At 35.9% G+C, this 113,676-nt stretch overlaps 3 protein-coding genes, 1 long non-coding RNA gene and 1 pseudogene across 13 annotated transcripts; 3 read left to right on the top strand and 2 right to left on the bottom strand.

The window, feature by feature from the left end:
• The first annotated feature begins 39,887 nt into the window (after window positions 1-39,887).
• On the top strand, window positions 39,888-43,490 carry LOC116125750. Of its 5 annotated transcripts, none has more exons than XR_004127383.1 (4): window positions 39,888-40,375; window positions 41,742-42,025; window positions 42,103-42,486; window positions 43,404-43,490. It is a non-coding gene; the product is annotated as an uncharacterized LOC116125750 (long non-coding RNA). The 5 variants fall into 5 exon arrangements; XR_004127384.1 differs by having other exon boundaries at window positions 41,742-41,882; window positions 41,972-42,025; window positions 42,103-43,485; XR_004127385.1 differs by having other exon boundaries at window positions 39,888-40,332; window positions 42,103-43,485.
• Window positions 43,491-44,740: 1,250 nt separating this feature from the next.
• LOC116125781 lies at window positions 44,741-78,886 on the top strand. Of its 5 annotated transcripts, XM_031411498.1 has the most exons (27): window positions 44,741-45,024; window positions 46,589-46,669; window positions 48,857-48,994; window positions 50,580-50,690; window positions 50,780-50,830; window positions 50,950-51,050; window positions 51,576-51,669; window positions 52,692-52,823; window positions 52,916-53,176; window positions 53,285-53,363; window positions 53,695-53,786; window positions 53,907-53,990; window positions 54,406-54,480; window positions 54,641-54,688; window positions 54,919-54,986; window positions 55,271-55,366; window positions 55,711-55,863; window positions 56,559-60,040; window positions 60,168-60,247; window positions 60,435-60,515; window positions 70,135-70,206; window positions 70,287-70,392; window positions 70,517-70,571; window positions 76,116-76,244; window positions 76,348-76,465; window positions 78,054-78,133; window positions 78,321-78,886. In XM_031411498.1, exons 1-27 carry the CDS (start codon window positions 44,860-44,862, stop codon window positions 78,706-78,708), a joined length of 6,420 nt encoding a protein of 2,139 aa, XP_031267358.1. In that variant the 5' UTR covers window positions 44,741-44,859; the 3' UTR covers window positions 78,709-78,886. The 5 variants fall into 5 exon arrangements, 4 of the variants coding, with proteins under 4 accessions (XP_031267358.1, XP_031267357.1, XP_031267356.1 ...); XM_031411497.1 differs by lacking the exon at window positions 54,919-54,986 and having other exon boundaries at window positions 55,634-55,863; window positions 60,171-60,247; XM_031411496.1 differs by lacking the exon at window positions 54,919-54,986 and having other exon boundaries at window positions 55,634-55,863.
• A 1,298-nt stretch (window positions 78,887-80,184) lies between these two features.
• On the top strand, window positions 80,185-82,909 carry LOC116125775 (tubulin-folding cofactor A-like). 2 transcript variants are annotated; one of them, XM_031411491.1, is made up of 3 exons: window positions 80,185-80,242; window positions 80,350-80,448; window positions 82,375-82,909. In XM_031411491.1, the coding sequence occupies exon 3, from the start codon at window positions 82,382-82,384 to the stop codon at window positions 82,679-82,681; it is 300 nt and encodes a 99-aa protein (XP_031267351.1). In that variant the 5' UTR covers window positions 80,185-80,242; window positions 80,350-80,448; window positions 82,375-82,381; the 3' UTR covers window positions 82,682-82,909. The 2 variants fall into 2 exon arrangements, with proteins under 2 accessions (XP_031267351.1, XP_031267349.1); XM_031411489.1 differs by having other exon boundaries at window positions 80,186-80,242; window positions 80,345-80,448; window positions 82,375-82,908.
• Window positions 82,910-89,197: 6,288 nt separating this feature from the next.
• Window positions 89,198-93,591, bottom strand: LOC116125773. The gene is made up of 3 exons (XM_031411487.1): window positions 93,337-93,591; window positions 90,505-91,171; window positions 89,198-90,024 (listed from the first exon to the last, which is right to left on the bottom strand). The coding sequence occupies exons 2-3, from the start codon at window positions 91,110-91,112 to the stop codon at window positions 89,343-89,345; spliced, it is 1,290 nt and encodes a 429-aa protein (XP_031267347.1). The 5' UTR covers window positions 91,113-91,171; window positions 93,337-93,591; the 3' UTR covers window positions 89,198-89,342.
• A 3,654-nt stretch (window positions 93,592-97,245) lies between these two features.
• Window positions 97,246-101,340, bottom strand: LOC116125803 (annotated as a pseudogene).
• Between the last annotated feature and the right edge of the window lie 12,336 nt (window positions 101,341-113,676).

Below are 113,676 nucleotides of genomic sequence, written 5' to 3'. Positions count from 1 at the left end.
CAGAATTGCGCACAACCGGCTAGATCTAGTTGATCGGGTACCAATCTGGCATTTTTCGACCATAGAACAATGTATTTAGCAGGAAACAACCAATTCTACTGCCAGAATTGGCGCCAACAATGGTTGCTTGCTGGCAAGCGTTATGGCTGGGTTGTGGGGGTATTTTTGTTAATTATAAGCTTTTATTGTGAAAGGTAATGTTAAATGTTTTGAGTGGTAGAATAAGATTAGATTTGAATTGAATAATAATATAAACAAACATGTTTTTCATTTTAAGATAGGATATAAAATATAATACAGTTTGAAAAATTAAACAAATAGGGGGTGAAATCTTTTAAAACTCCAGCGTGGTTACAAAAACCAAAATTACATTATAGTCCAATACTCCTTTTTATTAATTTCAATCTCTTTAAATTTAAAGAATTACTTTTAGACCCCTTCAACTTTACTTTTCTCATTTACCTCATTCTATAATAGACTACATTCATGAAATTACAACATTTTAAACTATTTACTTTCCGTTATAATTTTATTTTATATTCTTTTACTACATGTGTTGTTAGAGTGTAGAACAATGAATAAAGAGAAATAAAATTGAAATTATAAAGAAAAATTAATTTCGCGAACTAGTCATACTTCAAAGAGCAATAGACTGTATTGTAGAAAATATCAATGTTCTAAAACCTGACTTGGGCTGCCACCGGCCAAGGCGCCAGGTCCCGTGTTGACCAATCCAATCGATAAACCGGTGGCCTGCCTGTGATCAAAAAGTTTAAAATCTTGCAAAAATACCCCTAAAAAAATCAGTCCGTAGAGGTTTGAAATCTTGCAAACACACTCCTATGACAGTTTAGGTTTTGATTTTTCTTGCCACATTCCGACTGATTTTGACAGCCAAATCCCATTCAACACCACCATCTAAACCACGGCCTCCACTCTTAAAAAACCCTTTAACCCAAACACTTGGTAATCTTCGTGCGTACGTGCCCGTGACTTGTGTATTAGGTTGATTTTTTGGCCAAATTTCGGCATCCAAAATTCAATCCAACACCACCCCTTGAACCACAAGCCTCAATGAGTCTACTCTACAAACCCCTCTAACTCGACACTTGATAGCCCTCATTGTTTAATGGTCAATTAAGGATTTTGTGAATAGTTGAAAATAGTAAATCAACGGAAAGGCATCAGTCACCAATTCGACTGGCGTCCAGTTTCCAAAATATTGGAAATATTGATATTGGTTGTTTTCTTCAAAATCTGTCAATTTAGTTGATAGTTGATCTCCCCTTTAAGAGAAGGGTGGTTACGTGCCCAGTAACTAATCTAGTAAAGAGGGGAAGGTCTTCTACTTTTGCCTATTTTGAATAGAATAAAAAAAAAAATCAATTAAGGAATTAGGGATTGCTTAGAGGGAATCACAGCCTTGTAAGTTGTAACAACGTTACTTGTAATTGGTATTAATTGACAACTTTATTATTCCAAAAATACTTGTATTTATAACAATTCATCATTGAGGACAAAAATATAAAAATAAAATAATAGCTTGAGATAAATTATCCCTATCCATCTCTATTCAAAGGATAATTATTAGTGAGGTAACATTCCTTCCCCCTAAAAAAACCCTTGTCCTCATTCTCAAGGTTATCCATTTTCATTAAGCAGCATTTCGATGATCGGTAACACAATCTTTTATTCAGTTAAAGCTTAATCCTCTTTCCCTATTTTCTTTCAATCTCAGATTTAATTTTTTTGTGTGGGTAAGAGACTAAAGTTCATAAAAAACGTGTATTCATCACGATAAAGATATCTTGAATTTGCTGCAACATTGCCTCGTGATTAGCCCTTAAGAGCCAACCTCTACCTCCAAACATTCTACTCTTTGGCTTGATATAGGGTGAGCACAGGTCGCGAGTTGAATCGGAATGGGGGCTAGAACGGAATCGGAACCTACCCGAAACCGACACTGTGTGGGTAGGTTCCGTTCCAATTTTTTGAAATCGCTACTATGCGTTCCGGTTCCAATTCTTGCAGTGGAGGAACCGGAACCGAAACCTGTAAAAAGAGTACCCTGTTTGGAAACTATAGGGGGTACCTGGTTTGGAACTTGTTGGAACCTGTTTTGGAACCTAGTTGGAACCTGTTTTGGAATCTGTTTAGAACCTATTTTGGAACCTGGACTATAATGAAATATTTGTGAAATGTAAATAATGGGGGAGTTTCTATTATTTTACATATAAAAAAATTTAAAATAGAAAAGTTAAATTTTAGAATAACCTAATTAAAATATACGAATACAATTATACTTATTACATATAAATTACACCATATTAAAAGCTTTAATATATTATAATAATATATTAAAGTTTTGATTAATAAGTGAATAAGTGGAATTATATCCAATTAAAAGGTTTTACATTTTTAATGTTATTAAAAGAATTATTTTGATAAAATAGTATATTTGATTGAGTAATAATTATGTTAGTTATTACTTCAATTATCAAGTTCTAAGTATATCTATAATAAATTAGTAATTAATAATTATATATGATAAATTGATAAATATTAATATTTAATTACTAGTTAATATCATACTTAATCATAATATAACATTACATATAATTAATGATTACTTAATTAATTATAATTTTATAACATTACTTAATTATTATTATAATAATTATAGCATTACATTAATTGATTACTACTTAATTAATTGACTTATAAGTTTAACATAATAAATAGTTAATTAATTGAGTTATAATTAGAAATAATTAATAGCATTACATTAATATTATAGTATATTACTTAGTCAATATAACATTTTATTATAAACATTAGTACAAACTTAATTAAATGATTAAAAATTTAATTAATTATAATATTACATTAAAAGTTTTAGTTATAATTACTTAATAGTATTCACTATATACATTATAGTATGATATATAATTAATTATAACATTACATAATTAAATAATTAATTAATGGATTATGTCATATATTATAAATATTAGAATTACTAATTTACTATATAAACATTAGCATAAACTAATTAAATGATAGAAATTTAATTAATTATAACATTATCTTATAAACATTAATTAAGTATACATATAGTAAATAATTACTCAATTAAATATAATATTATATCATTCTATTATGATCACTTACTTAATTATAGCATTACATAGTTAAATAATTACATAATTAGTTATGAATTATAACATTATATTATAAACATTATTAATTTACTATATTATACATTACTTAATTAAACGATTAAAAATTTAATTATTATAATATTACCTTATATTTATATATGATTACTTAATCAATTATAACTTCTATTATAAACATAGATATTAATTAAGATTGAAATTTAATTTATAATATTAAATTATGTTAATTATAGTACGATTACTTAATATTCATAACATACATTATACTATTATAGTATGATCATATAATTAATATAACATACATAATTAAATGATTATTATTGATTATGAGTTATGATATTATGTTTTAAGCATTAGTAATTACTAATTTACTACTAACATTAGCATAATACTTAATTAAATGATAAGAAATAATTAATATAACATACCTTAAAACATTTCATTATAAACTTAATTAAGCATCATTATAGTTAAATAATACCAATATAAATTATAATTATTATATTACATTATATATTATGATCACTTACTAATTATAGCATTACATAGTTAAATAATACATAATTTACATAATTAGTTATGAATTTATAACATTACATATAAACATAGTAATTTACTTATTATTACATTACTAATTAAACGATTAAAATTTAATTAATTATAACATTACCTTATATTTTATAATATGATACTTATCAATATAACATTCTATTATAAACATTAGTATATTAATTAAATGATTTGAAATTTAATTAATTATAATATTAAATTATAGATTTATAGTACGATTACTTAATTCATTATAACCTTACATTATACTATTATAGTATGATCATATAATTAATATAACATTACTAATTAAATGATTATTAATTGATTATGAGTTATGATATATGTTTTAAATATTAGTAATTACTAATTATACATAAACATTAGCACAAACTTAATTAAATGATAAGAAATTTAATTAATTATAACATTACCTTATAAACATTTCATTATAAACATTAATTAAGCATACATTATAGTTAAAAATTACTCAATTAACTTATAATATTATTTTATAACATTATATTATGAGAATATGCTACATTTACACCACACTACTTAATTATAGCATTACATAGTTAAATGATTATTAATTTCTAATTAGTTATGAATTTATAACATTACATTGTAAACATTAGTAATTTACTATATTATACATTACTAATTAAACGATAAAATTTAATTAATTATAACATTACCTTATATATTATAATAGATTACTTAACAATTATAACATTCCATTATAAACATTAGTATATAATTAAATGATTTGAAATTATAAATTTAATATTAAATTAGATTTATAGTATGATTACTTAATTCATTATAACATTACATTATACTATTATAGTATGATCATATAATAATAACATTATATAATTAAATGATTACTAATTGATTATGAGTTATGATATTATTTTAAATATTAGTAATTAGTAATTTGCTACAAAACATTAGCACATACTTAATTAAATGATAAGAAATTAATTAATTATAACATTACCTTACAAACATTTCATTATAAACATTAATTAAGCATACATAATTTTAAATAATACTCAAAAATTATATATTATTTATATATTATATTACGATCACTTACTTAATTATAGCATTACATGTTAAATGATGACATAATTACTTAATTAGTTATGAATTTATACAACATTATAAACATTAGTAATTTACTATATTATTACATTACTTAATAAACGATTAAAATTAATTTATATAACATTACCTTATATATTTATAATATGATTACTTAATCAATTATAACATTCCATTAAACATTAGTATAATTAAATGATTTGAATTAATTAATTATAATATTAAATTATAGATTTATAATTGATTACTTAATTCATATAACATTACATTACATATAATTAATATAACATTACATAATTAAATGATTATTTAATTGATTATGACATTATATTATAAAATTAGTAATACTATTTATACAATACTAATCAAATGATTATAATTTTATCATATAATATATATTATAAATTTATGGTAGATTATTTAATTATTATAGCATTCTATTATAAATAATAACAACACTTAATTAAATGATTACTAATTTAATTAATTATAATATACATTATAATTAAATAGTAATTACTTAATTAATTATAACATTACAATTTACATTGTAGTATAACACTAATTAATTATAATATTACAATTTACATTGTAGTATGATCACTTATTTAAATAACATTACTAGTTTCTAATATAATTTACTAAATATATTTGTGTATATATAAATACCCAATTGACCAATTATAACATTAATTAATAAATTTATAACATGAATAATATTAACTTATCAAATGACCCTGACAATGTTAGAAATTAGTATAAAGAATGGGTATCTTTGTAATTTTACATTTACAAACAAAGCAAAATGCCCAATTCGATTAGGGTATCTCAAATTTACAAATTCTCTCTTCTCCATTCTCTTGGCCTCTGCGACTCGCCGTCTTCTTTCTTGTTTGTCTACTTTTCTGGTTCTTCTCCATCTCTCTGCCGTCTTCTTTCTTGTGTTTTCTACTTTCTGGAACTTCAAGATTGATTCTTGCGGGCATATTACTTAGAAATGAGGTGCGTATCTGCGTGATATGAAACTAAACACAATGCTATGTATGAATTATGATTGATTGCTATGTATGATTGATTTTATTACTTAGATTGAAGGTGCATGTCTGCTGCAATTTACGGTAGTTGCAAGCTGCTGTTGCAAATTGCAGCAAAGCAGCAGTTGATTTGCAGCAGCAGCAGTTGCAAATTGTAGCAGTTCCAAAATTGGGTGAGAGTTGCATTTATAATAACATTAGTAGAGTAGTTGAGTTACCGGGTCTTCATTTTGAAGAAGAGGGAGAGATGGCAAGTGAGTGGCTGAAGGTGAGAGTGGTTATTCACGCCTATAGTCTATAGAATTGCAAGTCTCTGTCGTTTAAAATACCTTACAGTATGTGCTAATTTTTGTTTAATAATCTCAATACTTAACTAAATGGTTTTAAACTTTTATAACTCCTTATTGATGGTGCTTTCTTTTTCTCATGCTTAATTTTATTAATATTTTTATACAGACAAGTCAATTTCTAGGTGCGTTGGACTTATTTTAAGCATGTACAAACATAGATGTTCCTTAAATTTGTCTTGTGTTTGGAAAAGGGAAATCCCTTATAGAAAACAAGGGTGTATTATTTACAATATAGTTTGATACAATTTGTTGTTTCTTAAATTTATTTTAAGTTATTAGTAAATAAATTTATTTAATGTTTTTACTTTTTGAAGCTACTAATTGACTTTCTTGTGTTTATTTTGTAGAAATGATTGGACTTCAATCACTTGACGAAGGAACATCCATGCCTAATTTGGAGCATTAGACATGGGTCATGTACTCATGTTATGCTTTTTGGGTTGTTTTGTAGTTTTATAATTGTAGTAATTGAAATTAGTGGGAGAATAAAAAAACTTGGTGATAGTTTCTAACTTTCTATATTGTTGTTTGTTTAAATGATTTTGGTGAAGTTATTTTATGTGAATTGTGATGAATAATTGTTTGTGTTTTGGTTTTGATTGACGAATTGTATGTGAATTGTGATGAATTGATTGAATTCAAGTGTTGCTTAGAGATTACAAGTTATGAGTTACATTAGACACAAATGAATGAATAATCAAAGTTTGTTAGGGGTGTATTTGTAAACTTATAAGGTGTTTTTGTTATTTTTTAAACTAATAGGGGGGTAATTGATTTTTTATAGGGTACCTCGGAAAGGAACCGGAACCTGCATTTTACGTTCTGGTTCCTTGAATTGAAGAACCTACACTGCACTGTGCGGTTCCGGTTCTGGTTCCGGTTCTCCCAGAAAATACAAGGTACCCGGAACCGCTCACCCCTAGCTTGACATGTATGGCTCTAATACCAATTTATTACGTGCCGAATTAATTGATCTAGTAATCCGTTGATTTAATAGAGTAGGGGAAAGTTTTCTACTTTTGCCTATTTTGATCTAGTAATCCGTAGATTTAATGGAGGAGTGAAAAGTTTTCTACTTTTGCCTATTTTGAATGGAATAAAAAACAACTTAATTAACAAATTAGGATTGACACTACCAGAAAAACCCTATTTCTTGACAGAATGAGTTGATAAATTTTCTTGACCGTTCTAAAAAATTGTCAAAAATTGTAATTTTTGACTGACAGTTTATGAACTGCCAAGAATTTGAAATAATCATTGACCGTTTTATATGATTCTTGACAGTTATTAACTATCAAAGAATTGGTTAAAAATAAATTTTGTGAATTTTGTTCTTGACTGTTGTAGTCTCAATCCTTGATAGATTTTAACTGTCAAGGATTAAGTATATAAAAAACAAAACAAAAAATTTGCCTAAAACTTTTCCCACCCATTTTTTGCCGCCCATTTTTCATTAATTTTTCCCACAATTTTTCCCCTAAAATTTATGCTTACCCGCTATTTCACTCATTTGTGCAAACCCTCATAGTCGACTTCCTTCCAGCACTAGAAAAAAAGTTCTTGTTTCTACTACTATTGTTCAATAGACGATGACTCGCTCATTGACTCTCTGGTGCTTACTTCGTGCCTATTCCAATAAAGATTGTTAACTTCGTTGAGTTCTTTGCGAGGCGTATCCTGAACACCCAAATGTAAGGGTGTTTAGAAAAATGTAGAAACTGAACCGAATTGGTTTTCTGTTTATTTGAAAAACCGATTCAATTTTGGTCCACAAAAATACAAAAAACAAATTTATGATTTTATTAAAAAAAAAAAGTAAACAATTTTTCCTTAAAATTGAATAAGTAAACAAATTAAAAAGTCCCTAAATCCTTACAATTAAAGAAAAACAAAACCCCAAACGGGTAAATAAAAAAAAGAGTAAACAATTTTGCCTGGGAATTGTTTGAATCCTTAAGGGGGCGTTTGAATCATATAATGTTTTTTTTTTTTATCTTAGTAATAAGATTACCGGAAAGAAAGATTACATTGTAGATTACCGGGTTTAAATTATTATTGTACTTGGTTCAATTGGGATGTATTAATAATTAATGTGTTTGGTTGATAGTAATAACATATGTCCTGAAATACCTTTTTACTAGAATGCCCTTGAGATGATTACTTGTATTACTAATTAATCTGTTTGGTTGGCTGTAAGAGCAGATGTCTTGATTACATCTTACTGAATGTCCTTTAGATGATTACTAGATATAAATAATTAAAGGTTTGTTTGTTTTATTATTTCAAATCCTATTCCCTATCCTATTCCCAAAATACTTGTTTGTTAATTATTTGGGAAACACTATTCATTTTTTAATTACTTTTAGACCCCTTAAGTTTATTAACTTAATTAAACACCAAAAAAAAAAAAAAAAAGTACCCATAGTAGCCAGATTCTGGTAACCACCGTCAGTGGTGGTCAGAATCTGTCACAACGGCTTAAAAACAACCGAAAATGGCCGTTTATTCACCGATCTGGCCTTTTCGGCCAACCGACAGCCAGATCTGGCCGTAGATCTGGATCTGGTCGGAAAATGCCAAATTGACACACCATCGGCCAGATTCGACCAGTCTGAATCGTAATGGCAGATTTCAACTAGATTCCGGTGGTGGTGGCCGGAATCTGGCACTGTCGTGGGTGTGGGTGTTTTGGTCATAATATGCAAATATGTAAGGATAATATGGGCACAATAATATTTCGTGGCATTTATGAAAATATTGATAATAAGTAGGGCAATTTTGTTTGAAAAATTAAAAAATCGAGGACAAATCTGTCTTCTTGCGTAAATTGGGTGTTTTGTAATTATTAACAAAGCCAAGGATATGTTCGTCCACATTGTCCACTGTTTTGGGGTAAAATTAGACAGAAATTTGGATTACCGAAGTAATATTTTAATACCACCCTCCCCACAGGTAATATTATTTCCAGTGATTTATCCCAATTTGGTACTGTATGACATTTTTTTTTCTGAAAATGTTTTTTTTTTTACAAAACACGGTTATCTACCAAATTTAAAATATATTACCGCCGTTATATAATATCAAACCGATCCAAACGGCCCCAAAAAATAAAAAGAGTAAACCCAATTATACATAATTCCCAAACAATTTTTACCCTAAGACAGAAAACACTCTCCACTTCTCCATGGGGCAGTTTATTAAAACAACCTCTCAAGTTTAAATTTAATTAAAAGGCTATCAAGTTTTAACTAAATAGCCATATTTTTTATTAAGGGTAATTAAACTTGATTAGTGCTTAATTAGGATTAAAGAAGTACTATGTAATCTTTTAAAAATTATACTATATTCCAAAAACCTGAAATTCTTCCAAACAAACCCAAACACCTTCTTCTTCCTCCCGCCATTAACGCATCTCCACCTTGGTTGCTGTTTCTTCTTAGCCTTGTCTACATCTTCTTCTTCCTCATTCCTCTATATTTTCTTGTTCCTCCGCCATTAAGACTTTCTTCTTCCTCCACCACTAACATCTTCTCCGCCAAAGATCCCCCTCCTCCTCCTGACATTTCGTGTAAGTATGTGTATCTCTTCTTTACATTTTATATTTAGATTTACAAAGATTTAATAATGGATAGCATTTGGGTTATGATTTTGATTTAGTTGTTTAGGTTGTTGGGTTGTGTTTGACGTAATGCAAGTTGAAAGGAGTGAAATTTGTTGAAAATTTGTTCTGGGTATGATGGATTGATTGTAGGTGGAGATGACTGAAAATGTGTTCTGGGTATGATGGATCGCTTAAGCGATCTGGTGTATCGCTTAAGCGATCTTATAGGTCTAGTAATGCAGCAAATAGATCGCTTAAGCGTTCAGGTATGTGGCATAAGATCGCTTAAGCGATTATGATTATTTATACTTGATCAAGTTATCGCTTAAGCGATCTAATATAAATAACCATGATCGCTTAAGCGATACAGCAGACCATATAAGCGACTGTGCAGATTCTTTTTAAAATATTTGAACCCTTAGTACATCATTTAAGAATTTTTTTTTTCTTTCATTTCATTTAGTTGGCTATTATTACACATGGGACAAGTTGTTTTGGGTGTTGAATATTTTGGTGAGTGGGTGGAGGAAGAAAGTAGCTGGAAGTGGATTGGGAAGAGCAAAGAAGTTATACCAATTGTGTGAGCACGACAGAAGTTAGTTGTGATGAGGTGATGATGAAATAATTAGAGAGGTAATTTGAGTTGCTCGCGTAGTGATATAGTTGTGGAAGTATGTTTTAAGAGAGTCCTGAACATGTATAGTACTGCTACTATTTAACGTCGGACGAAAATTGAAAGTTATATAGATTGTGTGGCGATAATGGTTCAAGACCGATTTTAAGGGTTTCTTTGTAGAAAAAACGTGGAAGTGTGGTCAAAAGGAAGGGGTAAAGAGGAAGTAGGCGGAAGATTTGGGTTTGTTTTAATTGAACTACGAGGCCATTGATGGTTATTGAAAAATCAAGAGTAGACGGGAAGTGGGTGGTGAGGAGGGACCTGTAGAAGAGGTTGGTGATGGGGGCGATCAGAATGAAAAGGTTGAGGAGAGGACCCTATACATGTTCCACAGATGGTAGAGATTCTTTAAATAAAGATGATGCAGAAGGCGTAGATTGTGGGAGGAAGAGAACACTATGGTCGTTTATGCAGGTTAGAGGGGCAAACTAGGTAGTCGTGAATCAACTCATGTTTACGGATGGATCGTGAGTTGCGCATAGGTATTTATTTGACAACAAAGAGGAAGTGTGGTGAGGAAGTAAAACTTGTTGGTGAGAGAGGTAATTTTGAGTTCATCACTAAAAAGCAAAATTCATTGGCTGTGACGGTTTGATTCTTGATCAAAAGTGCTAGTGCGGGTTATTGTGAAGGTTGGCGGAAGTCGGAAAAATTTATTCTTAACATATACCGTGAGCACACATGTGGTTGGGGACCATTTCATTGTGAGCATCGACAGCGTCTGCTGGATGTATTGGACCATGTCAAAGTAAGTTTGTTGAAGGGAAAAAGTGCCATCTCTTAAAGACCATTAGAGACTGTGCGCATAGAGTTGGATGTGCGTTAGTTACTGGAAATGCTGGAAAGGGAGACAACATGCACAAGATTTTGTGGGGGCATACTGGAGCCGGGTCGCAGTTATTAGAGCGTACCGTTATATGCTTGAGTTGACAAACCAAGGTAGCAAGACGGCTTTGAAAGGAGACAGGAAGTATGAGTTTAGAATATTTTTGTGCTTATGGGTCTGCTATAAGGGGTTTTGTATAAACATGAGAACGGTTGTTGGGTGAGGTTGCTTGCTGATGAAAAGTCATAGAGGCAGTGTTGGTGGCCATGCAAGGACAGCGAGGAATCACACATAGCGGTCTGCATGGTGTTGGTGGTTTTGACTCTGAGAATGCATTGGGTTGTGGACTGGGCTTTTTTGAAAATTACGAGTCGGACAGACAAGTATTGCAGAAGATACGATAGGCACAACTCTAAAAAAGAAGGGGAATTGCATCTATGACTGCAAGCACATCAAAGATTCTATATGGCGGCACCTGGTGAGAACATAAAACAACAGTGTAGTGGGCTGGCCTCCTTTAGACCTACTAACATGGCAGCAAAAAGCTTATTGGGTGGATGAGTGCGGGAGCACTTCCAGCAAAATCCAACTAAAGGATAATAGAGTTGCTAAGTTCTTGAGCAGAGGTTGGTTTGCGAGCGATGGAGTAGTAGAAGAGCTAATTTCCCTTGGAAGAAGTTTGATGTATGAACACGAAATAGCGGACGAGCCGAACTTCGAAGGCTCTTTTAATAGAAAGAGGAGTTTCCAAAGTTGCACTTTTGATGAAATCAGAGGAAATTGTCACGGTGGGGTCCATGGAGGTCGTTACGGAGTACAGATAATTATTTTATAACACCATGTAATCAGCCGAGAAAAATATAGGCGAAAATATGGAACTATCAATGCAGGTTTGCTATCTCTGATGCTCAAGAGGTATTGTGCCGTGGCTATGGTCCGGATGCCCTAGTTAACCTTGTTAGTAAAACTTGCAGCTGTAAAGTGCTTGACATTCAACGTTTACCTTGTCCTCATGCACTAGCAGCACTGAAGCACCAACGGAAGCCGGATTTTGGTTCAAGAATTTACATGGAACTTTGCTCCCCTCTCTATATGGCAGATCACTACATGCTAGCTTATTCAGAAACAATATATCCAGTGCCTCTAGAAGAGCAGTGGGTAGTGCCGCCAGAGTTGGCTGACATTATCATCCATCCGCCATTCAAGAAGATAGTAAAGGGGAGAAAAAGAGTTAAACGTATTCCATCAGCCTCTAAGGTTCCCCAGAAGATGAATAAGTGATCAATTTGCAAGCAACCTAGCCACAAGAGAAGCAGTTGCCAAAAGTAATCACATGCAGATCCAGAAAATTAGGTTCGAAGAAGGATGAAATTCAGGGAGCTGCGAAGGGCAATCGTTGATGAGTTATTGTTTTCAATTATTGATGTTATAAATTTTATTGTTACCTTTAATAAATCATTCTTTATATTTCTTATTACATGGCCTAAATATTTGTTGTTGATTTTAGTTTGGAATTAGGTTGCCAAATTGAGGAGAAAGTATGGAATTAATACGTGTTGGTAAATTTAGTTTGTCAAAATTTAGGAGAAAAGCTGGAAAAGTATATATTGCTCATGATCGCTTAAACGACTAACTATATCGCTTAAGCGACAAAGGGTTTTTCAAACAGGATCGCTTAAGCGATATCATGGATCGCTTAAGCGATCCACGATCGCTTAAGCGACTAAGACAAAAAGACAAAAATCGCTTAAGCCATATCTCGGATCGTTTAAGCGATCATGCACTTGGGCAGATTTGTTTCTGCCAATCACATGATCGCTTAAGCGATCCACGATTGCTTAATCAACCAGGTGAAAAAGAAAAGAATCGCGTAAGCGATATCTATGATTCCGGCCAACTTCCCCCACCTACCCAACTTCTCCCACCTACCCAACTTCCCAGATTCTGGCCACCACCGTCGGAATCCTACCGGGAAAGGGCGTTACGACCATGGAGGTCGGATCGGGCTGGTAGGGCGTCGATATGGCCTTTTTCGGCTAGATCGACCATGGATGTGGCCGGAAAAGGCCAGATCACAGCCAGATCTGGCCGTCGACGGACGAAAAAGTCGACAAATATGTGGCCATCGTTTTCGATCAACGATGCCCAATATTTGGCCGTCATTGACCGTCAACATCGGCCATTTCTTTGAAAGTTGATGACGGCCAGATGTGGCCTTTTCTGGAAAATGTCACATCTGTGAATTACCGGCCATTTTCGATCATTTGTAGCCGTCGGTGGTGCCGGAATCTGGGAAGTTGGGTGTGTGGGGGTGTTTTTGTTACTTTTTAAACTTTTTCAGGCGGTATTAATGAAATTAATTCAGTTAATGGGTCTAAAATTTATTAAAAAAATACTAATATTTCCTAAATAATTAAACAAATAAATATTTTGGGATTAGTATTTTTAATATTTATTGGAATATTCAACCAAACGCACCCTTTATGTTCTGAACAAAGAAGAATCGTAAACATTCTACACCTTATATGTTTCATACTGACCTAAAAGAACTATATGTTTAATATAAATATAATAACGGTCATAGTCCACTGAACGAATCATTAACCATATATGTTTAGCATAACATTAATGGCTAAACCGATGCTCTGAAATACAATAAATAATATCTGAATACATAGGAACACTTAAGCGATCCTCTGTATTTACACAGTCGGTTAAAGATCCGTCTATATCGCTTAAGCGATTCTTTGCTTTTTCTCTTGGCCGCTTATGTATCGCTTAAGCGATTCTTCCTAAACGAGTCTCTGTCGCTTAAGCGATTTAGGATCGCTTAAGCGATCTTTGTCAAGGCAGAATGAACATCTGCCCAGATGGGTAATCACTTAACTTGAGAGCAAAACGAGCTCAATCTGAGCTAAACAAACTCAATCTGAGCTAAACAAACTCAATCTAAGATCATATCGAACTCAATTTGAGCAAAACGAGCTCAACTTTTGAGCAAAACGAGCTCAATTTGAGCTAAACGAACTTAATCTGAGATCATAACGAACTCAATTTCAGCAAATCGAGCTCAACTTGAGAGCAAAACGAGCTCAATATGAGCAAAATGAGCTCAACTTGAGAGCAAAACGAGCTAATCTGAGCAAAACGAGCTCAATCTGAGCTAAACAAACTCAATTTGAGCAAAACGAGCTCAGTCTGAGCTAAACGAGCTCGTCATTTGGGAAACATTTGTACATCACTCATTTCCCTCCCAAATCCGAAAAGAATTTGTATGAATCTAATTCATCACAAATCAAAATATAAGAGACATCAATGTAATCGAAACACAAAATAAAAAATAGGCTGGGATGTGGCAAATATCGAAATATATGGACAAGCTAACCATTAGCCCCAACTGTGGTGAATCAAATAATCACACCAGTACATCACACATTGTAGTGATAGACAAAATGAAACAAAACGCTAAAAAACCATTATCCAACTTGAGTGAAGCAAATGATCACACCATGCATACTAAATTCAAACTGCTAATGAGATATCTTATATGGACAAAAAATAATATCTCCCAAATGTCAGATTCAATTCTTTACAATGATTTTGCAGGCACAAGGCTTTTGGCTACCACAAGAAGAGCCACAACACAAGAATTTCCTATACACTGCCAAAGAGTTTAATGTCACTAACACCTTTGCACAATCCCTTTATTGCAGATGCCTCCTCCTGCCAACCAACCTTTGAGAGGTTTGAGAAGTTTTTGAATTTTGTTTGCCAGCAACCTCTCTGAGATCATTGTTTTGTACCATGCCTTCCCAACAGCCTTTATTGCAGATGCCTCCTCTGCTCTTGCCAACCAACCTTTGAGCCGGTTTCCTCTCGTTGTTTGCTAGGAACCTGCAGACACGTCAACTTTTGTAAATAAAAAAAAAAAACACGTAAAAAAGTTACAGAGTGGGTAGGTGAGAAGTTCACTCAGTTCGTGTCTTCGGTAAAGCTCCATATAGCATGACACCTGTAGCATCAGCACCATAACCCAAGTATCAACATCAATATCACATAAAGTACAAAATTCAAAGTCCAACTTTCATACCTTTTATTGGGTTTGCTAACGAAAACGGATCCATATGCCATGGAAGCAGTCGACAGCCCAGCCCTCCCGATAGTCTCTCATTTTTTCGTCATTCAACCCATCCATCGGGGTGTTGGTCATGTCGAACTCAATAAACTTCAGGGCAATGCCCCACATTCAGCACACAATAGGAAGAAGACATTAGCATCAGAATAAACTTATAGAACAACTGTATTATGTAAGTTAGTTTATACAAAAGTTACCTTGACATCAATTATTGGCCAGTAGAGCGCTTAATTGGCCACTTTCCGGTTAGTACTTGATACCCAAGTGCCCAAAATCCGCTGTCACGCAACACGCACGGGAACACGCCTGGACAGTGGCTCCAACTCGACCTCCAATGCTTGTCTCGATAAATAGTAGGGGTTACAGTCAAGGATCTTCAACAACCCCTTCTCTAGATGCGCAACGATGCTATCAGTACATCGTTTGACGAGGATGATGTAGTACACTTTTTTAACAAAGGTCCAACCATGGCCAAATTGGGCCGATCCCCCAGTATATACTGCATAATTCTGTCATCAAAATGAAAATCATCAGGGATGCAGTCCAACTGTACTGGGGTCAATCTTTTTCGCTTCGGTCCTTTGTTGCACCACTAGCACGACATTTTAATTAAAGTGCGATATGTAAATAAGCGTTTGACCAAACGCCGCATGGTGATGACACAGTCAGGTAAAGGTGGAAAAGTAACCTGCCCGACCCGACCCGCAGCGGGTTACATGCTTTGGCGGCCGGTCCTAACCCGCCGCTAACACAAGTAGGCCGGGTTAGGCCGCCTTTTGGAGAAAATGACTGGCCCAGCCCGGCCCGCCAACCCTAACCCACCGGGTTAGGTGCGGTTCGGGCGGTTAGCCCGATTTTCTTATTTGTTTTGTTTTTTTTTTTTGTTTTTTAATTAACTTTTCAAATAAATAATTATAAATATAATTGTTTTTAGTTCTTTTCAAATATCAATAATTCAATTCAATTCAATTTTGATTTTTTTGTTAACATTTCAAATTAATTCAATTTAATACAATAAAATTGTATATAAGAAAAATTAGACTTATTCATTTATCAAAAATAAAATAAGAAATTACAATAATTATTGCCTCGTTAAAAACCTTACCAAGAAAACCCAATGGGAGAAAAACTTGGTAAAGAAAAAAGAGTGCAATGATTGACAATTAATTTACAAATTACATTTTACAAAACAACTAATTTGGGGTGGTTCACTAGGACCTCCCTCATCTGTATCATCTATATTACAAAATTGAAATGATTCTACTAAAGTATTGTGCGATAACCTCGTACTTGACTTGATGGCGCGATCGTTCCCAATCTCGAAGACATGTGAGGACTTCAATCATTTTTGGAGCAAGTTTAGTCCTCCTTTCATTTAAAATCCTTCCACTTGCACTAAATGTTTGTTCGGATGAGACGGTTGAGACATGAACAGCGAATACATCCAAGGCAAGTCTTGATAAAACCGGAAAAATACATTTTCTGGCTCTCCAATACTCTAAGATATCAAAGTGACCTGTGAAAACATTTCAGGGGTTGCCAAATATTGTTGAAGTTCATTACTCTCGGACTCCATGGAGGACAGTATATTAGTTGTTGTTGTTGTTGTTGTGGTGGTGCTTCTGAGAGGAGGTTGTGCTTCGGATTCGGGTCCTCTTCGGCTATTCAGTGCATTCAAAGAGTATAAGTCTTATTTGTTGTTCTTCTGCTACAGCTTCTCTGGATATTTCGCCTCTTGCGAATGCGGGTTCCATACCTGTTTTCATATTGGAAATATACTTCGAAAAGACTATTTTTTACCTCTCCTATTTGATTGACATATGATTTGGTTTGTAAATTTTCACTTAATGGTCAAAACCATTTTCTAAACGTGCTAATTTAATTCTAGGATCAAATATAGCACCTAAACAATAAAGAAAAGGAATGGGTTCCCATATTTCAAAAAAAAATTTCCATACCTTTATTGGTGCATGTAAAATTTCATTGTCTTGTTTTTTGTAAATAACTCGGAAATTTTATAATTATATGTATTACCAATGGACTAGTAGGATATACACACCAGAAAGTTGTAAAGTGGATTGGTAAAACATTTGAGAAAAGAATGAAATACTTAGCTATCTTCCAATCATTTTCTACCAAATATGAGGACCTTTCTATTTGCTACAAAATACTAATTATATTAGCATAAGGTAACATGAATCAAGCATTAAATAAGTACTATCCCATCTAACAGGCATATCTAATGCAAAGTTCTAGGAGACATATTTGATTTATACAGCTTCTTGAAATTCAGCATTTCTTTTATTACACCAGTATCCAAGCTAAATTCCCTATTCTATCAATATTTTGTTTAATTGTTTTCATACCACTTTTCTCAATTAAATTAATAACATGACATGCACCAACGTTGGTGAAAAAACTTCAAATTGTTATATAAAGGATAATTATTTTGAAAAAATCTATAGCTTTATATTAGAACTTGATTATCTAAAGTTAAACTTATCACTTTATCAATAATATCATAATCTCTAAAACTTCAACATTATATTATAGATTTCAAACCACTATGATCCACATCTATTAATCTAAATCCTAATAAGATTTATTAATTTAAATTCATTATCAAAATAATGGACTAGTCACACAAATATAATCTTGTTTAGCTCACCACTCCAAATCGGCAGTTAGAGCCACACTAATATGACAAGTATGAAATTTATTTTTTCATTCTACTTTCATTTTTTAAACAATTTTATAAATCATTTCTAGTTGCAGTTTTAGAATAACTTTTAAATCATGGAAAAAATGAATTTTGAATAAATCTTTCAAAATATTATCTTTTGCCATAGTAATAGGTTGATCAGATGCGCAATATATAATAGCTAACTGTTCCTATATACATCAGAATTAAACGCCAAGTAGTACCCATATTAGTTTATTTGAGTTTGATTGCTTTCTCTATTTCCATGTTGATTAATATGTTATTAGCATGCCTTTTTAAGTACTAGTACCATTACCTGAATCAGCTTTATAAACGTTTGCACAATATTGCATCTTGCTTTCTTGACTTGAACGCCATTTTATGTCTCGTAAAACTTGTCGAAATGCACCGAAACGTCTGATGTGTTGTCTTCGCTTTCAACGGCAGTTGATGATCCCGCCTCAGCTTGAGTGAAGTTGGACGAGGACGATGATTACGAGGACGACTTCTAGAACCACCGGGAGCTGTTGAATCGACGGCATATTTTGAGGTGTATCGGTTTCTGAGACTGGATTGGGACAGCGGACTATTTGAATCTCCTGCATTCTAGTAAAATTAGCGGGACTAGGACTAGATAATAGTTTTCTTCATCATTGAAATTGATGAGAGAGAAATATCTATCCATTGTAGACTTGTAGTTGAAAAAAAAATGTGTAGAAGAATAAAATTAAAGAAAGAGAATTGGAATATGGAAATTGGAAATTTGGAATTTGGAAAATTGGAAATATGAATTCAAAATTGCAAAAACTAATAAAATTAAAATAAGAGCAAATTGATAACAAAAGATTAAGAGAAAATATAATTGAGAGAATAAAGATTAGAGAATATGAAGAATGAGAGAATTTGAGGTTGAGAAAAATATGAGAGTTTAGGGCCAAGTTATAGAAAAAAAGGGGAAATAAAATTGACGAAAAAGACCTCTCCAATGGCTATATTTCAAGGGTAAAAAGGTAATTTAAAAAAAAATTTACATTTTTTTTAATTTATTTTTGGCCAACCCGCAAAGCCAACCTGCATGCAACCCGCCGGGTTGGCGATCCTCCTGCAGAGAGGACAAAATAGCAACCCGCGGGCCGTCGGGTGGCCATTTTGCAACCCGGCCCGCCCGGGGGTTGCTGGCGGGTTGGGCTCAACCCGGCCCGCCTTAACCCTCTTCATTACGGGCCGGGTTGGGGTTGACCCACCTAACCCGGCCCATTTTTTCCACCTCTACAGTCAGGATACAACAGATCACCATCAGTAGTCTGTCGTAGCCTCATCAGTGCCAATATCTCATCGATGTGCTGTATCAAATAAAAACAACAAGATAAGTATGGAAAACATAGGCAAAAATAAGGAAAATTAAGCGAAAATAACTCACCGAGTCCTCAAGCCACGTGCCCATTGTCAACAACTTCCTAAACCATTCCCGGGGATAATCCCCTGTCTTACACTTTATATGACCATTACTTCTTGATCCATTGTAATAGGCATATAACAATTTTTTCTTTTCCTTTATTGGCCTACACAAATCGACATTTGAGTCCAATTTCCCTTGCCCACTTCCTCCCCCTTCCTCCATTTTTACATCCCCGCTTCCTTCACCTCCCACCTCGCCCTTCTCCATTATCATCGCCCCACTTCCTCCGCCAACCTCCTCAACCTCCTCCATTTCTGGTTCTTCCTCCATTTGTTTCTTAATTTTCTTCTTCTTTACCTGTGTCACTACCATGTAAGGTGATTTCACAAACTTGCTCTTTTGGCTCTCTCTTTTCAAGCCAGTTTGCACTTCAACCGCCTTTAATTCTCTACCAACTTCCTCCTCACTATACCAACTTTCTCTCCTAGCTTATCCACTTTCTCTTCCACCCTTTTCATGCACTCTTCCATCTTGTCAAACCTTGCATAAACGACTGTTGTAAAACTCTCAAACAGGCCATTTATGAGGTTAACAACCTCATTCTCCTGACGCCGATGTCTCGGCAAAGCGGTACTTGTTGTACCGGTTTGCTGAGGCATACAAACCTCTTCCTCTCTCTTCTCCTCCTTATCCTCGGGCCTCCCACCCATTGGAGCTTCATAATCCTCCTCGGCATCAAGGACGTTGTCAAGCAATGGCCCTACAACAGCCATCACATGCGTGACCCCTTTTAGGTCCTGCATCAGGCGATCTATCTGTTCATCCCTTCCATCATCCATTGCTTTGAAAGATGTGACATAGTCCTCTTCCGCTTCATCCCCAGTAGCGGTGAGAAAGGGACGGACGACTCCCTGCAATAAGAAAAAAAATCAATCAAATTGAAGCAAAATAAAAAAGCAATTGCATATTCAAAAGCTTAATCCTTTAATCTTACCCCAGCCGCTTGAATCTCAATCTCTATTTGGTCGTAATCCGAATGGTTATACTTCCGGACATGCCACCGCAACATCCTAGGAAATTGCTGTTGCACATCCAAACTGTTGCTTCTCCCCCTGGCCTTAGCAAAGACAGGGATGGCCTTGTACATCCAAGCCTGCATTGTAAAAAAACAGTCCATATCATAATTCAAACACATATATTATAAAAAATATAATAAAAAGCTATTAATATTTACCTGCATGGCCCATGGGAAGCCAAACAAATTATACGTGCTTGGTTTAGCCTTCCCGCCCCATTCGGCATGCTTTAACACCATGTCTGCTTTTTTCAGGCTCTTGATGGTTCGCTCAAATGATATCTGTCCTGTCCCCATGGATAAGAATTAAAGAACTCCAAGTCGCTTGCAAACAACAACCAATCTTTCTCAACAGCTTTTGTTGAGTCACCAGCCAATAAGATAGAATGTAAAAACAATAGCAAACACACTTTTATCTTCTCTCCATCATTAAACCGAACTGTTTCTAGCCTCTCCTCTAAAACGTGTCCTGTAATAGACTTTGTCCCCTGCAAAACCTTATTACGAAACCTTATGGCTCCCGGACTCGTCCTTATTGCGTCTGCCTCCGCCTTATTTGGCACTTCCCCACATCCTAAGCTCGTCACCAAGGCATACTCCATCATCCCAAACCGTAGTGGCTTTCCGTCCACCATGAACCACATTTCATTTTTTCTGTTGCATTTTACTGAGTGCATCAACATGTAATGCACTCCCTGCCCCCAAAATGCCTTTTCCAATTTGTTCCCATTCTTAAAAACTGACCGAAACAAGTGCCACGCCTCATTCCAGCTAAAATGACCCTTATTCTGTCAAAAACATCCCAACTCGACCTCACCGTCACCCTTGCAGGGAAGTAGGGTACCTTCTTACTTATAAGCTCCAACTCGTAGTCTCTACAGTTTACGGTCCGCACAATCTGCACAATCCATATAAATAAAATGTCAGCAACAAAAATAAACCAAAACAACTAATAAACAAAATATCACCAACAAAAAATTACCACTGTAGTCGCTTAAGCGATTTCAGATCACTTAAGAGATCTTACTCTGCCTTGTGCGAAATCGTTTAAGTGACCAAGAGTAAACTGAGAATCTCTTAAGCGATACAAAAGATCGCTTATTATATGTGATTCTGCCTCGACAAGATCGCTTAAGCGATTCGACCAAGAGTAAACACTCATGATCACTTAAGCGATCATGAGTGCGATCATGAGTATAACAGATTAATTACTTAAGCGGTACAAATGATCGCTTAAGCGACAAAAAAAGCAGTATTCCCAAACAACGTACCCTTTCTTCGTCGGCCTCCTCGTCGTCGTCTGAATCCTCGGACGACTCTCTTGGCCTGAATTCTCGCCAAAATCCTCCTCCTGGCCTGAATTCTCGCCTGACTCCTCGTATTCAAAACCATTTGCCATTTTTTCCCTCTGTTCTTGTGCCGCCAGCTTCTCTTCCACGTGTGTACCACCTTCACTAATCTGATGATCCACCGGAGCAGCCATTGAACTGCTTACGCCACCAGAATCTAAGATTCGAAGTGGCGTTGGGTTTTCCTCCTTATTGTGAGTCTCAGGCATGGTTTTGGATTGAATTTGGTGTCAAAGTTTGCAGTTTTGATCGGAAATATGGGCTGTATCGTCGGAAATCATACAGATTCTGTTTAGGGTTAAGGAAATCGATTTTAGGGTTCAACAAATCAATCGGAAATCGCGACTATATCGCCATAAATCGCGACTGTATTCGGTTTAGGCTTCAAGAAATTGATTTAGGGGGCAAATTTGCATATGTTCGATCGGAAAAAATCACGTCTCCCTTTGGTTCAAGATATCGCTTTTTGCCCTAATGAATTTCGATTAAGCGAGGTGAATAGTGGAGCTTGTTTTGAGAAATTTCAAATTTTAAAAACTTTCATTATTTTCGATTTGGCCCATATATGTTTTAATATTTTTATTTTAACCTATTTTACGTATTTAATTAATTCTAACTATGTCACGTCATCTTCTCTAAATAATAAAAAAAAAAAAATGAAAAACAGAAAAACAGTTTTAAGGCCATTTTCTTAAATCGAAACTTGGGATTGCCGGGCAGCTAAATTTTCTCCTTCTCCACTCTGTTCGCATCTTCTTCTTTATTGTTTCCCTGAAATATGTTCTTCTCCAGTTGTCCTTGTCAGTTTGACTATCGTCCGTCGAACCTCATATATTCTAAATCTTTTCACAGCCGGCTTCTACTCCAAACGCTCTTACAATAGCCGATAGCCACTCTTTGTCAGTCCTCTGTAAAAGGTATTTCAGTCTTCTTCAATTTGTTTCTACCCATTTGTTTCTTTAATTTGTTTGTGGATGTGTGATTCTCGGCTGCTTAATAGAATGCTATCATTTGATTTGCGTTCATGGCATCTCACAATCTCAACAAGCAACTCAAAGAACAGTACGCACCCTGTCTCTCGCAATTAATTCTCCAATTCTTTCACCATTACATCTAAATTTTTCTTCTTTTATTCTCTTCTCTTCAGATTCGTCAGCAATTTGACTGGATCTTCTTTTACCAAAATCTTTGTGCTTCTAGCAATTATACGGGGCAGTTTACTCAAAGGACATCTCAAGTTTGCATTTAATTAAAAGACTATCAAGTTTTAAAGTTTTAACTAAATAGCCATATTATTGATTAAGGGTAATTAGTGTTAATTAGGATTAATGAAGTATTATGTAATCTTTTCAAAATTATACTATATTCCCACAAACCCGAAATTGTTGCAAACAAACCCAAACACCTTCTTCTTCCTCCCGCCATTAACGCATCTCTACCTCTACATCTTCTTCTCTTCTTCTTAGCTTCGTCTACATCTTCTTCTTCCTCTGCATCTTTTTCTTCTTCCTCATTCCTCTACATCTTCTTCTTTTTCCTCATTCCTCTATATCTTCTTGTTCCTCCACTATTAACACTTTATTCTTCCTCCACCATTAACATCTTCTCTGCCAAAGATCCCCCTTCTCCTCCTCCTGACATTTCCTCTAAGTATGTGTATGTCCTTTTTACATTTTATATTTAGATTTACAAGGATTTAATAATGGATGGGGTTTGGGTTATGATTTTGATTTAGTTGTTTAGGTTGTTGGGTTATGTTTGATGTACTGCAAGTTGAAAGGAGTGAAATTTGTTGGAAATTTGTTGAAAATTTGTTCTGGGTATGATGGAATCGATTATAGGTGGAGATGACTGAAAATGTGTTCTGGGTATGATGGATCGCTTAAGCGATCTGGTAGGTCTGGTAATGCAGCAGATAGATCGCTTAAGCGATCTGGTAAAAGTCTGGTGTAAAGGAGCAGATCACTTAAGCGATCAGTAAATGGCATAAGATTGCTTAAGCGATCATGGTTATTTATATTGGATCGCTTAAGCGATCCAGTATAAATAACCATGATCGCTTAAGCGATACAGCAGACCATATAAGCACTGTGCAGATTCTTTTTAAAATATTTGAACCTTTAGTACAGCATTTAAGAATTTTTTTTCTTGCATTATAGGTAGTTGGCTATTATTACACATGGGAAAGTTTTTTTGGGTGTTGAATATTTTGGTGAGTGGGTGGAGGAAGCACGTAGCTGGCAGTGGATTGGGAAGAGCAAAGAAGCTATACCAATTGCTGTGAGCACAGAGGTTAGTTTTGATGAGTTAATTGATGAAATAATTAGAAGAGATAATTTGAGTTGCTCACGTAGTGATATAGTTGTGAAACATCTTTTAAGCTGAGTTCCTGAAAATTATAAGGTACCTCCTGTTATATTAAAGTCGGATGAAAGTGTGAAGTTATATATGATTGATGTGGCCGATAATGGTTCGAGGCCGATTTTAATGGTTTCTCTTGTAGAAAAACCGTTGGAAGTTGGTTCAAAGGAAGGGGATAACGAGGAAGTAGGCGGAGATTTGCCTGGTTTTAATTTGAAATATGAGGCCAATGATTTGTTAGTTGAAAAATCCAGAGTAGACGGTCAATTGGGTGGTGAGGAGGACACTGTAGAAGAGGTTGGTGATGGAGGGCAGAATGAAAATGTTGAGGAGGAGGACCCCGTAGATGTTCCCACAGATGTAGAGATTCCTTTAAATACAGATTATGCAGAAGGCGTAGATTGTGAGGAAGAGAACACCATGGTCGTTTATGCAGGTTCAGAGAGGGCAATTGGAGGTATTAGTGAATTAGCTCATGTTTTTACGGATGGATCGGAGTTGCACATAGGGTATTATTTGACAACAAAGAGGAAGTGGTGAGGAAGCTAAAACTTGTTGCCGTGAGAGGTAATTTTGAGTTTATCACCAAAAAGTCAAATTCATTGGCTGTGACGGTTGCATGCTATGACCGAAAGTGCAAGTGACGAATTTATTGTAGAAGGTTGGCGGAGTCGGAAAAATTTATGCTTAGCACATATACCCGTGAGCACACTTGTGGTTTGGGACATATTTCAGGTGAGCATCGACAAGCGTCCACTGATGTTATTGGACAATTTGTCAAAAGTCGGTTCGTTGAAGGGAAAGGTCCATCTCCTAAAGACATTTAGAGACTTGTGCACATAGAGTTGGGATGTGCTGTTAGTTACTGGAAATGCTGGAAAGGGAGACAGCATGCACAAGATTTTGTTAGGGGCACACCGAAGTACGAGTACGCAGTATTAGAAACGTACCGTTATATGCTTGAGTTGACAAACCAAGGTAGCAAGACGGCTTTGAAGTGGGACAGGAATATGATGTTTAAATATTTTTTTGTTGCTTACGGTTCTGCTATAAGGGGTTTTGTAAACATGAGAAAGGTGTTGGCTGTTAATGGTTGCTTTCTAACGGGAAAGTATGGAGGTACATTGTTGGTGGCCACTGCACAGGACAGCGAGAATCACACATATCCTGTTGCATGGTGTGTGGTTGACTCTGAGAATGACGAGTCGTGGACTTGGTTTTTTCAGCAGTTACGTACGATAGTGCCTGACAGTGACGAGTTGTGCATAATATCCGATAGGCACAACTCTATAAAGAAGGGGATTGCCACTATTTACCGTCAAGCACATCACGGATTCTGTATGAGGCACCTTGGTGAGAACATAAAACAAAAGTTTAAGTGTGCTGGCCTCCTTCAGACATACTACATGGCAGCAAAAGCTTATCGGGTTGATGAGTTCGAGGAGCACTTCCAGCAAATCCGAATCAAGGATGTTAGAGTTGCTAAGTATCTTGAGCATGATGTTGGTTTCGAGAGATGGAGTAGAGCTTACTTTCCTGGAAGAAGGTTTGATGTCATGACCACGAACATAGCTGAGTCCATAAATTCGAAGTTGTTAATAGAAAGAGAGTTTCCAATAGTTGCACTTTTTGATGCAATCCAAAGGACACTGTCGTGGTGGTTCCATGAGCGTCGTACGGTGTCAGATAATTTTACTACAACCCTTGTTCCGTCAGCTGAAAAATTATTGCGAGAATGTATGGAACTATCAAATGCACTGTTTGCCTATCCTCTTAATGCTCAAGAGTTCACTATGAGCGGCTATGGTCCGGATGCTCTAGTTAACCTTGTTAGAAAAACTTGCAGCTGTAAAGTGTTTGACATTCAACGTTTACCTTGTCCTCATGCACTAGCAGCACTGAAACACTAACGGAAGCCAGATTTTGGTTCAAGAATTTACATGGCACTTTGCTCCCCTCTCTATATGACAGATCACTACATGCTAGCTTATTCAGAAACGATATATCTGGTGCCTCCAGAAGAGAAGTGGGTAGTGCTGCTAGAGGTGGCTAACATTATCATCCACCCGCCATTCAAGAAGACAGCAAAGGGGAGAAAAAGAGTTAAGCGTATTCCATCAGCCTTTGAGGTTCCGCGGAAGATGAATAATTGCTCAATTTGCAAGCAACCTAGCCATAAGAGACGCAGTTGCCAAAAGCAATCACATGCACATCCAGAAAATTAGGTTTGAAGAAGGATGAAATTCAGGGAGTTGCCAAGGCCAACTGTTGATGAGTTATTGTTTTCAATTATTGATGTTATAAATTTTATATTTTTTGTTACATGACCTAAATATTTGTTGTTGATTTTAGTTTAGAATTACGTTGTCAAATTGAGGATAAAGTATGGAATTAATACGTGTTGGTAATTTTAGTTTGTCAAAATTCAGGAGAAAACATGAAAAGTATATATCGCCAATGATCGCTTAAGCAACTAAGTATATCGCTTAAGCGACCAAGGGTTTTTCAAATAGGATCGCTTAAGCGATATTACGGATCGCTTAAGCGATTGTCCACCTGGGAAGATGATTCTGCCCACGTGTACAATCGCTTAATCGACCAAGACAAAAACACAAGAATTGCTTTAGCGATATCTAGGATCGCTTAAGCGATCGTGTAACTGGGCAGATGATTCTGCCCAGGGGCACGATCACCCAAGCGATCCATGTTCATCTGCCCAGGGGCACGATCACCCAAGCGATCCACGTTCGCTTAATCGACCAAGAAAAAAAGACAAGAATCGCTTAAGCGATATCTCGGATCGCTTAAGCGATCGTGCACCTAGAAAGATTTGATTCTGCCCAGGTGCGCGATCGCTTAAGCGATTTACGATCGTCTAATCGACGAAGACAAAAAGAGAAGAATCGCTTAAGCGATTCTTCTAGGATCGCTTAAGCGATCATGCACCTAGGCAGATTTGATTCTGCCAATCACATGATTGCTTAAGCGATCCACAATCGCTTAATCGACCAATTGAAAAAGTAAAGAATCGCTTAAGCGGCATCTATGATCGCTTAAGCGACCCTGTGTAAACGAAGTGCCTTTTATTACGATCACTTAATCGAACAACGAAAGATTTGAAAATTTGACAAATACACCCCCACCTACCCAACTTCCCAGATCCTGGCCACCACCGTCGGAAACCTACTGGGAAAGGGCGTTACGATGCATTGCGGTCGGATCAGGCTGATAGGGCGTTGATATGGCCTTTTCCCGCCACATCGACCACGGATGTGGCTGGAAAAGGCCAGATCACGGCCATATCTGGCCGTCGACAGACGAGAAATGCAACATCTGGCCGTCTGCGATGGCCAAAGATATGGCCGTCGTTTTCGATCAACGATGCCCAATATTTGGCCGTCGTTGACCGTCAACGTCAGCCATTTCATTTGAAAGTCGATGACGGCCCGATGTGGCCTTTTCCGGCCAGATCCATAGTGGATCTGGCCAGAAAATGTCACATCTGTGAATTACCGGCTATTTTTGGTTGTTTGTACCCGTCGGTGGTGCCAGAATCTGGGAAGTTTGGTGGGTGGGGGTGTTTTTGTTACTTTTGAAACTTTTTCAGGCGGTATTAACGAAATTAATTCAGTTAATGGGTCTAAAATTTATTAAAAAAATACTTATATTTGCTAAATAATTAAACAAAGAAATATTATGGGAATAGGATTTATAATATTTATAGGAAAGATTCAACCAAACGCACCCTTTATGTCTGAACAAAGACGAATCATAAACCTATATGTTTAGCATAGAAGTATACATTCTACACTTTATGTTTCATATTGACGTAAAGAACTTTAGTTAATTAAAATATAATAACGGTCATAGTCAACAAGACGAATCGTAAACCCTATATGTTTAGCATAGACGTATACATCTACACTTTATATTTTCATATTGACGTAAAAGAACGTTATGTTAATATAAATATAATAACGGTCTAGTCACACAAAGACGAATCGTAAACCCTATATGTTTAGCATAGGTATACATCTACACTTTATATGTTTCTATTGAAATAAAGAATTATATGATTTAATATAAACCCTATATGTTTAGCATAGTGTATACATTACAATTATATGTTTCATACTGACGTAAAAGAATTATATGTTTAATATAATATAATAACGGTCATAGTCACAAAGACGAATCGTAAACCCTATATGTTTAGCATAGACGTATACATTCTACACTTTATATGTTTCATACTGACGTAAAGAACTTATGTTTAATATAAATATATAAGGTCATAGTCCACAAAGCGAATCGTAAACCCTATATGTTTAGCATAGATGTATACATTCTACACTTTTATGTTTCATAATGACGTAAAAGAACTATGTTTAATATAAATATAATAACGGTCATAGTCTACAAAGACGAATCGTAAACCCTATATGTTTAGCATAGGTTTAATCGTTAAGCCATCTACTTGTATCGCTTAAGCGATTTCGTAAACACTCTGATCGCTTAAGCGATCTAAATCGCTTAGCGATCGTGGCCAAGGCAGAATGAATGGGCCAGATCTATGATCGCTTAAGCGATCTCATGTACACTTAAGCGATTCATTGCTTTTACTCCGCTCGCTAAGCGATCGGTAATCGCTTAAGGATCTAGCTCGCAGCAGATGCCTAGATCGAAATTGCTAAGCCATCCACTTGTATCGCTTAAGGATTTTCGTTAAAACACTCTTGATCGCTTAAGCGATCTAAAATCGCTTAAACGATTGTGGCTAAGGCAGAAGAATGAATTGGCCAAGACCTATGATCGCTAAGCGATCTCATGTACACTTAAGCGATTCATGTTTTTACTCCTTGTCGGTTAAGCTATCCATTTGTATCGTTATGCAATTTCCGTATAACATCTTGATCACTTAAGTGATCTTAAATCGCTAGGCGATCTTGGCGGCAGAATGCATCTGCCAGATCTCTGATCGGTAAGCGATCTATGTATCGCTTAAGCGATGCTTCCTAAACGAGTCTGTCGCTGCAAGATTTGGATCGCTTAAGCGCTCTGGCCAAGCCAGAATGTATGCCCGATCTATGATCGGTAAGCGATCTTATGTATCGCTTAAGCGATGCTTCCTAAACGAGTCTCTGCGCTTAAGTGATATAGGATCGCTAAGCGATCTTTATCAAGGCAGGATGAACATCTGCCCAGATGAGTAATCACTTAAGCGATCTGACGTATCGCTTAAGCGATGCTTCAATCGGTCTGTGTCGCTTAAGCGATTTTAGATCGCGTTAAGCGAGCTTCCTAATCAGTCTGTACTGTGTCGTTAAGCGATTTTAGATCGCTTAAGCAATCATATCTGGAAAAGTCTTAGTCATTTGGGAAACATTGTACATCAATCATTTCCCTCGCAAATCCGAAAAGAATTTGTATCAATCAATTCATCAAAATCAAAATATAGGAGACATCAATGTAATCGAAACAGAAAATAAAAAATTGGCATGGGATGCGACAAATATCGAAATATATTGACAAGCTAATCATTATCCCCACTTGGTGAATCAAATAATACACCAGTATATCACACCGGTAGTGATACACAAAATGAACAAAACGCTAAAAAACCATTATCTGGCTTGGGTGAAGCAAATGATACACCAACATAGTAAATTCAACCTACAATGGATATCTTATATGGACAAAAAAAATATCTCCCAAATGTCAGATCCAATTCTTTACAAAATTTCCTATACACTGCCAGCAACCTCTCTGAGATCATTGTTTGTACCATGCCTTCCTAGCAGCCTTTATTGCAGATGCCTCCTCTCCTCTTGCCAACCAGCCTTTGTTTGAGAAGTTTCCTCTCATTGTTTGCCAGGAACCTGTAGACACGTCAACTTTTTAAATAAAAAAAAAACACGTAAATAAGTTACAGTGTGTGTAGGTGAGAAGTTCAGCATAAATCGTGTCTTTCGGTAAAGCTCCATATAGCATGACACTTGCCGAGTCAGCACACAAACCAAGTATGAACATCGACATCACATAAACAACAAAATTCAAGTCCAACTTTCATACCTTTATTGGGTTCTGCTCACTGAAATGGATCCATCTGCATATGGAAGCAGTTGACAGCCCAACCTCTTGACAGTGTCTCATTGTTTCGTCATTCAACCATCCAGTGGGTGGTGGTCATGTCGAACTCAATAAATTCAGGGCATATACCCCATACACACTACAATAAGAAGAGACATTAGCATTAGAATAAACTTATAGAACAATTGTATTATATAAGTTAGTTTATCAGAAGTTACCTTGACTCATTTATTGGGCGGTGGTAGAGTGCTTAATTGACCACTTTCTGATTAGTACTTCATCACCCAAGTGCCCAAAACATCCCGCTGTCACGCAATAGCGCGGAACAACCTGGACAGTGGCTTCAACTCCACACAACTGCTTGTCTCGACAAATAGTGGGGTTGCAGTCAAGGATCTTTAGCAACCTCCTCTAGATGCGCAACGACTGCTATCCAGTGCATCTCTTTGACGAGGATGATGCAGTACACTCTTTTAACAAAGGCCCAATATGGCCATATTTGGGCTGATCCCCCCGTATATACTGCATAATTCTGTCATCAAAATGAAAATCATCAGGGATGCAATGCATCTGTACTGGGCCCAATCTTTTTCGCTTCGTCCTTTTACTACAGCACTAGCAACGACTTTTTAAGTAAAGTGCGATATCCGAAACAAGCCTTTGGCCAAATGCCACATCAGTGATGGCACAGTCGAGATACAACAGATCACCATCAGTAGTCTGTCGTTGCTATCAGTGCCAATATCTCATCGTGTGCTGCATCAATAAAAACAACAAGATAAGTATGGAAAACATAGGCAAAAATAAGGAAAATTAAGCTAAAATAAATCATCGAGTCCTCAAGCCACGTGCCCATCGTCAACAACTTCCTAAACCATCCCGGGGATAATCCCTGTCTTACACTTTATATAACCATTACTTCTTGATCCATTGTAATAGGCATGAAAGTTTTTTCTTTTCCTCTATTGGCCTATACAAATCGACATTTGACTGCAATTCCTTGCCCACTTCCTCGTCCTCATTTTTACATCCCGCTTCTTTCGCCTCCCACCTCGCCCTCTTCCATTATCCACCGCTCCACTTCCTCCACCAACCTCCTATTTTGGTTCTTGCTCCATTGTTTCTTAATTTTCTTTTTTTTCCCCGTGTCACTACCATGCAGGCGATTTCACAAACTTGCTCTTCGGCTCTCTCCTTTCAAGCCAGTCTGCACTTCAACTGCCTTTAATTCTCCACAACTTCCTCTCCATTGTACCAACTTTCTCTCCCAGCTTATACACTTTCTCCTCCACCCTTTTCATGCACTCTTCCATCTTGTCAAACCTTGCATAAACGGCTATTGTAAAACTCTCAAACCTTGCATCAACTGCAGTTGTAAAACTCTCAAACAAGCCGTTTATGAGGTCAACAACCTCATTCTCTCAACGCCAATGTCTCGGTAAAGCGGTATTGTTGTATCGGTTTGCTGAGGCAGACGAACCTCTTCCTCCCTCTTCTCCTCCTTCTCCTCCTCCTCTGACCTCCGATCGATTGGAGCTTCATCCTCCTCGGCATCAACCACGTTATGAAGTAGTGGCCCTGCAACTGCCATCACATGCGTGACCCCTTCTAGGTCCCACATCGGGCGGTCTATCCCTTCATTGCTTGCATCCTCTGGTGCGTTGAAAGATTTGACATAGTCCTCTTCCGCTTCAGCCCCTGTAGCGGTGAGAAAAGGACGGACGAGTCCCTGCAATAAGAAACAAAATCAATCAGATTGAAGCAAAATTTTAAAGCAACTGCATATGCAAAAGCTCAGTCCTTTAATCTTACCCCATTTGCTTGAATCCCAACGTCTATTTGCTCGTAATTCGAATGGGTGTACCTCTGGACATACCACCGCAACATCCTAGGAAATTGTTGTTGCACATCCAAATTGTTGCTCCCCCTCCCCCCCCCCCCCCCCCCCCCCCCCCCCCCCCCCCCCCCCTTTAGCGAAGACAGGGATGGCCTCATACATCCAAGCCTACATTGGGAAAAAACAAAAATAGTCCATATCATAATTCAAACACATATGTTACAAAAAATATAATAAAAAGCTATTAATATTTATCTGCATTGCCCATAGGAAGCCAAACAAATTGTACGTGCTTGGTTTATCCTTCCCATCCCATTGGGACTGCTTTAACGCCATGTCTAGTTTTGTCAGGCTGCTGATGGTTCGCTCATATGATTTCAGTCCCCATGTTAAGAATTAAAGAACTTTAAGTTGCTTGCAAACAACAACCAATCTTTGTCAACAGCTTTTGTTGAGTCACCAGCCAATAAGATCGAATGTAAAAACAAAACCAAGCACACTTTTATCTTCTCTTTATCAGTATATTCAACTGTTTCTAGAATTTTCTCTAAACCCTGTGCTGTAATAGACTTAGCCCTCTGCAAAACTTTATTATGAAACTGTATGGCTCCTCGACTATTCTTTACTGCCTCTTCCTTCTTTTCTGGCACTTCCCCACATCGTAAGCCTGTCACGAGGGCATATTCCATCATGCCAAAACGTAGTGGCTTTCCGCCTACCACAAACCACATTTTTTTTTTTTGCATCTTACTGAGTGCAGCAACATGTAATGCACTCCCTGCCCCCAAAATGCCTTTTTCCAATGATTTCCGAGTCCTAAAAACTGACTGAAACAAGTTTGACTGAAATCTCTATTACCATTCCTAATTCCATCTAAAATGTCCTGTATTCTGTCAAAAACTTCCCAACTGGACCTGACCGTCACCCTTGCAGGGAAGTAGGGCACCTTATCGCTTATAAGGTCCAACTTGTAGTCTATGATGTTTATGGCCCGCACAATCTGCACAATCGATATAAACAAAATGTCAGCAACAAAAATAAACCTAAACAACTAATAAACAAGATATCAGCAACAAAAAATTACGACTGTGGTCGGTTAAGCGATGTCAGATCGGTTAAGAGATTTTGACTCTGCCTCATGCAAGATCGCTTAAGCGATTTTATATCTATGATTCTGACTCGAAATGATCGCTTAAGCGACCAAGAGTCAACTTAATCAATCGCTTAAGCGATATAAAGGATCGCTTAGCTGCTTTTAGATATGGGCAGATGGAGTAAAAGAGGTTAATCGCTTAAGTGATACAAATGATCGCTTAAGCGATAGTTAAGAACGTACCCTTTCTTCTGCGGCCTGCTCGTTCTTGCCGGCCTCCTCCTCGTCGCCTGAATCCTTGGAAGACTCCTCCTGCCCTGAATTCTCGTCAGAATCCTCCTCTTGGCCTGAATGATTGCCCGACTCCTCGTCTTCAAAACTGTTTGACGATTCTTCCCTCTGTTCTTGTGTCGCCGACGTCTCCTCTCCCTGTCGACCACGTTCACTGATCGGATGATCCACCGAAGCAGCCATTGAACTACTTGCGCCACCGAAATCTAGGATTCGAAGTGGCGTTGGGTTGTCCTCGTCATTGTGAGTGTCAGCCATGGTTTTGGACTGAATGTGGTGTGAAAATTTGTAGTTTGGAAATATGGGCTGTATCGCCGAAAATCGTGCAGATTCCATTTACGGTTCAAGAAATCGATTTTAGGGTTCAAGAAATCGATAGAAAATCATTACTTATCACCGGAAATCGCGACTATATTCCGTTTAGGGTTTAAGAAATTGAGTTTACGATTGAATATGATGTGGAAATTTGCGGGGGTGGATCGAAAATCGCCTGTCTCCCTTTGGTTCAAGAAATCGATTTTTGCCCTAATGAATTTCGATTAAGTGAGGTGAACAGTTAGTGGGGCTTGTTTTGAGAAATTTCTAATTTAAAAAAAAAAAATTTGTCTATTCGACCGAAATATGTTTTAATCCTTTCATTTTACGTGTTTAGTTAGTTTCACAGATCACGGCCATCTCTTCCAAGGAAGAATAAAATCTGCCCCAATAGATGATCGCTTAAGCGATCCTCTGGTATCGCTTAAACGATTCCTTGCTTTTACTCTTGCTTGCTTAAGCGATTTAGGATCTCTTAAGCAATCTCTTCCGAGGCAGAATAAAATCTGTCCAGATCTATGATCTCTTAAGCGATTCCTCGCTTTGACTCTTGGTCGCTTAAGCGATTTAGGATCTCTTAAGCAGAATAAAATATGCCCAGATCTATGATCGCTAAAGCGATCCTCTTGTATCTCTTAAGCGATTTCTCGCTTTTACTTTTGGTCGCTTAAGCGATTTATGATCGCTTAAGCGATCTCTTCCAAGACAGAATAAAATATGTACAGATCTATGATCGCCTAAGTAATCCTCTTGTATCGCTTAAGCAATTCCTCGCTTTTACTCTTGGTCGCTTAAATGATTTATGATCGCTTAAGCGATCTCATCCTAGGTAGTACAAAATCTGCCTAGATCTATGATAGCTTAAGAGATCCTCTTGTATCGCTTAAGCGATTCCTTTCTTTTACTGTTGGTCGCTTAAGCGATTTGGGATCTCTTACGAGGCAAAATAAAATCTGCCCAGATCTATGATCGCTTAAGCGATCCTCTATTATTACTTAAGCGATTCGTCGCTTTTACTCTTGGTCGCTTAAGCGATTGTAGATCGCTTAAGCAATCATTTGAGAAAAAAATCTTGGTCACTTAAGAGATATCTGTGGTCGCTCATATATCGCTTAAGCGATCATGAAAAAAAAGAAGAATCCTACATTTCTCCTGTATTACGTAATAATCTGTCATTTATTTTCCTCCCAAATACGAAAAGAATAAGCAGTAAAATGAAGTCATTTATATCAATCTAATCCATCACAGATCAAAATATAAGAGACATCAATGTAATTGAAAGTTTATACTTAAAATCATTCATAATAGTGCCAAAAATGAATAAATCCTAAGCCACTTTGACAAGTTTTGGAATTCGGTATAATCACTGTTTGAGATCATTCTTTGGTACCATGCCTTGCCAGCAGCCTTGATTGCAAATGCCGCCACAATGAGAAGTTTTGGAATTTGGTATAATCACTGTCTGAGATCATTCTTTGGTACCATGCCTTGCCAGCAGCCTTGATTGTAGATGCCGTCACTTTGAGAAGTTTTTAAATTTGGTATAATCACTGTCTGAGATCATTTTTTGGTACCATGGCTTGCCAACAGCCTTGATTGCAGATGCCTCCTCCTAGCCACCAGCCTTGATTGCAGATGCCTTGCTGGCAGCCTACTCTGACAGCCCAAGCCAGTTTGAGGAGTTCCCTCTCATTGTTTGCCAGCAACCTGCAAAATTATCCGGCACACCTGCAACCACGTCAGCTTTTCTAAATAAAACACGAAAAAACAAAAAGTTTTTCAGGGCCAATTTGTTAAATGGAAAGTTGGGATGTCCGGGAGTAAAATTTTCTCTCTTCACGAACCCAAGTTATGGAGTGCAAAATTGAAAAGTTCAATGAGTTCGTCTATTTCGGTAAAGCTGTGTATAAGCATGACACCTGCAGCATCAGCACCACAACGCAAGTGTTAACATCAACATCACATAAACTACAAAATTAAGAGTACAAGTTCCAAACCTTTTCATTGGGTTGTGGTCACTCAAAACAGATCCATTTCCCCATGGAAGCACTCAATAGCCCAGCGCTCCCGAAAGATGCTCATTGTTTTGTCATTCAATCCGTCCATCGGGCTGTTGGTCATGTTGAACTGAATAAATTTCAGGGCATATGCCCCACAATTAGCACTGCAATAGGAAGATGATATTAGCATTAGAATCAGCTTATAGAACATTCTATTATGTAAGTTAGTTTTATAGAAAATTTACCTTGACTCATTTGTTGGGAGGGAACGCGCTTGAGTGGCCACTTTCCAGTCAATGCTTCATCACCAAGGTGCTCAAACATCCCGCTCTCGCTTAACAGCTGCAGGAACAACACGGACAGTGCCTCCAACTGCTTGTCTCGACAAATTGTTGGGTTGCAGTCAAGGATCTTCAGCAACCTCTCCTCTAAGAGTGCGACAACTGCTATCCAGTGCATTTCCTTGACCAAGATGATGCAGTAGATACTTTTAACCTTTGTCCAAATGTGGCCATATTTGGGCCTGTCCCCCATTACATACTGCATCATCCTGTCATCAAACTTAAAATCATTAAGGACGCAGTCCAAGTCTTCTGTGCCTGATCGTTTTCTCTTGGCTCCTTTTGCTATAGATGTACCAATGGCCTTTTTTCAATAAATTGCAATATGTCGATACCAGTGTTTGGCCAAAGGCCACATCGGTGATGGCACAATCGGGATACAGTAGATCACCATTGCTGGTTTGTCACAGCCTCATCAGTGCCAATACCTCATCGATGTGCTGCATCAAATAAAAACAACATGATAAGTATACAATACCTCATGGAAAATATAAGCAAAAATAAGGAAAATTAAGCGAAAATAACTCCCGAGAGCGTTGAAGACAGCTGCCCATTGTCAAAATCTTTTCAAACCAATCCCGAGAATAATCCCCGGTCTTACACTTTACAAGGGCATCACTTCCGGATTCATTGTAATAGGCATAGAAAGGTTTTTCTTTTCCTCCTCTATTGGCCTATACAAATCGACAGTGGACTCATTTTTGCTTGCCTGCTTCCTCCCCCTTCCTCCATTTGTACATCCCGCTTTCTTCGCCTCCCCTAACCTCCTCCATTATAACTACCCCACTTCCTCCAGAAACCTCTTTAACCCCCTCAATTTTGGTTCTTCCTCAATTTGTTTCTTTGTTTCTCTTAATTCCACGTGTTAGTACGGTGTAAGGCGATTTCACACAAACCTGTCTTTGGCTCTCTCTTTTCAGCTCAGGTTGCACTTTAACCGCCTTTAATACTTCACCAACTTCCTCCTGCACCCTACCAACTTCCTCTCGCACCCTAAAACTTTCTTTGCCACCTTATCCACTTTCTCCACCCTTTTCAACTGCTCTTACATCTATCAAACAAACTCTTTATGAGGTCAACCAACTACTCTCCCGACCGATGCCTCGGCAAAGCGATACTTGTTGTACTAGTTTGTGAGGCATACGAACCTTTTCCTCCCTCCCCTCTCCTCCCTCCCACCGATTGCGCCTTCATCTCCTTGGCGTCAACCGCATTCTTAAGCAGTGGCCCTACAACTGCCCTCACATGTGTGACCCCTTATAGGTCCCGGTCAGGCGGTCTATCTTTCATCCCTTTGATCCTCCAGTGCTCGGAAAGATGTGACATAGTGCTGTTGCGCTTCACCCAGTAGCGGTGAGGAAGGGACGGATAACACCCTGCAATAAGAAACAAAATCAATCAGATTTAATCGACATTTTAAAGCAAGTGCATGTTCAAGCTTAATCCTTTAATCTTACCCGAGCTGATTGAATTTCAATCTTATTTGCTCATAATCTGAATGGGTACACTTCTGGTCGTGCAACAGCAACATCTAGGAAATGTCTGTTGCACAACCGAAAGCCCTAATCCTCCCCTGCTTTAGCCAGGACAGGGATGGCCTCAAACATCCAAGCCTACATTGTAAAAAAACAATCCATATCATAATTCAAAAACATATTAAAAAAATATAACAAAAGCTTATAATATTACCTGCATGCCCATGGGAAGCCAAACAAATTGTACGTCGCGGTCTTTTCTTCTCGACCCATTGGGAGTGCTTTAACGCAAGGTCTTTGCTTGCAGGGACTCCATGGTTCGCTTAAATGATACCGTCCCCAGGATAAGCATTAAAGAAATTCAAGTTGCTTACAAACTTCACCCAATCAATATCATGGCTTTTGTTGGGTCACTAGCCATTAGGACGAATATAAGAACAATACCAAGCACAGTTGAACGTCTCTAAATCGTCAAACTCACCATCTTTTAACCTGTCCTCTAATTCCTATGCCTTAATGACTTGTTCCCGCTAAAACTTTTTAGCCAACCTTTTGGCTCCCGTACTGTCCGTTATTCTTTTTTTCTCTCAACTCACATGGCAATTCCCCACATCTTAAGCCAGTCACCAACGCAATCCATCCTCCCGAAAGTATTGGCTTTCCATCCACCATGAACCACATTTCGTGCTTTTTGTTGCTTTTATTGAGTGCAGCAACATATAATGCACTCCGACCCTCTGAATGTCTTTTCCATTTTGTGTCCATATCCCAAAAATGACTGAAAAAAGTCTCTTTGAATCTCCTTCACCATTCCTCACTGTCCCTAAAATCCCGTTATTCTCGTTAAAACATCCAACTTGACCTCACTGTCACCTCACAGGGAAGTATGTACCGTATCGCTTCAACCTCCAATCGTACTCTCTATATTTACGCTCGGAAAATCTGCACAATCGATATAAACAAATATCAGCAAAAAAAATTAAACCAAATCAAATATAACAAAATACGCTCTGGAAGAATCGCTTAAGCGATGGGCAGATGATTCTGCCTCATACAAGATCTTAAGCGATCTGAAATCGTTTAAGCGATACAAAGGATCGCTAAGAGATTATAGATCTGGAAGTTTGGTTCTGCCTCGGAAAAGATCGCTTAAGCGACCAGAAGTAAAAGCGATTCATCACTTTCACTCTTGCGGTCGCTTAAGCGATTACAGATCGTTAGAGATCTTCTACGAGGCAGAATCAACATCTGCCAGATCTAAGATCGCTTAAGCGATCTTTTATATTGCTTAAGCGATTCATCGCTTTTACTCTTAAGCAATCCAAAATAGCTTAAGCGACCAAAAGTAAAAGCCATCAATCGCTTAAGCGATACAAAGGATCGCTTAAGCGATCTTAGGTCTCGGCAAGTACAAATACCTTTTCTTCGGCGGCCTCCTCCTCCTCCTCCTCCTCCTTTGATGAACTCTCGCTGGACTCCTCTTCCTGGCCTGAATTCTGCCCGGCCTCCTCTTCTTCTTCAGAACCGTTTTGCTCCTGTTCTCTCTCTTGTTGTGCCGCCGTCGTCTCCGCTGCTAGAACACCTTCACTGATCGGAGGATCCATCGGAGCAGCCATTGAACTGCTTGCGCGGCCGGACTCTACGATTCGAATAGGCGTTGGGTTTTCCTCCTCATTGTTAATGTTAGCCATAGTTTTAAGAAAGGAAGAAGCTTTAGGATTGAATTTGGGTATGAAAATTCACCGGAATGTGGACTGTTATCGCTAAGATGCGTTTAGGGATTGAAGATAGTGATTTTTGCCTTAATTGGTTTCGATTAAGCGATTTGAATATTTGTGGCTCTTTTGTAAATTTCAAATTTTAAAAACTTTCATTAATTATTTTTGTCCTTATATGTTTGAATCTTTTCATTTTAACCTATTTTATATGTTTAATGGATCCTAACTGTGCCATATCAGCTTTTCTAAATAAAAAAAAAAATATATTAAACAGTTTCAAGGCCATTTTTTAAAATCCAAACTTGGGATAGCCGGTCAGCTAAATTTCCTCCTACGGTACCAGTAAGTTGCACATTTTCATTTTTAGATTTGTTCTCACTGCTTCATTCATTGATTGATTTACATTTTATTTTGTTTTCAGGCTTTAATACTTCTGCGACAGTCCTTCAACTCTTATCACTCAATTGACAAATTAAATTTAAATTACCAAGCTCGTGCAGAATCTCTGAACAAACCAGACCTTGTTTCACCAGACGAATTTTACCGTAACGAACTTCTCGACACTAACTCCATTTCCTTATCCACCACTTTCTCCACCATCGCAACCACCACCAGTGCCACCATTACCCACAACCTCTTTCATTATTTATGGACCCTTTTTTCTCTCCTCAAAGTCAACCCCTTTGCTAAGCTGACCACTGACGATTTCTCCGCTCGCACCCCCTCTTGGACGCATGAGTTTCTTGGCTTCGCCGGCTCTTACTCCTTCCCCTCGTTGTCGGACACTCTCAAATTAAGGGTTCAAGAGAACGTCAAACGATATGCCAGTAATTATGCTACTTTGTTTATTCTCTTCTTTGCCTGCTCCTTGTAAGAATCTTTATTCTCTTTCTCTCTGTTTGTGTTTGTATACATGTAGGTTCTTGTTTAGTTCCTTGTGGGTGTTGAGGAAAGTGGTTATAGTTTCGAAATTGTGTGTCTTCATGAGTAAAGTTTTCGTTTTTTGGTAATTTTATCATTTCTGTCTTGGGTCGTAGAAATTAGAATGCGAAGATTGAAATTTAATGTTAATATGGTACCTTTCTTTCTTTTTTATGTTAATTTATGTGATTTTTGTTTCTGTTTATTCGTTTAGTTAGACTTTCTTTGTCTTTGTGATTCCAAGTACCAGATGCCACTGGCTCTTCTTGGGTTGATCTCAAGTTTGGCGATTTGGGGTTTGTTCAAGTTTTGTAGTGATAAATGGATATTTGATCGATATCCTGTGATTCGGCAAGTTCTGGTTCGTATTGTGCAATGTGGTGGGTTATCATATCTTCCATAAATGGCTGCCTTCAATGAGAGAACTTGATGTGGTCTTCTCTTCATCATCATATATTAATGCCATAGTAACGAACTGTTGTACTTTCAGTTATGGAACTTAATTTAGGACTTCATATCTGGTTCTGGTGTTGTGAAATATATGAAAAGTAACCATGTTTATGGGGCAGCTGAGGGCATAGTTAATGTTAGCGCATAACTTGCTTATTGGGATACAATATGGACTATTGTTCTTTGTGTTTTGATTGAGGGTTAAAATTTTGTAGATTTTGGTTTTGTTAGAAAGAATGCTAGTGAAGTTCCGGTTAGGAAGTAAAGGACTTTAAAAATTAATATAATAGAAAGAATCCATAAAGCTAACAGAAACAAATGAGATGAGACAAGAAAAGTATAGGTTCCATTAATCACTTCTTGAGAAAAAATTGCACTTGAGGGGGAATTATGTTATGTTCAAGTGTCAAAGTCGAGGACGGTCGCTATCTAGAATAAACATTTTGGTTTGACAATTTTACTAAGAATTTTCTGACTACAAAATAAGCAAGAAAGGTTGTACACACTAGCATTTTACAGGAAATCATAGTTATGATTCATGATCCATTGGCTCTCATTATGGATCAGTGTAATATAACCTGAGATGTTATTGATATGGTGTTAATATCTTCTTCATTAGCTATAGGTGCAAACTGGTCTTTGGTTCAATAACTTACACTTATCTCATAGTTATGATTTGGTGTCTTGTATTTTACATATATATTCTTTAATATATAAGTATAGATTATCTTCCTCTCAACTAATACATATATAGAAATTATGCTTAGATGGTGATTGAATATTTATACTCATAGGTGGAGTTTAGATGAGGGTTTTAGAATTCCATAAACAAAGGTAGAAATCACTGTTAGTGTTTTACCTGCAGGTCTTGTTGACTCCTACTCATTTAGCTATTGTCATGGAATATGCTGCTGGTAGCGAACTCTTTGCCAGAATATGCAGTGCTGGTCGGTTTAGTGAAGATGAGATTGTATTATGGAGCTTGCTTCTTTAAATTACATCTTAGGTTCACTTATCTCTGGTTTAATTGTATTGTTGTGATGCAAATTGATTTTCTTAATGATTTGTTTGTAAGCAAAACCCTTTTCACAACAGGCAAGGTTTTTCTTCCAGCGGCTAATATATGGCGTCAGCTACTGTCATGCCATGGTATGATGATATCCAAAATTTAATTTTACATCTTATGTTATGATCTCTACCTTATATACTTATTTCTTTTACTGCAGGAAATTTGTCTCAGGGATCTGAAGTTGGAAAACACACTATTGGATGGAAGTCCAACACCAAGTGTTAAAATATGTGACTTTGGTTACTCAAGCGTTTTTGTTTTTAGTTGAATAGCAGCTTTGTTGACCTGATAAATGGCACATAACTCTGCTGCTTTCTTACAACTCTTACCTTTTTTTTTCCCCGAAAGAAAAAAACTCAGTACTAAGGGGTTGTAAGTTATAAATTATATCTTACATTATAGTCCTTAGTTTTAAATTTCATTATTGTTTTTGCTTTACATCTTGCAATCAGGATTATTGCACTCACAGCCTAAATCAACTGTTGGAACTCTAGCATATATTGCTCCGGAGTTCCTGTCATGAAAGGAATATGATGGAAAGGTATTGAGTTTTTATTTTTCATCTGATTTTGTGTGTTCCAGTAAACACTTGGTTAGCATTGCTGATGGAAGTATGGAGACATTCATGCGGATCAATAAATGATAGGAGCAATCAAATGATAATATGAACCTGCAGTTCTAAACTCCTCCATTTTGCCTGGATTCGAAATCCATGACTTTAGACAATCCACAAGTGTGTGGAGGCCTATGCCACTAGACCACATGGCCATTGGAAAACATGAGAAACTACATGCTTGTCACATTGGTCTCTTGTTTCTGTGGATGCTCTTATTCAAGAGCTCCTAATGAATTCGAATGCAAAAGCATATATATTATAAATCAGAGGCTTTTGTAGTAGTGATTTCTGCATTTTGAGCACTTTTAAATTTCATCGTAGGCTTTTTAGTTTGTGCGATTTTAAAATTTGGGATATATATTATGCATTTCAAGTGCTTAATTACGTAGGCTGTGAGTGACCTAAACTTTTTCAGTTAAAACAAGACATAAACTCCGAATTATTCATTTATTTTAATCCAAGACTTAAGATTTGAAGTCAAAAGTTGCATTTGATGTTTCTAAGTTATTGGATGAAGATAGATGAGTGGTTAAGGATTTCTATCTCAATTTAAGTCAAAAACTTGTCTCACCAAGTCATGTCCCTTGACTGTATGTCATAAAACATGAGACACTGTATTTATTTTATAATATTATATGTGACCATAATTTTACACAGCTTTATTGCTCTCAAATTCCCATTAACATCTTGTTCTTTAAATTTTATCTTAGTAACTCTTTTTAAGTGTATGTATTTATTTGGCTAACATATTTTTTCGCGATATCATTTGGTACTGGACTACTGGTTGACTTATGTGAAGCTTATCCTTACGGTGGATTCTCTTTTTCATTAATCACTTGCAGGTGATGTTGCTGCCCTAGGCTGGTGGGATTTGTTTATAAATTTTGGGTAAAATTTAGCGGTCTTTATAGCAATGTTTGATGATTGGAGTTGATCTTTTTGTGCCTATATATATATATATATTATATTATAGATATAGTATATATATATATATGAGTGTTAGAATGATTATGTATATACTTTGATAGTATTATGAAAATCCCATTCATCTGTTTCCATGACAAATTTGTTGAATGTTTAAATTTATTGTTAGAATTGTGATAATTGTTGTTGGTTGAGGAATATTACCAAAAATTTCATTGCATTATTCTATTATTTAATTGGTAATGAATTACAAAATAAAAATATATATTTACAAAAAAAATCCTTAACACTTTTAACACCATCAAGGATGAAACATTATTATTAATAATTTTATTATTATTAAATTTATTTTTTTCGTTAAAATCTCGACAATTCAAAGACTATCAAGGATTTGTTAAAATTCGGTCAAATCCTTGACGGGTTATAACTGTCAAGAAATTCTTGACAGTTAAAAAACGGTAACCACCATTTTTTGACACTGACTTCAATGATGGGTGAAGAATTGTCAAGAAACCCCCTTCTTGACAGTTATTACCCGTCAAGAAATATGGTTTTTCTAATAGTGTGATTAATGGGAACCCAAGACCTCTTGGATTATTAAAGGGAAACCAAAACCTTGTAACAACAGTACCTGTAATTGGTATTAACTGATTGCTTTAATAACAAATACATTATTGAGGAATAAAACAAAAATAATAGATTAAGATAAAACCCTATCCTTACCCAATCTCTATCCTTGTCCAATCTCTATTCAATGATATCCTAATTTATTTTTAAAGTTGTAACAAAATTTAACAGTCACGTAACAAAGAGCATAGTAATTTTGAGAGAAAAAGTTAAAATGATTAGAAAGTAGAATATTAGAAGTTAAAATTAAGCAACGAAAATGAATACGACATCGTAAAAGCCTTAAGGGTGTGTTCTTTTATAAATTTTATCTTGTGTAATTTTGAAAATAATTAAAAAAACATGTTTGGTATGTTTGTCTAAATATAGTATTTGAAAACGCAAAAAATAAAAATATGTTTGACATAGTTGTTTAAAAATAAAACATATAAATATGAAAATACGAAATTTATCACCTATTAATTTTATAGTCACGTTTGTAATTTTGTGTTAAGATATAAATGAAATTATTTGGTTTTTGGTGATAATTCTTGGAGTAAAAGATTTATATTTATCTTAAAAAATAAAAATAAAAAAACTAAAAAGGAAACCCAATCGACGAGGCCCAAATAATTTGAAATAGTGTGAAGTTAGTTTTTGGTGATTAGAGACGTTTAGATTTAGACTTATGAATTATGATCTGAGGGAGTGGGAGAGCTGCGATTACAAAGTTTGAAATTGAATTAAACCCTAAAACCAGAATTGAAGATGGAGATAGAACTGGAGCCTCGAGTTAAAGCATTGAGTTACAAAGTCAAGGGAATGTCAAGAGAATCGCTGTCGCAGAAGGCTTCTCACGTCCTCGACACCGACCTCCGCTCCCACTGGTCGACCGCCACCAACACCAAAGAGTGGATTTTACTCGAACTTGACGTAACTCAACCTTTCTCTCTCTTTCTCTTATATTAATTATAACTTCAATTTCTATTTCTATTCGTAGAATTCCTTTCAATTTCTTTTCCCTTTGTCTTTCTACGCAATAAATTCAGTCAAAAGTTTGTGTTTTGTTATATTCATTGCGCCATATTTATACTTAATTTAGTTTTCAAATTTGTTGGAGCTCTATTTTTGTTTTGCTAAAGAAGGTGTGACTGCCGTGGAGACTTTTTGTGTGAACTTGTTAATTTATGAGAATTATTTATGGATTTTAATTGAAGAAAATAACCCTCCTATATGGGGTTGAGTTGGTGCATCAGGAGCTTTTCAGAAAATGGAAGTGTATTGGTCGTGGTTAAATGTATCCTAGGGAGAAGTTAAACTGTTCAATTTGGTTGAAGTAGGACATGAGATAAACATTTTTCATGGTTGTTAATTGGTTTCATTTCGTCCAGTCAGTAGTTTTTTTTCATGGTAGTTGTTTTATTATTAAAATTTAAGAACATATATTAACTTATTCACAATTCACATAATTGTATTAGGCTTATTAAATAACTGAGCTGTTGTACCAGGCTTATTTTAGGATGTGGTCACCTAGCTCAGTATACTACTCCAATTGTATACTACATTTAATAGGAAGAAAGTGGGAAAAAATTGAGAATGATATGGAAGGAGAAGAGGATTGGAGACAACTTTTTTAAAGCTTGGATTTCTTTCTAAATTCACTATTAATCATTCTTTTTACCAGAGGGTGGGATGTTAAGGGGAGAAAAAAAAATCATGCTTAGCCTTTTTGACTTTATTTATTTTCTTTTTCCCACTCAATCAAGCAAAAGGTGTCATGACATCTTGCATCCTAATGTTACGGGCTGGGAGTTTCACACCCAAAAGGCTAACCTATTAGGTGGAGGGACTTCCCCCCTTTATAAGCCCAAACCCTCCCTGATATGTTTCTGATGTGGGATTGGTTACATTCTTCCCCACCGAATCTTGTGACGCCCTTGTTATAGGTGGTGCTCCTTGCCTACCCGTCCACTTCACTTTCGTGTGGACTCACAATCACATGTGGACGCCCTTGCATGGGTGCTTGACGGGACATTGAAAGACGGACTGAGTCCGCTCTGATACCACTTGTTACAGGCTGGGAGTTTCATACCCAAAAAGCTAACCTATTAGGTGGAGGAACTCCCGCTCTTTGTAAGCCCAAAACCTCCCCAATATGCTTCTGATGTGGGATTCGCTACACTAAACTGCCTTTCCATTGGCTCTGACCTTTCCTTCTGCTTTAATTCCTTCTCAGATAATTTGGTAAATCCCCTTATTTATAGCTGGTAGTTTATACGTTATACCTTCACATTTTCATAATTTTAACTTAAATTTTTGGTAGTTTGGCATTGTGATTATGTGCTGCTTATCTGGTTTGGTCTTTTGTTTCGTACTAATACTAAACATGAGGAAACTAGCTTTACAGGAATGGAGATGATCATATCTGCAAGAATTAATTTGGAATTGAGATGATCATATATGCTAGAATTAATCACTTCTATTTTCTACTTTGCAGGAACCATGTTTACTATCACATATTCGAATTTATAACAAGTCTGTACTTGAATGGGAAATTGCTGTTGGCTTACGTTACAAGGTTAGGTGCTTGTACTAAGGACATTTTTCTGATTCATGAAGTTCCTTGTCTTTCCTCAAGTATGAAGATTAGAGCTTGGTTTTTAATTAGATCTTGTGGAGCTTGCAATTTTGCTCTTAACAAATGATTTACGCGCTACCTTAGCTAATTGTGTATCTATATCCAGGAAAATAATCCACAAATTTTTTTTTCTCTGAACAACAATTTGCATGCTACTTTAGGTACTTACATATCTATGAAGGAGAAAACGTTAATGAAACAATGTAACTATATCATATCATTTAATTGGGCTAAATTTTTTTCCATGGCATAAAATGTGATTTAATGACAATATTTTCAATAACTAAAAAGTTATTGAATCGAGCCTTGTAAGGCAAAATATGTTATGTAACAAAATTGAAATTATTATATACATGAGAAGAGCACTAGCTGTAGTGGGATGAGGATTGTTGTTCTCATTGGTCAAAGAAGAGATTCAGCGTACATGGGGCTGTAGGAGAATGCAAGATTAGTTACAAAAGAAGTGCAAAATTATTATCCAACTTCACTGTTTTGTACAACAATATTAACTATGAATTATGTCTCCTTCGGATCAATCTAAGCTGAGATATGTTATTGTTGCCGAAATCATATTAAGCAAGCCAGGAAATTGTGACAAAACCATAGATAATTTACAAAATCAAGAGAAAAGAAGAATCTAGTCCATTGATTCATATGAAAAAAATAAGAAGAAAAGAAAATGTAAATTTCATTGAGAATCACTCAAAGGTATAAGGAGTGTGAAGCAGCACCCATCAAGGAAAACAAACAAAGCTATTAAAAATCTCAACAATCAAATTGCATAATACAGGATGGTGATACTCTTCAAATTAGGGACTGAATCAAGAACTGAAGCTGTTCACTTTTGGCTTAATATATTGTTGTAATTTTATGGTCATAAGTTTTGTTGTCATTTTCATTTTGGCCCAGAAGTAAATTACTTGTCTTGCTATTGCTTAGAGGTTAGTAACGGTCGCAATTTTATTGTTCATTTGCCTATTTTATTTGCTTTGCAAGGTTACTTAGCACTATACTCTTTATTTTATTTTGTATAAGAATCTCAAGAAAACCAATGAGTTGAAGAAAATATTACATAGAATTACAAGCTATCCACAGTATATTAATTCGATATGGGTCAAGACAGCGCCAAAAAAAAAAAATCTAAATAAAGATACAAGACATAATGAAAGGTCCTGAAATTCATAAAAATCCTAAAACTATACTGCTTTGATCAGATAACTGTAGTCTCTCAATTGTTAACAATAATGAAAAAGGCACATCTTGAAATTCAGGTTATATAGAATCCCAACGAGAAGCCCAAAACTTAGCTTTGTTCCATAATAAGACCAATTGCGCCTGCCCCCCAACCAAACCCCCCCTCCCCCCTCTTTTCTCATAGATAGTGTGATCTACATAAATTAAGTTTTAGGTTACTTTTTGAGGCAATTGAAGATGCATAGTAGTAAATTTTCACTTTTGTGGTGCAATTTTTTTGTGATCCTTTTGATGTGTGATGTGACCTCACTAAGTTGTGATGCATTAGGCTTCAACACTGTGTCTTTGCTTTCATTGTTTTTCTATCTTCTTTACTGCTGTAGCTTGCCTTTGACCCCTATTTTTAAAGTGTGGGTTTTATCCTGACCAAGTACGAAATTTTGAGGCTGATACCATAAAATCCCATGTTTTTCTGCAATTGCATTGCTATATGAAAATAGCTCGTGCATTGTTCTGTGTTGAGTGTGATATATTCCATGTTAGGAGGAGTTGTCTTCAATCAAATTGCCAATCAAAGAGAATATAGGATTATAAATTCCTATAAAAAATAAGTTGCCCTATTTAAGTTAACAGATTCTGATGCTCGATAAACCCAAAAAAGCTTTTGGGAAATTTAGTTGTCTCTTCCTATGGTGAAGGTTCCCCGATTTTGATTTGGAGAGATGCAGGTTCTAAATTAGTTAAAAGTCCTCATGTTTATTTTCATTGATTAAATTTAAAGTAGTGGGCACTTTTGCATGAATATATTGATTTTAAAATGGCATATATATATTTTAAGGCTTGGTTATTAGTGGATTTACTTGTAACAATTTATTGGGAAGATTCTATGTTTGGAAATCATAATATATATTTATTGACCTTTTTCTTTATCAGCCTGAGACATTTGTAAAAGTTCGCTCACGCTGTGAAGCACCTCGACGCGATATGATATATCCTATGAATTACACTCCATGTCGCTACGTGCGAATATCATGCTTACGTGGAAATCCTATAGCCATTTTCTTCATTCAGGTAATAGATAAGAATGCTATTCACTTTCTGCTTTTGATTTAGGGGCATTGCAGTGTATCTTTATGTTGGTTGTTGAAGAAATGAATTCCTTAAATTAGGCAGAAGCGTGTGGGTGGCTAATTCTGTTTAAATGTTAAATACAGGATCAGCATGTTCATAATATTGGAACCAAAATAAATGTTCTTGAAGTTCTTTTGAACAAATTTTATATTACAGTTGTGTCGAACAAGTTGCAGATACTATGAACCTCACTTGTTAAATAACAAACTAGATAGATAACTGAATACTCATGTATGTGCCTTCTTCTTCTTCTCTTGGTTTATTTGTCAGACCTTTATTATTTCCTCCACACACACACACATATATATATATATTTGTGTTTGTGTGGTTTTTAGATGCTAGAAATGACTACCATTTAAATGCTCTTTTTGGTAAGTGAGCCTGGGGCCAATTTTTCTCATGATGATGGCCAATGTTCAAAAATGGGATGTTGCTGATGATAAGTGTATATATTTCCAGACAAACTTATAGGTCCTATGTGTTAAGTGGATGCCTTTGGAATGGAGTATGTTGAATGCATTGATTATATCCAATAGCATCTTAGGTGGCACCGAAAAGTCATGTAAAGGATTGGTTATTATACTGATTACATTTTGTAGTAAGAAAAGGTTTCTTATTGAGTGCTTAAATGTATACTTCAAGTACTAATTATGTAAATGATCGTGTAAGAATTTTACAGTCTGACACCTCTACAGCTCATATTCCCTGGATTTGTGGCAGCGGCTGGATCACCAGGAATTTTAATCCAGTCATAACTACTTCCTCATTGTTAGTATTGCACTTAAGTCTGTCTTTTGTTGGATGACAATGTTTTAGACGTCACATATTTAGGAAAGCAAATCAATAGTTGCTCAACTTCTATTGCAGTTTAGGCAACTGTTGTTTTACTATAACAAGAGAAACTATAGGGTGGTGGAATTGCTACTTCCCATTCATACCTTGATTTTCTATTTAAAACCCAAATTTTTTGATATTCTAGGTTTTCATTTTGGCAGGAGTCCTGGTCCACATTATTGTTGGCATTTAGGTGAAGTTTTGTGGTGTCACCTATACCAATGTGAGGCACTGTGACTAATGGACACATAGACATACCTATCTTTGACCCTGTCTTCTTTCATTAGGTTAGGAAGTTTTCTCATTCTTTGCCTCTTCCTAAATTAAATTAATTTTAATGGTAATGTTACTTCTTCTGACAGTAGAACATTTTGGTTTGAACATCTTTCTGGTAAATTGGAATTATAAAATTTGAATGGTGTGGTATTTTCGTTACCTGTAACAAATTTATGGTTTATCGTAGTTTACAATATGACAGAGATTTTGAGTTCAAGGTCTCTTGTTTGGTGACTTACATTGTTTGAGTCACAGAAGCTGAATTTTCCCTTTATTTCCTATAACACCCATATGATTTTCAATTTTGGAAGTTATATGGAGTATTAACTTTTATGTATGCTTTGAATTTCTAAGATGCTGCTTTTTGAACTGTAATTTATCATCCATTAAAGTATCTAATCTTCCTCCTTTACAGTTGATTGGGGTATCAGTGGCTGGTCTTGAACCGGAGTTTCAACCAGTTGTTAATCACTTGTTACCACACATTACGTCACATAAACAAGATGCCCATGATATGCATCTACAGGTGGAGATTATTTCTAATGTCGACTGTAATGTATAGGAATTTTGCTACTCTTGAATTTTTATATCCATCTGATGTTTGTTTCTTTGTAGTTGCTTCAAGACATGACAAATCGGTTGCTTGTGTTTCTTCCTCAACTTGAGGTACGTTTATTTGTCTCATGTTGGTGAAACCTTTTTTCTTTTGCATATTTTCCTTTTAATTTCTTTTCCCTCTTCTCTATTTATTATGTTTATGAGCTTTGTGTTTTATCACCTTATAGGTGGATCTTGCCAGCTTTTCAGACAATGCTGAATCTAGTCTACGTTTTCTTGCTATGCTTTCTGGTCCATTTTGCCCAATACTTCACATTGTAAAGGAAAGGTCTGTTTTCCTGTTAAATATCTTTTATGCTGGCTCTTTTCCAGCATTTTTTTTCCCATCAATTTTGCATTGTTCGTTTTTAGTTGGTACAATGCTATACTTCCTCAGTTTTGCAACAACTATAAGAAATTTGCTGCATGACGAGGATTTTAGGAATATCTCTGGTACATTTCTGTCTTTTATTGAACTTATTTATGAGATTCTTCCTTTATTACCAAGCCACTGGAGCAGAAATTTTTTTCTTCTCTATTTCCTTGTTTTTTGTGGTTCTGAAAGCTTATAAGAGCTGTATATATCTCCTGTTATATGGGCTAATAATGTAATTAATTCAGTTGTGAATTGTCACCACAATTGCAGACCAAAATTTTCATTATCTGTTACGAGGTTGTTGCGCAGTCATAAAGTAGATTTGTCTATTTTGGACTTGTAGGTTGTCTATAGACTGTTATCTTAATTCTTTCTGCATATATAGTTTATTTAATTGTTTATTTAATTATCTTGATTAATATTCTATTGATCCTCCAGAGAAACTACAAAATCGTCCAGCAGTATTTCTGATTCGGAGGTTTCCAAGAATAGTCAGTCATCATCAGCCTTAACTGTTTCCTCGAACTTTGAGGTAGATACGGTGCTCTTACTTGTGTCATGTACTCATGTCATCTTTCCTTGTCATCCATTATGTTTTGCGTTTGATTTGGTGTGCATAATTACATTCTTATTCCTCCAGTGTTGTCTCCTTTCATTTTGTTCCTTATATTCAGTTGCATGATATGATGCTGGGGTTCATTCTTCTGCTTGGAAACATATAGGTTATGCTTTTTTTTTTTTTTTTTTTTAATTGTGTGTTTTCTTTATTGTTATTATTTGTTTTTTCGACTCATATGAGTTAAAGAGTTTCTTTTTTTTTTTTCTTTTTTGGATTTTGGATTTTGCTGCCTCTATTAAAAGGGATACTTGTGTATTAATGATATCAATGTTAGTATTTTTGTTCTTCATTAGTGTCATTCATAACTTGCTATAACTTGTTTTGTTCATCTTTGTTGGAAGATTTTAGTGTCATTTATTTTAAATATATTTTCAGTTAGAATTATGTTTCTCTCTTCTTTTCAGCTTGTTTATCAACTATATCATGCATGCANTGCTGCCTCTATTAAAAGGGATACTTGTGTATTAATGATATCAATGTTAGTATTTTTGTTCTTCATTAGTGTCATTCATAACTTGCTATAACTTGTTTTGTTCATCTTTGTTGGAAGATTTTAGTGTCATTTATTTTAAATATATTTTCAGTTAGAATTATGTTTCTCTCTTCTTTTCAGCTTGTTTATCAACTATATCATGCATGCAGTGAATAAGTAAGAATTCAACTAGTTAAAAAATTGTGTTTCAGGAAAGAGGAAAAGGTTAAAGAAGTAACTGTAGCTTTTATCACACATGCCTTATCGTGTGCCAGATCGAATCATGTGATGTGCCTGTTTACAATATTATTCTATGTTGTTCTGTAGCTTACTCAACTGTTTAAACAAATGTATATTTGTTATTATTTGAATAGCATTTAAACCCACCACCCCACTCCCCACAGGTGATTTGAACAACTAAATCTAAGTATGTTTCTCTTATACTTTCCCTATTTCATTACAGCCAAGGAGATCACGTGGCCCGTCAGCTTTTATCTCGTCCACGTCAAGTTCCATAGCATTTCGTCCAGATGCAATCTTTATGCTGCTGAGAAAGGCATATAAAGATTCTGACCTGGGTACTATTTGTAGAAAGGTGATGCATCTCTACCTTTCTGGACTTTTGTGGCTTATGTTCAACTATAGCTGTTAAGATTTGACTATTTATGTTTATGTTCTTTCCTTCAGGCTTCTAGAGTTTTTCAGAAGCTAATAGAGCCTGTTGCAGTGCAAGAAGTGGCCATTCATTCGGGTGATGTTCCATCTGATTTGGATGAGACAGCAAAATCTGAAGTTTCTAATCCTGTTCCTATAGTTGATTATTCAGAATTGTTTGGAGAAGAATTCCAAATACCTAATGATCCTTGGGACTTTAGCATTCTTAACATATTGGATATAGGAGCAGTGGAGGAAGGGATTTTGCATGTTCTTTATGCTTGTGCGTCACAGGTTGAATCCAGTATTAGGAATATATAACCCTTGGTGAACATTTTGTTTCTGGTTGTCTGTTTTGTTTATTTCTTGACCCATCCATTTACACTTTTGTATGCTTTACAGCCAATTCTTTGCGGCAAATTGGCAGAGAGCTCATCTGACTTTTGGTCTGCATTGCCACTTATACAAGCATTGCTGCCAGGTTGAGTCTTTAATTTTAGAATACTGTTTCAGGATAGTCATAATTTACATATGGTTTATAAGGAATGTAAGGTTAAATGCTCATTCTTGAATATTTGGAAATAAATAAATTTTTATTTATCTGGTTGGCATGTGTCCTCACTGAGAACCAATAGATTCAATTTATGTTGAAAATATCAGATGTTTTGGGCATAAATTTTTTTAATTTTCATAGTTGTTAACAATATGCTTTTAACTTTTTTTGCCCCTGAATGTTATGGCAAAAATGTGGCAAATTTCTCGGGCTTACTTCAATAAATGCATTTGACATATTTCTTTTTGATACTTTATAGCACTTCGCCCTTCTATGAGCAGCTGTTCTGATCAGGTTGATGACAGTTTTTCTCAATGGAAACAACCTTTTGTGCAACAAGCTCTATCTCAGGTTGCATTTAATTATTACTTTTTTTTTTTTTTTTTTTCCCTTTTTAACTCTTTGATTATATAACTTTTATGAATGTTTTTTTCAATCTTATTCTGCTTACCAGGTGGTTTTTAATTGCAGATTGTTGTTACATCATCTTCATCACTGTACCAACCACTTCTTCATGCAAGTGCTGGCTATTTGTCATCGTTTTCACCATCACATGTTTGTACTCTCACTTCATTTTAGTTGTCTCTGTAGCATTTTACTTTTTGCTTTTTATCTACAATGTGAAGTACCGTTTTGATATATGATAGTGTGTGCATCTTCATTGATCTCTCTGTCTCTCCCCCACCCTCTCACACGCACACAGAGGATAATGATGACTTTTTTTTTAAACAAAGTGGTATAGACAAATGAGTGACTCGTTGGAGAATATGTAATCCTGAATTTATTTTCTGCACATTGAAGAGTATTCACGTCTTCAATGATCTCTCTCTCGCTCTCACACACACTGACACATGCAGATTCTCTTTGAAGTAATTATATTAGCACGAAAATGACTGGTTATGATTATCTTTTTATGAATCAATTTTCTTCACATGTGTACGGACTGCTTAGATTGTACCCTCTTCTACAGGCTAAGGCGGCATGTGTTCTAGTTGATCTGTGTTTGAGTGTATTAGCACCTTGGATGGCTCAGGTGGTTGCAAAGGTTGGTATGGACTAAGTCCTTCCATTCTGAACTTTATACAGTGTGGTTTGAAGGTGGTCCAGGTGGACTACTGTTGTATCTTTTTTTTTTTCCCAGTTATCAGTCTTTTTGATAGCTTTATTTTTCTGATCTCTTGGTTGTGCTGCTGATTATGATACAGATTGATCTAGTTGTGGAGCTTGTGGAAGATCTTTTGGGCACAATTCAGGTGTGTTTAAATATTGTTGTGTATTGTGTTCTCTATCGATGCCAATCTTATAGTTTGTCTCAAGTTGTTAAAGCTGAAATATAAGGATAGAAAAAGAAGAATGTAACATGTACTTGTTGGTATGTAACTATGAAGCTCAAATTTTTTCTTTCATATTAAAATTTTTCAAGAAGTTTATATTTAATCCTGAGAGATGAAGCAAGAACTTTTATGCTATGAAAAATTCTCAGGTGGAGATAATACACTCTTTTTTAAAGTCTGGACTTAAGATCTCTTCTACAAGAGTTGATAGGAGTTTGTGAGGATTCTCTCTCTCTCTCTCTCTCTCTCTCTCTATATATATATATATATATATATATATATATAGAATAGTTTCTTTCCTATATTCTTAAGAACGTTAATAACATTGAGTTATATTGACAAATCCTCAAGTGATTATAAATCTTGAAGTTGTGGTAATTAGCTAAATGTTTTTTCTTAGTCCATTTGTCGAACGACTTGTTTCTAACAGCAGCTTTTCCGTTTCATTTCCTTGAATATGGCATGTATTGAAAGTCTTATTGTGTTTTTTGAATGTCTTAGGGTGCCTGTCATTCTGGGACTCGTGCACGTGCTGCCCTCAAATACATTGTGGTGGCTTTATCAGGGCAAATGGACGATATACTGGGGAAGTATAAGGTCGTGCACCATCCTTCGCTTTTTTTGTTTCATAAATTCAGTCTTTAGTGCCTTGGATTATGGTGCATCTCTTCCGCATGTGCTCAGAAAGTAACAGTAGCCCTATTTTTGTGATGTTTCTAGAAGGCCATTTTAAAGCTTTCATTAAAAAATTATATTGAATACTCCTGATGACTTATATGAGTTTGATTAGAAGTACTTAAAATTAGCTTATGTCTTAACTTCTAGAAGTGTTGTTATTAACTTCATAATTCTGCACCTTTTCAGGAAGTGAAGCATAAAATTCTCTTTCTTTTTGAGATGCTAGAGCCTTTTCTTGATCCTGCTGTTTTTGCATTGAATAGTACAATAGCAATCAGTGATGACTCTTTCACTTTTACGGAGAAGCAGAAACAAACTTGTATGATTGCCCTTAATGTTATCCGTACAGCAGTACAGAAGTCGGCTGTTCTTCCTTCTTTGGAATCTGAGTGGAGGCTTGGAACAGTTGCTCCTAGGTATCATATTATGGCCTTTTCATATCACCACCTTTAAAATTTTTTTTTTTTTTTTTTGGTTGAATTTTTCGTCTGGGAATATTCTGAGGATTTCTCTTCTCTGGTTTTCTGGAATTATAAAAATTATTATTAAGCTATAATTTCATTTTATCTTTGCAATTATGTATCAATGTTTCTGAATCTGTAAAGCTTGAGTAGTTAGTCAAATAGTCAAGCCTGTGGTCTACTCCCAAAAGGTATGGTGTTGGATTAATCAAGACAACCTACCTGGTGAAAAGCCACTTGATTCATTCTTTTCAGGACTGTAGGTTTGTCAGAAGCTCCAGTTTTGAATTCTATTTTTCGAAAGCAAGTTCAGGGGATGTCTAATTAACAAGAAAAAAGAAAAATGTTTGTGAAACTATAGAGAATTCCTATTTTGCTTGTATGAAAATGCTATAAATCGATCTCCAAACCTTGTTATTCGTTGTGTACCCTTGTCTTTCTTGTTCAAGTTGTTTACTTACAGCTAATTATTTTTTCTATGGTTATGATTTTTATAGTTTCATACACACACACACACACACGTGTGTGTGTGTGTGTGAATATATATATATATATATACACACATGGTTTTGTTGAACATTCAAGTACAAAATGCAGTATAAAGTTTTGTCATATTGTGTTAATAATGAATTCATGCAATTCTCATGCAGTGTACTTCTCTCTATATTGGAACCTCACATGCAGTTACCTCCTGAGATTGATCTTTGCAAGTCATCTGTGTCTCAGACTTTTGAACATGAACCCTCTTCAAAATTAAACAGCCAGGACGTCTCTGATGTAAAGACAGATATGCATGATGTAGCTGTGAAAATGGATTTTAATGAAGATGCCAGCCTTTTTTTCATTTCTCCGGAACTACAAAGTTTAGGACTTACAATTTTTCCAAGCAGTCCTAATGAAAATTTATCAGATTCTAGCGTGGAACAGAAGCTTGTCTTTGATAATAGTTTTACTAGCCTTGTTCAAAATGGTTTGGTTCTAGATGCTGGTTTTTCTACCAAATACTTTAACTTGCAAGCAGATTATTCTCAACTTATATACCATAGAGACTGTGAACTTAAGGCATCTGAATTTAGGCGCTTGGCTTCAGATTTACACTCACAGAATGATCTCTCTATTGAAGGTCATGATGCTGCTATAGATGCTTTGCTCTTGGCAGCAGAGTGCTATGTCAATCCTTCTTTTGTGACATCTTTTCAAGCCAGTCCAAATATTCTGAGCCAGATGAAAGTTAGTGGGCCCAAAGTTCCAAGAAGTTATGATATTGAAAAGATGAGAAGGATTTCTGGGAAGGATAATTGTAATTTGGAAACAATATCTGATCTTGAAAAGAAAAGGGACAAAACAGTGCTTCAATTACTGCTTGAGGCTGCTGAATTAGACAGGAAATATCAGAAAAGATTGTCAGATTGTGAAGACTGTTCAAGCTATTCTGAAGGTTTTGATGAACAAGTCATAAAGTTGTCTTCCCATGATATACAATCTGCAGATGCTGTCACTTTGGTTCGTCAAAATGAGGCTCTGGTGTGCAATTTTTTGATCCAATGGTTACAGAGAGAGCAGAACTATATGCATGAAATTCTCCTTCATTGTCTTGTTTTTTTCTTACATTCAGCCACTAAGATATATTGTGCTCCTGAGCTTGTGATTGATATCATATTAGGATCTGCTGATCACCTTAATGGAATGGTATCATCTTTCATTGGTCAGTTAAAGGAAGGGAATCATCAGTTGAATTCAGAAAATGTAAATTGGGTACAAAGACGTTGGATATTGTTGCAGAGATTAGTAATTGCTTCAAGTGGTACTGATGATGTGTCAGACTTTGCTGTCCATATCAACAAAGGCCTCCGGCATGGAAATTTGATACCTCCTACAGTCTGGATGCAGAAAATATCCACATTTTCTAAATCTGCTTCCCCTCTTGTTCGGTTTCTTGGTTGGATGGCTGTATCTTGTTTTGCAAAACAGTTTATAAAGGAGCGACTTTTCCTTGTTTCTGATCTTTCACAGTTGACATATTTGCTATCTATATTTGCTGATGAACTTGCACTAGTAGATAAGGTTGTTGATAAAAAGCATGAAGATATGAGGATAAAAAAATCTGGACTCATGCAAACTCTTGTCAATAAAGGATTTGAACCTTCTGACCAGCAATATGGAGATAAATCTTTTCATGTCATCTACCCTGAGCTTAGTAGGTTCTTCCCGAATACGAAAAGGCAATTTGAATTGTTTGAGGAAACCATTTTGGAGGCTGTTGGGTTGCAATTGAGATCGCTTCCTTCTAGTGTCATGCCTGACATTTTGTGCTGGTTTTCTGATTTGTGCTTATGGCCGTTTCTTCAGAAAGAACAAATCATTGCTCAAAACAGTGCTGATTATTTGAAGGGTTTTGTTGCAAGGAATGCCAAAGCGGTCATTCTTTATGTGCTTGAAGCCATTGTTATTGAGCACATGGAAGCAATGGTTCCTGAGATACCAAGGGTGGTGCAAGTGCTTGTGTCTCTCTGTAGGGCCTCATATTGTGATGTGTCATTTCTCAATTCTATATTACATTTGTTAAAGCCAATAATCTCATATTCATTACATAAGGTTTCTGATGAAGAACAATTATTGGCTGAGGATTCTTGTCTTAATTTTGAGTCATTATGCTTCAATGAGCTTTTCGTAAATATTGGACAGAGAAAGGAGAATCAAGATACAGTTGCAGAAAAAGGATACAGCAGAGCTTTGACAATTTTTATTCTGGCTTCCATCTTTCCTGATTTATCCTTTCAATGTAGAAGAGAAATGCTACAGTGTTTAGCTCTGTGGACTGATTTTCCTAGGATTGAGCCAACTACTTCATTTTATGACTATCTCTGTGCATTTCAGAATATTATGGAAAGTTGCAAAGGTTTGTTAGTTCAGACTTTAAGATACTTCAGTTTTATTCCACTTCAGTTGCCACAGTTTTCTGATGTGAGTAGTGGAACACCCAATAACAATGGCTCAGAATCATATTCATGGTTCCTTGATGATGCCTTCCTGAGCTCTTCACCAACTAAAGCTTCTGAAAGGCAGGAAAGTAAAATTTTTGATGCTGTTAACTTGAATCAGAAGAATTATCATTTATCAGCAGATGAAATAGAAGACTTTACTAAGAGGTTGGAGGGTCTTGTTGCCAAACTTTATACATCTATTGAACTCTGTTGGAATTTTCATCACCAACTGGCCAAGAAGCTTACTATTGTATCAGCAGAGTGTTTTATGTACTCAAGATGCTTATCTTCAATTGCACCAATAATTCAAAATGTCGAAGAGGATGGCAATGTAAAGCCTTTACAATTTCAATCAGTTGATCAATTCCAGGTGCATTGGAAAACTGGTGTGGAAGGACTTGCTGAAGTCATCGTAATGTTACAAGAAAACCATTGCTGGGAAGTTGCATCTGTGATGCTTGATTGTATACTTGGAGTGCCCTATTGTTTTCAGCTTGATAATGTCATTGATACTGTTTGTTCTACAATCAAAAACTTCTCCTGCAATGCACCTAAAATTTCTTGGCGCCTGCAGTCTGATAAATGGCTGTCAGTATTATTTGCAAGAGGCATTCAAAGCCTTAAAGCATATGAAGTTCCTCTAGTTGATCTTTTCTGTACGTTGCTCGGTCATCCAGAACCTGAGCAACGCTTTGTTGCACTCCAACACTTGGGTGAGTTGGTTGGCCAAGATACAGATGAAAGATCAGTGGTACAATATACTAAATTTTGCAATAAGTTAGTTTCGCCTACATTAGGTTCTTCCATCCCTGAGCAACTTTTGTCGCTTTTGGTTACGAGTACATGGGATCAGGTGGTTGTGTTGGCATCGTCTGATGCATCATTACCGTTGAAGACTCGTGCTATGGCATTTCTTGTAGATTTTATCCCTTTTGCAGACAGGCACCAATTACAATCTTTCCTTATGGCAGCTGATAGTGTTCTTCATGGTTTTGGGAAACTTGCACGTCCAGTTTGTGAGGGTCCATTACTACAACTGTCATTAGCACTTATTGCTGGTGCTTGTCTATACTCTCCAGCTGAAGACATCTCATTGATTCCTCAAAGTATCTGGAAAGATATTGAGACCTTAGGGTTGTCCCAAACTGGTAGGTTCCTTTTTACTTTAATATGTATGGAATCCAAATGTTGATTAGTTGCTTTTCCTTTCCTTTACTTTCTTTTTTACCCCCTTTTTTTCTCTTTCTACTTAATTGTTTATTTTCACATGTGTAGAAGGCAGTCTTGGGGATCTGGAGAAAAAGGCTTGCCAAGTATTGTGTAGATTGAGAATTGAAGGAGATGGAGCCAAAGAGGTATGTGGTAGTAGATGGTGTTTTAGACAAATTTTTTGGCTACACATGATGTGTATAAAATTCTTATAAAATTTGAACAACCTATTGTAAAGCTTTTTTCTTGGATTGAAATATCTGTCTGATAGAGAAAATTAATCTTTTATTACTTTATCAGTGTTTCAGTGCTGAGCCACACTTTTGTGTATAGGTCTTGAAAGAAGTGTTCGCTTCAAATTCTTCAAAACAAGTTGACCCAGATTTTGGGTCTACTCGTGAATCCATTCTTCAGGTAAGAGATATTACTGTTGTCATCTTCAGGAATTCAACTATGCTTTTTTTTTTTTTAATTGTAATAGTATCTGCATCAAGATCTTTCTGCTCAAAGTGGCCATGACCACGAGAACTTAATGCACTTGATTTCCTTAAATTGAGTGTCATAAGTTGTTTCCCAGTAGTATGTTTGGTAATCATGATCACGCTCAGCTTTAGATCTAAGCTTAGGGGAATTTATGGAGATTTAACCTGATACCACCTTGAGTCTTGTCTTATGTTAGACCTGGCAAAACGGGTCTGTACCCGCAGGTGGACCCCGTCCAAAAAATATAGGGTAGGGGTCCACCCTTACAGACCCGTACCTGGCCCAGCCTGTTTTTTGGCGGGTGAGCTAGGTATACCTGCAGTTACCCGTATAATTAAAAAAAAAAAAAAAATTAATTAAAAGTTTCCTATTCTCTAATCTAGACTATCATTGACATTTCACTTTCACACAAAAATCCCTAAACACATAATTTGTTATTGCCGAGCAAAGAAACCCCTGCAACCGTTTGCTGTTCCTCAATTCTGCCATCAGCCGCACAACCAATCTAGCCCTTCTAAAAGATCGGAAAGCTTCATCTCCTATTCACCGATTTGATCTTGTCTCCTTCAGTCTTCACTCTTCAGTAGCTCCAATTCTCGGTCTTGATTCTTCGGTGTCTTCCCCCATATCACCTCTTCCCCTTCAAACCTAATATATAATGCCCCAATATCTTATTTATTTTCCACAAAAAAAACTAATTATGACAAACTCAAACTTGAACAAAACCGAAACCCAAATCCCTCTTTCTTTCTTTAGAAAAAAATGGCCGATCAGCTCACCGATGATCAAATATCCGAATTCAAGGAAGCCTTCATCCTCTTCGACAAGAATGGCAATGATCTCTTCTTTCTTCTCATATCTCTAATTTTTTTTTTTTTTTTTCATTTTTATTAGTTCTTGGATCTAGGGTTCTTGTTTTAGATCTGATCTGTTTTTTTATCTTTAATTCATTGTTTGATTAGATCTTATTTGTTTTTTGATTGAAATTCTGTGACCTACGCCATCTAGGAGATGAAATTTATTTTATACAATCTTTGCATTGTTCATATTGTAGAAGATTTTTATATGCTCAATTGCCTGTTTGAATGCGAGAATACTTCTGATGCTTGTGGGAATTGACCTCGTTTTCAGATTTTGAAGGGTGTATTGTGTGTTCCTTGTTGAGAAATATGCTTCCGAGCTTAGAGTGTCTGCATTTTTTTTTTTTTTTTTGTTTGGTTTGGCATTGCAATAATTGTGGCAATTGGTTATTCACATTCAAGTTAATTTCTGATAGGAACCTGATTGATTCACCCTCAACCCACTCAACTCACACAAAGAACAAGAGTAAACACTGAATAATGCTCTGATATTTGTATTAATAATCTGCAGAACTGAATGTTCCAGTGCTGAGAACTTTAATGGAAAATGAAGAAGAACAGAATGCAGAAAATGAAAAGAAAGATAACTCTAGCACTTCGAGGAGCTAGGACCCTCCCAATACAACTTTGTGAATAATCCCATACCCTGTACATCTTTCGTAACCTTCTTATACCCAATTATCTTAACAAACTTATTCTACTAGTCTGTAGGCCTAACAAACTCCTTTGCTAATCTGGTGCCACGTCTAAATATTCCTTTTTAAGCAGCTCCCATGTGGCCTTCAAATCCACTTTTATTCTTCCTCACGTACACCTTGTTGCTAGGCTGTGTAATTCCCTTGCTGCCCTCCTCTGAACCTCCTGGAATGTCTAGTTTCCTATCAATACCCCCACCACACACCCCCCCCCCCCCCCCCCCAACAAAGAGAGCCACCTTGTCCTCAAGGTGAAAGCTAGGAAACTGATTAGCAATGACATCATATGGCTCCCACGTAGCTTCAAAAGAAGGAAGATCCTGCCACTAAATTAGGACCTCCCTAGAGCCATCCAAAAGAGTCCGAATATCCAGAACTGAAGCAGGATGGACCATTAACTCTAAGTCCTCGGTCAAGAAGGCCGAGAGAGGTTGGATAGGGACTGCTGAGTGCAAACTCTGCTTGGGTTGAGACACATGGAAAACTGGATGGATTTTGGCAGTAGGAGGGAGATCTAATTTATAAGCAACTTTCCCTATCCGTTCCACAACTGCAAAGGGACCATAGAAACGGGGGCTCAGCTTCTCATTGAATTTTCTTGGATAAAGACTTGAATTTATATGGTTGTAGTTTGAGGTAGATAAGATCACCAGGGTGGAAAACTAAGTCCCTACGGTGGGCATTGGCTGTAGTTTTCATGCGGGTTTGCGCTGCATGTAGGTTGTCTTTAAGATCCTCCAAAAGAGCATTGCGTTCGACCATTTGCTGGTTAATATCCTCCACAGCAGATTTAATTTCAGTGAATTTCAGGAGAAGTGGGGGGTCCCGTCCATAAAGAGCCTTGAACGGAGTCATTTTGGTAGCGCTGTGGTAAGAGGTGTTAAACCAGAACTCAGCCCAAGAGAGCCATTTAGGCCAGAGCTTAGGTTTGGGGGAGGTGAAACAACGAAGATAAGTTTCCACACAACGGTTAACCACCTCTGTTTGTCCATCTGTTTGGGGGTGATATGCCGAACTAAACTTAAGGTTAGTCCCTGCCAACCGAAATAATTTAGTCCAAAAATGACTCATAAATACCCGATCTCTATCCAAAACGATGGATTTGGGAAACCCACGAAGATGTACTATCTCGTTGATGAAAAGGGTCGCAACCTGCTTAGCATCATAAGGGTGGCATAACAAAAGAAAGTGACTATATTTAGTCAACTTGTCAACAACGACTAGTATAGTGTCATACCCACAAGCCTTAGGGAGTCCCCCGATAAAATCCATAGAAACATCATCAAAGGCTAAATTGGGAATGGGAAGTGGCTGCAAAAGGCCGGCAGGTTTTAAGGCCTGATGCTTGTTCTGTTGACAGACGCCACAAGCCAGGACAAACTTTTGAACATCACGTTTAATGCCTTCCCAGAACAGTATGCTAGTAATTCTTTTGTAAGTTCGATAAAAACCAGAGTGCCCGCCACTTGGAGTGTCATGTAATTCATGGAGCAACCGGGGAATAAACTTAGATGTCTTAGGAAGTACTAACCTGCCCTTGTAGAGGAGGCAGCCATTACGAAGAGTGTAATTTGGTCGAGATGATGCATGAAGTAGCAAATCTTGCACAACTACCTTGAGTTTTGGATCTTGGAAAGCCTCAGCAGCCAAATCTTCATACTCACCGAAGTATGCTATTGATAAAGCATGCATGGACACAACTGATTCCCGGCGGGACAAGGCATCGGCAACTTTATTGGAGCTGCCAGGTTGGTACTGGATCTTGAAGGAGAACCCTAACAATTTGGAGATCCATTTGTGCTGCTTAGGAGTTAGAGGTCGTTGGTCCATCAGGAACTTGAGGCTGCGTTGGTCCGTCTTGATAATGAACTTCTGACCAAGCAAGTAATGGCTCCATTTGCGGACGGCGAAAACAATCGCCATGAGCTCACGCTTATAAACTGACTTTTGTTGGGATGAGTAGGAGAAAGCCTTGCTAAGAAAAGCTATTGGGCGGCCTCTTTGTACTAGTACAGCGCCTATTCCTGATCCTGACGCGTCAGTGTGAACCTCAAAGGGCAGTGAAAAATCAGGAATGATCAACACCGGAACAGTCACGATAGCATGCTTGAGAGTATCAAAGGCCTTTTGTGCTTCCTCACCCCAACGAAAGGAATCTTTCTTAAGCAATTGGGTTAGTGGGTGGGCTATTTGTCCATAATTCCGAACAAATCTTCTGTAGTACCCTGTGAGCCCCAAGAATCCCCGTAAGCTCTTTAAGGTGGGAGGGGTTGGCCAAGATAACATGCATTCAATCTTTGTCGAATGTGCCTCCACCCCGTTCGCTGAGATTAAATGGCCCAAATACTCCAATTTCTCCTGAGCAAATACACATTTATTTTTATTAAGGACCAGCTGGTGCTCCTGCAATGTCTGGAAAGCTTGTCTCAAATTGAGAATGTGAGTAAACAAATCAGCGCTATATATGAGACTGTCATAAAAAAAAACAAGAATGAACTTGCGGAGGAATGGCTTGAAGATGTCATTCATCAATGCTTGGAATGTGGAAGGAGCGTTAGTCAGGCTGAATGGCATAACTAAAAACTCATAATGGCCTTCATGGGTTCGGAAAGCAGTCTTTGGGATATCCTCATCTCGAACCTGAATCTGGTGGTAGCCCGATTTAAGGTCAAGTTTTGAAAATATGGATGCGGCCCCAAACTCATCCAATAACTCAGTCGATGGTGGGTATCGGAAATTTATCGGGAATGGTGAGATCATTCAAAGCCCGATAGTCGACGCAAAATCGCCAACTTCCATCCTTTTTGACTAGTAAAAAAGGGCTCGAAAAGGGACTTATGCTAGGTTGGATAATACCCACTGCTAGCATCTCACCCACCAATTTCTCAATCTCATTTTTTTGAAAAAATGGGTATCGGTAAGGCCTAATGTTGGGGGGTTGAGCCCCTTCTCGGAGAGTGATGGCATGATCTCTTTTACGATGGGGGGGAAGAGTTCCTGGTTGATCAAAGAGACTAGAAAATTCGGTCAAAACAACCTCCACTTTCGGATGCAAACTTGGGGCTGAAACACTATCTGGATGAGTAATAGAACAGAATTCAAAAACATATCCCTCCCCCTGTTGGTGTAGTGACTTGAGCATTGCTTTTAACGAAACCACTCTTTTCATTAAGGAAGGATCTCCCTGTAGGGTCACTGATTTTCCATGAACTTCAAACTTCATTGTTAAGCTCTTCCAATTAGAACACACATCACCCAAAGAACTCAGCCAGGATATTCCCAAAACGACATCCGCTCCTCCCAACTCAAACGGAAAAAAATCTTGACAAACTGTGATGCCCTGAATTTCTAGTTCCACTTCTCTACAAACCCCAATACTTCTTACTGTATACCCATTCCCCATCATGACACCAAAAGTCTTAGTATCATCCCTACCCAGTTGCAATTTATTGACCAGGTCTTTAGAGATGAAGTTATGGGAGGCCCCGCTGTCAACCAACACTATGACTCTCTCCCCTTTAATCTGCCCACGAAGCTTCAGCGTGTTTGTTGAAGGTATACCCACAATGGAACTCATAGATAGGGCAATAGGAGTACCTTCAGTATGGGTCTCATCCTCGGGTTTCAGAATGGTTTCTTCCTCCTCAGACTCTTCATCAGCTGTGACATACAAAATCTGCAGTGTTTTATTCCGACAATGATGATTGGGGCCAAACTTCTCATCGCACTTGAAACACAACCCCCTCTCTCTTTTATACTGCATTTCAGCGTCTGTCAGCCGTCGAAAATTACCCTCTCGAAGGTTTGTTGGTGAATATTCTGGTGGTCTCTCTCCCTTTTTAGATCGCAGTTGTACTCCACTGGTGCGATCTGCACTTTTTGCGTAGTTAGAGCCCTAGCTGATTCTAAGTGGTTCTGGGCTGGGTGTAACCTGTGTGTATTGTTGGTCAACTTTGTTTGGTTCAGTTTTAAAATTCCACTGATTTGCTTCAGCTTTAAAATTCCATTGGGCTTGGTTTGGTTTAAATTTAGACTTGTCTAGGATCCAATTTCTTTCCTCTATCCTGTGGGCCTGGTTCATTAATTCAAAACGTGAGGTAGGCCTAGCAATTCTCAGATTTGCCTTAATCTCCTCTTTTAGTCCATTAGTGAATGTGCCCATCAATAATTCTTCTCCTACCTCATTCATCGGTGCAGCAAACAACTCAAACTGCTCACGGTATTCTGTTACAGTTCCGGTTTGTTTCAACGCCACCAAGGACTCAAAAGCAGAGCCCTTATAGGATGGCTGAAATCGTTCGATTAATGCATTTTTAAACGTTCCCCAATTTGGAAACGGAGCTCTTGAATCAGTCCACTGGAACCAATTGAGGGCCCTTCCCTCCATGCACATCGCCGCTGAATCCATCTTCTCAGCCTCAGAAATCTTGTGGATGTTGAAATACCGTTCGGCTCGGAAAGTCCATCCATCCGGGTCTTCACCATTGAACACAGGTAAATCCATCTTCCTTGTTTTCCGATCATCTCCATCAATCGCACTACTTCTGAGTCGCTCTACTCCTTCGGTGTTTTCCGATTGTTCTGGGCTTCCTTCTTTATTAGTCATCTGGTTTCCTGATGTTTGTCCTTTATCCTTCCCTTGATCACCACTCTTCTCTTTCTCATCCCTCGATCGTATCCATTCTTTGAATTCCATGAGATACCCCTTGATACTGCCGAGGTCCTCCTTAACAATTCCTACATCTTTTTCCAATCCCTCAATCCTGGCCTCCATCCTCGTATTGACCATAAGGATTCCTTGGCTCTGATACCAATGATAGGAACCTGATTGATTCACCCTCAACCCACTCAACTCACACAAAGAACAAGAGTAAACACTGAATAATGCTCTGATATTTGTATTAATAATCTGCAGAACTGAATGTTCCAGTACTAAGAACTTTAATGGAAAATGAAAAAGAACAGAATGCAGAAAATGAAAAGAAAGATAACTCTAGCACTTCGAGGAGCCAGGACCCTCCCAATACAACTTTGTGAATAATCCCACACCCTGTACATCTTTCGTAACTTTCTTATACTCAATTATCTTAACAAACTTATTCTACTAGTCTGTAGGCCTAACAAACTCCTTTGCTAATCTGGTGCCACGTCTAAATATTCCTTTTTAAGCAGCTCCCATGTGGCCTTCAAATCCACTTTTATTCTTCCTCACGTACACCTTGCTGCTAGGCTGTGTAATTCCCTTGCTGCCCTCCTCTGAACCTCCTGGAATGTCTAGTTTCCTATCAATTTCTATGTTGGCTTTGAATGTTCTTTTGGATTTGGTCTTTGGGAATAATTGCTTTTCAAATCATTTTAAGCCTGTGGAAATTTTTTTATTATTTTTTTTGTCATGCAAGTAGTCATGCTGTGTTCTGAATGTTGTTGGTCATTGGTCTTTTAATGTTGATGTTGCTGCTCTTTGTCTGGTATTTGTCAATTTTCTGTTGGTGATTTTGTTGTCTGGTAGAAATGTGAATTTTATTGAATTTTGTAGCCTTCTATAATATTTAAGAAACATAGAAATCAAGTTCACGAAGGTGAGAAAGAACAACAAAAAATTAATAATTATAATTAGCCAGCGGATATGTCCCTTCTCTATTAGATATTGTGTAATTTTGTATGTGTTATTGTGTTTATTTATTTGTTTTCTATAGACTATATGTTTGCTGGTTTTAAATTGATGAGAAATTGAGTTGGTTGTGAACTTTTGTGGTGAATTGAAGTGAATTTGAAGTAGTTGATTGTTGGGGTAATTGTAAAAAATGAAAACTGCAGGAATTGTGGGGGGTGTAACTGTCAAAACTGGAGTAAATAGTATAGGTACCCGTGGGTCCACCCATACCCACATAGGGTAGGGTCCGGGTCCAATACACTGGACCCGTTTAGAACCAACCCATTTGGGACTCATACCGGATGGGCCTGCCCCGTACCCGGCCCACCTACCCCCTTTTTCCAGGTTTACCTTATGTCACAGACTGACAATTTCCCCAATGAACCATGTGGCCTTAGATGCTAATTTTATCCCGTCAAAGCACCTATGTAAGCCTTAAAACCCCAACCTGAACAAGAGGTTCACACAAGAGAACAAGGACACGAGATAATGAATGAGGAAATTTAACACCGAAAAACTCGTTTGGTAGGGGAACATCCTGTGGGATGTGACAGTTATGTCTTTGGTCGGTGCTTGATTTCTTATTCCTACTTAAAGGAGTCTATAGTTTAAGTAACAGTTAGGATGATGTTCTAGAGATAGTCTTGTAGAAGTTTGAATTTTGATTGATCAAATGGGACTAAAACCAGTCTTGTAGAAGTTTGAATTTTGATTGATCAAATGGGACTAAAACCAGTATTTTTTGTGGTTCAGCATGTACTTGTACCTCAACATATTCTCTCATCAATAATGTTGTATTGTCGTAGATTTGTTTTAGTCTACTGTCTGTCATCTGTATCATTATTCTTTGTGTTTGCATTTTCTGTTTGAAAACTTTTTCCCTGAATTGTTGGGCCTGACTTCTCAGATTGCTTTCCTAACACCATTTATCTAGAGCTTGGTTTGAAGGGTGTTATAGTCGATATCACCTTGATGTCTTTGGCTCCGTTTGGCACATTATTTCTACCTATATTCTCAATCTTATTCCCAAAATATTGTTTGTTTTGTTATTTGAGAAATATTAGTATAATTTTTTAATTACTTTTAGACCCCTTAAGTTTATTAATTTCATTAAATACCCCAAAAAAAGTTTAAAAATTAACAAAAACACCCCCACCCACCCATACTTGCTAGATTTCGGCAACCACCGTCGGTGGTAGCTGGAATCTGTCACAACGGTCTACAAATGACCGGAACTGGTCGGTCATTCATCGATCTGGCCGCCAGCGATGGCCAAAGAAATGGTCATCGTTGACTGACAACAACGGCCATATCTTTGGCTCTAGCCGTTGATGGCCAAATCTGGCCATAGATCTGGATGGATATGGTCGGAAAAAGCCATATTGACGCCCTACCCGCCAGATCTGACCGGTCTGCGTCGTAACGCTATTTTTTGGCCAGATTCTGGCGGTGGTGGCCGGAATCTGGCACTGTGGGTGGGTGCAGGTGCTTTTGTCATTTTACAAAATTTTTATATATTGGGGTGTTTAGTTAAATTAGCAAACCTAGGGGTTTTTTTTTGTAAATTTTTAAATTTTACCTCTTACTACTCCCCTATTCAACTATCCAATATTATTCTCAAAATCCTATCCAAAATAATAAAACAAACGGACCCTTTATTTTTTTATCTTTCTGTTTCGCTTTAGTCATTTAGTCTACTAATCTTTGCATTGCTGCATTTTTATTGTGGCTTTCTTAGACAAGTGTACAGATTAAAACATCACAACAGCCTTGAGACACTAATTCTTCTCCAAAAATCATTTTTTTGCGAATTTTAAATCGAGCTAAAACCTATTTACAACAGTCAACAAATAATTATTATATACTATACATTGTTTATAAATAAAGAGATCGGGAATTTGGTTTTGATACCAGAGTATGTAGAACTGTTTTTATGTTCCTCAATCAATTAACAGCAACCTTGCAAAAAGGTTTATGGGAACTGTGGACATCTAGATGAAGGCTGTCTTTCCTTCCATTCAATCCTGTATTCTAATAGTTCTGATGCAAGAAGAGAAGGAAAGCAAGAGTCTGTTTTCTTGAAAATATATGGAATGAAGAATTAAAAAACAAAAAGAAAGGAAAGGCATTGGAGTAAAATTTATGTTCGGGTTTTTTGTTCATAGTCTTTAATGCTATGCTTCTACTGGCCATGCGCTTAGAATTTTGTTTTGTTTTGATATGGACCTTTTTCTTTTCTTTCAGATGGATTTTTCTCTCTATCTTGTGCAAATGAGTTTCTTTTATTGCTTTTTTTCAGAAATTTTCTGGTCCCTAAATATTGATTCAATGATTTGTATCAGGTTCTTGCCAATCTAACTTCTGTCAAGTCTTACATTGGTTTGTTTTCAAACAAAATTGATCAAGAGGCTATGGTAAGAATGGAAAACCACTGCTAATGCTTTTGATACTTTGTCACTTCCTAAATAAGACTTATTTTATCTTGATTTTGTAGGAACTGGAGGAAGCAGAAATGGAATTGGACATTATACAAAAGGAATGTTCGACACATGAATCACCAAAACATTCCACAGAAGGGCATCAGGTTCCTACTGTAGCTGGTAATAATTTCTATAACTAGCATAGTTATAGTCAATTCTTCAATTGCTCAAAAGATTCAGAGTTTGTATTCTTCACATTTTTTCTTATTTGATTCTATCTAATATGCAACTTTGTGTTATCCAGCGTTTGTGAAGGATGATAACCGTCTTCAGCAAATCAAGAATAGAATCCTTTCTCTGTATGTATTTTCTATTTTGCGCTTCATGCTATGTTTCCATAATGCATGAAACTCATTGTTATAAGAGAAATGTATGTAAATAGTTCTTATTCACTTTTGCCAATCTATATTTTGTTTGTGATGTTAGCCCAAGTTTATTCAGTGCTCTTCCCGACGTTTGCCATTAGCATATTCCCTGACCCACTTTGGCCATAATGGAGAAGGATCCGTAGTAACGAGGGTTGAGCTTCTCGTTGACTCGCCGTGCGAGGGATCGAAGTCGGTAAGGCTGAAGTTTCAGGTAGACGGAATCCCCTATGGCAAAGTGAACTTCCCGACGTTTGCCATTAGCATATTGTTTCATGTGTTCTTGGGCTCTAGTGAGGTTCAGTTTTAACTCCTCTAAGACGGTATTGCGGGCTGCGAGTTGCTGATCTACGACATCCACCACAGAAGATTTCTCACTATATTTCAAAAGAATGGGAGGGTCGCGACCATAGAGAGCTTTGAACGGAGTCATTCCCGAAGAGCGGTTGTAAGTGGTGTTAAACCAGTATTCTGCCCAGGCTACCCATTTGGGCCACTGATGCGGCTGATGCCCTGCAAAACAACGGAGGTAAGTTTCGACACAACGGTTGACAACCTCCGTTTGACCATCCGTTTGAGGATGGTAGGCGGTGCTCATGTGGAGTTGAGTTCCTGACTGTTTAAACAATTCCCCCCAGAATAAACTCATGAAAATTTGGTCACGGTCGGAGACAATAGTGCGGGGAAAGCCATGCAAACGGACAATTTCTGTAAGGAACAGGTTGGCCACTTCTTGAGCTGTAAAAGGGTGGCACAAGGGAAGAAAATGGCTATACTTCGTCAGGCGATCCACCACAACCAGGATGGTGTCCAGCCTGTGAGCTTTAGGAAGCCTCTCAATAAAATCCATGGACACGTCTTCCCAAACCTGAGAGGGAATGGGTAGAGGTTGTAGGAGGCCCGCAGGTTGCAGTGCATCATATTTATTCTGTTGGCAAACTGAGCAGGCCTTAACAAACGCCTGGATATCCTGTCTCATTCCCTCCCAATAAACCACTTGCGCCAGCCGCTTGTAAGTATTGAAATAACCAGAATGACCACCTGCGGGGGAAGAGTGAAATTCCCGCAGAAGTTGCTGCACTTGGGGACAGGATTTGGGCAGCACCAAACAATCATCATAGTAAAGTAAGGAACCCACTAACCTGAATTGCGAATGGTTGGACGAATCGACGATCAGATCTTGATAAATTTTCTGCAGCTTGCTGTCACGTTGAATGGCCTCTACCCACTCTTCTTTTTTTGCGAAATAACAGATGGAAATGGCTGTACACTCAACCGTGCCATCACGCCGGGATAAGGCATCTGCGGCTTTATTCTCTAACCAGGGTTTATACTGTATTTCATAGTTCAATCCGAGCAACCTGATTATCCATTTGTGTTGTTCTTCGCCTTGTAACCGCTGCTCATTCAGGTAGTGGAGGTTTTGTGATCGGTTCTAATAATGAAACGGCGACCCAACAAGTAGTGGCGCCATTTCTGAACGACAAGGACCACAGCCATCAGTTCTCTCTCGTAAACCGAACGAAACTGCGAGCGAGTGGAAAGACCTTGACTTAAGAAGGCCAATGGTCTGCCTTCCTGCATTAGGATAGCCCCAATACCGTATCCTGAAGCATCTGTCTCAATGATGAATGTTTTTGAAAAGTCCGGCATGGCGAGGACTGGAACAATAGTCATTACCTGTTGCAATTCTTCAAATGCCTTTTGTGCTACCTCAGACCACACAAAAGAATCCTTCCGGAGTAGATTTGTTAAGGGTAGGGCAATTGCCCCATAACCATTGACAAATTTCCAATAATATCCTGTCAAACCTAGAAACCCACGGAGGGCCTTCACATCCTTCGGAACAGGCCATTTTAATATGCAATCCACCTTGGAAGGGTCAACGGCAATTCCTTGGCCTGAAATGATGTGGCTTAAGTATTCCAACTTATATTGCCCGAAAGTGCATTTTTTCTTGTTAACCACCAACTGGTGGTTGAGTAGTACCTGAAATGTGAGCCTCAAATGGTGCGAGTGTGCCTCTGAGTTAGTACTGTAAACCAATATGTCATAAAAAAAAACTAAGATGAACTTACGTAAGTATGGTTTGAAAATGCTGTTCATGAGAGCTTGGAAGGTGGACGGGGCATTCGATAATCCGAATGGCATTACTAGAAACTCGTAGTGCCCTTCATGTGTGCGGAAGGCTGTCTTATGAGTATCTTCCTCCCAGACACGAATTTGGTGATATCCCGACTTAAGGTCGAGTTTTGAGAATATCGTGGCCCCGTCTAACTCATCAAATAACTCGTCCACTGTTGGTATCGGAAACTTATCGGGTATGGTGACTTTGTTGAGTGCTCGGTAATCGACGCAGAAACGCCATCCTCCGTCTTTCTTTTTAACCAAAAGTACCGGGCTAGAAAAGGGATTGATACTCGGCTTGATAATTCCGGAAACCAACATTTCCTGTACAATCCTCTCTATCTTATTCTTCTGGTAATATGGGTATCGATAGGGTCTGACATTGGGGACTGGAGCTTCCTGTTCGAGCCTGATAGCGTGATCACAATTTCTTGCCGGTGGCAGTCCGGGTAGCGGTTCAAATAAGACCTGGTATTCCCTCAATAGTGTACTCTAATTACCCTCATCCGTTACTTCTTCATGCTCTTGCATTTGCAAATTATTATTTTCCAACAAGTAGCCTGGCCCTTCATACTGGATCATTTTTAAAATCTTTTTCAGTGACAACTTGGTTCTGCTTAGAGAGGGGTCCCCAATCAACACAACAATTCTACCGGACTGGTTGAATTTCATCACTGATTTTTTCCAGTTCGTGGTAATTTCTCCCATTGTCTCTAACCATGCAACCCCCAAAATCACATTAGCGCTGGTCATATCGAAGGGGTAGAAGTGTTGGACTACTGAAATATCTTGCAATTGTAACTTCACTGCACGACATTCCCCTTGATAGCTCACCCTGTACCCATCACCAACTCTGACTCCAAACGTTTTAGTCGAGGTTATAGGGAGTTTGAGCTTATCTACTACCTGTCGGCTGATGAAATTGTGAGACGCCCCTCTGTCAATTAAAACCACCACATTCTTCCCGCAATCTCCCCTTTGAGCTTCAAGGTTTTTGGCCCACTGATACCTTCCACGGAACTGATGGAAAGCTCCATTGTTCCTGATGCATCTTCTTCCCCATTGGGTTCCTCCACAGATAGCTCATTCATCTCCTCAGGATCTTCATCTTCCAACAATAGAACTTGTACCTGCTTATCCCCACATTTATGACCCGGAGAATACTTCGCGTCACAACGATAGCACAAATCCCTCTCTCGTTTGCGTTGGATCTCAGCCTCCGTCATTCGCCTGAAGGGGAACTCGCGTCGGACTGAATCTGGACGAAAGTTGACTGACGATGGCGAGTTGAGGCTGGAGTGGGTTTCATTTGGGTTGTGTCGAACAGGTGGTTGTGGGGCTAAGTGGGTTGACGAGTGTTGACTTGGGTCAGGAGTATGTTGGGTTTTGTTGCTTCCATCGAGTCGAGTTGACTGGGTGTAAGATCTTGCACCAAAAGGAGATAAATTCCATTTAGTTAAACGCGTAGACCCAAACTTGACTTCCTCCACAGTTCTATTCCTTTCCTCCACACGTTGGGCCAATTGGGCCACACTAACTAATGAATTGGGCTGTTGGATGAGATTGGGCTGCTGGAGCTTTGATTTCAGCATTTACTTCAGGTCTAAGCCCATTCAGAAATGCAGCAGTGAGCACCTCTTCCTTCTCATCTGTCATTAAAGCTGCGACTTCTTCAAATTTTCAGCGATAATCCAGAATCGTGCCTGTTTGCTTGGTGGCCATCAGCAGCTCCAAGGGACTCACTTCTTGGGTCCCGTTAAACCTTCGGGAGAGAGCTATTTTAAACTCCTGCCAATTACTTATCATCAACCTGGTTTCCATCCATTGATGCCAATGGAGAGCTTCTCCCTCCATGCATAGTGCAGTTGCTGCTACCCTATGTTCTTCAGCTATCAAGTTGAAAGTGAAGTAACGTTCCACCTTAAATATCCATCCATACGGGTCTTCACCGGAAAAGATAGATAACTCCAATTTTCTACCCTTCCATTCACGATGGTGCCAACCTTCACCACCTTGGTTCCAAGCTTCTCCAGATGGGCTACCCTGCAGATTCTCCGGTGTCCTGCCTTCAAGTTTCCCCCTCCCGTAGCTCTTCCTTGATTTCCTTCATTCTCATGTTCATTGTGCTCAACCCTGCCACGACTCGAGTTTCTGAAATTTCTCCTTCGTTCCTCCCCTTCATCTTTTTTACGCATCCAGTTTTGCATATCGATTAAAATCTCCCTCATTGTGTTCACCATTTCAGTTACTTTAGCTACATCCTTCTCAACGTTATCTATTCTATTATCCATCCTTGTGCTAACCATGCCCTAAATCAAGCTTGGCTCTGATACCAATTTGATGGAGCCAACCCGAATAAATCAATTACTCATGCATTCAATCACTCATTTTAGACTAAAATCTACCAAGAACAAAATAAAGGCAGTGATTGTGTCGCTTAAAAGGGACACTTGGATTGATATTCAGTAGCTTCTTACAATGAAATAAACGAAAAGGAAAAATATGGCTAAAACAGTAAAAGAAAAGAACTCAGGATGATCTTCGAGGGTCAGCTCCTCCCCACAATTCCCAGCAATATTCTCAATGACTATCCCCTCTGTTGGTTCTCCTTTTATTCCTTTTTTTCGTCACGCTTGCTGTGTTGTTGTTCCACCTGTCAAACAAACTCATTCACGCTTGTTGTGCTGCTACCTTACTGGTTATGCTGCTGCTCCAGCTGTCCTGTATGACTTTTCCTTCTTTGCCTCTTACGGTTATACCACTTGACTATTGGTGGTCCATCACATTGCATTGGATTTAGTTCAAGATTGGAGAATTTTTATAATCCAATATATAATTGAATTGGATTTGATTTGGAAACTTCATTTTTTTTTTTAACTGGAGCTCTTGTAATCTTATGTGGATCATAAAGTGTACTAGACAGTGCATTATTATTAGCACATCTTTCATGGTTTCATATAAAAAATAAACAATGTACTTGATGGTGTAGTGATTGGGTCAGTCAAAAGCATTTTACTAAACTGAAAATCTGACTAATGCAGAGATTATTTTATCTTTATCATTACTTGTTCAAGAAAACAAAGTCACCGTCTCACATTCACTAACTAGGCTTTTTTGCTCCTCGTTTATAGAAACAAAGGGTACTGTTTGAACTTCATCAAAATAGCTGCATTCTTTTTATTTTATTTTTTGTTACTCTTCTGTTTAATGACTATAATAAAATTTTAAGAGTTTTTGATCTTAAGAATTGAAGTTAAATTCCTTACTGTATTGTTTCCATCCATTTTCTATACTAACCAATTGGATAAACTTAACTCTAATCATCTGTTTATGGTTTTCTGTTTTTATCAGAGAGAAGTCAAAACTCCGGGAAGACATAGTAGGTCATAGGCAAAAGAAACTTCTAATGAGACGTGACCGTCAAAAATATCTAGAGGAGGCAGCTTTACGGGAGGCTGAACTTCTGCAAGAACTTGATAGGTTTGTGCTGTGCAATTAGTTTTGTTCTTTATGAAATGGATATTAAATATTGTAAGAGCTCATTAAGAGATATCAGTTGCCAACTGCCCTGTTATGTAATTAGGGAGAGGACTGCTGAGGTAGAAAAAGAGATTGAGAGGCAACGATTGCTAGAACTTGAGCGTGCAAAGTCGAGGGAGCTGCGCCACAACCTTGATATGGAGAAGGAGAGGCAAACACAGGCAAGACCTTTCTCAACTCTTTCGTTTTCATACTTTTAGATCTTCCATGAGCTTGGTTTACTTCTCATACATTTTTGCCCCGCATATTGTTAGTTATGGCTAGTTACAGTTCTAGAATCCAGTGGACAATGTATTGTGATGGACTTCTGGTGAAATGTTTTAGTTGCTCTGAAAGTACATACCTATTTGTTGTTGAAACTGAGTATCGAGTTTTGAAGATATTTCATGTGATTATCACGCGTGTAATATTGTTTAGATTTGCTCTTGAAAAAGATGACTTTAAACAAACTTATGTTCTTATCTTTTTCCCTTTTCACAAGTACTTTTACCATATGCACAGTGGCGCACCTCCCTTAGTGCCTGGGGTGGTCAGGGCCGCCCCAAAATTTTTAAAAATTTTGGGTTTTTAATGTAAATAAGTATATTTTTAGTTGAATTACATTTTGGCCTTTCTAGATTTTGTTTGCAATTTGTATACCCAAACATTTTGAGTATTTCATTTAGATTACATCACATTAAATTTATAAAATATTCTTATTATTAGAGAGGGACAAATATAAAATATTCTGATTGTTAGAAAGGGACATTGTTTAATTATTACTTATTTTTTTCTTTCACCATTTTAAGTAATTTATCAATTGACATAAAAGGCGAATGAAATTTTCTTTTCTTGATTCTTATACTTTCTTTGTTCGTCTCTATCCTTTGTCAATTCAACAATTCCTTTCTTGTAAATTTTAGTTATAGTTAGTTTATAAAATTATAAAAGATTGAAAAAAAAAACAGTAAAATAAGACAAAAAAGGGTATTTTATAATCCATAAGTTTGAGAAATAGTTTGAAAATGTCAACTCTTGGAACGCATTATGTTTGAAATTCAATAATTGTTTATGATGGCAATCCACTTGAGAAATATTATATTTAATAAGAATTTAGAAATACGTTTTGTCAAAGAAAAGAGGAAAAAGAATTTGTAACACATTGTATTTTGAGCATAAAAAATTGTAAGCACAAAAGGAGAATAAAATTTTGGCATCAATAGAAAAATATTTTGAAAATCAAGGGTGCACAACTGCTTCCCCTCGGCCCTTGCTGGCTTCACCTATAAGGATCGGCCCCCTCAAAATTGAAATCGTATTCATATATCCTTATTTCTTTTGTTTAGAACTAACAGGTAATTCTTGTTTTGTAGATGTCACTGTAGTTTGATTTGTAGGATTCACGGATACTGCACAGTAGAACATAAGATACTAATTGAGCTAGACGGATTATGGTTGTGGTATTATATCTTTCTTTTTTTGGTGTCTTTATGTTCACACGTTCTTTTCGGTAAAGAATAGGCATTAAATATTGCTTGACATTCTGTTCGGCTTCCAAGAGCATGGTCATATGATTTAGAACTTATATTTACCATTACTCATCTTCTTGACATCAAAATGGAGCTAACAGTGGCGGGTATTTAATATTTGCTATAGACGGCCATCATCATAAGCTTGAACTAATGATCCAATAATCTCCTGTTTTCTTGGTTTATTGGACCGTGTTTAAGAAATAAAATGTTTTTTTTTTTTTTTTTTTTGGGTATGTAGAGAGAACTTCAGCGGGAACTAGAGCAGGCTGAATCTGGACTACGATCTTCACGGCGTGACTTTTCTTCCTCTCATAGTAGGTAAGGTTCTTTATATTGTTTGCCCAGTTGTCCTTTTTCATTTTTTGAAGTTTTTTATCCAGTCCAGTCATGGTATTTTACTTTAAGCAATATATTAGACATATCAGGCCGGTGAAAGTAAATTGTGGTTCACATCAATTTTCATATAGTATTGGCTTAGGATGTGTTTTGATATATTCATTTGCAGTCGGTCTCGGGATAGGTATCGTGAAAGGGAAAATGGAAGATCAGGTGCTGAAATTTCTGGCAGTAATTCATCCATGGGAGCTACGCCGACCATTGTTCTTTCTGGATCTAGATCATTTGTAGGGCAGCCTCCGACTATTCTACAATCGAGAGATCGTTCAGATGACTGTGGGAGCAGTTATGAAGAAAATTTCGATGGAAGCAAGGACTTGGGGGACACAGGTAGTATTGGGGACCCAGAATCAATATCCGCATTTGATGGACAGTCTGGTGGGTTTGGGTCAGGTCAGAGGCATGGATCAAGAGGGATCAAGTCTTCAAGGCAAGTAATGGAGCGGAGAGAAAGAGATAGTAGACGTGAAGGCAAGTGGGAAAGAAAACATTCTTGATGATTATTGCTGTTTGTATAGCAATAGCACTTAATGTGATGTATTATTATTAATAGAAATAGAAATAATTATTATGTAATCTTCCTCTCAGATTTTTATGAGCTTAAAACTTGTGTAATCACCCACAAACCCACTCTTATTAGATTTAAGAAAAATAGATATTTAGTTTATTTATTGATTTCAAAGTGTTCATCGTGGCTATACTTTTATACATAAAACTAAATAAGTATTAAAAAAATATAAATAAAGTATAAATTTTATTCTTTAATCCAATTGGATGATAAATATCTTACATACAGGAGAAAAGAGCTCTTATTTATTATTTTTTCTTTTTCGTGATCGGGGTGTTTGAGTCTGTTTATGTGTACCTTAATTAGCCTCAATTACTCTCCAAGGCTTTGAAGTTAATAGTCAAGTAAATTTTCAGTGGTCGTCCTATTAGTAATCGAGGTGAATTGAATTCAAAATCTCTTGAATAATATCTCTCTATTCAATCGTTCAGTTACCTAAGGGTGATTAAAAAAAGGCGCTTTTATTTGCTGCTATAATTAATCTACCAAAGTTTCTTGGGTTTTACTTTTAAATAGAGATGGCAATGGGTCCGATAGTTTCCGGTACTTGGCTCGGTCTGACCCAAAAGGGATGGGTTTTACCCGAGGTTGGCGGACTTGGGCTTGGGCTTAGGCTTGATTTTAAGGCCCGACCTCAGGTACGGGTTGGACATGGGCATATCTTTAGGCCCGGCCTGGCCCGTCCCCAAAAATTTTAATATTAATTTTACTAATTTACCCTTATACTATATATTTAATTACAATATTATTCTACATATATATATCCATTTTTCCCAAAGCCTAACCTTAATTTTAATCCCATATTGAAGGTTTAACATGTTAAAATTGCCTTTAAATGAGTTAGATGGTTTGGTTCAACTTATAAAAGTGGATTTCACTATAACATATTATGCACAGCTGAAAAGTTAGTATAATAAAATATTATGGAGTTTTAATTGCTCACTTATTGCTTAAATTATTTACGGAAATAGCTTCAATTAATATTTAAAAACTATTTTTAAAATTAAAAATATTAAAAAAATTTGAAATTTATTAATATTTAAAAATAAACATTATTAAAAAAGGCGAGCTTGGGTCGGACCTGCGGTTATAAAAAACCCGTCAGGTCGGGCTTGGGCTTTGCCTATCATACCCATAATGGGCTCGGGCCGGGCTTGGGCCTGTGTCATGAGGTTGGGCTTGGGCCTGGGCCAAGGGGTACCCAATCCCGGCCCGGCCTATTGCCATCACTACTTTTAAAGCACGCATGTACCCTTAACCTCAAGGAAGGTGGGTTAGTATTTCCAATACCTTTGGCTTTGGGGTCTTGGGCAATAAACTTAAACGTTGGGGAGGTTTCTGATAGTAACCAATCTATAAATTATAACATCTAGCAGATCCACAAGGGTTGGTTTTGTTGTTCCCAGTCATCCTCTTGTACTCCAAAACGCTATACGTTATTGCCGTTTAACTCTTCTTACCAGGTTACTCTGATTCTATTCCTTTCTTTTAATGGCATTGAGATTATAAATCTGAAACTAGTCTAAGGCCAAAGTGACTAATCAATTAGTTTCATTCTGATTCAGTGTAGTGGTAGTTACTGAGGCGAAGTGGTTGGCTAATTTCAGTGACCTCAATTTTAATTGCTGTTTCAAAACAAGGAGCAATTTCAATTGAGAATTGGGGAAGGTACATTCTGCGATTCTATTCAAATGTTTTATTTACTTATAGATTAAATTAGGCTTTGAATAATCTCTTTTAAGTAATGCGTGATGTGTGTATTTCTGGTTATTGTTAGGTTGGTACAATTAGTGGTTGAAGAGATTGGAATCGTGATTTTTTTTTTTTTTTTTTTTTTTTTTTTGTGACCTGTTGATTTGATTGGTTGAAAATAGTCATTGGAATCGCAATGTTAGGGTTTGTATGTCGATTGAAAGGATCAAAGGTTTCTCTTAGATTTTTGAATTATGCAACTTTGAGACTGAAATATTAGAGAGTGCATTTCTGGTGTTTGATGATTTGCGTTGTTAGGTTCAAGTGAGATGGTTTTATTTTATTTTATTTTTTAATTTTTATGGATTACGGTTGATTGCATTTTTCTAATTAGAGTATTGGAAGTGAGGTGCTGTTGGTGTTTTGTGGATTTTTTGAGTGGTTGGATGGCACTAAAGTTGCATTTTTTTTTTTTTTTTTTTTGTTTGATATATACTATAATAATATATCTCATTGTATTTGTACTTTTATGAATCAAAGTTTTTTAAAGTCACTCTAGCCTATAAATGAAAGAGAAAATAATTATACGTATATTGTTGATTGAATATACATAAAAAAAATTTGTAATGAAGATTGGAGATGGAGAGTGGTTTTCAGTGTTAACTGCCAAGCGCATCTCAAGTATCTATGTTTTTGTTTTATGTAATAGTTATTTAACCTTCATTAAAGTTACAATAAGGGTGGAGTTTAAATAACATTGGCGTTCTCTGAAGCTATAATGTTGTTTTCACTCTAATTGTCACCCCCGGACCAGGCAGGTCAATCATTGCTCTAGAAGCAGTCAGCTACCTGATGGTTCTGGGCCTCCTCAATGGTCCTTTTGGATTGTTGAGAGCTGTTGAGGATTTGCCATACTTAGCATTGCTTGCCATTCTAGTTGTTTTGGTTTACGACTTTTTGAAAATGGTTCCATTCCAGGACTTCTCCCAACCGACTGGTGCTTTGGTTGAGATAATGTGATATGAGCCAGACATTGCAATTCTATCTTCTTTCTGTGGTGTTGCTTTCTCAAGGAATTTAACTATGTTTTACTAGTGCCAAGTCACCTGCAAAAACACAACTGCTATGACTGAATGAGTTTTTTAAAATTTTTCATGTATTCATTGATGAATCTTCTCTATTTCTAAGCTAATTAGATAGGGAGAATTGGAACTACAATGGATGCATGTAATTATAATTGGTCTTGATTAGTTAAGTATGGTTTTCAAGTCTGGATTAAAGGCTTTCTTGAAGATTTGATGTTTGATTAAGGTTTACCATCAGTCTAGTTCACATATAAAGAATGTCTAAAATATAATTGACTTTGATGGTTTCTTCTTGGAATATCTATTGGTCATTCCTATGTTCTATTTTTTAGTGAGTTATGAAATTGCATTTTCTGGGTTAGGAAATTGGACGTACTGCAGTTTAAGATGTTGCCTTGGTTGGGTTTACCTCTCTCTTATCTTCTGTAGTTGTTTTCTAAGAGATTTGGAGATATTGTTTTACATGTGTTATTTTGACATGCCTCTTTGTTGTGCTTTGCCAGCAGTAAGTTCAAAGACATCGAATGAAAGATAGTTGTGATTTCACTCTCTAAAAGAGGCCAGGTGCTACCTTAGAAAGATTGAACAACAGTATTTAAAGACAATTTATATTGGCATGATAAGTTAGTTGAGGATTTAAAATATTCCTTTAAAAATATTAGGTCGGTTAGCACTAAGAGTTACTTTGGTCTCATGTCTTATTTTTTTTCTAGGTGTTTGTTTGGAATATGTTTAAATTTTGCTTTAACTATTATTTTAAAAAAAAAAAAAAAAAGGAAAAGAAAAGAAGTGAGTAATTTTATTCTGAAATACATGTAGGTTAGAATGGCAACAACAAGAAACCTAAAAATCAAGACAAGTACATGTAAGCGCATTGTGAAGGAACTTCATTCGTATGAGAAAGAGGTTGAGAGAGAAGCTGCTAAAACTGCAGATATGAAGGAGAAAGGAGCAGACCCTTATGACCTCAAGCAACAAGAAAATGTTCTTGCTGAATCAAGGATGATGATACCCGATTGTCGTAAGCGCCTTGAGGCTGCTTTAGCTGATCTCAAAGCTACTCTGGTATTTCATCAATCCTTTAATGTTACCCGTATTTTGCTCAAAGTTAGAGATTTCCATTGAGATTGTTGTAACATCTAACTTTACAAACCTGCACAACTCTTTTCCTTTAGTGGGGATAAATGACCTACTTAACTCTGTGTGATTGAGGCTAATTTTTCCCGGAAAAATATGTGTTAGAGGCTTACTGTTCTTTCTAGGCATAGATTCTTATATAGAGAGATGCAGCATTAGAAGGAATGAGTGGCAACTACAGATGTGGGCTTAACCTAGAAATGTGAACTAAAAGAGAAAATCTTTTTCTTGTAAAATTAAGTCACTTAAAGTTGTTTTTGATTGGAAATTATAGAATTTATACTAATAGTGAAAATGTTGTGAAGTTAAGCCACAGTTTGTGTCACACTTCTTCATGTGGATGAGGGGGGTAGTTTATTGATATACTTTAAGATGGAATAAATAAGTTAATAGCTCAAGTTGCAATACTTTAGCACTTTTAGCATATTTTAATCTCAGTGTAATTTCTCTTGAGCATCCTATTAAATCCACAGGCATACATCTGGGTGTTGACTATATTTCAAGGTGATGCGAGAGGCAATTAAAAGTGTGAAATTCAAATTAGTTTAAAACTATGGTATTTCGTACATGAATAGCAAGTTTGTATTGGATTGTTAAAATAGTTGGACTCTTCTTAATGATGATTATAGTATNATGATGATATTGAAAAATAGAAAAAAATTTGAATAATATAAATAAATAATATAAATAAATTATAAATATAAATTGAATGAGAAATTGATTGGAGATTTGGAGTTGAGAGATTGAGAGAATGAAAGAATGAGAGATTGATTGGTGTGAAAAAAATTAAAGGTTTTAGGGTTATTTATAGTGTAGTTGTAGGGGGGAAAATGAAAAAAAAAAAACTTATATTATATAAATGTAACCGTTGGTGTATTAACCGTTGGCAGTTATTTATAGTGTAGTTATAGGGGGGAAAATGAAAAAAAAAACTTATATTATATAAATGTAACCGTTGGTGTATTACCGTTGGCAGCCAACGGTTAATTTTTTTTTTTTTAATAAATTTTGTAAAATTTCATTTTAGTCCTATAATTTATACTTATTTTAGGGGGTTTAATGAATTTTACAAAGGACTAAAATGATAAAAGGTAAAAAAAGTCTGGGCCTCAGGCCTTGGAGGAGGGCCCAGTGGAGGGCCCGGGCCCTCCTCCTTAGGCCTGGACCCGTTTTGGGACCAGGCCTCCTAGGACCGATCCTAGGCCCAGTTTTTGGAGCTGGGCTTTTGGGCCCGGTCCCAAATGCCCAGCTCTAAATGCAAGTGAGGTAAAAAATCTCTTAGATCATATACAACCTTAAACCTAATTACTAGGTTTATCCTGTTAACCAAGTTTGGTTAAATTCAAGTTACATTAACCCTAGAACAAACACACTTTACACTTAAAACAAAAAAAAAAAAAAAATTGATGACATTGTTGGACCATACAATTGAGCAGGAAAAGACCTAGCAAACTTGAAAAAGATGACTATAAAACTTCTAATAAACGAGAAAGCAGTTTACGCTACCAAATGTCTGAGCATAAGCATAATTAAAGAATCCCAAATAGAGAACCAAAAAAAATTAAAAGATAATCTTTAACACTAAGTAGTAACATCCAAAACCTTCTCCTTCTATATAAGTCTAAAAAATCTCATAAATTCATAATTGTAAAGATGCTCACATCAAAAGCCAATTTCACATCCATGAGAAAAGATGATTCAGTTAATGTAGGTTATTTAAATCGAGAAATCTTGGGTGGGGCGACATATTACATAATTCATCATTCATACATTCGCTAATAAAATCTACCAGATATATATTCAGTTTAAAACACCAAGCATAGAGTGGTTAATTAAAGAAAAGAGAAAATAAACACATAAATGTGGATTTTTCATTGGACAGGGTACAGATAGCTAGATGCTCGTCCCAGCCAAGACTTTTTCTATGATCATAACATTTAAACTAAGATTGCAACTCATAAATCTGCCTTTCTAGAAAAATCCAGCAGAGAATTCCAGTAAAGCTTGAATGTCTCTAGCTAAAACAAAAAGGTAATGACTACAAAGCTTGTTTATGCGAGACAGTGAAGAACTACTAAGTTAAAAACAAAAAAGATCAAGGAAGAAAATGGACCAGCTGGTAAAATTAAACATAATCCATTCATATTAAAATTATCACTTGAATAACTGAGAAGCGGTCATTATCAGTATGCAATAATAAACTAATCTATCTTAAAACTTCCTCTCTCTTAATGAAACAAAAGTATTGCCTAATTGTCCCCACTAATGATATTGCTACAACAAGCTACTGAAGTTATAATCATGAGTTTCAATTATCAGCACATTTGACAAGTTAAGATCAAGATCTACTTTTCTCGTGCCTTCAATAACTAAGAAGATAAGCTTCATCGATGATGCTCATCCCTCAGAAAACACAACACGGTTTCAAGATTTCAAGATTTTATATTCTCTTCAACCAAGGTAAAACCATTAACTCAAAGCCCAAAATAAACTATTCTAGAACACAGAAGCAAGTCTTACCAATAATAAGGAATCAGAACACAAGGTTTTTAGCTTTGCAAGCTGAAAAGCTCTATTATTCCATCACTGCATAATTATCCACCATAATGCTGTCCTTAAATGTTTGTGGTGTTTATTTTTTAAACAATTAAACCCTTAATGGGTATAAAACCCATTAAAGCATTATCATCAACAGACAGAAACATGGACAGTCAAAATACATAAATAATAAGCTTCATTAACTCTTCAAGGTTACTCCTTAAAAAGGCAATGCATTTAAGATGGTTGCATAATTGGGTTTTCTCTAAATTCAACTATCCTTTCCTTTCAATTAAAGATATCTAATGTTCAATACAAAAATCTAGTGGCTTAATACAAAATGAATCTCCTTCACTTTAAACTAGTAAATAAATGAACTGATTTTTGAAATTTTGACATACAACCATGATAAAAAAAATCTTAATTTCAATTTGCACTTCTCTGGCTTCTCAATTATTCATTAAATTTAATAATTCAACAAATTCATAACAAGTTGTGAAAAAGTCAAGAATTGAATAAGAAACTCATGTGCAAACCAAAAGGCAAAAAGAACTAAAACGACCACAACTGATCCCACACAAAGTAATTAAAAACGAAACGAAATTTCTCAAAGTCAAAAGGGAAGTGAACTTATAAGTGGGGAAATGGGAAATCTTCTAAATAATCATAATAATGAAAATAATAATTCTGGGATGGCATGCGAAAAGCGAGCAAAGTTGAACATCATTTCATTTGATGGGTGTTTGGAAAGAAGAAGAGGATGATGATGAGAGAAAGAGGAGAGAGAAAAATATAAATGTGGGATTTCACGTAGACGTGAAGGATCACGAGAAAACAAACAATAGACGGAGAAAGTAAAGCAATTTTTTGATTTTATGGGAATAAATAATGAAAATAATTGAGAGGACGTGAGACAGCTGGAAACAACGCTGGTTGGTTGATATTAAGAGAAGATATCGCTTTCACATACATTTCTCTCTCACTTCTCCTTCTAACTGTCTCTCTCTTTCTTATCTATTCTACTCTTTTATTTTATTTTCATAATTCTATGACTTCTTTTTTAAATTCAATTAAAATAAATCTATTTTGAAAATAATCTAAGTTAGATATCGGTTTTTATTCTTCTTTAGTTTGAGATTGATTTGAAAAAATCATAGAAACAATTTATTTATTATTTTTCTTAAAACTATTGATTTAATTTGATATATATAAGCTTAAATTTTATGCTTGGATCCTAAGTATAAGCACACAACGATTTTCGAAAGTTATTGAAAAAGCTCATAGCGTTAACCTCGTGCAAGCTAGTTAATGAAGCAATGCAAGTAGACCTGGGCAAGGGACCGATCCTTGCGGGCCCAAGCCTGGGCCCGTTTGGGACTGGTCCTAAATGGACCAGTCTCTCATGGGCCTAGACCAGTCCCAGGCCATGAGAAAAACCAGGACCCAGACCAGGCCTTAGCCTGGTTGAGACTGGTCCCATAGACCCAGGACCGGTCCCATGGGGTTGGAAAATTTTATTTTCTCCCCTCAATTTTTTTTAATTTTGGGGGCAAAACGAAATTTTATAGGGGTTTTTAGTATTTTTTGGGGTTGATTAGTAAGTTTCTAAAAATTTAATTAATTTTAAAAAATAATAAATTAATAGTTAATTTTAATTTTTAACATAAATAATATTCACATTTCACAAATTCACGCTTCACAATAAAACAATTAAATAATTTTTTTATTAATTATTCATCTTCAATTCATCGTCACACTAGTTACATAATTCAAATCTGTATTCCTAAAGAGTTCGAGTAGTTGATCTTCAGGGTGCTATGTAGTCTTTATTCTGCATGAGTCCAATCCCGTAAACATGTTCACTTCAATCATCTCACGGTTAAAGAACATCTTCTGTCTTCAACAATCCGACCACTCGTTGAAAATGTTGACTTGGATGCAATTGTAGAAACCGACACAGATAAAATGTCACGTGCCATTTGGGATTAATGGGGAATTGACTTTCTTGTTGGTTCCACACATTAAAGAATATCATGTCAAGTTGCTCCTTCATCGTCATAAAGGTCAAGTCCACCTGTAGGTAGCGAGTTATCTCATTTGGTCTATGTATGTACGAGCTGGAGCTAGAGCTGGAGCTTCCGCTACGTCCCACATACGCCCACTTGCTCATCCTTGAGGGGGGGCTACATCAAGGTCCTGATCGCCTCTCCTAGATGTTCCACTCTACTTCCACTTCTACTTCCATTGTATTTGTTTCTCATATAAAGAGAAAGCCTATCCAATTTGTGTTTAAAGTCAGTCAAATAAACGTATAATCATGTCCTAAATAATGGCCTAACTCAGTAATTACACCGTTAACTACGGTAATTTAAACCTAGGATCTAGAAAAAGGCCTAATCCATATAAGAATGAAATATCTAACCAATATCTCTTATATTTTCTTCCATACTTGAAACAATTTCAAAAATGTCATGTCTATATTGATCAAAAGTTTTAGCAATTTGAACTAAAATATCTAACACTAAATTAGTAGTTGGATAATAAATACCACTTAATGTATTAGTAGCATCATAAAAATTTTAAGAAATGAATAAAAAGTTCACAACCGCCCAATCATCAAGTTGACAACTTCCTCTGGATAGTTTCTCCGTTGACGAAATCTGTAATTTGTTTCGCGGTTGGCAAAGCTTTTTCCAACATCAAGTAGGTAGATTCCAACGGAGAGCATGTCTGTACATAACTTCAAAGATCGAACCGGTGGGTCCTCTTGCTTACAATATTTGATATACTCCGCCATCTTTTATTGCTACCGCCGACGATAAATCCATAGCTCTACGCACCCTCTCAATCTTTGAATGTATAGCATCTAAACCTACTGCTTTAACTATCAAATTGATGATGTGACAAGCACATCTCTAGTGATAAAATTTACCTTCACCATCGGATCCAATTTCTTTTGAAATAAAGATATTGCCGCAGTGTTAGCAGCTGCATTATCAAGCGTTAGCGCTACAACTCTATCAGTTAATAAATATTCTTGCAAAACTTCAAGAATTGAAATAAATAGTTTCAACACTATGTTTTTTCATATGTGTTTAAAACCTATCAATTTTTGTTGTAAACCCCAATTATATCTAAGAATGTACTGTAACAGTTAAAATCGGTTTTTGATCTATAAGCCCATATGTCTGATGTAGGTGCAATATATATCCTAAAATTTGAAATTCGTTTTTAAGTTTATTATTTATTTTGTTATAAAGTTTTAGTATATCTCTTCTACTTGTATTTCTACTAACAGGGGTTATAGGCGGACAAAATGCAGTTTTAACCATATTAACAAAAAAAGGATTTTCAGATAAACAAATGGGAGAGTCCGTAGCAACTATATATCTTGCTATTTCCTCTCGTGCAACATGTGTATTGTATTGCCATGTTAGAGAGTTGAGGATTGTGGATTAAATTAAGTTGAGTTTGAATTTGTCTACCTGATCCGCTTGAAGATGCATTTATTTGGGGATGCTTCTTCTTTACGTGTCGTCGCATCGTCGAAGTCCCCTTCTCAGCCCCATAATGGTTCCACAAAATTACATATCCCACACATCTTTCTCTCTCCCCCCATTTGTCTTTGGCTGTTTGATTTGGTGAAGTATCGCCAGACATCGGACACGACCCTCTTTGATGGTCGGGGGGGTTGGGCTATGTCCGTGTCCGTTGACCGCAGCTCACTGTGTTTGGCTACACCTCGTCCCGACCGATGTGTGTTGGAATTACAGCTGCATCCTCTGGAGGAAATGGTGAAAATGGATTGAAGGCTTCAATTTCTTCGGTGATAACGTAAAAACTCATTTGGGAAGACATTATAAATTTAAGATGAAACTCTAATTGAAGAAATCTATCATGTATCGTAAATTGAAGTTAGTTTTTGTGTCAATTAACTGTACTGATATCATTAATGAGTCGACCAAATTTGGGAAGAAGAGAAGTAATCCATCCAGAATCAGAAAAGAAAAAAAAAAATCCTGTACACAATGCCAAATGTTACAACAATCATCATTTAGGATAAAATAGAGCCATTCGTTGTTCATGGAAATTAAACATTTCATTTCTACTTTCATAAGGAATGGTGAGACCGTCTCCTCAGCTTTCTCCGGAAAGGCCTGCATGCTTCAATGCTGAGATCAACTGCTGCTGCAAGTGCCATAAAGATGGCAGCATCCTCCACACATGTCACATGTCGCATCGCTAGTTGTACCATTGGCTTGCTGCTCTTACCTTCTCCTTGCACTCTACAGCTCATCACAAACCCACCAACAACTGGACCCAATCCAGAAAAATCTCCACTGCTTTGCGGACTTGGAATTGGAGTAGCAGCTGTCCGCATCTGTTTGTCAGTGTCGATAAAAAACTCTCCACCCTTCTCGGCACTTAAAAATATCTCAGACATGAGAACATCGCCAGCTTCCTGGACTTCCGAAAGGAGATGAAATCGGCAGCAAATGGAGTCTCTGATGCCACGCTCACGCCACGCTTCAAGCTTTCCCCATGGCTGCCAGCTCTCAGGCCTGCATGAATCAGGGCGAACAATCAACCAAGCTCCTGGGTTGGACCTAGCAACCCAATCACAACCTGTTGATGGAACAAAGGGAGTTGTTATGAATGCTGCCGCAACAGCCGAGCCAGAGAGGTCGTGTATCTTCACCTTCCATCCCTTTCTTTCCCTTCTTTCAGTCTCTATATCAGCACTGTCAGCAGAACCTGACCAGTAAATGCTCAACGGGTCCACCTGTGGCACCCTGCCATTCATTGCAACTACCAAAAGTTTCATTAACAACGAACTAATGCCTGGAAAAATAGCAGGTCATTCTATTTAAGTTCCATGACCAACAAAAAATATTTATCAAGAAATATTCCAAAACCACTTCTAACACATATACTCAGTCAAAGGAAAATATACTTTCAAAGATCTTGAAAGGATTGAATACCGTTAAAATCTGACAATCAAATGATTCTTAATACTATTTATTCTTCAAACCAAAAAAAAAAAAACTTAGAGCTGGCTGAATATTTGAAGAACTTAAAAAAAATAAATTATTTTATATTCAATAATATACTTTCATTTTTATTTTTAATAGTGCTTCTCATAAAATTCTAAAACTTCTTTTTTACTATTCTTATTTTTTACATGCGAACAAGAAAGTTTAATACTATTTAGAGGAGAGAGCTAGTTTGGAGCTTTTTCAAGAATAAATTTTGGGTAAAAAAGGACACATCACCTGTCTCGACTAAACTTGCAACTAAAAATTGGTTGCTTGATGGAACCTTGAAGCTGGACTATCTGAGGGCTCAACATTGTCACATCTTCAAACTGGAAGACATATCTTGGATCAGGATCCAGTTTCACTCTTAAATGAAGCTCTGCTCCTGGTTTTCCGCTCTCCTGCTTGTTTTTTCCAATACCTATCCACCCATTAAAAAGAATTATTGGTTTCCCTTCACCCCATTCGGGACCCACTTCCAATCTAAAAGTCCCAATCTGGTGTTTTTTGACGCCGACACCACAATGGAACCCTTTCCTCCCTGAGAAAACTACAATCTCCAAATATGCATGAGGGTTATAAAAACAGCCAGGTGTCAACAAGGCTTTCAGATCATTTTCTTCCAGATAAAAGCTCGAGGCAATGCTATGAATATCAGGTAGAGCTTCAGGTGAGGATACTAATGGAACTGATGTGGTCTGTACTGGGAAACCCCGAAGTCGTATCTCACACAAACATGGGGAAGTAAATGCATGGATTTCAGATTTGGCAGAATTCAAAGTTGATCCAGGAATCCTCAGCCCAAGTGAGCCTATTGACAACCTTATGAAAGCCTGAGGATCCATTCTTGTCACAAATCTCTCCCCATTGGATCAAAAGCCCTATGCTTGGACAGCTAAAGAACCTTAGCAAGTTGTAAGAAAAAAATCATAATTAGACCATGAACAACCTGACAAACAATCAGTAAAAGAGATGCCAGTAGGAGAATAATGTCAATGCTCCTTTTCCTATGATTTTATCCATCTAACTATGATTGCATAGTTAATGTTTTTCAACTTGCAATATTGCTATAAATAGTGACAAAGGTGATGAACTGAATAGAGGGGTAAATAAAACAGATTAAACTTGATTAAAAAACCATTTCGATGAGTTTAGGGTCTACGGTCTAGTCTCTATATGGCATTCTCTCTAAATATCTTCTAGTTAAATAATAGACTCAGCAGATATACAAAGTAAACAGGTAAAGTAGAACAGACAAGTTTTATCACAGTATCCAATCCAGCCTAAGCAACACAGAAGAAAGAAAGGAGTTGACATTTTCGGTCAGTTACGCTACCAAATGTCTGAGCATAAGCTATAATTAAAGAATCCCAAATAGAGAACCCAAAAAGAAATTAAAAGATAATGCTTTAACACTAAGTAAGTAACATCCAAAACCTTCTCCTTTCTTATATAAAGTCTTAAAAAATCTCATAAATTCATAATTGTAAAGATGCTCATATCAAAAGCCAATTTCACATCCATGAGAAAAGATGATTCAGTTAATGTTAGGTTATTTAAATCGAGAAATCTTGGGTGGGGCAGACATATTACATCATTCATCATTCATACATTCGTCTAATAAAATCTTACCAGATATATATTCAGTTTAAAACTACCAAGCATAAGAGTGGTTAATTAAAGAAAAGAGAAGATAAACACATAAATGTGGATTTTTCATTGGACAGGGTACAGATAGCTAGGATGCTCGTCCCAGCCAAGACTTTTTCTATGATCATAACATTTAAACTAAGATTGCAACTCATGAAATCTGCCTTTCTAGAAAAATCCAGCAGAGAATTCCAGTAAAGCTTGGATGTCTCTAGCTAAAACAAAAAAGGTAATGACTACAAAGCTTGTTTATGCTGAGACAGTGAAGAACTACTAAGTTAAAAACAAAAAATGATCAAGGAAGAAAATGGAGCCAGCTGGTAAAATTAAACATAATCCATTCATATTAAAAATTATCACTTGAATAACTGAGAAGCGGTCATTATCAGTATGCAATAATAAACTAATCTATCTTAAAATACTTCCTCTCTTCCTTAATGAAACAAAAGTATTAGCCTAATTGTCCCCACATAATGATATTGCTACAACAAACTACTAAAGTTATAATCATGAGTTTCAGATTTATCAGCACATTTGACAAGTTTAAGATCAAGATCTACTTTTCTCTGTGCCTTCAATATACTAAGAAAGATAATAAGCTTCATCGATGATGCTCATCCCTCAGAAAACTACAACACAGTTTCAAGAGTTTCAAAATTTTATATTCTCTTCAACCAAGGTAAAACCATTAACTCAAAGCCCAAAATAAACTATTCTAAGAACACAGAAGCAAGTCTTACCAATAATAAGGAATTCAGAACACAAGGTTTTCTAGCTTTGCAAGCTGAAAAGCTCTATATTCCATCACTGCATAATATATCCAAAGCCATAATGCTCTCCTTAAATGTTTGTGGGTGGTTTATTTTTTAAACAATTAAACCCTTAATGGGTATAAAACCCATTAAAGCATTATCATCAACAGACAGAATATGGACAGTCAAAATACACTAAATAATAAAGCTTCATTAACTCTTCAAGGGTTACTCCTTAAAAAGGAAATGCATTTAAGATGGTTGCATAATTGGGTTATTCTCATAAATTCATACTATCCTTTCCTTTCAATTAAAGATATCTAATGTTACAATACAAAAATCTAGTGGCTTATAATACAAAATGAATCTCCTTCACTTTAAACTAGTAAATAAATGAACTGATTTTTGAAATTTTGACATACTACCATGATTAAAAAAAATCTTAAATTTCAATTTGCACTTCTCTGGCTTCTCAATTATTCATTAAATTTATAAATTTTCAACAAATTCATAACAAGTATGTGAAAAAGTCAAGAATTGAATTAAGAAACTCATGTGCAAACCAAAAGGCAAAAAGAACTAAAACGACCACAACTGATCCCAAACACAAAGTAATTAAAAACAGAAACGAAATTTCTCAAAGTCAAAAGAGGGAAGGTGAACTTACTAAGTGGGGAAATGGGAAATCTTCTAAATAATCATAATAATGAAAATAATAATTCTGGGATGGGCATGCGAAAAGCGAGCAAAGTTGAACATCATTTCATTTGATGGGGTGTTTGAGAAAGAAGAAGAGGATGATGATGATGATGGAAATAAGAGGGAGAGAGAGAGAAAATATAAATAAATGTGGGATTTCACGTAGACTGTGAACGGATCACGAGAAAACAAAGCAATAGACGGAGAAAGTAAAGCAATTTTTCTGATTTTATGGGAATTAAATAATGAAAATAATTGAGAGGACGTGAAGACAGCTGGAAACAACGCTGGTTGGTTGATATTAAGAGAAGATATCGCTTTCACATACATATCTCTCTCACTTCTCCCTTCTAACTGTCTCTCTCTTTCTATATTCTATTCTACTCTTTTATTTTATTTTCATAATCTATGACTTCTTTTTTAAATTCAATTAAAATAAATCTATTTTTGAAAATAATCTAAAGTTAGATATATCGTGTTTCTTATTCTCTCCTTTAGTTTGAGAATTGATTTGAAAAAATCATAGAAACAATTTTATTTATTATTTTTCTTAAAACTATTGATTTAATTTGTATATATATAAGCTTAAATTTATATGCTTGGATACCTAAGTATCAAGCGACACAACGATTTTCGAAAGTTATTGAAAAAGCTCATAGCGTTAAACCTCGTGCAAGCTAGTTAATGAAAGTCAATGCAAGTAGACCTGGGCAAGGGACCGATCCCTTGCGGGCCCAAGCCTGGGCCCGTTTGGGACTGGTCCTAAATGGGACCAGTCTCTCATGGGCCTAGGACCAGTCCCAGGCCCATGAGAAAAACCAGGACCCAGACCAGGCCTTAGGCCTGGTTGAGACTGGTCCCATAGACCCAGGACCGGTCCCATGGGGTTTGGAAAATTTTATTTTCTCCCCTCAATTTTTTTTATATTTTGGGGGCAAAACGAAATTTTATAGGGGGTTTTTAGTATTTTTTAGGGGTTGATTAGTAAGTTTCTAAAAATTTAATTAATTTTAAAAAATAATAAATTAATAGTTAATTTTAATTTTTAACATAAATATAATATTCACATTTCACACATTCACGCTTCACAAATAAACAATTAAATAATTTTTTTATTAAATTATTCATCTTCATTTTCATNATATATATATATAGTCCATATATGGATTTTTATGCATTATGAGCTATAAAAATCCAAAATGCACTATCAAGTGTGCATAACCAAAAAAAAAGTATACACCCACATTTTCATCACTAGCTATCTATCTTTGCATAACTAACAAAAAAATGCCCATCTCATGTACACCATCTAACAGATATATGCAAACAATCCTAAAAAGATGGTCCTACCCCCATGTCAAAATATCTATTGCCCATACAACAAAAAACTAACCATCAATATCTAGAGCATCTCAAGTGTCACCAGTTAAGGTTTTTGAAATAGCTGTAGCTGATGAGGACGAGTCTTTAACAGTTGGAGATGGCGATGGCTGTCAAGTTGGAGCTTTATCAGATTGTTGTAGCTCAAGGGCTATAGTTAGCTGCTTCATCATCTCCAACAGGACAAATTGTTGTTGTTCAAGGCTTTTTATTTTCTGTTTTTGTTGATCAACTAAGACGAGTTGCTCTTCCAATTGTTTAATCTTATTTTCTTGTTGTTGCACTATGCACCTTAACTCTGCTTCTGCTGCAGTATCATGATGCTCAGTGTGTGAAAATGCAAAATTTTGGTTAAATTCGAAAGCTTTACCCAAAACTTCCTCACATATTTTTGCTTCTGTTTTTTCACTTTCCCCTGCTTGTGTTTCATCTTGCAGCTCTATCATTTTTTCCTACCATAAATTCAATGCATAATCAATAAGTTATGAAAGAATTGTATAGGACCAATAATTGAAAGATGATCAACTTACATATAGCTCTCTTGCTTGTTTATTAACCCACCCTTTCTCGGCGCTCCAACGAGTATCATGAAATAATTGTATAGGACCGACAGATTCCCCAAGTTGGTTTGCCTTAACAGTTCATATGATCATTGACCATAAATTGAAATAAAATTAGTAAACAGGAAAACAAAGTTGTATATTTGTATAGGTAAATAATATTAAATACCTTTTCCTTTTTGTGTCGAATAAAGTTCTTGGAACCACCGCAGTGGTTACACATCATCTTCGACCGGTTCTCAGAATAAGTTTTTGACCGTGCCTAACACCACAAAATTTAATATTAAAATACAATACATATATAATAACATTAAAAGCCATGTTGACCTTACCTGAAACTTTTCATTAGAAGAAAAGGTCACAAAGATATATCCAATCATCAGGATTTTTAATTTCTTCAGGTCTATTATGTAGTGCTTCCTCCTTAGTAGCATATGCTTTGAATTTCTTGTGTAGGGCATTCCAAAATCTGTTAAATCTCTTACACAGTTTGTGCTTCATACATTTGAGTACATGGGCTCTGTGGCATCAATGTCAAACTTGGTCTAAATTCAGCAATAATGTATATGCATTAAACTTATATGGGTATTATATATTATTTACATAAGGAAGTATGACAATATGGATAACGATATGAAAGACATTACCGTGATACGAGCAATCATTTGTTTTTCCACATCGTATGAAACTTTCTTCCAAGTAAGCACTCTAATGGGGGCATAGTTCCTCGCAACTATTCCTACCTCAGTACTCAACTTTGATGCATTTACTCCAGTAGGTACTACATCTTCTTTTTGAAAGTCTACATGCAACTTCGACTTCGCTGTTTGTATGAGTCTTTCACATCCAACTCCTCTAGTCTTCCCTCTCACGTTCTTTGCCACAATCTTGCCTACAAAATCAAAATAATGCATCATTAGTAAATAATATGTTATCACAAAGACTATTTACATGTTGGTAAAGTAAATTGAATTCTTAAATTTTAAACAAACATTGGAGACAATATCTAAAATCCAAGTATATATTTCAGTATGCTTATGTTAACCAATATCATAACTTTACCAGTGTTTGCAGTAATTTCAGGAGTCAGTTCAGCACTCTGATTCATTCGAACAACCTTTGCACGTCTAGCTAGGGTCCTTCTTGTACCAGGAGCCATCTTCGGAATATGCAAACATCAACATAAGAGAAAAGATACTGAATTGTGTGGCCAATGTGCAAAGCCAAATTGGTTTTTTCATTCTTTCATTGCTTTATGAGAGTTTGTTGTTAGTAACTATTGATTCAGTTTCATTTTCAGTTTTTAAATTTTAGAATTGAATCTGTAAAGTCTCTTGATAAATAAGCCTAATAATATACATCGCATAAATAAATTGACACGGTACCTTTTGACAGCTTATCAACTCGAATTTCAATTAAGAACACAATTACATAAACAGAAACCATCAAAGAGAATTAAAACCCATCAAACAGAAAAATTTCAGCGTTCTAACAAGGAAAAGAAAAATAAAAAGGAACCTTTAATAACCAAAAAGTAAGACAAGAATATTTTGAATCTTTCAATTCTTTTTTACCTTTATATGTTGAAAAATAGATAACGTGGTTTAGAATATGACTATTTCATCTACTTTGGTATCTTTGTAGCATAAAAAAAGAATCATCAACAAGATGCTCAAGCTTGAAAAAAAGAATATAGAGAAAGAGAAGCTATTTAAATGAATGAAAGCAAAGCAGAGATATCGAATCAATAACAGAAATAAAATACTTGAAAAAAAAGGGGTCTAAACTCACCTCTGTACACTTGGACTGTTGAGTAATAATCAGTAATATGAATGAAAGCAAAGCAGAAATACCGAATCAATAATAATCAGTACACTATTACACTATTACCAAAATCCATCTCAACCTGGCTCCAACCAGCTTCTTTTACTAATTGTTTATGCCTCTTTCCACTTGCCCACGGATGTATACAAATTTGCCATTAAAACATAATTGTCGGTACTTAGAGGGCTTAAATTTATCAACTTTCTAGCTGCAAGTTTTCCCAGCTCAATGTTGCTATGTTTCCTGCATGCATTAAGTAATGGAGCCCATACTTGAGCTTGTACTTGGACAGGCATCTCTTGGATTGTTTTCAAAGCCAAATCAAACTAATCAGGTGTGCCAAGAAGATCTACCAAGCATACATAATGCTGTATGCTGGGTTCTATTCCATACTCATTCTGCATACTTCGAAAATACCTTAATCCATCTTCTACCAATCCGGAATGGTTGCACACCGATAATAAGCTTGTGTAAACCACATAATCTGGCTTTATACCTTCTACTTGTTGCATCTTATGAAAGAGACTAAAAGCCTCATCTCCCATCCCATGAATGGCATAGCCATTTATCATAGCACCCCAAATAGCCAAGTCTTTATCTGACACCCTCTCAAACACTTCTTCTGCCTTGTTTATGCTCCCACATTTGGAGAACATATGTATCAAAGAGGTCAGAACTTGCCTACTAGACTCTAGCTCGTTTACCAAAATGTACTCTTCAATCTCCTTTCCCATGGCAAGTGATCCTAAATCAGCACAAGCTGAAAGTATTGTAGCCATGATTGCTTCATTGGGTCTAACGGATGTCTTCAACAACCTTTTAAGATGATTCAATGCCCCACAGGATAACCCAACTGAGACATCCTCCAATCATGGATGTCCACAAGAACACAATTTCTTCCTGTACCATATCAAATGCTCTTTGCGAAGACCAATAATGAGAATGCAAAATGTCATATTTACCCCTTAATGTTAGTTTTTTATACTTATTTGTTGCCAAATACTCATTATTATTCTATTTGATTTAGGATGCAAATGGAGGCGTTAAATGCAAAACGAAACTAATTAGGTGAATTCGGACAGTTTCGACATTGTTCGTAATATTGGGCATAACTTCTATCCTAGCTCCGATTGAGATGATTCAAAATGCTATGGACTAGAAGAAAGAGATTACAATTTCATGTTTTGAGTTTGGAGAGTACTCGCTGCATCAAGGTTTTAATGGGCTTGAATTTGACACATTGTACTGCTAACGTTCTGGAACATTCTGCCTTATCATGCAATTCAAAAATGCAGTTTATTATTGAAAGTTTTGAAGATCTGGTCCACGAAAGTTATAGCAGGAAACACCAATTTCCTAGTTATATTATGACTTTATTTTATTTTTAATTAATCAGATTTGGATAAATGTTATTTTAGGATAAAGCTTAGAATATTTTAGGAGATTGAGTAGAATTCAAAGACTTGAATTGGATATTTTAAGAGGGGGAGAGAGATCAGATTGGAGGAACAGACACAGGCCTCTCTTTCCTCTTTTCTGCAATTTTTCTCTTTGAGTTTTGATTATGGCATGAGCGGCAAAACTTTTATGACTTGGTTGAAGGAAACAGAGGCCTCGAAATCAATAAAACTGTGAGATCTAATCTATTTTTTTTAGTGTTCAATTATGTTTGAGTATTGGGTTCTTCTATGCCTATTTTCATGATTGTTATTTAATTACTAGGAGGCCTACTAGTTTATTATTTGTTGTAATCTATACTAAGTTGGATATCAAATCCGTAATGTTTGATCTTCTAACTTGTGAGTCATTAAGATTTAAGAATGTTGCGTCAGGAATTATTAAATCTTAAGAAGAACATTTAACTAAATTAAATACAACCACTTGTGTTTGTGCTGTTCAACTTCATCGATTTCTCTAGCCTTTAAGGTACTACTAGATTAAACCTTTAGCGCTTGTCTAGGATTGTTTAGTAGTAAGATTAATTAGATCGCTTGTTTCCTAATAACTACAACTAAGGAGAGATAGGAAAATAGTTCCAACGGTAAATACTCAAAGTAGCAATTGATATATTTGCATCGATGATCAGTGTGTAAAATTCCAATGGTGGAGTTGGACTTAGACCAAGGTTGTTATTTTGATTGATTTCAATAATTTAACTTGAATTGTTTTTCCTAAAAGTGTTTCTGTTTTACTCAAACACCCCCCCCCCCCCCCCCAACTCGCCTTCCAGCCTTGTTCAGGTAACATAAAACTCGACTAGATACTCTCTGTGGGAACGATCCTTACTCACACTACTACATGTGTTTTTAGGTTTTAATTTTGGTTGCCTGCGACAGCACACCAGATTTTCAAAATTAAAACCTGGTGTGCTGTCACAAGCAACCAAAATTAAAACCTAAAAACACATGTAGTGTTGTGAGTAAGGATCGTTCCCACGGAGAGTGTCTAGCCGAGTTTTATGTTATCTGAACAAGGCTGGAAAATGGAGGGGGGGGGGGGGGGGTGGTTTGAGTTAAACGGAAACACTTTCAGGAAAAACAATTCAAGTTAAATTATCGAAATCAATCAAAATAATAAACTTTGGTCTAAGTCAACATCCACCATCACAATTTTACAACTGATCATCGATGCAAGTATATATCAATTGCTACTTTGAGTATTCACCATTGGAACTATTTTCCTATCTCTCCTTAGTTGTAGTTAATTAGGAAAGAAGAGATCTAATTAATCTTACTACTAAACAACCCTAGACAAGCGCTAAAGGTTTAATCTAGTAGCAGCCTTAAGGGCTAGAGAAATCGATTAAGTTGAACAATACAAACACATGTTGTTTTATTTAATTTAGTTGAATGTTCTTCTTAAGATTTAATAATTCCTGATGCAGCAAATTCTTAAACCTTAATTACTCACAAGTTAGAGGGATCAAACAATTACGGATTTGATATCTAACTTAGCGATAGATTGCAACAAATAATAAACTAGTAGGCCTCCTAGTAATTAAATGAGACAATCATGAAAATAAGCATAGAAGAACATCCAATACTCAAAGCATATATTGAACACTAAAAACAGATTAGATCTCACAGTTTTATTGATTCTGAGGCCTCCGTTTCCTTTGACCAAGTTATGAAAATTTAGCCGCTCATGGGCATCATGAAAATTCAAAGGAAAAGTTGAAGAAAAGGGAAAAAAGAGGTGTGTAGTCCTTTCTCAGTCTGATCTCTCTCCCCTCTTAAAAATATCCGATTCAAGTCTTTGAATTCTACTCAATCTCCTAAAAATATTCTAAGCTTTATCCTAAAATAATATTTATCCAAATCTGATTAATTAAAAATAAAATAAAGCCATAATATAACTGGGAAATTGGTGTTTCAGCTGTAACTTTCATGCACCAGATCTTCAAAACTTCCAATAATAAACTGCATATTTGAATTGCATGATAAGGCAGAATGTTCCAGAACGTTAGCAGTGTAGGTGTGTCAACTTCAAGCCCAATTAAAACCTTGTTGCAGCGAGTTTCTCTCCAAACTCAAAACATGAAATTTGTAGATCTCTTTCTTCTAGTTCCATAGCATTTTGAATCATCTCAATCGGAGCTAGGATGAGAGAGTTATGCCTAGATTACGAAGCAATGTCAAAACTATCCGAATTCACCTAATTAGTTTTGTTTTGCATTTAACGCCTCCATTTGCATCCTAAATCAAAATAGAATAATAATGAGTACATTTAGGCAACAAATAAGTATAAAATACTAGACATTAAGGGGGTAAATATGACATTTTGCATTCTCATCACTCAAGGTCACCACATCTTATATATATGCTAACCAGCAAATTGTCAATGGGATCTTCATCCTTGCATCCACATTTCAGTACAAGAGAATGAACCAACGAAGCTAACAACAAATTCCCTTCTTGTGAACAACCCGAAATGAGTTTCAGAAACACTATTAAGTCTGGTTTTAGAATAGTTCTTCTCATTTGGTTGAACACACCAAATGCTTCACCAACTTTCCCAACATTCAAAAACCCACCAATAATTATTGCCCATGAAATAATGGAATTTTCTCCCATTCCATTAAAGACCAAACGCGCTTCATCAAGTCAACCAAATTTAACATACATTTTCATAACAGAGTTAGCTAAAGGTATCTCATTACTCAATAGTCCAAGTTTAAATATGCAACAATGTATTGATAAGCTTAACATGCCAATAACACCTCTAAGTGAACAAAGAAAGGACACGTATAATAATGGCACCAATTCACAAGTTATCAAACAAAAATCAAGTATTTCAAATCAATGCAATGTCAATACATGAAAATACATCAGCTTCTCAAAATTTTAAATCAGATTCAATGTTACCATGTGAGAGAACTAAAGAATCAAAATTTGTACTTACGGGAGGTTCGGGACTGCCTTGTATTGGATGAATGAAGGAAGCCAAGAAGATCAATTGAAAGATGAAGATGTGTGGAGAAGAGATGACGTCAGGTTCTGCATTTCGGAAATTCGGGCAATAGCGATTAAGATGAAGATGCATGGAGAAGAGATATGAAATTTGGGGAAAAAGCTAGGGCTTCCAATGAAGATGCGTGAAGAAGAGATATGAAATTGACAAAAATGCTTGCTTCATATAGGTTAGGGTTTTCTGTAATTAACTTAAAAAAGTAAGGGTTCTAATTAGTTGTTTAAATTTGAAATATAATTATATTTTGCAAATAAGTCAATTTGTAACTAAACATTTAGTCAGTAAAGAATTAGTGTTAATTGCCTATAATTTAGTCTGGCGGGAACAAATAATTTGGGGGAATTTGAATTTTTCAACTTAAATTGGCAACTAAATCGAATTTAGTTGCTGTATATAATTTTTTGCAACTATTATTAATATGAACACAAACATTTGTTGCTAAAAATACTTTGGGGCCCTTGTAATTACTATCCAAATATGGGATATTTTGGTAATTTCATTTTTCTGTAACTAATCATAATAGTTACTAATAAATCCCTAATTATTCGCAATTAATTTAGCTACTAAGGGGTAGTTGCAAAAAATTATTTTTTGTAACAAAAAATGTAGATGCAAAATATAATATTTTAGATGCAAATTATCAAATTTTGGAGGGAAAAATCACCCGCTAAAAATTGCAACTAAATTTATTAGTCACTAAAGCAGCTTGTTCTGTGACTAACAAAATAGTTGTAGAAAATTAACTTTAGATGCCAAAAGTTGGAACATGTGGGCCCCAAAATTTTAATCCTCTTTGCTTGACTAATGTCAATTTTGTTGGTAAATATAGCCTTTCTGCAACTAATTCTGTTTAGTTGCTAAAAAATTGGTTGCAGAATGCCAGTTTTCTTGTAATGAATGTAAATCGTTTTCAATGTTGTCATTGTTAATCGTTGATACTTTATAGGTTAATTGTTATTGCTCACTCATGTAGGTTGTATGCTAGTGTATGCTTGTATGAGTTTGTTGAATGATTGTTGCTTATGTTGCTCTATATTAGATGGTGTCATGTTCATATTTGTTGTATTGGCTCTTGTTTGTTTGTTAACAAGACAAAATGATGCCTTTCATTGTATGGGTGTATGTGCTTGGCAATAGGTATAACTTAGGTGTTAAGAGGTATGATGAGATTAGTGTCATTTCATTGCAAAATGAAGCTTTGAGAATGGCTACTAGTAATAATTTATAGTCTGGTGAGAGATGCTAATTGTCAATGTCAATTCCCTAGTCAAATAAGATGTCCTAAGTGAAAGATGATGAAAATTTGGGTTTAGTGTTTGTGGTGTTTGATAAAGAAGATGAATAGGATGTACATTTTTATGTTAAGTTTTCACTAGTAGATGTTGTTGAGCCAACCTTAGCCTTACTTGATATCCCAAAAAACCACAAAGTGATGTGGTTGAGTTTTTACATTGAACCCTAAAGCATGACCACCAAATTGACATGAATGATCCATTTGAGAATCAACCTGAAAATCTTATCTAACAAGAGAACCTCCAAAACACCCTAAAAACAAATAGGGCATAAAACGACCACCCAAATATCACTCATGAATATAACCAAGCCACTCCTAAAAATAACAAAATAGAAACACCCCTTTAAATAAACCCTACACCAGTTGGTGAGAAAACATTTTGATGACGAGGTATTTGATGGTAGTTGGGATCATTAAGAATGGGATTGGTTTGAGGAAATGCCTAAAATTGATGAGGATGGTGATAAGGATAATGATGATGCACTTGAGGAAGACTTGGGAGATATTGGTAACAACATAGTTCTTGAGGATAGTATTACCAAGGAAGAAGCAAATGGTAATGACAAAAGCAACAAAGCTTTAGTTTCAAATGATAAAATTTATACTTCACAAGGTTGTTAGAGCAGTGGAGGAATTTGAATTTAGGTTAACTAGACTAAGGAATAAAATTTGTTGAGCCCTCATGTGTTTTGATGTGCCAAAACTAATCAAAAAACTGGCTGGACTCTAACAAAAATGCAAAGATATGACTTATGTCATAACCTAGACATAAATGCAAATTTCTTCTAAAAGGAATGCCCGTTCAATTCAATCGAATGCATGTTCAATCCAGTATAATGCCTGTTCCTCCCTTGATAACATTCCCAAAAGCCATTCAAAATGGAATGACATCGTTCCTCATGCTTGTTCATGGCTCTACCAAGTTTGTGCTAAAGATGTTCAAGTCTTTCCAAACCGAACGACCAAATCGCACACTCGTTCCAAGCATATATGAAGACTCAAGTAAAAGGCTAAAGCACAAATCTAGAGAAAGAACGACTAGAATGAATGACTATCCATCAAGCCCATTCCATAATAAACGACACCATTCCAATTGTTGTTCAAGCTTTTAGAATTTTGACTCAAGTTTGTGATTAGAGAATAAATGCCCATTCCACGTGGTGGAATACCCGTTCTAGTCAAAGTCAAGATTTAGGGTTAGAAGTTGTGAGCTCAAATCAAGTTTTGGAATACAAGTGTCAAACTCAAACGACCATGACGAACGCTCGTCCCAGAACTTATTGAAGATCGTTCCTTAAAGGAACGATATTGTTCCACGAAGTCGTTCATGCTTCTGGAAATTCTGGACTCTGAAGAATCAAAGTTGAACGACTGTTCACAATGGTAGAACGCCCGTTCATGATAGGGAAACATCATTGTTAATAAAGAGAATGACAATTCCAAGACCTCAAAGTCAAAGAAAAAGTGTATGTTGGTGTCAAGAACGACTGTTCGTGATGGTGGAATGTTTGTTCCTCTAAATTCTACAGCTTTGTAGGGGTGCATTAAATGCAATAACGGCTATATTTTTTTCAAAAGGTTTAGTGAGATATAAATTCAATGATTTATTGCTCAGAGAAGAAGAGACAAGAGAGATAGAAGTGACAATACATCAAGAACATTCTCAAATAATACCTTAAGCTCAAAAATCCAAAACATAACTCTCGTTTGTACTCATTCTTGAATATCCTTACAGAGTGCCTTGAAACTTTATTGTGTGTATAAGTCTAGCTTAGAGGAAATCATTCACAAACACTTTGCTATTAATCTTTGGGTGAAATCTGATAGATCTAGAGGCGGAATCCTGTCAAATTACTGTTAGAGTAGGTGTCATAGAGCCAATCAATTTATTGTAATTGACTATAATGTATCATGTTTATAAATTAATAAAGGCATTAATTAATTATATTATGTAATTCATATCTCATGTATGTTATAATATATGTCCTTAGGATGGTAAAACTGTGATGAGGGAATCAAACGTTTTAAGTATTGATTGTGAGATCCCTATGAGCACTTATGGTAGCCATTCTAGAAACATCCATAGCCTCAATATTATTCTGACCTAGGGCACAAATAATACTGTAAGACTATCATAGAGTTGAACGACCATACCGAAAGGCAGTGACAGGTTTCGCATGTGAAGGTTTTTTGGTGACAACCTGGTGCAATGCATATGTGCTTGTTGGATGCAAGTTCACTACACTGACCTACCAAAGGATTCTATGCAGATGGTAAACTCAGTGTCTATAGAACAAATCCTCTTACAGATGGTGGTGCAAGTGATCTTAAACTTGAGATCATAGGAGTGTCATGTGTATGTAGTGGTGTGGTTTGACACTAGCCTAATGTAATCCTTTTTAGGTTTATCAGTACAGTGGTGATTGGCTACATCATGAAATATATCATGGCTATGGTGGATCAACAAATGATTCATCACTCTTGGTTAGGAGAGAAGTTATCTCACTATTCAGTTTGCTTATATGGTAACAATCACAAATCTGTGGCCACTCACTCTTGGTTAGGAGAGAAGTTATCTCACTACACAGTTTGCTTATATGGTAACAACCACAAATCTGTGGCCACAGTAGAATTGAGTTATCACTCAAATCCGATTTGATTCCATTCATTAGTTTGATAACCAAACACCAAATACATCAAGGGTATGATCTCAGGATGACACTAGTTATGTATCTCAACCTTGATAAGATAACGTATGATGAAATGATTGGATTGCACAGCTACCATACCATTGACATGTATCAGTTCTTCGCTGATCTCTACTTGTTGGGTGACCATGATGCCTTGCTAGAGGCTAATCTTGGTCTATGAGTAATGAAACAATTAACTGGTGATTAATTGCGATATTACTCACTGCAACGTGATAGGGAGCCTAAGGGTCATACACATAAGGAGAGTTCATTGCAAATTGTATATTTAATCAAAAAATGGTTAAAGGGTATTTTGGTCATTTCATAACGACAAGGGTGATTCGGTAATTTAATATAGGTTGGCGCCTATGTCTATTTATTATAGAATAAATAAATTAGCTAATTGATATTTAGTATATTTATCAAATATATTAGTATTAATTGTATTAATTAAATTACCCTCAATATTAAATGTTTCTATTTAATATTAATTGAAAATAAAATTCCTAATTAGTTGGTTAATATATTTAATATATTAATGCTATTAGGAAACCTAATTAATGCTATTCTTATTTGGTTTAGGATTAAAACGGAACAAGGAAAAGAATAGTATCATATTCCAAGTTGGAATAGGACTTTAAGTTGTCTATATAAGACAACTTAAATTAGGTTTTAAGTAAACTAATTCATTCACTCAAATTGAGAGAACTTTTAGAGAGAGAAAACTCTAGCTGCCATTTACACCCTCTCTAGCAAGTGGGTTTTTCTTTGATTAATTTGCAAGCTCTGTGTGTAGATAGTGAAGCATGATTCTACCCTTGAATTGACTTGCCAAGATTAAAGAGCAGGAACCTCCAAACGAAAGTAAGTAATTTGCAACCTTCTCTGTCAATCTAACATGAAAATAATTAAATCAATACCTGGATCATGGGATTAAGGTTTAATAAAAAATTTAAAATTAATATTTTGTTTCGTATTAAGCTTATATTAAACCTTACAACTACTGTAAAGCCGAAAGCCTGTGAAAAATAGTGTAAAGGCGAAATCCGATTCTAGTGAAACTTTAAGAAGGTTGCCTTGAAGAAGTATACGTAGGAGGCTTGTAGATATAGCTTCGAACCACTATAAATCACCAAGCATTTCTCTTCTCTATCTCTCATATTTATTGCTTATTGAATGTCTATACTTGTCACATGCATATAAATCATATTTATTGTTTATAGCATATTTGTTCCTTAAGAAACTTCATTTATTGCTCATTCATTATTGCCTCTAGTGTTGATTTAGTGCTGATATCATTTAGGTAGTTGGAGTTTTGTTTATTCAGAATTAAATTTTTTAAACTCCTACTCACCCCCCTTCATTTATTGCTCATTCATTATTGCCTCTAGTGTTGATTTAGTGCTGATATCATTTAGGTAGTTGGAGTTTTGTTTATTCAGAATTAAATTTTTTAAACTCCTACTCACCCCCCTTCATTTATTGCTCATTCATTATTGCCTCTAGTGTTGATTTAGTGCTTATATCATTTGGGTAGTTGGAGTTTTGTTTATTCGATATTAAATTTTTTAAACTCCTACTCACCCCCTCTAGAGTGTTTGTCATATTAGGGTTTTACTATTGGTATCAAAGCTTGAGCTCTTGTGCATAAAACCAAACAGTTTTAAGAGTCAATCGATCTAGTTATGACAAACTCATCATCACCTCTCTTTAATGAAGGTCATTGTACTACAAGACCACCATTGTGGTGAAAACTACACACAATGGAATACTAGGATGAAACTTCATATTAGATCCATTGATTACAACTTATGGAAAATAGTAGAACAAGGGAACTTTGTTCCCATTGACCCTAATGCAGTCTTCCTAAAAAGGAAGATACCTATATGGCTGATGATGAAAATAAATTGAGTTTAAATGATAAAGCTCTAAACATTTTGTTTTGTTTTCATGTTGCTATAGAGTTTGGAAGAGTTTCGGCACGTAAAATAGCCAAAGATGCTTGGGAAATCCTTCAAACAACCCATGAAGGAACAAATCAAGTGAGAGAACAAAAAATAAAGATGTTTTTTTGAGACTATAATTGTTTGAGATGAAAGTTAGAGAGAACGTCACCGACATGTACAAAAGATTCTCAAATTTGGTGAATGATCTCAAGGGCTTTGGAAAGAAGTTTGAGACTCTTGAATTGGTGAAGAAGATCCTACTTTCCTTACTGGAAAGTTCGATAGTGAAAGTTGCCACCATTGAAGAATCCAAGGATCTCACCAAAATGAAAATGGATAAGCTTATTGGTAGATTATTGATATTTGAGATGAAGAGAAAGTCGAAAGAAGATATGAGCAAACTAAGGAGGGAAATCCGTCAAGATGATAAATGAAGAAGAGGACGGTGATTCCTCCATGGAAGAAGATGAGGTCAACTTCTTGGCAAAAAGGTTCACAAAATTCCTTGGAAGGAACAAAAGATTCAAGGGAAGAAACTTCCAAAGGTTTAAACCAAGAAATAAAGATGAAAAGGGCAAATCAGACATCATTTTCCATGAGTGTAAGAAATTGGGCCATATTCGACAACATTGTCTTCAACTCAAATGGAAAAAGAAGGACAAGAAATTCAAGAAAAAAGTTTAGTCTCTGTTATTTGTTGACAATAGGAAGGCCTTTGTGTCCAAAAATTTTATTAAGTGAGGGCAATATTGGAACAAAAATAGGATTATCCGATAATCTTAAAATACCACCTCTTGAATCGGTAATCACATAACCCCTATATAACCTCTCAAATTACTTGAGAAATGAAAGATTGCTAGAATCTTTTATTATCATTTGAACCAAACACGGGAATGACTGGATTAAAAGATAGATTACCGAAGTAATCCCCTTACACCCCTAACCAAACGCAGCCTAAAAGGAATATATATTGATTGACAAACATCTATATTTCTAGTTGCCTTATGTGGCTTAGGCTTTTCAAGCTATAAATATTCATTGTATGGTAAAGCCTCCAAAAATGATATTTAGTCTATCATCAATTAGTTTGCCCCCTCCCTTCCCTTCATCTTGTCTCCAAATAGTTAAGGGAAAAAAAAAAAAAAAAAAAAAAAATGAATTGAGAAAAAAAGTGGTAGTGGATGTTACAATGGTGGCCATGGACATCTTGGTGAAATCATTATGGCTATACAATGGTCTAGTGGTCGTTGCGATTTGGCCATCATTTAGCTAGATCGCGACAACCATGAGCCTCTTGGCCATCAAGTAAAGAAAAGCGGAGGATTAGAAAGAGACAAGAGGAAGAGAAAGGATAAGAGAAGGAAAAAAATATTTTAGGTTTTAATGAGTTTTAAAAAGTTGATAATACCCCTTATAAAATTAAACAAGGTCAAAAACACATTATTATCTGATCAAATTAACATAATGGGGGTTATACTTCTATTTCTAAAAACAACGGGTTTCTACTATAATCATAAACATATGGGGATTTTAAAACCATTCCTTAACTTTTTAAATACAACTTTAGTTTAATAATGCTTAAATTATGGCATAACTTGGGATTGTTGTAACTTGTCTCATAATCACTTATGAATCAACTTTTTAAATAATTAACTGATAATACTATTTTTAGTTATGTTTTTACATTAATTTTTTAATAGGATTTAAGTTATGTTCCTTCACATTGATTTGGATATGCTATTTAATGGAATGATTATTCTTTACAGGTTTAAATTCAGTTTTGAACATAAATAACATAACTTGAGTTCTACAACTCAGAATGATCTAAATCCATAAGCTACTGAAAGCTAAAAAGCAGAACTACAAGGCCAAATTCTGTTGGGAAGATGGTGAACACTTAGCTGGAAGTTTTCAGGCAAAACAAGAAAGTTGACTGGAAGGCAAAAAGTCAATGTCGTGGTAGGAATTTATGGTTGATGCGGTCGTGAAGTCTGTGGAAATTGAAGGCGAAGAATTATTCCTGCCACGACAAAGAAGCTTTTGGAATTCTAGCAAACAAAGACTACCGCACAAGAAATTTAATGAGACGTCTACTTGGATTGGGGACTACAAGAGGACTATAAATTGAAGACAAAAAGGATTTTTTTTAGGGGTTCATAACTTCTTGGAGACGGCTAGAAGTTCTTGGAGTTGGGAGATTCTTATTTCGGTTTTCTTCTTCATGATGTTTATGGATACAATTGTTTTTTACATTATGAACTAATTTTATCTTGCTAGGGCTAAGATGTAGCCTAGTTACAAATATGCAACTTTCTTGATTTAATTCAATTTATATCATATTTTTCTTTAACTGAGTGTTTATTATTGTTCTTAATGTTGTTTATTCAATTAGATTTGTTGTTCATAATGAGATTGAGAAGTGATTTATAATATTAACTTCTAGTGATAAATATCATAGATTAAGCAAAAATTAAAGATAAATAAACACAATTTGTGTGACTTAGGGTAGAATTCCATAGAACTTAAGGAACCCAAAACTATTCAACTTCAATAATTAGTTTGGAAGGTTAATAGGAAATGGTGGGGCAATATCGCATGAGAAGAAGTGTTGAACAATTTAAGGAATTCGGTCATTAGTTAGGAAGATAGGATTAGATTGATAGGATTTATTAGTTGTATTGAGTTAATTAGGTGAAATCGAATGCTCTAGTGTTTTCTTCTTATAGAACCAATTCAGATTTTTAGGTTTTAGTTATAATTGATTTTCTATTCTTATTGTTTGTTAGTTTTTTAATTTTTAGTGTTCAACCATTCGAATTTGGGTTCTTCAACTAGGGTTTAAACTAGTAATTTTATAGAACAAATGATTAAGGGAGAAGCTACCATGACTCAAACTCACTGTACCATGTAATAAAGTGTTGTTGAAAAAAAAAAAAAAAACCATTTTTAACAAAAATATAATTCCTTTTATATAAATATATAAAACAGAGGAATCGGAATTCGGAATCCAATCCCTGCTTAAGAAATCGTAAAGGGGAAGCAAGAGAATCTACTTTAATTTATGAGAAAAGACTTTTGTCTTTTCTATGAAAAAGAAACAAAGCACCCCACTTTCTCTACCTCTAATTCTGTATTGGTTGGAGAAATGCATAATTTATTATTTAAAAATTTAATTGCCGCAATTAAAGCCCCTCTCTCTTTAAGTATATCTAAAAGTTGACTTTTCCATCTTATAAGCCCCTCTTTTTCTTTGTTTGAACCCAAAATTAAACCAATATTCCATATCTAAAAATTGAACTATTTTTTTGAATGGTTTGGTCCAATCCAACCGCAGAATAAGCTTGACTTAGAAAAGAAGATAAAGACCAGAGTTTGATAGTTGACTTCTATTGCCATTAGAGGAAATGGTTTATTTAATAATTATTTCTTTATTTTACATTATTTTTACTGTTGAGTTATTGTTCCAACCAAGTCCTGATTCAAAGGATTTAGGAGGTTGGGATTGATTTCTATTTTTTTTATTTTATTTTATTTTAAGAAAAAGATTTGTAATGAAAAATGAGGAAAGTGATGGAATTGCATGTGCAAATGGGGCCCTGCCCCTCTTATTCGGCTCATCAGAACATGCACTACGTATTCGGATTACTAGTAAGGAAATGTTATACCTATAATCTCTTCTCACAAATTTCATAATTTTGATATGACAGTTAATAATTTATCAACTCGTAATAAGTCTTATCTAGATCATATATAATAAATTACGACTGATTAATTAAGAGCCACCACGTCAGGATTGTGAGAGAAAATTTATAAGAAAATATTATGGGTATAGTATTACTCTAATACTAATACTAATACTTATTCTTTTTAACAACCACAATCTTATTCAACAATATTTTTCTTCATTTATTTATTTATTATTAATAATGACTTAAAATAACCCCTATTAAATTTATTCTACAATTAAAACATACATACATTTTTTACACTTTATATTCATTTATTGATTTTAAAATAGGGGTTTATTTTATTCTCCCCCTATTAGATCACTTAGTAAACCTCATTAGTTTTGTTTAAAAAAAAAAAAAAAATACTAAAACCCCCTTAAAAATATTAAACACTCCTTACAAAATTATTAAAATTCCCCTATACTTATGAAATATTATTACAAAATTGTTAAAATCCGCTTTTAGGGGTATTTGATTAAGTTTATAGTAAACAATCTAACATGTGAGAAAATAAAATAAATCCATAAAAACATTGTGTGGATAATGTGTATCAAGTCAATGTTAATAGTTACTATATGACAAGTTGAAAAGAAAAGGCAAAAAAAAAGAAGAAAATCCTGAATATAATAATGAGTCAAAATCTTGTTCAAATCAAATCTGGGCTGTCACCTTTGTCTGTAGTGTGTACTTGCTTTGTTTGCTTACCTACTAAGAAAACTAATCAGAATGATGCAATAAAATAATACCATTACTTTGATTTTGGAATTCAGATACCAATTAACTCACTAATGGGCCTGACCCAAACCCAGCCCATTTTCATGTATGGTTAATTGCATTATTAATTTATTATGAAGAAATGAGCTCGACAGAATAAGACTCACGCAGAAGATGATGACAAGAAATTCGCATAGGATGTCAAGGTAAACAGAAGAAGCAAGAAAATGACAGTTGTATAGTCACGCTAATTCTGTGAAAGGGGAAATCTATTTTCCATCAATGGAAGAGAGAATGTAATTCAAAGCCCAAGTTAAAACAACCTTTCGAGGTTGAAAAACGGATTAATATAAACCCCAATTTTAGTTCATAATATAGTTGGTTTCCTGTTTACTGTTGGTAATATATGGAGTAATCAGATAACCTTCCAGAGGGTGTTATTAAAATATTACTAGGTAATATGATTTTTATACCTATTTACCCTTAATTAAATGCTATTTCAAACGCAATTACTCTCAAATATTTGCCAAATAACCATTAGCCAGACCCTTTATATTTGAGAATTTAGCAAAAACACTCCAACCACAAAAAAGTTTAAAAGTTAACAAAAAACCTTAAGCCACCCAAGACCACCTGCTGGTCGTAGCTGCCGTAATGGCGCACGACTAGTGGATTTGGTCGGTTGTGCGCCAGTAAAGCTGTTTCTATGGTTGTTTCACGGGTAGATCTTTGTTGTTTCACGACTATAGAAACAGCCAAATCTGCCCATTCCCGACCATGGATTTGAAACGGCCTTATCGGCGCACAACTGACCATATCCCATCAGTTGTGTGCCATTACAGCGCTAACGATGGTGGCTGGCAGTGGCTTAGGATAGGTGAAGGTGATTTTGATACAAATTAAAGTTTTATATAACTGGGTTGTTTTAACAAAATCTCAAATGTAGGGGTTTAAAGGAAATGATTAAAAAAAAATAATAAAAATAAATTATATTAATATTTTAAAAGGAGGACAATTTAGTAATCTATATAACATATCCACTTATTTACTTTCCAATTAAACATATCAATATAATATACCCATCAATTTATTCCAAACTAATCAAACACATTTTCCTAAACATTCTCAATAATCTTTAAAGTAATTTATCTTTCTATTAATATAACATTCCCTATAATAAAATATTATATGAACCAAAAACATCCTATAGGATCACTTAGTAAACCTCATTAATTTTGTTTAAAAAATATTAAAACCCCCTTAAAAATATTAAACACTCCTTACAAAATTATTAAAATACCCCTATACTTATAAAAAATATTAAAAACCCCTTTAAAAATATGAATTATTCTTTACAAAATTGTTAAAATCCGCTTTTAGGGGTATTTGATTAAGTTTATAGTAAACAATCTAACATGTGAGAAAATAAAATAAATCCATAAAAACATTGTGTGGATAATGTGTATCTGCCTCCAAGTCAATATTTATACTATATGACAAGTTGAAAAGAAAAGAAAAAAAAAAAAAAAAATGAAAATCCTGAATATAATAATGAGTCAAAGTCTTGTTCAAATCAAATCTGGGCTGTCATCTTAGTAGGCAAGCAAACAAATATTGCTTAGAGTGAAATAAAATACAAAATTAGAATGATGCAATAAAATAATACCATTACTTTCATTTTAGCATTGCAACATTGTCTTGG

The sequence above is a fragment of the Pistacia vera genome, unplaced genomic scaffold, assembly GCF_008641045.1.
Source record: "Pistacia vera cultivar Batoury unplaced genomic scaffold, PisVer_v2 Contig171, whole genome shotgun sequence".
Taxonomy (NCBI): domain Eukaryota; kingdom Viridiplantae; phylum Streptophyta; class Magnoliopsida; order Sapindales; family Anacardiaceae; genus Pistacia; species Pistacia vera.
This window is presented reverse-complemented; position numbering and strand designations above follow the sequence as displayed.

What these genes read in the sequence shown, in the direction of transcription:
- LOC116125781 (XM_031411496.1), top strand. Translation starts at nt 44,860, where the DNA reads ATGGAGATAGAACTGGAGCCTCGAGTTAAAGCATTGAGTTACAAAGTC. An exon ending in TATACAAGCATTGCTGCCAG is followed by an intron (nt 53,364 to 53,694) that starts GTTGAGTCTTTA and finishes GATACTTTATAG; the next exon opens with CACTTCGCCCTTCTATGAGC. An exon ending in AAGGAGATGGAGCCAAAGAG is followed by an intron (nt 60,248 to 60,434) that starts GTATGTGGTAGT and finishes TTTTGTGTATAG; the next exon opens with GTCTTGAAAGAAGTGTTCGC.
- LOC116125775 (XM_031411491.1), top strand. Translation starts at nt 82,382, where the DNA reads ATGGCAACAACAAGAAACCTAAAAATCAAGACAAGTACATGTAAGCGC.
- LOC116125773 (XM_031411487.1), bottom strand. Translation starts at nt 91,112, where the DNA reads ATGGATCCTCAGGCTTTCATAAGGTTGTCAATAGGCTCACTTGGGCTG. An exon ending in TGCAAGTTTAGTCGAGACAG is followed by an intron (nt 90,025 to 90,504) that starts GTGATGTGTCCT and finishes AATGAATGGCAG; the next exon opens with GGTGCCACAGGTGGACCCGT.